We start from the raw sequence: 122,444 nt of genomic DNA, 5'->3' as shown, positions 1-122,444 counted from the left end.
CAAGATGTCTTCTGGAAAGCGTCGCATTCTATTTTACATCTGCTAACCATCTTAAAAAGATCCTATTTACAAACATCCTAAATCATAAATGTCTCAAAGGCATCTTCTGACTGTTTTTTGACATCTGCAAAGAAACGTCTTTTAAATGAATTGCAGATGAGCAAAAAACTTAAACAATACATCTTCCAGATGTTGACACACAAAAGATGTCTGGTGGGAGTAAGGGGCGGGTCTATCTGCTATTCAACCAATGGAAAATGGGGGAATGTTTGGAAAACCTGTTTGGAAACAGTAAATATTTTAGCAATTTTATGCAAACTGTGCATTTTGAAACTACAAACTTCACATTTCAATCTTAAATGAGTAATTTCTGTGACACTAGCAGCACCAAAAAGAATGGCAACCCAAACAAAAAAATATAAACTAGCTACAAACTTGCCGCAAATGTTCCGCTTGTTATTTTCACATGCAAATGAGCTTTTGGTGCGCCGTAAATGTTTACCAGAAGTCTGCAGCTCTTTGCTGGTAGTGGTGAACCTCCGTCAAACCTTTGGCAATAATGGACGATTTGCCGCAAAAGTCATTTGCATGTGAAAATATGTAGTGGCGAATTTGCGGCAAATTTGTTTTATCAACTCTATTTTCATAAGGGAAAAATAAACCTTGTATGTGTCCGAAATCACATTCTGTCAGAGTAGTTACTGTATTTTATGAAGGATGCACTTCTCAGTGTGTAAAACAGTACATTCTTTAGGTATGTATGCGAATAGTATGAATAGATTCCGGAAATACTTAATCCATTAACATGGGCATCGTCCCGTGACCCCAGAATATGATGTAATTACAACAACAGTGAAAATAATTTCTCTATTTAGCACTTAAAGTAGTTGAGAAGAGCCGCCCGACTTGTGGTTCTCCACTGTTTTTATTTATTTATTTATTTTTTATTTTAAACCAGCATTTTGAACGTGACATCTCCTCGGGTCCCGTGGCATTATGGGATAGTTAAGTGTCCAGTCGATGCGCATTTCAGAATCTCGCTTGAAATAGTAAGTCATCTGGTTATTTCTCACTTACTGTTTTATGAATACTGAGGATTTGGACATTCTACTAAATTGGCATACTTTTGTTTTCAAACAGCTTTCCAAATACACCCTTTGTCTGCCAGTATAACAGATAGTGCCTCCGCAGTCTTACGCCATTGGTTGAATCAATGTTGTTGTGTTTGGCTGACTGGGCCACTCAAACAAATAGAGCAATATTAAAAGTGTCATAGAGCCACAGTCGTTTACACTTTTCAGGGAAATCAGCCTACGAATGGTTTACTTACAGTTGTCTCTGCTTATTGAGGTGGGATATAACAAAAAAATTGAACATCGGAAAACTAACACACATCAGTTTTTCCAATTGAGAGCTGGTCTGGGTCATTAACCGAGATGAGTAGTTTCCATGTTGCTCTGCTCGTTGGAACCTGACAAAGTCAAAGATTATTATTAATTTTCTTTTAATCTATGATTTTTAGATAAATTAAAATTGAATTTGTATCCTCTCAACTATAACTGGTCACATGAATTTGGCGTTTTATTTATTAAATGAATAGTTCACCTAAAAAATGAAAATGTTCTAATCATTTACTCACCCTCATGCCATCTGGCTTGGAAATGTAATCGAGCTTGGAATTATGATCGCCAATGAGTCTGCTGATGTCAAGATTTATAATGAAAAAGGAGTTACATTTTGATCAGATCTCACCTAAAAGCTGATTAGGTCGCTTCAGGAGACATGGATTAAACCTCTTGCGTTTTATGGATTACTTTTATGCTGCCTTTATGTGCTTTTTGAGCTTCAAAGTTTTGGTCACCATTCACTTGCATTGTATGGACCTAGTGCTAGGCAATGTAGCAAAAAATAAAGTCAACATTTTTTTTTCAACCTTAATGTGATTCACGGTTCGATTTTTCAACTTTTAAATGAACTCAACTAAAAAGTGATTCCAACATGATTCAAATAACATGTTCTTTATTAGAATGCAAGGCAACCTGGTTAGAGAAATCAGAGCTCTTTTCATTATAGGTGTCCAAGAAAAATGCACAAAAACTGCCCAACACAGGAAATTGTTAACATTGTTTAAAATAAATTAAAATCTATCTGAATCATCAAGGTGAAAGAAGGAGCGGTGGATGTTTGATTCTCCCATTTATAGCCTATCCATATGATTTGAAATTTATGCAAAACCTTGATTCCTCAATAAAAAGAAAAAAAAGAAAATTTGAATTAATCGAAAAAATCGCCCATCCTTATATGGACCTACAGAGCTAAGATGTTCTTCTAAAATTTTGCAGAAGAAAGAAAGTCAAACACATCTGGGATGGCATGAAATTGAGTAAATGATGAGAGAATTTTCATTTTTGGATGAACTATCCCTTTAACACCCCAAACAAACGTCCCCTTATTAACTTACAAGGCGACTGGTTGCATCCCTACTTTGCTTTACTGAACTCAGCTCCTCCATGGTCACTATTGTCCTTTCTTTTTTTTAGTGAGTCAGTCTTTCAGACTCATCTGAAAATTAAAATATTTGACTAACAACAAAATAAGTTTACAGGAAAACATTGCACCTGTTTAGTCCCTCTATGTTTGTACCTCTATGAAGTTGGCATCCCAGATCAGGGGTTCTTAAACTTTCTCAGCCCAGTACAATACTTTGTAACATGCTGTATTTGCTATTTCTATTAATTTACTCGCTTTCTTTTTTCCGATTAAATTTTTTTCTATTAATTCATATAGTTGACAAAGAAAAACAAAACATATATACATTGAATCAACATTTAACTCCCACTACTACCCCTCCCCCTCTCCAATCACCAACCCCACCTGACCCCCAACGAACATCCCCGTGGTCACAAATATGTACACGCACACACACACACAAAAAAAAATATTACAAAAAAAATATAAATAAAAATCATACACATCTAAAACTATGCCTCTCTCTACAGCCCCTCCCCGAGAATCCCCCAAAAACGGCAAATAACTGCCCCATTTCCCATCAAATGAATCCCAGATCCCCAGCCTTCTACATGACACCTCCTCGAAAGCTGCCACCCTCCCCATCTCCGCGCACCACTCCCGAAATGAGGGCACTCCAGCCGACTTCCATCGCCTTAAAACAATCTGTCTGCCTGTCATAACACTGGTCAGAACCCAATTTTTTATGTGTTTATCCCCTATATTGATGACCGCCCCATCGCCTAAAATACAGAGTCTGGGTCAAAATGAAACCCGAGTGCCCAACACATCACACGCAAAACTCTGGACCTTCAACCAAAATTCTTGGATCTTAACACACCACCAAAACACATGGGTTGTGTCTCCATCTTCTGATTGGCATTGCCAGCAGGTGGGTGTGTCTTTATGACCAAGCCTATACAATCTATAGGGTGTCCAATAAAATCTATATAAAATCTTGAACTGCATAAGGTGCACCCTTGCATCTCTACATACAGACTTGACATTTTTTAGAATCCTAGCCCACACTCCTTCCTCCAGTACCGATTTTAAATCTTTCCCCCATAATCTCTTGATAGAAGTTAAAGCTCCGTCCCCAAGACTCTGAATTAGCAGGGAGTAATACACTGATGCCTCATGACCTTTTCCAAAAGCAGTAATCACCACTCCCAGAGTATCTGCCGCTTAAGGGTGGTGTATGCTACTCCAAAAATAGTACAGAGCAGATGGTGCAGCTGTAAACACCTAAAGAACTGAGATCTGGGAATCCCAAAATGTTGAACCAAATTTTCAAAGGATCTCAACACTCCACTCTCATATAGGTCACTGAGCGTATTAACCTCCCTCACAATCCACTCTGACCAGCAGAAAGGGGACTTAATACATAATTTTGGGTTCAGCCATATGCTTGAGGCAACATTTAAATAAATGTCCGAATTAAACACTCTGGACACTTTTGTCCGTACTGAGTGCAAATGCGAGATAACGGGGTGTAACATAACTTCTCCGATTAGTTTGATAGAAAGGCTTTGCAATAGCAAAATAGGGGCAAGAACTTCCTGTTCAATACAAAACCAGGGAGGGGCTCTCTCAGGTGGAAGCGACCAATGAGCCAAATGTATGAGACCGAATGCATAATAATAAAACAAAATCTTGGGTAGGCCTTGCCCACCTTTGTCAATTGGCCTATGTAATTTATTGAAATGTAATCTGGGATGTTTACCATTCCAAATGAAGGACTTCACTATGCTATCAATTTGCTTGAAATAAGAGAGGGGGACATCTACAGGGAGAGATTGTAGCAGGTAGTTGAATTTTGGAATACAATTCATTTTAATAACATTAACCTTCCCAATCATGGATAAATGTAATGAAGCCCACCTGCCCACATTGCTCGAAAACCTTTTTATTAAAGGGTAAATATTAACTCTAACTAAATCACACAAATTTGCTGGGAATAAAATGCCCAAATATTTAATGCCGTTTGGGCCACTGGACAACTTGACAAAAGAAACTTAAAAATTAATAGATTCAAACCTAGATTTTCAGGGACGAAAGGCAAATGTTTATCCACTGAGCCAGGCACATTTTGCAGTGTGTTTTTGATGAGTGTGCTTTTTCACATTTGATGAAAGAAACATAAAAATTGCCAGATTTGAACCTAAACTTTCAGGAATAAAGGGTTAAAGTTTACCTGCTAAAAATCATCAGCTTCAGATCAAGATTTACTGGGCCAAATGGTGAGCTTTTATCCCCTGAGCCACTCAGTTTGGCATGTTTTGCAGTGTGTATTTGAGGCAGATGTTTTTTTTGTTTTTTTTTGTCATTAACAATTTTTATTGATTCCACACACAAATCAACACAAACAGCACATGAAAACACGGAATCAACTTTCAACAAATATTCTCCCCTCCCCCCAACACACATCCCAGTGGTCAGACAACGAATAATAACAGACACACATACAAGCAGACAGTCCATAGAAAATACTGAGACATAAAAACATTTGCCCAACAAAAAAGAAAAAGGGTTATACACATCAATTAATTACATACACACCATTTATACTGTCTCTCTCCACTGTTCCTCCCTGGCAATCCTCCAAGAAAGCCAAATAAGTGCCCCACTTCTTCTCAAAGGCACCCAAGCTGCCCAGCCGTCTATGCGACATCTTTTCAAAGGCCACCACTCTGCCCAATTCGGTGCACCACTCAAGGATCATTTTCCTGCCGATCATCACACTGGTAAGGACCCAGTTTTTAATGACCCAGTTTTTAATGTGTGTATTCCCTAAGTTAACCCCCACCCCATCACCCAAAATACAAAGTCTGGGGCAGAATGAAATCTGAGTGCTCAGGATCTCACAGACATAACTCTGAACCCTCGACCATAACTCTTGAATCTTAATACAATACCAAAAAACATGGGCTATGTTCCCATCCTTTGACTGGCATCGCCAACAGGTGGGTGTATCTTTAAGACCAAGCCTATGCAATCTAGAGGGAGTCCAAAAAAACGATGCAGAATCTTAAATTGAATGAGGCGCATCCTTGCAATTGTTAGATTCATACCAAGACTTTCAGGGATGAAAGGCGAGCATTTATCTCCTGAGCCACAAAAGCTGAAGTGTTTTACAGTGTTTTTGAAGTGTGTGCTTTGACGAAAGAAACTTAAAAATTACTAGATTTGAACCTAGACTTTCAGGAATAAAGGGTTAAAGTTGATCACATAAGCTACAGAGGTTGGAGTGTTTTTTCTGTTTTTTAAGGGGGGATTTTTCATTACAGATGATGAAAAAAAAAATAAATAAAAATAAAATAAATTGTCAAATTTAAACCAAGACTTTTAGGGATGAAAGGTGAGAGTTTATTCCCTGAGCTTGGCAAAAGCATATTATTTGAACCGCTGAGTTTGTTTATTGCAGCAGTGTTTTCAAGGGTCTTCAATTTTAGTACTCCTTTTTAAATTTGTCCATGGGGTTGTTTTTCTTGCTCATTATTACCTATTAATTTAGCTGAAATAACTTTGCTTATTTTGTAAATTATTTCAAAAGGTGGCATTTAAAATGCAGGATTGAGTGTGTGTTTCTGCGACCCACCATACAGGCAGAGGCAGAAGACATCCCTTCAGATTCATTATCTCTGGTTACTTTACAGTAAATGTTACAGAGGATTTATAGCCACCTCTCTCCAATTTATTTTATTTATTTACTTCACAGGAAACTAGTCCAGACATCCACAGTATTGGTTTTAGATGAGCATGTCAGTCATTATACACATCTGGAGGATCCCAGAGGCTTCAACTCATTCTGAGCTAAAGCTTTATATAATGACTGGAGAGAGAGCTACCTAGAACGCTGCATTAGTCATGAGAATCAAGGTTTTACAGGAGAAAATATGGACATTAAGCACTGAAATAAGTAGTATGAAATAGTGCCCCAAATAAGTTGTGGCACAAATCATATTCTAAGAATATACCTGTCTATTTATTAAGTCAGTCAGTCATGTTTAAAATGTATGAAACTGATATGTAAGTGTTCATGGTTAAGTTAAACACTGTGACATGCTGTCGATCACCACTGGAAACAATTATACTCATCCCACAGTTTGTAAAAACAAATTACACTATCAATTTGTGTGCACTAATTTAACAGTGGGAACCAATGAATATTCTATTCAGTAATATATATATTGTAGCAGTATATCCTTTCAAACCCTTATACAATGTATAATGTAATTTTGACAAAAAGCACCAAATAAACAACCTATTGCCATAATAGTTTTGTGCTCTAAGCGTTTATGGATCCTTGCACACTTAATTCTTTCTGAATTTGATCAGTGTCATTTTAGGATAACAGACTGCTGATGAGGTAAATCTGAGGACGTCCCAAGATTTATCAATACTACAGTGGCGAACACAACTTGCAGAAGAATGGCACGATGAAAAGAAACGTTAACATTTTTAAACACTAAAGTATTGCAGTATAAATTAAGTTTAAGATCCAGAATTGAAAAAAAAAAAAATGTAATCTCTGACATCAAGTGAGTCCAGGTCTGCCAATACAGTGTCACCACAGTAACAAAGAATGTCCTGTTGTCAATGCAGGTTTATAGTTCACATACAGAGTCTCTCCATCAGATTTCAAGTGTCTGCTCAGTAAGTGCTCCCCAACACGGAAATGTTCTGGTCTACTTCTTCTTTGTGGCTCTCTTCCCTTCTCCCTTCTTTGGTTTTCCTTTTCCTCTCAGTTTTCTCAAGCGCCTCATTTCCTCCTTGAAATCCTGGTGCTCATCTCTACAACATTACCAAAACTAAAATATATCAGTATATTCCACAAAAACAAAGTGACTAAACAGAAAACAAGCTCGTAAGGTGTACTATAATTTCGTGCCACAGCCTACCTGAAGAGTCCCATGTATCTGAGCTTCTGTGTCATGGAATAGTAGATCTTGTGTGGGGGGTACCAATCATACACTTCTTTTTTTTGAGCCATGGGGGGTTCTTTAAAAAGTTCTACCACTTTCATGGACTTGGGGTCTGTGTGACGAGCCACATCTCCAAAGATTCGGGCACTCAGGCGAGCCATGCGCAGGGCATAGTTAGACAAGTTGGCCATCTTCACCTAGTAGAGTGTGCACACTTGTTAAGCATTAGTTAAACACCTTATACATTCATTTGCATTCAATTCATATATATATATATATATATATATATATATATATAATTATATCTCTAGACCTAGAATTTGACAGCTATCTAAAGTAAGACAAGAACAAAATTGTTATTCTTCGTCTTTGAAATGCAAGTGTGCATTTTAGCTTAAGTAATATTTTACTAAATACTAAGTCTGCAGGCGATAAACATGCATGCTTTGTAGACTAACAAATAAGTGAATTATTGTACGTGAGACAAAATAGCTTACCCTTTACTAAAATCCCCAAATAAGCACCTGCGGTCAGAAAAACACGGATTAAATGTCTAATACAGACATTTGCATAGATATCAATCAATATCTATAAAACAAACACAGAATCTTCAGTTAGGCGTTTGATTAGCTACCCGTACAACCTTGAAAAGCTCAAAAACACATTGGAGAACGTGAAAGAATGCGCATGCGCAGATCGGCCAAGCGCTTCCTCTTGGATCCTCTCGGGTCCTTGATATAATAGTAAAAAATATGGTTTATTATTTCCCCTAACTTCGTGGTACAGAGTCTTCCCGTTTTCCAAGGTGATATATTTTATATTTAAAGACGAGGGTTATCGATTATAATTATATTGATCGGTATTGCGTATGTCTTTTTTATTTGAAAAGACTACTGCTTTAAGGACCTGGCCAGAGATAGTAATTCTGTACAAGCCCCTCTCGACAAATAAGGTTAGCAAAAAAATAAAAAATAAAAAGCCAACGTAGTGGTACACTGGCGAGGAGACCAGATGCAGTTCTTTTTGAATGGATGTCTATGGAGAAAACGCGTCACTACACTGAATTAACTGATTTTGTGAGAAAACAGCTCATCACTTCATAGACTGACCGCCTGTCGGCTCATCTTCAACATGTTTTATACTAAACAATCCTTTTGTTGTGAACTGTGTGTGGAGATTACTACGATAAAATACCTGTTTTATAAGATAAGTAACGGACAATTTTGCGACAGGTTAGTGTCAGTTTACGGCTAATCCCTTTCATTTGTATGGTATCCGCAAACGGTGATTTACTGTCGTAACACTCCGAACGCTGTTCACGAGTGGCTTAGAAGACTCAGGTTGATACTGAAGTATAAAATAATCTCTGATTCTGGTCATTCTTTTCAAGATAGCTGCGCTTTTGTCCAGTCATCATTTGATTCGTGACTTAAACAGTATTATGGAATAGATAAAATTGTATGGTTTATTTGGTTTAAATCAACTTGTTACTGGGATTATATAAGTGTAATTCATTGCATCGTAGCGTCTTGAAAATGTTATGAACATTACTGGAAACTGTACAAGTCTTTTCCGTATAGAAATAGTTTCCAAGATGAGAGTTCTGTCCACTGATATATAAGCAGTGTATATAGAAATAATCACGATTATTAGGGCTGTGTGATGTTTACAAGATTTGCAGTAAAATCTTTGTCCACTGGATGGCGATACCTGCATTAAAGAAAAGTAAAAAAGAAAGCTGCAGAAACACAGTTAAATTAACTGATGGACAGCTCACTGGATTAGCATGACAATCACGTTTTTCCTTTCCTTCCAGAGGATGTATCTATTAACACAATTCTGGGGACAAAATAAAGGAACAAGAAGATAACACACCCTCAAATAGCACAAGACAAATTGCCTTGTGCATCAGCTGCATTTTTAGATTACATTGTTCAGTTTTCACTATTGGCTGCAAATGAGTTCTAAACAAACTTTGCCTCCCTTAAAATGTAATTTACATTTAGCTGTCAAGCTGTCATTCACACTGTCCTAAAGACAATTACAGTCTGAGAGAATACAGAAAATGCATCTTGGAAGATGTAGCTCTAATAAAAGTCAATTCAAGGCATCAAGGCCCATATTATACAGCTTTCCGACTTATTTTGCAAATCATGTCACATTAAATCTCTTAGCCTTTAAAAAGTTGCATATTCTCTTGCATGTGACATGACCTAAAATTTGAAATTTTAGTGCTTGAGAAGATCCATGCAGGTAATATAGGTTTCCACGTATTGTTGTTCTCAAAATACCTGGTAACATACCAGGCATTGTTTCAGATAATGACTGCCTTTTAACTGCATTAATGCACATATTTTGTGTTTCAAATATATTTGTTTTGTAATGTTGTGTCATAACATTGTGTCTTATATGTTATATGCTTTTTTTTTGTTTGTAAGAAAACCTGTACTAAGCAAGAACATGCGTATGTAATATGTAAAGTATACCAGCTTTTGTAGACAGTTGGATGGAGCACCTTGGTGTAGCTTAACAAGCTCATAACACATTTATGTACTGACTTTTCACTATAATTAAACTGCATTTTTCCATCAGTATTGTTGTGGTGAATACATTAATACATAACATTCCCAGTCCTCCCCCCCTACTACCTGTTTCATCTTCATTGAAAAGGTCATATTAATGAATCATATTAATAATTACAGACACAGTTTATATTAGGTGTCTTTAACTGCCATTCACTTAAGCATTTGATGCAATGTACTTATTATGTACACAAGTGTCGTTGCATTGTACGTACTTACCTGCACGTAATTAAATTTGTAGTTACACTGTTTACCTTACCCCTGCCCCAACCCTTACCCAAAACATTAACCTTAACCTTAATCTAAACCCTACCCCTAATCCTACCCGTACCTCTAGCAACAAATGTGAATCTTCAGAATTTTGCAGAACAAAATGTAGTTGCACAAAAAATACATTGTATTATATGTATTGAAATGTTAGTAAATGGTTAAAGACACCTTATTTAAAGTGGGACCATAATTACTTTCTTAAACACTTCTCACAGAAAAGTTTTTGTTTTTCTGCTCAACAAATTTTAAGTAATGTCAATATTTTGTCTTTGTCCATTGACATACACAAGTCATACACTCAGTACCACTAATTTCTTCCTTACAATGACTCATTAGTGATTCTCCAGCTCTCGCTGAAATGCAAACAGACGTACATATGGACATAATTAGTGTTTTGAATGCATTCTACATACATATTATTTTAGAAATATGTGTAACCCAAGTAATGTACTTAAAGGGATAGTACAGCCAAAAATGAAAATGCTCTCATCATTTACTCACCATCATGTCATCCCAGATGTGTATAACTTTCTTCTGCTGAATTAAGATTTTTAGCAGAATATTTCAGCTCTGTAGGTCCATACAATGCATGTTTTTGGGTACCAAAATGTTTAAGCTCCAAAAAAAAAAAAAAAAAAAGCATAAAGGCAGCATAAGATAATCCATAACACTCCAGAGGTTAAATCCATGTCTTCAGAAGCAATATGATAGCTGTGAATCAGAAAAATATCAATACAATCTTTTTTTTTACTATAAATTCTCCTCCCTGCCCAGAAGGTGGCGATATGCACAAAGAAGAATGCGAATCACCAAAAACAAAAGAAGAAGAATGTGAAAGTGGAGACTGATAGTAAAAAAAGTAAAGTCATACACATCTGGGATGGCATGAGAGTGAGTAAATGATGAGAGAGGATTTTCATTTTGGGGTGAACTATCTCTTTAAAAGTAATTACCTTAATTTCAAAGTCAGTAACTGTAATATGAGAAATTATAATGTAGTGCATTACACTACTTTTTGACTTTGTAATCAGATTACACCCAAAACTGCACACTAATAGGTGAAGGGAAAGAGGAGAGCCCCTACACTCAGCCACCCAATAATAATGAAAACATTTATAATGGCCTCACAGACTGCGCTCACACAGATGGCCATCTCTCTCATTCATTATTCAGCAATATACCTGACTGCTGCTGTCTCTGGACAGTGTGTAGTAGTTTCAAATAACCAAACTTTATATGAGAGGAAGCATCTGTTTTGATGTAGAATAGTAAAATGAAAGCTCCTATGGCAGACTTTAGTTATTTATTGACGGAACACACAAGTATATTTGAATATGTGTGAATCTAAGAGAGCATTGACAACAAAGCAACTCCAGTTACAGTTGGACATCGAGCCAATAGCTGTAGTACGACTCCTTTAAGAAGGCGCTTTAATAAACAATGATCATCTCATATTGACAGCATGACATCACCACTGTTTTTCCCAGACAGAAGCAACATGCACAGAGGATGTTCGAGGAGGATGCACCATCTGCCAAATGTTCTAATGTCCACACACTCATCTGTTCATCATGCTTATGAGATGCTGAGTCGTTGAACCGTTTGATAACGCAGACCTTTTTTTTTTTTTTTTTTGGCAGCGCATCCTGTATAACGTATAGGCTTCAGTGACTGCAAACGTAACATGGGCTGGGGATGCTTTTATTGCAGTGGAGTGGACATGCCTCCCCAGCTTTAATTGGGGTAAGTGCACAATTTAATTTTCTTTATCGGTTCTATAAATGTCGACCCATAGATTTCCGAGCACTGGATGCAATAAGAGCATATAGCTGTTCTGAAACATTCATTTACAGGAATGATCTCCGAGAGCAATGAGAACAGCTTCAGTCTTAATTACTTTAAATTCGACGTGAATAGCGGTTTATTAGAATTGAATTTTTCTCGAGTCATCCCGTTAAATGTTTTCCTAAACAATGTCAGCAATGTGATTAATGATCTTTTAAATGCAGCCTACACAATCTAGAGGATGCATGAGAAAATAAACTATTGTACATTTCTATGTTATGGATATAGAGTCTGTCAGGTAAATGTGATAGGGAGTGGTGGCTGGGCAGATGTCTAAACCAAACATGTCCCTTTAAATTGGATAGATGCCTTTAAGCCTTTAGGGTGACGCCATGGTGCGATTGGGCTATTTCGTAGCACGGTTTCGACTGAAGCGGCTGGCTAGGCTTTTATATCAGATTTAAATGAAACGTTTGATGTTTGACATTTTTCCCCCTCTCTGTCTTCTTTTGTAAAGCTTGGTTCCGGTGAGCGAAGATATCTGGACTGAATGCAATACGATTCATTCACTCGTATTACATGGGAAGCGCTACGGATGGGCATTGAGTTGCGAGTTAAATAAGGCTTCTTTATATTTTCTTTGGTCAAATAAGCACATAGTGGCTTCACCTCGAGCTCTCAAATTCAAACGAATTCCTCTGCACCGCCTGAAATTCATTCTCTCTGCCCGCGTGTCCGGTGGGATGCGGATGCACGTCCAGGAGCTGTCCGAGCTGTTGTGGTGCTGATGCGGCTCTGAGCGCACGCGAGCATGGCTGCCGGGAAGTTGCTGCTCTACGCCGGTCTGTCTCTCTCCCTCTGCGCTCTCGGGATGTTGGCCGTGGCTATCTGCTCCGACCACTGGTACGAGACGGACGCGCGAAGGTACCGAGAGCGGTGCCGAAGTTTCTCCAGTCGCCGGAAGGACCCGGGCTTTATTTACATCCCCAACAATAGCCTCCCTCTGCGCGCGAGCCGCTCGCGCCTAGACCGCTGGGAGGAGAAGCTGCTGCTGGCGCGGAACAGACGGCAGCTGTTCGCCATGAGCGCCGCCGATGAGTGCAGCAGGCAGTATAACTCCACCAACATGGGGCTGTGGAGCAGATGCCATCGCCTGGGATTTGATCAAGATATCGAGGACCTCATTCGCAAAGGTAGGGGACACATCTGCTTATTATGGTGTCTGTCAAAAATGCCCAGTGTTGGGTTGGTTAGCTACTTAAATGTAATCTGGTACCCTAATGAATACAAATAGCACGACAGAAATTGTAACCAGTAACGAAATCTTGGTTACTTTTGGATTACTTGCATGTTTTGATGAAAAAAAAAACAAAAAAACAAAAACAAAACACACACCCCTCTAAAACCAGCTAAATGACCAGGATGGGTGACCATCTAAAACCAACCAACCAGTTTAGGCTGTTTTTGGCTGTTTTTTCAGCACGGAAGTGTATTAAAGGAATATTCTGGTTCAAATCAAGTTAAGCTCAATCAACAACATTTGTGGCATAATGTTGATTACCACAAAAATTTATTTTTCGACTTGTCCCTCAAGAATCAAGCAAAAATCGAGGTTACAGTGAGACATGTGAAGCTTATAATTTATAAAAGCACTTACATTAAGTCTTCTGTTAAAACTTGTGTATTATTTGAGCTGTAATGTTTTTTAAATTGTAATTTTTACTGTAATTTTAGGGCTGAAACATACTCTACGCAAGTACGTGAATGCAGACACATCTTGCAATGCAAGCTCGATTTCAACTGTCGTTGCATTCTGAAATGTGTCAGACCGCAATTCCTAACTTAACGCAACTATGCGTTGCATTCACAACATTGCCGCCAGGGGCGCTATAGCGAGATTAGTGTGAACTGTCCACTTCTATGGTGAGTTTTCTCTTTCAACTCAGCTACTGTAAGGGTGGAGCAACAGCTTGAAGAGAATATTGCTCTTCAAACTGTTGTATCTTGAAGTCAGTATATTTATAGCATATTACCTGAATAATAACACATCCAGTTTAATTGCACAGACGTTTGAAGGTAACTCTATCGCCCCCTTGAGTACTGAGATTGGTTACTGCCTCAGTAAAGCAAGAATGCACATTAAGCATGTTCAACCCGACAATGCGTTTGCAATGTGGTGGCGAAACACTCGCATCTGTGTTCACATACTTGCGTAGAGTAAGCCTTTAGGGCTTACAGCAGGTGCGGTGCCAGGATTTTTTCATGGGGGTGGGTAGGGCACTGTGATCAGTCTGTAGTGGCACCAAAATTCCGTTCGACCGGGGGAGGGTTGGGTGGAGTTTTGGTCATGTAATTTGTAATCAGTACCAGATTGCAATTCAGAAGTAATCTACCCCGCACTGCCAATGCTAAGAAGTATTATGGAAATCTGTTTAGCATTGCAGTATCATGAAAAACACTGAAAGGTTTTTATACACAAACTGACGTCAGTCCTTACAACTGTAGGCTCGCGCTCAACATTATTGCCTCGTGCATGTGTACTGACATAAATGGGCAATAAAACAGAGATGATAAAAAAATTAAGAGCCCACTGAGCTCATCTGTTAGCAGGACTGACGAGTCACTTGTATATAAAGGTGCAAAGCCTTATGGCTAGTCTCACACTCTGGGCCTTGTTATCTTCCACCAAACTAGGTTAGTTTACTCCTCATTGCTTAGAGGCATATCTGATGAATATATTAATAGTTGCACAGTACACACAAGGCTATAAACAGATTTTGAGTATAAAGCTGTGCTAGCCCAAACATCATAGCCTGTGTTTATTCACTTTTAGTCAGGGAACAACAAACAATTGATTCAGATTAGCGGAGGATTGCATACACTCCTGTTACATGGTAACCTCTGTGTGCAAAATGTGTAAGGCAGCAGCACAAATGGCCTCTAAATTAGAAAAAAGCTAAATTCTGGATGTTTGAATTTTGTAACCTCCACCAGAACTGGTGTCAGATTATGTAACAGGGATTTTGTGGTGAAGAGGTGCTTCTGTAGTGCTGTGTGTTACAAGACTGTGTGCATTGTGTATTGCCTCATCAGCGAAAGCGCATCCACTCTCTGGGGCAACTGCCAGCTACATCCTTCGTGTTCATTTGGGCTGGTGGTGTTGCATTGATAGAACAGTGCAGTGTTATTCTACACCATATCTGCCTTTCACCTTGGGTGAAGTGGGAGCATAATAAAAGTAGTACTGTTGCTTTCTTGTGTGGTGGTGATATATAAAGAATAGTTGTTCATTAGTTGACTGCTAATGTTTGTATATTTGCAAAATGCATATAGCACAGATAAACAGCTTGCTTTCTATGTTTGGTAAGTATTAGTCAATAGCCATGCATGTTTAGAAATAAAAGTGTGAATGGTATGTATCTTTTATATTATTCACATCATTATTTGGGTTGCAGGCACATGGTTTTATGAAATGTGCTGACTGTGCTCATGCTCATTGCTGTCTCTTAGAGGAAGTCTTTTCCCAGTATCCTCTCTTGGGAGAAAGAAGGGAATAGAATGATGTATGAAAGAGCAGAACATTAGTGCACAGGGTCAAAAATTATGGAAGGGAAAGTTATACACAGAAAAGAAGGGAGAAAATGAATATTAAACTAATATTAAAGGAACAGTTAACCCAAAAATGAGAATTTTCTCATCGTTTACTCACCTTATGCCATCTCAGACTCGTATGATTACTTTCTTCTGCGGAACACAAATTAATAATATTTGGATGTTTTTTTTTTTTTGTTTTTTTTTTTATCAGTGCAAGTCAATGGGGTCCAAAACTTTTAAGATCTAATAGGACATAAAGGCAGCATAAAAGTAATCCATATATCTTGAGTGGTTTAATCAATTGTCTTATGAAGCAATACAATCAGTTTTGGGTGAGAAATAGACCAAAATGTAACTCCTTACTCCCTATAAATCTCAACATTGGAGCTTGAAAGTTATACGAGTTCGAGACAGCATAAGGGTAGGTATAGTGAACTATTCCTTTAACAATTTATTAGCACCCCCTTCTTGTTCATTCACACCTTGATAATGTATTTGTTTTAAAGGCATATATGTTCTTGAAGATTTTTCAATATAACTAGTGGTTGACTGATATAGGTTTTATGGCCAATGCTGATACCAATGTGTACAGTGTAGAGTGGCTGACATAATTCCAAAATGTAATAAATAATACAATTTAATGATGGTTGTCACGAGGCGGAGGGTGTGGCCGGGCCGTGATGAGGCACGCCTGGCGCTGAGTTGTCTAATCAGTGGGAGAGAGATAAGGAGGGGCCGGGACGCCAGTTCAAGAGAGAGAGAGAGAGAGAGAGAGAGAGAGAGAGAGAGAGAGAGAGAGAGAGAGAGAGAGAGAGAGAGAGAGAGAGAGAGAGAGAGAGAGAGAGAGAGAGAGAGAGAGATGCACGTATTGTGTGTGTGTGTGTGTGTCTTTGTTTTGTTTGAGTTATGTTCTGTCATTAAAGTTTACATTGCTGTTCAGCCGGTACCTGCCTCCTCCTTGCCCATGCTGTGAAACTTGTTACAATGGTAAATAAGTTGTACATAAAATTGCTAAAATTAAATGTTTACAATATTTGCACAAAAGTCACTCAAAATATTTGAAAACAGAAAATACACTCAATGAGCACTTTATTAGGAACATGTGGTCTTCTGCTGTTGTAGCCCATTTGCCTCAAGGTTTGATGTGTTTTGCATTCTGAGATGATATTCTGCTCATTACAATTGTACAGAGTGATTATCTGAGTTACTGTAGCCTTTGTGTCAGCTTGAGCCAGTCTGACCATTCTTCGTTTACCTCTCTCATCAATAAGGCGTTTCCGTCCGCAGAACTGGTTGTTTTTTGTTTTTGGCACGATTCTGAGTAAACTCTAGAGACTGTTGTGGGTGAAAATCCCAGGAGATCAGCAGTTACAGAAATACTCAAACCAGCCCATCTGGCACCAACAATCATGCCACGGTAGAAATCACTGAGATCACATTTTTCCCCCATTCTCATGGTTGATGTAAACATTAACAGAAGCACTGGCCCGTATCTGCATGATTTTATGCATTGCACTGCTGCCACACGATTGGCTGAATCACATGAATAAGTAGGTGTACAGGTGTCCCTAATAAAGTGCTCAGTAAGTGTATTTATTATTAGATTTGTTTATGAATGTTAACGAGGTTGTTGTTAGAATTTGGAACCTCTTTGGGAGTTTGTTAATTGGCCAACCAGACTTGCTGGTCGATGTATCAGTCTTATAACTAACTGTAATAACATAAAGCAGCCTGGAGGAAATGAATTATGTTACTAGTTTGTAAAAAGAAAAATATCTGACATGTGTAATGGAAAGGGTGACCAGACATAGGAAATGATGCGAGATATTGTGGCATCTGGAGTTTGTGGAAAACTGAGAAAGTGTATGAGAGTGAGATCAAGCAGAAAGAGCCAACCCATCTCATTGTCCACCATCTGTCCCTGCCTCCCAGCGGGACACCCATCAGGGATGATGAAGACATTTTAGGCCATGGACACAATCACTGAGAGGAGACAACTGAGAGTAAGACAGTCAACCTCTCACCATTTATACATGCAAAACTAATTCTAGGACATTATCGTGACACTGGGGATGAGATTGAGAGAAAGAGAGAGCATAGAGATGGACAGTGAAAGAGACACACACACACACACACACACACACACACACACACACACACACACACACACACACACACACACACACACACACACACACAGAAACCACAACAGATGTAGTTAGCAGGCTACAGTGAAGTACAGGATTATGCTCTGGTTCTCAAAGGATATGGCTTCCTTGTTTTCAGTGTTTAAATTGCATGCCATGAAAGGAAGATGCCACGCCTTCACGGTTCAAGAAGTAAGTCCCACTGGGACTCGGGCGCTGGCACTAATCAAATAGACAGGTGTTGAGGTGGGATGCTGAGTACATCTCCTAGGAACAAGTAATACCCTGTGCAATGCAGCTTTTATTGCTTTGAATATCCTCTGACAATGATTTTATTCCAAGGCATATTAGATCACAGAAATTGGGTGTGACTTTCAATATAGTTCAGTGAAAGGGAAAAGTATTCAGTGGTTTTTATGGCCAGTAGGCATTTAAGACACTTAGAGGAATTGTTATTAATGGGGAAGTATGTAATTTTATTGATGTTAAAATACTTTCTCCTACCCCAGCTCAATATGCAGAGAAAACTTGAAGTAAGCCATTTGTGGATTGACTCCCACGAAAAGAATCAACACTGTGGTGCTTTCAAAACTGCTCTGTTGGTTTCAACCAGAAACCTCACTTTACCTTTTTTCTTTTGGCTTTTTACAAATATCCACAATACAAAATGTGACTTAGCCCACAACCTTTAATTATGATTTGGCCTTAAAGAGTGTCTCGCTTAGAATAAGATATCCAGTTTTGCATTTCAGATATGATGGATTTAAAATAAGCACCTGCTTGATAACAGCTTGAGTTATATCCCCTCTCCCCTACTTTTTGAAATTATGCTAATATGATAATTTGCTACAATATTGGCACATATTGACATTTTTATCACACCACGACAGCTCTCAGGACTGAGGAGATCTCATGTGGTTCTTCAGTGGATTTAATAGATGTGAGTTTCCTGGAAGTTTGCATGGAGTATGGGCACTAATGAGTAATCGAGACTGTCATAAAATTGGCGCACTCATAAGTATACTAAATTTATTTTCCTTTTATATATATATATATATATATATATATATATATATATATATATATATATATTATTACTGTTTAATAAAATATAGACTAAGACTGAGCTGATATCTAGCAATGGTGCTAATTATTGTGTAATGGCCCTAAAAGCTAATTTGTAACACTCCTTGAACAATTGTCTGGAAAATCTGGGCAGTGTATTCTAAAATACATATTTAGAATGATTGATATGGTTATGATGACAAAATTATCACCTTGCTGAAATAAGAAAATATGATTTTCATTACAAGGAATTTAGAGACAGGACTTTACAAGCCAAAAGAGTATGGAAAGATTTTCTGAGATTAGTTCTTACATTGGAATTCTATGGCATGGGGAAAATATCTTGGAATTTCAAGTCTATATCTAAATATTGCATCAGCTGGAACACAATTTTAGATGCTCAGAAAAATATGCTCAGCTTTGTGAAATATAGGCACTATAGAGCTACATGTTTTTGACAATTTTTACAAATGTAATACTTTAAACATCCCATTAACCTGCTAAAAATATAGGTGGATGCTAGTGGAAACACTGGAGACCGGAAATTGAAAACAGGTGAATCATGGAAAACTTCCGCATTCACGAAAAAGGTGGATGTGGGCTTACCAAATTAGTGATGGGAAGATAGGATCATTTTATTGACTTGAATCTTTGAGTCTCGTTCAGCAAAATGAATGAATCTTTATTCAAGTGATTTCGTTCATTTCGTTCATTTGAGCAGAATTAAATTAAAATGTTACATTTTCAACAGCCAAATCCCCCCCAACATGTCTGTTTACGCAAACTTTGATTATAGTCCCAATAAGGAAAAACTGATAATGCAACCAAGGACAAATAATGAGAAATAGAAATGATTAGTTCACCTCTGGAATCTTCTTGTCCAAGTCGTTCATTCTTTTGTCACATGACAGCTGTATAGCCTATACGGCTGTCATGTGACAAAAGAATGAACGACTCGGACCAGATGACTCGAGAGGTGAACTAATCATTTCTGTTTCCTGTGTGAGCAATGCATTGCGTATACGGCTGTCACGTGACAAAAGAATGAACGACTTGGACCAGAAGACTCGAGAGGTGAGCTAATCATTTCTGTTTCCTGTGTGAGAAATGCATAGCGTATACGGCTGTCACGTGACAAAAGAACGAATGACTCGGGCCAAAAGAGTTGGAAGGTGAACTAATCATTTCTGTTTCCTGTACACCGCCTATGCAGTTTTCACGTAACAAATGAACGGAGGTTGTGCAATGCACATGCGTGGTCAACACAAAATAAACTAATCACTCTCTGAGACTACTCGTTCTTCTGAGTCACATAAAAGATTTGTTCAAAATGAACGAATCGTTCATGAACGACCCATCACTATAACAAACTAAAACGGTCCCAATGAGGAAGCCCAGCTCCATGTTAAATAAAGTTTGAAACATATCAAAAGTACTATTCATTCATTTAGGGCTAAAACTTTTTTAATATAGAAAAAAACAACTAGTGGACCTTAAAAGCAATTCCTGGATAAATCTGCAATTTTAGAACCATTTCTGGAAATCACTTTGAAAACCACCAGAATACTTCCTCCTAATTATAGTGTGCCATGCAGAAAAGTGGAGGAGGATGGTTGGAGGTAGCAGAGAGGTTAAGAAAAAAAACAAAAACAACAACAATAGTAATGCTGCAAATAAAAGGAAGAGAACAAATGTGAGAGAATATAGCTTTTTTCTGAAAGCTAGCAAGTTGCGTCGTTGCTTACTGCCTACATAAGCCTAGTTTCCATCCACTTTTCGCGCTATTTTGTTATCGACAAAGTGAAAATGCGTAAAAAAATGTGTGCGAAATTTGCCGTCTTCTGCCTGTTTCCATTCAAATGGCCTTTTATCGATAAAAATGGTGTACGTGAGGACGTGATGCTTAAAAAAACACTTTGTCGTATAAGTTTTGGTTTAGCGCAAAATAAATCTGCCCTGAAGCCGTTTCCATTCAGAAATGTGTGTTTATCGTTAATTGTGTACCTTTCGCCTGCCCGATGTCCCTAATTTTTTCCTCCGAATTTTTGGTAAAATGGGGAGAGTATTGAGACAATTCATTGAAATTACCCATCTTACTCTCATTTTAATTTCACAAATTAACGCAATCAGAAGATGAGGAATTGCAATCAAAAGGGAGCAGTTGCCCTTCTTATAGGACTGTAATATTGGTCCTGATGTTGCGCCTATCGCAGGTTGCCACCGGTTCCAACCAGAAAGCGAATCGTCACGGTCCTGTTCAAGCTGGCAACCTGCACCAAGTAGTGGGGGAAATTTTCAGTCTTATTATAAGGATCATCCATCGATGTGTATATGCTGTGTGCACAGCTATTAAAGAAAAACTGATGCGGTGTAATATCAGGGTTTACATATGATACATTCCTGATATTCAATAGGCTATTTTGAACAATCATCTAAACTAAAGCGTCGCCATCACAACTGCATTATGTCCTGTATATTTGTCCCACAACTTTTAATGACCAACTGAACTTGATTATCATCTAAAATTAATTTTAGCGTCATAATGCAATTTACATTTTCTGAAGAAGCTTAGCAAATGTGATCCGAGGTAAAGAGGGTTAGATTTAAAAAATTTAAAAGTTTTAAAAGGTTCAAAAGCTCATTTTCTGAAAATGAACTCATTGGACAAATAGTTCTGATAGTTTATAGTATTGAAGTGTATAAAATGTCATTCAGCCGACTTTATTCGTCTACATAACAGGGTACGGCTAATTTAAGTTTGTGTAAAGAAAAGGCATATATAGGTCTAAAAATATATCTTTTTTTTTTATTTGGTAATTAATTTTTTTAATTTAATGCATTTTTCATTTGGTAAGTTATTTAATTTTGCCAGTATTTTTTCAAAAGCTAAACAATAAGTTTATTGAATTTTATTCTTAGAACTTATTGATCATATCATTTTTTACAGTGTATGTTCATGTTTCAAAAAAGCACACTGAAGCTTTTCTCCTAGTATTGTGTATTTATTTTTTATTTAAAACATCTTTGTGCACAGAAATTATGTTTTTTTTTTTTTTTTTTTTTTTTTTTTTTGTATTGTGGGCTAATTCCATGACTGCCGCCTATTATTTTGAATGGTGTGAAAAAGCAACTTTAATAAATAAACAGATGGCTACCACGATTACATTAATCACAAACAGTGGCCATTAATTTGTTCTCCGTGCACTTGTCGATGTGTATGATATGAGATATTTGTGTTGGCACTCCTGGAAGTGTCATGTTTGCAGTGATCGGATCTTTATGCTGTTCAGATCAATCCATAACCATGTACAATAAACTGGCTTTCAAGGATCCTATACCTTGTCGTCATGATTAACACAGGCTAACGATTGGAATAAATTGTGTTCAGATGTCCTGTGACTACATTTTTTGCGTTAATGCCAATTTTCTCGACAAATTGTTTCCAAACCAGTTTTTCGCAACATTTGATGTATCGACATAGAGTTTATGCGCTAGAGTCAAACGGAAAAATATTATGTCACACTTGTGAATTTTAGCGATAATTTGCGTTTCCATCAGCTTAATTTTGATGCGCTAAAACTTTTTTCGCAAAAAATCCTTGGATAGAAACGTAGTTATAGGCAGCTACATTCTAAGGCAGCATACTGTCATTGAACATAATATACGACAGATTTGGAACACTCTACATAGGCCACAACTCTGAATATCATACAAATAAAGCTACAAACAATTGATTTCTAAAAGAGTATGATGTTAGCATGTTGCTAAGCTGATGGTAAGATACTCCAATAAGCATAAAAATGCATAGAGCACACACATATATTGGAAATAAATGATTCACTATTGTTGTTATTAATACTTTTCATTATTGAATGAACTTATGAATTATAATTGATTATATAATCAAAATGTCTTTTAATCTTGTTTACCATCTTGGATTTAGGCTGTAATTTTCTTCTGCTTGAATGATACTGCCTTAAAATTTGGCTAAAACAAAGTGTCTTAGGAGACAGCATATTTAAGTTTCTGGAACAGCTTTCCCATCAGGGGGTGTTTACTATGATGCCTTAAAGGGATAGTTCATCACAAAATGAAAATTCTAGCTCCATTGTATTGTATGACTTTATTTTATCTGTAAAAAACAAAACAAAAGGAAATGTAAGACAGCCTCAGTCACCATTCACATTCAATGTGTAGAAAAATGTTTTAATGAATGTGAAAGGTGACTGAGACAAACATTCTGCCTAATATGTCTCTTTGTGTTCCATGGAAGACAGTCAGTTATACAAGTTTGGAACAACATAAAGGTGAGTAAATAATTACAGAATTTTTGGGAGAACTATCCCTTTAAAATCCCACTTTCATAGGCAGCTCACTAAGTTTTGGAACAGAGCATGTACGTGTTGCTGTGGAATTATAGATAAAACGTCCAGTCAGATCAATGCAGATGGTTTGTGCAATTACAAACAGAAGTGGAGGGATAAAGGATAGACAGCGCAGGCTGTTAGTCAAGAGGAAATGACACTCTGTCCTGCCCCCCCCCCCCAAATGTGTCTCTCTCCTTCTCGCAGCCCAATTTATATTCTGACATGCAGATTAGTTTCCCGAAAATGAAGTGCTGATGATTTCACCATGAAAGGATTACAGTGAAGTGAAGGATAGAATGAGGTAAAATAAGACTGAAAAGCGTCTATTTCTCTCACACACTATCTTGTCATTCATGTACACAGGGTTGGGGAGTAATGAAATACAAGTAACGGGATTACGTATTTAAAATACAAAATATAAGTAACTGTATTCCAATACAGTTACAATTTAAATCTTTGGTATTTAGAATACAGTTACATTCAAAAAGTATTTTGATTATTGAAGAGATTACTTTGCATTTTATTGCATATTTAGTCCTTTCAGATGGAAAACATTTATACATATAAATGATGCAATCCAAAGTGCATTTGAACAGCGGTGAAACACTTTCTTATGATGTGTTACATTCATACAAGCAGACAGAGGAGTAAGTTTGAAGTAAGTTTGGAGCAGAAGAAATAGAAATAAACCTTGTGAAAACTGTCAGCTTTACGCTAAGCTAAAATGTTATTTCTAGCTATTTTACATGCATGTTACCAGACACGATCATATTTTTTATCAAGAAAATTCACATTGGATCATAATTTCTTTTTTTCTAATAAGACCTTTGATATTAGGGCAAAAATCGTATTCTTGATAATAATTTTTGTATTGTTTTCCTGTAAAAATATCTAAAAATCTTTAAAACAAGATCAATTTGATTGATCTTGTTTTAGAAACAACACTGCATAAGATATTTAGGTTTTTCAGAGGATGTATTTTTAACATGTGTATTTAGTTTTTATAGTCAAAACAAGTGAAAAAATCTATCAGTGCTGAAGGAGTAATCCAAAGTATTTAGAATACATTACTGACCTTGAATAATCTAACGAAATATGTTACAAATTACATTTTACAGCATGTATTCTGTAATCTGTAGTGGAAGTAACCCTCCCAACCCTGCATGTACACCTAATCAAATGGAAATTCCTTTATAGAAGTTATCTAGAAATGGCCTAATATTCCTTCCCCTCAAAACCCAAATCCTCAGCCGATCAGTCATAGAGGATCTTCTTAAGTTTCTTTGACTTGTGTCATAAGGCAAGTAATGCATTTGAGAGACTGGGACAGACATAGATAAATTCCGCTACTCATAAGTTTGCCATTGAATAAGGGAGAGTGTTATAAACATTGGATGAGCTGCACTCAATATTCAAATCTGAACTGAAATCTAAAAGCAAAAGCCTTAAAGACAGCATGAAATGACATTCGCAACCCATTCAACTTTCATAATGTGACATATTTTTGAGTGAAACAACATGTAGGATGTGACATTAATTTATACATTGGGATATGATTGGATCATAAAAAGTGGGCATTCTGAAAGACAGCTGGCACCTATTGGTTGAAACTTAAGTGGATTTGATGATTTTAGCCGAAAAGAAAAGTCATTTCTTAGGTGGAGGAATTTGAAACACAGTGTTTGTTTTAGTCATAATTTGAGTCTGCATATAGTGCATTGTTATGGCAATGGCTTATGGATATGCATTCCGACTAAAATGTAACTTACTATTGTGTGTGTTCACTTCATTGTCTGTACAGATGTAAGTTGTAATATTATATCAAAGTTTTAGATAGATGATTAATCTCATATTCTTGTGCAACCCTGCGTACACATGGTTGGACGTTGTATTTTGGCTTCGCTATACGCAATGCATAATTTAAATTAATTTAAACCAACTGATCTCAGTTCAGGAGACTCTGTGCTGTCAGTAAAGGTTTAAACTATCGATGCACTGAGTTATGTGACAAAACAACATGGCGCTGACCACAGCAGAGTTTGTCTTTGGGAGAAAGGCCAACAAAACTACATCTGGTAAGAAACCCAATTATGTTTTTACATTGAAACCGGTTTGAGTCAAAATTAGAGTCTCTAGTTTCATCCAATATGCCAGGTGCATTCAATCCAAACTTCCTATCAAAAGTTCAGTTTTAGGCTGCAGATGATGTTTGAACCACTCAACATGGTTGGCAGATATAAGACAATGATAATCAGTACTAATGAATAAAATAATTTTATTTTAACATTGGCAGTAATTTGACAGTGCTGGCCATTACTTTGAATCATAATTAATTATGCTAATTTCTGATTTGAAAAATGCTTCACAACTGGCTATAACTTGTTTGTTTGAGAGTGCAAAGAGAGAACATTAAGATTTTGTTGCCAAAGTAAAATAAAAAAACGAAAAAACATTGTAACATAAGTCAAATCAAGACAAATAATTTGTATTTTTATAGTTTTTATTTGTGCTTTTCCCAATACACACTGTTCCAGAGCAGCTTTACAGAAAATCAGCTGTAATGTCTGTAACGTCTCAAAAACATGAATAACCAACACTCCTGGAAACATAAACAATTTGATAAAAAAATAAAAATAGCTTGGTGTTATTTAAAATTTCACAACTTAGTCCCGCTGTCCATATGTGTACATAAAATTTTAGAAAACTATTTGCTCTAGATTCTTTTTTTTTTTTTGTTGCATGTTTATTAGGTGATACTAGTTAAAAATCAAAAAGGGAAATGGAAAATTCACACAGCAGTCACGCTCGGGTCTCAAGAGGATATATAGCCTATATAGGATGTGTTTGAGTAAGGAAATGTGATGATGGGGGCATGACCGAGTGACGTCTGTGGAGAGCGAGGCAGAGAGAGTGAGTACGGTTAAGGATTGACACCTTTGAGAAATCACCTCTAACAGCTGTTTTGTGTTTGCAATGAGAGGGCAGTCCAGACTGCCAGAGGAGAGAGAGAAAGACACATGAAGCTGTGTGTGCGTTTGAGTACTGGCTGAAAAGCAACACGTTTTTGTGAAAATAAAGAGACTCATGTTGAATTGTTATCCGGCTCCCACTTCCTCCTTTGGAGAGAATTAAGAAGCCCAAATTCAGGCTCTGCTTGACCTGCGAGTGGAATAGGAGCAGCGGTTCCAGGTGCTCCCCCAGGCTCAAGCAGAGGACCGGCAGGTGCTATGGAGCTTGGTACACCAGGAGGGGCCGTCAGCCGCGACCCCTGCCACCTATGGCCGTGCCGCAAGTCACGTTCGAGAAGATGGGGCCGCAGGACGACCCGGAGGCTTTCATCGAGCACTTTTAGTGGGTGGTTGGAGCATGGAATTGGCCAAGTACCCAGTGGGTGGTCTGCCTACTGCCACTGTTGTCCGGATAATCCCAACTCGTGGCCCAACAACAACCTGCATCAAACCTCCTGGTGTACAAGGTCTTGAAGAAAGCCATCCTGCAATGGGTTGGCCACAGCCCAGAACAGCATCGGCAACACTTCCGCTCACGGACACTTGGTGAGCATGGCCGCCTGTTCGCATTCGCCCAACAGCTCCGTGACACCTGCCGAAGGTGGCTACTGGCTGAAGAATGCGACGCAGAGGGAGTGCTCGATCTGGTGGTACTGGAGCAGTTCATCGCCCGGGTCCAGTGCCACCGCCCGGCGTTGCTGGATGAGGTGGTCCAGCTGGCTGAGGACCATATAGCGGCATATCCGGCAAGCCCTCTTCTTCACTCTCTCTCTCCTCTCCCTCTCCCTCCCCTCTCCTTCCCCTTATCCTGTTCCTGTTTCTATTCCTAACCCCAAACTGGTTCCCTGGTCCTATGGGCCGTTCATCCCGTTGGTTTCCCTTAACCCTCTTCGCTCTCCCCCACATGCTGGTGAATCCGCTGCTGCAGGTGTAGGCGTGAAGTCTGGGCCAGTCTGCTGGAGCTGCAGGGAACCTGGGCATTTCCAGGACCGATGCCCCGCGATAGAGGTGGAAACATTGGTCTGGGTCCCCGATGTGCCACAGGCCGACCTCCAATCAAGCAGGAGCATACCGGATACCTGTGAGTATTAAGGGGGTACATACCAAGCCTTGGTGGATTCAGGCTGTAATCAAACCTCCATTTTCCAAAGCTTGGTTCAAGCTGGCGGGTGAAGGTAAGGTGTGTGCATGGGGATATTCACGATTCCCCCTTAGTGCCATCACTATTCAATTCAAAGGGCAAAAGTATAGAATAGAGGCAGCAATTCCTCCCCTCCTCACCCATCCACTAATTTTGGGAACGAATTGGCCGGGATTTACAACCTTATTAAGGGGAATGTGTGTGGATGGGTCCTGCAACAAAGAATATTGGTGTGTGGTGTGTGACTCGCTGGCTGGGGAGGCGAAGCCGGGGCTGTCTACATCAGCTCCACATCAGGAGGACATAAGGGAGGGGAAAGTCTCGGCTTCCCCAGCCCTTAGAGGATTCTCTGCTGGGGATTTCCCTCTGGAGCAGACGCAAGATGAAATCGGTTGTATCGAGTGATGCAGGACACACAGACAAAGGAAGATACAACCCAATTGTGAGTACAGAAGAGCCGGTGGGAAATGTTATTCCAGACGGCTCATTATAATCCGATGGCGGGTCACTTAGGGCATGAAAAAACACTAAACCTCTAATGGCCCATTTCTATGGCCGGGCATTCACGGGGATGTTCGCAGGTGGTGTGCGGCATGCCGTGAATGTCAGCTGGTGAATCCACCAGCCATCCCAAGAGTGCCATTGTGTCCCCTTCCATTGATCAAGATCCCCTTTGAACGAATTGGTATGGACCTCATTGGGCCATTAGAGCACACGGGCATCGCTTTGTGTTGGTTCTGGTGGACTACGCAACACGATATCCGGAAGCAGTGTCTCTGTACAACATTTCAGCACGTAGTGTTGCGGAGGCACTCTTCAGAATAATCTCCCGAGTGGGGATTCCGAAAGAAATCCTCACTGATCAAGGCACAATGTTTATGTCATACACACTACATGAACTGTATGAACTATTGGGGATTAAATCGATTCAGACCAGCGTTTATCACCCCCAAATGGACGGCTTGGTCGAGCAATTTAATCAGACGCTAAAAAGTATCATTCATAACGAAAACGCTAGAAATTGGGATAAGTGGCTCGAGCCCCTATTATTTGCAGTTCGAGAAGACCTACAAACCTCCACGGGGTTCTCCCCATTTTAATTATTGTACAGGCATCGACCACGCTGCATGCTTGACGTCCTATGGGAAAATTGGGAGGAGGGACCTTCAAACAGCAAAAATTTAATTCAATACATTCTTGACCTGAGAGCAAAACTCCACACACTGTTGGCAATTAACACAGGAGAATTTGCTCCAGGCTCAAGAACGTCAAAGCTGGCTGTATAATAAGGATAACTGGCTACGGGAATTTCCACCGGGAGATAAAGTTCTTGTATTACTCCCCACATCGAGCTCTAAATTACTCGGCAAGTGGCAAGGGCCCTTTGAGGTCACACGGGAAATCGATTATAAGGTTAAACAAACGGAAAGAGGTGGAGCATATCAGATTTACCACCTCAATATCCTAAAACCGTGGAGAGAGGCGGTCCCCGTGACTTTTGCAATGGTGGTTCCGGAGAGGTAGGAGCTCGGACCGGAGGTGAACTTAAAAGCCACTGATCGAGTCACCCATGTCACTTGCGGAGACCACCTCTCACCATCACATGTCAGGGAGGTTACCAGGTTGCAAAGAGAATTCTCCAATGTGTTCTCACCTCTTCCCCATCATATGAATCTCATAGAGCACCATGTTGACCTCAGGGGTAGTGGTACGCAGTCGTCCCTACCGATTACCCGAACACAAAAAAAAGTAGTTCGGGAAGATTTAAAGACCATGCTAGATATGGGGGTAATAGAAGAATCCCACAGTGACTGGGCCAGCCCGGTGGTGTTGGTTCAGAAGTGTGATGGCTCGGTCTGGTCCTGTGTGGATTATAGAAAAGTCAATGCGGTGTCTAAATTTGATGCATACCTGATGCCTCAGATTTATGAACTGCTTGATCAGTAAGGTGCAGCTCGCTTTTATTCAACACTGGATTTAACGAAGGGATATTGGCAGATCCTCTTAACTCCCATGTCCTGTGAAAAAACTGCATTTTCCACACCGTTAGGCTTACACCAATTTGTGGGGCCCTGGCTTCCTTTCAGTTCATGAACAGAATCCTTAGACCGCACACTGCTTACGCCGCTGCCTATGTGGATGACATCATTATTTACAGTAACAATTGGCAGTGGCACCTGCAGCATCTGAGGGCTGTCCTGAAGTCTTTGAGATGGGTGGGACTCACGGAAAACCCTAAGAAGTGTGTAACTGGATGGGTAGTACATTATCTGGGCTTCCACTTGGGTCATGGACAGGTGCGATTGCAGCCTGCCCGAGACCTAAGACCAAAAAGGAGGTGAGACTGTTCCTGGGAATGGCTGGCTATTATCATAGGTTTGTGCCTAATTATTTGACCGTCACAGCCCGCTGACTGATCTTACTAAAAAGGAGCATCAGATCCAGTCCAGTGGACGGAGCCGTGTCAGCAGGCGTTCACGCACGTGAAAGCGTGGGCTGTTATTGCACTCTCCTGATTTCTCTCTCCCTTTTATCTTGCAGATGGACGCATCAGACAGGGGGTGTGGGAGCGGTACTGTCCCAGATGGTGGAGGGGGAGGAGCGCCCTGTGCTGTACATTAGTTGCAAGCTCTCGATGAAAGAGACTAAGTACAGCACAATCAAGAAGGAGTGTTTGGCCATCAAGTGTGCGGTCCTCACCTTCTGGTACTATCCGTTGAGACGTGCTTTCACCCTCTGTTCAGAACATGCCCTGCTCCAGTGGCTCCATTGCATGAAGGATGCCAATGCGTGGATCACCCGTTGGTATCTTGCTCTCCAGCTGTCTAAGGTCGAGGTGGTCCACAGGCTCTAGCTCTCCAGGAATGGGGAGGGGGGAGGGGTTGAAGCGACAGGCCGGATGGTCCCCAGCCTGAGTCGGGTGATGGGGGTCTGTGGTGATGTGAGCGCGGCTGAGCGCGTCTGTGGAGAGCGAGTGAGTACAGTAAGGATTGACACATGTGAGAAATCACCTCTAACAGCTGTTTTGTATTTGCAGCGAGAGCGGAGAGGGATTTAAAAGTGCAGTCCACACCGCAGGAGGAGAGAGAGAGAGACGCACAAAGATGTGTGTGTATGTGCATTTGAGTGTTTGCTGAAAAGCAACACGTTTTTGTGAAAATAAAGAGACTTACGTTGGATTGTTATCCGGCTCCCGCTTCCTCCTTTGGAGAGAATTAAGAACCTTGTCACATGTGATTAACCCCGTAGTAAAGAAACGCTTCAGTTTCCAGATGTTCAGCTCTTTTATCTCACGTAGCTCAAATGGGAAAATCCCCAAAATACTATGACTGGATCATTTGAATCAACAATATTCAACAAGATTGATCTTATTCTAAAAATATTGTTAGTTCATTGGTAATTTCTTGCAGTGTTATTTATTTCTCATCATATTTTCATCAACATTATGTATAAATCAAGTCTTTTAATTTTTTTCATGATGCATATTTTTGCATATGACTAAAACATAACTAACTATTGTGTGTGTTCAATTCATTGTTTGTACAGATTTAAGTTATAATATTATATTGAAGTTGTAGATATCTGATTAATCTCGTATCATCTGATTGATTTTCAGTAATCCATAATGCAGTGGTTGAATCATAATAAATTAATCACAGTCTACACACACACAATTGTCATCACCCTCAAAGTAATGTTAATCCCTACTTCCTGTTGTGGTTACACATCTCAATAGGTTTGATTGAGGGAAAGCTGGGATCCAGATCTAATCTCTGATGTATAACCTCTCCTTTCCTCCTCTTGGTGACCACCTTCCTCTCTCTCATCCCCTCTTCCTCTCATCCTTTCGTTTGATCAATGGTTCATCAGAAGGTCTGGACTTCAGTGAGGTTCATCTCACAAAGCAGTGGCACCAATCAGCCATCCATTCAGGCCTGAGAAAGACAAGACGCTTGTTAAAAGCTCTATGGGAGAGAGACGAATAATTCTGATGGGAGCCACGTCCACTGCAGCTGCTAGGCTGAATGGAGAGCTTTTAGGAAGTTGACAAAGCAAGAATTATGGCAGACAGAGGAGTCGCACAGCTGCTTCTGCCTCTTGGACTGAGTGTGTAAAACAGGGTCAGACAGGAACCAGGGCTCAGGCCAAAAATGCCAACGAAAGTGACAAAATGCCCCAGATATTTAAAATGTATAGGAGCAAAAAATGCTTCTTTGTTAAATGCAACATATCTAACATTTGCTATATTTAATATTATACAACAGTTAGTTTTGGTCCAATTGGACAAGGTTGCAAGATGCTCCCCCTGCAGATTGCGTGCGGGTTAATGCTTTATTAAAGTGTTTTACACTCTGTGACGGATGGAGGCAGTTGTTTGTTTTTCGTATCTTTTACTGAGGCAGACAGATAAGGCACCGGCAGAAGGCTAAATGACGTCATCTGTCAAGATCTGCAGAATAATTTCTCTCGCTTTTGTTGTCGTGGCAACCTGAACACACCATTTGACAAATGCTATTCTGCTCTTTAAAACAAGCGTTTATTTGTTTTTTTTCTTTACTGCTTTCTAATTGCTTTGGTATTTTCAGAATGGGCTCAGGAGAGACTGTAAAAGACATCTGTGTGTGTGTGTGTGTGTGTGTGTGTGTGTGTGTGAGTGTCTAATTTTCTCATGAATTGCCAGTGAATGTGCAAACATCTCCAATCTGAATACATGAATTTGAACTTTTTTTGCACTGTAACATTATTTTTATGACAATTTAGCTCCTCTATGCACTGTAAATTCTCATTACCGTAATACAAAAAATGTCATGTTTGGGGGAATTTATTTATTTTTTTTAAATGAGTGTATATTGTAATTGATTTTTTTGTAATATATTATTTAAAAGTAATTATACAGCAAGATAGTATTTGTTGAGTTGCCCTTAATTAATGCCGATATATATAAATAAAAAATACCCCATAAAAAAATATAAAAATAATTACTGTATTGCAGTAATGTGAATTTAAAGGCAATCAGCACTAAGAATAATGGGGTAAAAATAAATAAATAAATAAATAAAACCAGCTGGAGGCATCACAATTATGAGAATTTTGGGGGAAATGTGTTTAATTGTCATGCCAGTAAAAAAGCCAAACATCTTGCCAAAACATTGGTCCTCCGTTTTTCCTTTGATTTTGCTGTGAAATATGACCCGAATATATTTTCAGGAAATTCACCCACATGTGTTTATACTGTATGTGTAGTAGAGGAAGACCGATTTATTTATTAGATATTTTTTACAGGAAAACAATACAAAAATTATCAACAAGAATACAATTTTTTCCCTAATATCAAAGGTGTTACTAGAACAAATGAAATTAGGATCTAACATGAATTTTCTTGATAAAAAAAATATGATCGTGTCTGGTAACGTGTGCATGTAAAATGGCTAGAAATAGCATTTTAGCTTAGCGTAAAGCTTACCATTTACACAGGGTTTATTTTTATTTCTTCTGCTCCAAACTTACTTCAAACATACTTCTCTGTCTGCTCGTATGAATGTAACACATTATAAGAAAGTGTTTCACCGCTGTTCAAATGCACTTTGGATTGCATCATTTATATGAATAAATGTTTTCCATCTGAAAGGACTAAATATTAAATGAAACAAATGACAATAAAATGCAAAGTAATCTCTTCAGTAATCAAAATACTTTTTGAATGTAGCTTTATTCTGATTACCAATGATTTAAATTGTAACAGTAGTGGAATACAGTTACTTATGTTTTGTATTTTAAATACGTAATCCCATTACATGTGTTCCATTACTCCCCAACCCTGCACATTGGTCATTCATAAAAATCCTCTGTCCTCAAATGCTTATTAAACAGTTATTGGGTCAAAGGATGCTCAAAAGGCAATAATAGCAAATAATGATAGATTTGAAAAAGAAGTGTTCTTGTGATACGTCAAGATTCTCACAAGAATGAACTTGACCTTTAGCCTCCACAACCTAGTCATTTTGGTTCTCAGCAGGTAGAGACTCAAATAAATATGACCTGATTCCTGCGGGACAAAAGTTTCATCCTCTCCTCAATCAACTGCAAACCACGTCTGGCTCCATTCTTATATGGAACACCCACTTTTCATGATCTATTCCCAGTGGATAAAATAAAGTCTCACCCTACATCTTTTTCTTATATTTCACTCAGAATCATATCACATGTAAAGTAAAATGGGTTGACAATGCTATTTCATGTTGACTTTAAAACTGAAGTATAGTAATTTGAAATCAGAAGTCAATTTTATGTCCATGTCAAAGCATAAAAGAAATAACAGAGGGTATGTTCTCCAGCAGCGCTCTATTTCCTATTCACTTGGGTGCATTTAATCTCCCCTCTTCACAGTCTGAAAATGTTCATGTAATCAACACCAGGAAGCTGGATAAGTAAAGCCTGCTTTCTCTCATGTCTTAGAGATGTGCCAGCGATAGCAGCATTAGCATTTCAAGCTTGGTTATAGAAGAATGTAGCTGAGAACATGGCACATACCCCCTTTAAATGTGAATAAGCACCTGATCGCAACCTATTAAGGATCAGAGAGGCTTTGATCTTCTAAGCAAAGCTATGCACCGAGGATTCAGTCTCAAACCCTCTCAGCTACTACAACTAAGTAATAGAGTAAGCTATAAAATTCAGCTTCTGATTTCCAGCCTCTGTGGTCTAAAGGAGACTTTGTCATACATTAGCCATTACCAACAGTTAACAGGTTGCTTGAAAGCGGAAATACTCGAGAAATTATATTGATTGACTGCAGTGGTAGTGTAATTTAATACTGACATCAAAATGAAATATCCACATTCTTCTCCAAAGCTGTCTCAAACTAAAGACCTACTTAAAGTGGCTGAGCAGGTAATTCAGTTGCACCTCATATAATGGGGTCAAGGTTTGGCTGGTTGGCATGGCCCAGTTAGCCCGTGCTGGTAGATGCCGCAACTACACCATTCTGTGTGCCAAAACATCTTTCTTCATTGACAACCATACAAAAGTAGCTGTGTATTCTGACAAAATAACATTTTTGCCAGTGACCAATTTTTTAGTCAAGGTTGTCACATAACAGCTACTAATGGAGCTGAATCTGATGCAACTGAACAACTACATTCTCAACTTCTTGTTTCCCATATATGGGCTGCCCTGTGAATGTGCAAAATGATTGACAGGCAGAAAGCAAATAAAAGACCTCTGATTTGCTAATCAAGGAATCTGACCACAGCCTGCCATCACATTTTTCTGAGACTAGTGATGTCACAGAGACAGCTGTAATATTTCAGGACACTTAATTCAGTGATATCTGTCAGGAAATGTTGAAATTTTCTATGTGCCATTTCTTTTATATATATAAAAAAAAAAATCGCTTTTTGAACCGTTTCAAAACTGTTCAGATGGAATAAATCTCACAAATGTTAATGCTAGGATAGAAGTGTCAAAATTAATTAACATCACCATAAATTATTTTTTATTGAGTGTCATCTATGGGGGCAGACATCTTAGGGGTCATTCACACCAAAAAATGTTTGTGTCCATCTGTGCTGTTTTTTAATTGTTTTGACAAATTATTATTATTACTATTATTTTGCGTTACTGCTGTGTGCATTTTGCATTTCCCTTTTTGATTTGTAACTAGTAGCACCTAATAAACATACAACAATGTTTTTTTTTTTTTTTTTTTTCTAAAGCAAATATTTTTCCTAAAAATGTACGGTAATAATTGTGGACAGTGGGACTAAGTTGTGAAATTTTAAATAATACCAAGCTATAGAAAGTCAGATTTTTTTTAATCAAATTGTTTATTATGTTTCCAGGAGTGTTGGTTATTCATGTTTTTGAGACATTATAAACATTACATCAGATATTAGCATAATTAATTCTGATTCAAAGTAATGGCCAGCAACATCCAATTACTGTCAACCATTTTGAAATAAAATTATAGATTCAAAATGTATAAATGTATCTTCTGATTACCATTGTCCAAAGTTGAGTGATCCAAACATCATCTACAGCCTGAAACTGAATTTTTGGTCAGATTTTAGGATGCTCCCTTGCTCACTATTTTGTGAATGACTTAACCTCCAGCATGCTGTCTGTATGCACTGGTCTCAGAATAGTTTGAAATGCACCTTATTTTAACCCTACCTCAATATAAAGCCTCTGAAAGCAAAATATTCAGCTTTTGGATGCATCCATTGATTCTAAATGTGATAATGCACAGTAAATATAGGATTTCTAAGGAGAAAAATGTGCTAAAGTACACATAAGTGTACAATGTGTTTAGCAGTCTGGCGTTTCACAATACATCGCTCAATTTTTAAAAATGGCATATTGGATGAAACTAGAGACTCTAATCTTTTGACTCAAATAGGTTTAAATGTAAAATCTTAATTAGGTTTCTTACCAGATGTAGTTTTGCTGGCATTTCTCCCAATGGCAAGCTCCACTGTTTTCTGAACTGAGATCAGTCGGTTTAAATGAATTTAAATTATGTGTTGCGTATTGCGAAGACAGAATACAACGTCCTCGTATGTGAACGTTGGGGTCACATGAGGTTAAACATGCTATATGGATGACTTTGACCATTGCACTGCATCTCGTTCACGTGTCTCGTGCCAGAATGCTGCATTTTTAAGATGCCATGTCAAATTAAAATAACTTTTAAACTTTTAACTTTTAAAAACAAACTGAGACACCTTAATTCTTTTCCATTCATTGCACTGTGTCCTGCTTTTTAACACAAGAATGCATTTGGTCTGAATGGCCCCGTACCCAATCTTCCCATACATGAAATCACAGAAATCCTCTGTTAATAATTGTAACTCAGATGCCATTTAGAAAACTAAACCCATCCAAACAGTGCTTATGTTAGCAGAGAGAGAAATGGAGGCAGCAACACTGCTGAAATAAGTGATGAAACCCTGGATCATCGAGACAGAGTCAGTGGGGAGTCTGTGTCTGTCTCAGCACAGCTTTATCAGACAGAGAGCCTCAGGCAATGAGCCGACCACTCAGATAAGCAGGAGATGATTTAGGGATGTGAAACTCTGAACATCCACCTTTTATTCCAATCCCAGTGGTCTGCTGTCCAGTCTTGAGGGCAAACAGAAAAGCAAACAACAAGAAAACAGAGGAGGATCAATATTGGCATCACAAATAATGCAATGACACATGCAACGAGGGATGGATGCCTGCACAGAGCTTGAGGATCATAGAAGGTGTGGAGTAAATAAAAAGAGAGAGCACAGCATCATGTTTCCATTTTTACCTGGAGTGATGGAGGCAGCAACAAGAATACTCATGCGGAGAGGGGAGAATTCACTCTCGCCTGAGGGAGTTGGCATTAACTCACTGGGCTGTAATAGGCGGATGGTCATGCTGCTGTTGCTAGGTACACACTTCTTTAGGGCTCATAAGAGAAAAACCTCCTGTTCCATCTGGCCACACTAAAATCCCTAAATGGAGTGAAATCTTTGTCTTGCAGAGGCAGAAAGCCAGATTTCCCTTGAGTTTGTGGTACTTGCTAAGGGAGGCATCCCTATTACTATTGCTCACTTGTGGTTGGGTATTTTTTTTTAAACCCATAACTCTAATGTATAACTCATCCTGCACAGATATAAATTATACCTCAAATCAAGGGTTTTCAAACTTTACGATGCCAAGGAACTCCCAAATATTATGATACATTTTCCACAGATTCTCTAGCACCCCCTTGCTGCCCCACTCATTGACAATGATGATATAAAGTAATATACTGTATCTGCAGTAGATAATGTGTGATTATGACAGCACATGAGTGAAGCAGCATATCAAACAACAGAGTTAATATGCACTTGGTGTATTTGAGTAGATCTGATTCCTTTTGTAGATTAATTCAACAAAAACATCCCATGACATGGTCTTGGAAAATGTCTCAACACAAACAATTGTACAGATTTAGGTAAGTTTGGACCAGCTTGCTAATATCATTGCAAGCCGGTGTGTTCATGTTGAATGATCTTAAATGACTTAAGATCGTAAACAGAATTAGTAGCCGGCGTCAAAGTAGGTGGAGCTCCAGGTCACACATACCGATGATCTGGACCAATGGCAGTAAGGCGTTTAGCAGCCGGTACAAAGTTTTCCTGAAAGTTTGAGCTGGCGAGCTGTCACGAACCACCGAAACAAACTAAAGAAAACCATTGTTTTGGCCAGATTTTGTTCGACACACCCATTCATTCTTCGATTTTGTATGAAGTATGTCAGAGCTTTTTAAGTGGAGTCAACCTTTTTTAAAAAAGGGATGTACTATATTTACTGAAATTGACTCTTTGGACAATACTTGGTCTAGACATGTTTTTTTTTTTTTTTAACAGGTCATTGTTTTGCCATAACTACAGTTTCTACAAAGCATTTCCAGCAAGGCAGCTGCCTATGACTCATCCTACATAGTTTGTGTGCTGGATGAGACATGAGTCATACCTGAATTATTAAATGGTGCAGCTTATTGAGCAACGGTGTGCAGGCAAAAATCCAATCAATTTACACTGAAGGAGGGAACTGAGACATACCTGGGGACCTCATTAGTTTCCATTAGTTGCCCTGTGCCAGGGCCATTTGCGTTCCCACTGTCATTTCCCAAACTTCATTGTGCCTCATCGAGGCTTCCTCGTGGCAAACGGCCAATGGCCTTTTGCCCACCAATTACCCTTGGGCCAAAGAAGGCCAACTGGGGATTGAGGTGGGGTCAATGTCAAAGGTGGAGTTTAGCTGAGTCAGGTCAGAGGGTCAGCACCAAGATACTAATTTCCCAATTTTTCAGATCTAGCTACAAGTTTACCTCAACAGATCAATGTCAGAATCATCAATACTGGTCAGCAGATGAAATCATGGCTCTTCTGAATATTTGGGCTGATGAACCAATCGACACCGTCTGCCGAAATGAAGATGTGATTAAGTATATTGTCGCCGAACTTGCCAAGTTGTGTATCCAGTGAACAATAGTACAGGTTCGGGAAGAAATCACAGTAGAAATCAGTGTTCATTTCGAGGGCTAACTAGTCATCAGACTCTGATACCTCAGCTTGAATTTCCCTCGTGCTTGTGAAATGGGTTGGGTGTGTGATGGCATTTTAAGGGCGGGTTTTAGGGTAACGCTGCAAGGCTATTGGCTCGATGGTTGGAATGCAGATTGATTCTGGTCTCGCGGCTCGAGGTCCAAGGCTACTGGCCCCGGCTGACCAGTTGATAGCCCTGGCTCGCACTGGCCTGATAGTGCAAAAGCGGTTATTGAGACTTGGGGACAGGGCCGGATCTAAGGTGTTGCTGGGGTGGGCTTTGCACCCCCAAATTATCCCAGAACTCTCAGGAGGCTAGAAATCTCCTAATCTCTTCTTATTTTCAGTCTGCCAGTCAACTTGCAGCTGACACCTTAGGGATATTATTACTGTCTGCAGCTATAAGCACAAAACATAAACACAAACTAAATGATTTGTTTAACCCTTTAACAATAAATACCACCAAAAGTTTGCATTTAGTTACAAACATGCACAAATAACACATTTTAAGGAATTCAGATAAAAACGGTTTATGTAAAAAATTGTATGCATTATCTGTAGAATTAAACTTGTCGTAATTTGTGCCTTAAAGTCAACACAATACATTTGCAACCAGTTCTTACATCTGTAATGTGAGATGTCCAAGTGAAACAGTAAATTCAATGTTGGGTGGGACTTGATTGGATTGTGAAAAGTAGGCATTCCATGCCAGAATTTGGACAGACCTGAATGTGAGTTCTCTAAAACAATGCTTAAAAAGTTTTTGGGTTATTGGTTAAAGAGCACCCATTATGGTTTTTAAATGTGCCTAATTTTGTTTTAAATGTCTCATACAATAAATTCACATGCATCCAAGGTCAAAAAACACTTTAATTTGCTCATAATTTAAATTGCAGCATTACCTTTTTTTTTTTTTCAGTGTCAAAAACGACTCGTTCAATGATCCATTCTAAAGGATTCATTCTAAACTCCTCCTTTCAGAGCCTACTATGCTCTGATTGGTCAGATGTCCCAGTCTGTTGTGATTGGTCTACCGCTTAGTGTAGTGTTTGAGGGCGGGTCAAAGCTGTTCGCAAGCAGCCAATGAAGACCAGAGATGGGTTTTTGTTACCAAATTACGTAGATTAGTACAGGAATTTAGTCTGGAATTACTAACGACTCGTTTCAGAGGTTCAGAATCTGTTCTTTCTTTTGGGAGTCAATAACTCCATTTGTCGTGCACTTTGATTTTTGAAACTTTGCAGACTTTTTTACATTCACAAACAGCTATATAACACACTACATGAAAGGTAATATTTGAAAAACCATAATAGGTGCTCTTTAACATTATCCAATAGCTTGCATGGCCTAGGTGACATAACTGAAAAACAATAGTAGTTTCAGGGGAAGTTATTAACTTTTGATTAAAGAAAAATTTTTTTAAAAAAAAAATCATCATCTGGAATAATGTGCATCGATGAATCATTCACTATAAACAACTGGGGCCTCATGTATAAAACTTTGCATACATTTCATACTAAGAGTGATTTCATACAAAAGTTTTCATATGTATAAAACCGTACGTATGGCAGAACGTGCGCAATGTTCTCTTTATAAATCCCAGTTAGCAGATGATTGTGCGTACATGCACTTGCTTAAGTCACCACCCTGTCTCCTCCCAGAAATAACCATATATGGAGCTTGCATTACCTGTTTTTACTATGCATAACCTCATCTACATACAATTAGCCAGCACCATTGGAATCTAAAATATCACAAGCCAAGAATCCTCGCTGTCATTAAAAGTATGTTCCCTCTATATGATGCCACAGGAAAGTCTTCCAAAAGCAGAACATCCATTCCCAATGTTTCCTTTCAACATCTTATATTTTAATGCATTTTCAATTAGTTATGTATATATAGCCTTGTATCGGCTGCATAACTTTTTCTGATTTGATTGCTGAACCTTTTATTTGAACTTTTTGGAAATATGGTTTACTAAAAGAAAAAAATAAAGAGTTTATAATCAGTCTATTCAGTCCATTACTTGTCCATTTGGAGTCACCAATTCAAACACACCAGTAAAAGAGTGCATTCGCAAGAGTGTGGAGGCACGCACATAATATTAACGGCAGGAATGTTTTTTTATAAATCCAGATGTGTGTACCCATTTTGTGTGAACGCAATGATTATACATCAGGCCCCTGGAGCATGCATTAAGATAGTAAACAGAGTGAATTTAACTCTTTATGCTGACTTTAAAGCTAATTTTAAATAATAACATCTCTTGGCACCATTTTCCCTCAGTTTCAGTATCATTACACCATTGCCATCTACAAAATCCCTGCACTATGCCAATAAACCAGCAGCCATCATGTTGTTTCTCTTTGACTTTTGCTGAGACAGCTGCAAATCTAACTGTGAAATCAAGGAGAAAAAAATAGAGAAGCCATGTGAGAGAATTCAAGAGAGGCTGGAGAAGTTTTGTAGGTTGCCACAGTGGCAGTTCTCTCTCCTCTGGTGTGATGAGTGGAGAAGCTGATAACTGTTTGGCTGCTTGTATTGCTCCGAGACTGGCTGCAGCAGGGTGCCCTCTGGGTAATTGCCTTTCCCCTGGGCACTCTGTAATGCTTCTCCTGCTGCTCTCACTCTTTCTCATGCATATACACTAGCATGAAAACACACTTACATAAACACTGACACACAACCACTTGTAATAGCGCCAATCTACAGAGTTCCAATACACAGTGCAGCTTTAAACTTGAGTGTTTCAATTTGAAAGGAAACGTACATTGGGATTTACAGGCCTGAGCCCACATTGAAAATCAGGGATTTAATTTAAACTTCAAAAACCAAATTCTTTAGAATTTAGAACTATTTTAAACAATGTAATGGCATAAAATAATTGAGATATTTAAAATTCAGCACTATTTCTAAAGTCATTAATGAAAAAAAAAAAAAAAAAAGGAAATTTGTGACATTGATTATGTTAACTTCTTTTACTAAAGGTTAGATTTCCTTACTTCCATTGAAACACACAAGATGCTCTTTGGAATATTCTCAAATCATGCTGGGATAACATAGATCATCAGGTTTTGCACAAACTTGTGGAGTCCATGCTGGTTCAAGGGCATGCTGTCAATAAAACAAAAAGGCCAAAGTACAAAAAAGAAATCCTGAAATTAGTGTTCATTTTACAATTCAACATTTCATTCATATTGTTATGTTGATAATGGAATTCCTAATTCCTTAGAAAAGAAAAACACAATTTAATTATAAAGATTCAAAATAGAAGCATTTTCATAAATGACTCAGACCTTTGAATCAAGGGCAGACAGATCAGCACAATGTTAATGAGGTTCACGAAAAAAATTACAGCTCACAAAGTGTTCTCACCGACTTCAAAAATGTCTTTCAGAGGAAGTGTAGGCGGGATCTTTGGAAAATCAGACTGTGGTAAAGCCCACCAGGTGCCTACCAGTTTGTTTTCAATTAAATGAGCTTGGATCCAATCAGCAAAACTAAGGTGGAGCCCCAATGAAATGACAAACTGCTAGAACAAGGCTAATTTGGTCTGATTGCAAGTTTTGCTTTCATCAAGTGCATTTTGCAAAGGCGTATTATGAGCAAATATTCCCCCAGTGTCAGGCCCATAATTATCAACAATCAAAGATTACAATTGGCCATCTAATCTGGATATTATTTATGGGCAACTATTAGAGTTTTGCTGCGTAATCCTGGCATATGATTGACTGTTGTTTACTGCAATTCAGTTGTTATTGTTTTTTTTCCGTTCGATCAATCAGCAATGGGCTTTAAACCAGACAAGGTCCCCACTCCACTAATGATACATACAAACCCCATTAACGGTATTAAAGTCTGTCACAGCTTCATTGGCTCATACTTAGGAGTAAGGGGACAAACGTTTCTGGGGGTTTGTTGAGAACGGACTTGAGAGTTGATCAAAATTTTGATGATGCTCCCTGATGGGTGGAAGGCATTGATTTTGTTTGTTTGTTTAAACTCATTTCTTAATCTCCATTAATCTTCTGGTTACTGGATGTACCCTGGTATTTTTCTCCCTGCTACCACTAATGGGTTTACCCAACTTGATTTGGGTAAATTATCAGAATCTATAAAGTCAACATGAAATGGCATCACAAACAATTTTACTTCTGTAATATGATGTATTTCCATATGAAACGAGATGTTGAACGTGAAAAGTCGAATAAGAAGGCTTTGGTGATGTTAGCCAAAAAGTTAACATGTTCTGTTAAACATGAGTTAAAAATGGAAACATGAGTTGAAGCAAGCTATAACTTTTTTGATTCAAGTTAATGATTGCATAATTTGTCTTTGAAATGAAATAGTAAGGGTCCATTTTTGTATTAACAAATTTCATGATGACAAATTCAGAGAGCTGAAGCCTCAGACCATGCCACACTAATCTGCATTTGAAACCTCTGTTTTCATTTTGCTAACGTCATTGTTTTCCAAAGTATTCGGTAATATAGAGTGTTTTTTAAAGTCTCAGCTTTCGGTGGAGGAAAATGTTGTTCTAGTGTGGATGAGAGGTGTAAACGTAGTGAAATTATTGTGTTTTCAAATGAAAACATATTAGTGTGGACGTGGCCTCATAATCACCCTTGACCTGTAACAGGCATTACATTCCATGTTCAATTTCCTGTGTGTAACCCTGGACTCTGGTGTAAATGACCTACACTAGAGCTAAAACAGACTTGGCAGATTGTTTACTCTAACCTTGTAGTTTCCACCAGCAAATGAAACGGAATCCACACTTGACATCCAAATCTTATCGTCAGCTACTGACGGCCCAGCAGCACTCCGATCATTAGGAGTTGCATACGCTCTTGCTAAAAAGCTGAGTGTTTAATTCACCTCTGAATTTCCCCAGGAATGGGTTTCATTCATTTGAGCCCAGTATGAAGTGATCGAGAGAGTCTCAATCAGCCAGTCACTGCTCTTTCTCCATCTCCACACTGGGTCTATAATTGAATTCCTCTTTACAGCAGGTACAGGGTTGTGTTAATATGGTGTGTGCTGTGAGCTGAAAGTGGAGTTTGTAAGATGTGATATGGAAGAGCACAGAACTGACACTGCATGACGGATACTGAGGAGAAGGGAATATGGTCTGCTTTTTCAGTGGGATACAAATTTATAGATAACTGGTACATAATGATTGCAGATAATTAACTTCACAGGAGGATGGCATATGCTAGACTAGAAAATACATTCTTCTATCTAACTTTCTATATTTGTATGCACTGTCTGTCCAATTCTCATGAGCATGGTGCTTTAGAGCAGTGGTTCTCAACTGGAGGTCCGCAGCAAGGAAAAATATTTTATGCAAATAATAAATTAACCAACCATATAATTGTACATTTAGGCTAGCAAAATAAATAGACTCATCAGCTTTTAAAAGGGAGGAGAAAACGCATATCTTTTGTTGTTGACGTCAAAGGTTGTGCATCCAATCAAACAGAATAAAATATATTTTGGTGCAAGTTCATCACATTTCACAATTTATCACTTGGTAGTCCATGTCAGCTTTCTGAATTAAGAAGATGCAAACACTGGCAGGTTGCATGACACACACTTATTACCAAAAACCATACACTATTAAAAGTAAAAGATAATACTACCCAGACTGCATTATACTTAACATTTGTTACAATTTTGGTAGTGTGTTGGGTCGCCAGTTTATGTCCAATTTCAAATCAAAACCAGTTAAGAACCACAGCAATAGACCTATATGCTCTACTTTCTAACTATCCAAATCTTATTGTCAACTATTGGCAACCCAGTCGCACTCTAGGCCAATAATTAGAAGTTGAACACTGTCTTGCCTAGAGGAATCTTAGAAACACACCATTACACAATATCCTGCAATACAGTGTAATGTAATATAGTGATACCACAACAGACATTTTCAAGTCATACAGACAAATATAAGTTTGTTCGGCAAGCCGGCAGCTTTTGCCTTCAATGAGATGTTAATTCAGGAAGTAGTTACTTTGTACAAATGGACTGACAGCACCATAGTAATCGTCCCATCTGTGAGGTGACACACAGGAAGCAAGCAGTCATACCAGACTGTGGATAAAGATGGCACGCACCATGGTGCCAGCCTACAAAGTGATTGTATTTATGGAAAAAACAATTCTGTCTGATATTCCTACACTTTCCTCCCTGCTCAGAGAGACCCAAAGTGAGAAAACATGAGCATAATGCTCATAATGTGAATAACTAGCCTGTTGGAGTTAATGCGATTCATCTAAAATTTTCAATTGGCTGAATTTACATATTTAAATTTGTAGTTTGAGGGACAGATAAGTATTTGTTGATTTTTTTAACAAGTATCCTTTATAATCCTTTATAACATATTGAGACGACTGTGTTTTCCACAACAGGGTGGAAGATAAATGTCATCCATATCAGAAAAAAGAGAACATTAAAAATCTTTAAAAGATAGTTCACCTCAAAATGAAAATTCTGTCATTCTTTAATCACCTTCATGTTATTTGAAACCTGTATTACTAATGGAACACTAGTAGAGATGTTAGGCGGAACATTAGCCTCAGTCACCATTCACCTTTATTGAATGGAAAAAGGATACAATGAAAGTGAATGGTGACTGAGACTAACATTCTTCCAGTGTTTCACAGAAGAACACTACAAAAAATGTTCAGCCTATTTTTAAGATGTATGCATTTCAATGTATTAGAAAAATTCCATCAAACTGAATTGAGTAATAAAAATTAAAAAAAATTAAAAAAAAAAAGTTATCAAATATTTTTTAAAAAGTATTTCATTAAAATTAATGAGTATGGACTTTTAAAACTCTGTAAACAAAATTAGAATTTAAATGAATTATTTATTCCAGGAATATTTTTTGAGCGATTTTAAGATTGAGTGAAGAAACTATGACAGAATTTTGGTGAACTATACCTTTAATAGCTCAGGTGGAATTTTGTAAAAAAAAAAATTATTGTAGGTTTAATATGTGCCATATGTTGTGGGATATTCAGAAAATGAATAAAATATTGTAAAATAAATAATAACAGAGAAATATTACCAGAGCCAATTTAATTTTTACCTGAAAAGTTGCATTAACTTTGGCAGCCCTAGTAATAAACAAATATGGGTCTCTACTAGAATTCTGAGAAAATAAACTAAAGGTTAGAGAAATAAAACTTACTACCACAGGGCTTTTGGTAACTAGCTCAGAAGAATTACCCATTTGATTAAATATCTAACCAGGGAGACTAAACAGCTTTCAGTTCATTTTCTTCAATAAAGCTTCTTGCATTTCATCATGTATAAAGATGTTCATAAACAAGATTACGTTCTAGCTGAGAGTAACTTCTTGTCTAATGAGAAAATGGTAGTGAACTGCACCAACAGATTCTGCTATACCTGTTTGGAGACTCGTGTGAGGCTATTCCTCTCGGGCAGTCAGTAGGGATGCCAGAGACTGAAATAACTTGATTAATGTATGGCACTGCTGTTTGCCAAAGCCCCCTGGCTATGAAGTATTCAAAACAAACACCATTTCTATTGGTTTCCTCTAGCTTGCAAAACTTGACTTAGTGGAGAGACCGGCTGGTGTTGGCTTTTAATCATCTCATTTGCACATGCATTGATAGATGATTTTCACTGTTATTGAGTTGTTTTATGCTCCAAAGGCCAGCTTAGCTTGTCATAAGCACAAATTAGCTCAGGCATAAAACTGCTATCGATAGTCTTGCCATGTTGTGTAAGTTATAATTGGTATCGGACATAATTTTTGCTCAGAAACAACTCAAAAGATAATCTATGGGCGTTTTTCCTACTGCTGTTATTTTAAATTTCATCGGCTAATGCACACACTCTGATAGAGATGGATGTTCTGAGGATCTTTAGTCCTCTTCAGGGGAGAGCATGTAATGTAGTTCCGAGAAAGGCTTCATTTCAAACGACTTCAAATAAGTGGGACTTGGCAGCTTTTAATTAACAGTGAGGTTTGCTCTGGGAACCGGAAGATAACGTACCACTCAAACTCAGTGCGAAGCACACAGAAAGATGGATGGAGAGAGTAACGTTTTGTTCACATTAATTAAACGGCTGGCCAACCCAGCTTTACTAAAATAGTGGGACGCAGAGCAAGGAGAAGATCAAAAGGGAGGGAACACAGTCCTTTAGTACAAGCTTTAGGAAATGGGGCAAAAAGGTCTAGGGATGATTTATGCATACATATAGGAACTAAAAAGATGTTTGTTTTGCATAGTTCTATCAAAATAGCTACAATAGCAGTCAGTGTCTGGGAGTGACAGCCGTATTTAATAACAAGTGTGAATGGGTAATCAAAGTCAATCCCCTTTACTATAGAGCACAACAGTGCCTGCCCACATATTCAGCCATCTTGGTTTCGGAAGTGTTTTTTTCCATTACACTTTTCCATAGGAATTCAATTCTTCAATCTAAGTCATGAACCAAACCAGCAAGCTCCGTGCTGAATCACAAGATTACAAGCTTTAATTTGAAGGAAAAAAGTATTTGAAAATAGACATGAAAGGTACAAGACTGTGTACTTAACGCCTTTAATGAAGGAATGAACTACAATACAATGAAGCATTGCAAATGGGGTAACGAATTAAAAACTATGGAAATATCTAAAACTATTGATTTTACCTTGTTGATAATAAGTATAGAAATGATAAATATTCAAATATATACAAATAAATGGGTACTTCAAGAGTGCAGGGAAACAGACTTGATTGTGTTATGGGAGTAGGCGGTCACTACAGAGATCTTTTGGCACTCTTTATTCACTGCAATTCTCTGGTTGGTGGATCAGTTCCCTTCAGGATTCACAGGTAGTGTTGTTCTTCACCAGAAATTCTGCTATTAAACATTATTTATTTTTTAAAATGAAGATAAAATTAAATAACAAAGACTAGTGGTTTTAACAGAAGCATATACCATCGATTAACAACATGGAGGCACACATGAATGTGCGCTTAGCACCATAATATGTATAAAGCAGCTTTTTCTCTAAGACTGACATGACTAGAGTCTTCATCTCATGTGAGTGTATACCAATTTAAACATTTGTAAAAATATTCTTCTACTAGTACTATTTCTTTCTGTTGAAACATTTAGCAATTAGTTAAAAACAATAGAGTGCACCTTTAAGGGAGTCACTAGAGTACATAACCATACTGAGTGTGAACATAACCTTATTTAGTGCTAGGGGACATGCAGTAAAATTCTGCAGCTGTGCAAATGTGTACTGAAGAAGATATAATGGGCTGGTGAAATGTCCAATTGGGACAGAAGCTCAGATTGCGTAAATTAGAGAAGTGATAGACAGATTCTCCCAAGAGACAAGCCTGGCCATGACGTCCAGTAGCAACTTGACTCCTATAGCAGAAGAGTCGATTGAGTGGCTTGCCCAGGTCTCTTGCCCTGGAAATTTGCAAACCTATCAGTCTCAAGATCTCAAGGTCGACAGGCCTCAGTTGGAAAGTGTGTATATGTGAGCTTTGCTCAGCGCAGTGAAAAATTGATTTATATGTGATAGCGTCCTCCCTTTCTCACTGCACAGTAGGAATTACTTAAATGGCCCCTGTAGCTACCAGTGGCAGATGCGGTCACATGCTCTCTGGTAATATAAAATGTCAACGAGTGAATTCGTTACATACATATGTCTTCTCTTTTCATGCCTTTGTCCATCTTACTCTCTCTTAATAGCATGATGGCCTTTCGACATGAGGGCATAATTATATTTGCACACCAGCATGGCATGCTGTGCAGAAGCAGCCCATGTTAAGCATGTTTTCATACTTAAGAAGGAGGCCAAGAATTTGTCTGTGGAGCTTAGTGGCAAGCATTCCATACTAAGAGATACACAATGTCAATGCCAAACTGTATTGGAATCAATTGTGTGTCAAATCTACAGTGCACTTCATGAAAGCAGTGCTATAGCAGTGTGTTTCTAATCAGTCACTTATGAGGTTCCATTTGGGTTGGATGCTGCCTTAGGTAGCTGGTTATTTAGACAGTAGACAGCAAGGCAGCTCACTTGTTTTTAGAGCTATTATTCTCTTTTAACAATCCATGTGTGGTCACATGACCGAGTGAATTTGCAGAGGGGCCATCAGATTTTGATTTGCATTAGTGAAGATGACAGTTGCTAGTCAAAAAAACACCTGTTTAAATGACAAGGATATTAGGCCACTTACTGCAGTCTGTGGTCTTACAGTACAAACCTGATATTCTTTAAGCTTTTGAGCAAATTACACAATCCAGCTATCAGTCTTGGCTCAGCTTGGCTGCAAGCTCCATTAATTCCACCAACTCAATCTTTGAGGGAGGAGACATTGCAAGTCATTGTCTGCGGACGAGAGTGGGCTTTTGGGGGATTCAAGATGGTGACACTCTTTGAGCTGACTAGTGAAATTAAAAGTGTAGGGTGAGCAGCTAAGATGTATTTCTGTCTTAACAGCGGCTGCAGTAAGCAGATGGAATGGTAAAGGATTAGATCCGAAGGCCTTTGAGTTTCCCTGACCCAGATTTCACTCAGTGCCTGATTTACTGTAGGTGTGCTGTGCTCATGTTTGAGGCAGAATGTGTCAGCTCTCTTATACGTCAACCTTTTGTAGGGTCTTAAACTTCAATGACCCATGTAGAGGGTTTTGTTTGTCTTCCAAATCAGCATAGCTTTACAATTCCACAGATCACTTATGTAAGTGTGTAACTTCAAGACCACCATGGTCAAAGCGATACTGACGTCGCTTGCAAGCTGGAGGTTTGCAGTTGCACTACACTCTTGCATGATTGCAGCTCAGCAGCTTGCAAATCTATCATGAATGCATCCACCCCCGCCTACCCTGCTGCTTTGTATGCACCTATGCCTTTATTTCGGAACTGTGTGTTCCTAGTGAATGGAATATTTTTGTTTATACACTCGGCATCTTGATCACTCTCTTGGATAAGAGCCCACAAAAAAGTCCCGGAAGACTGAGCAAATGTCTGCTTCCTCTTTCTCGCTCTCTCTCTCAGAGCACTCCAAAGTAAACTCGACTTACTTACGGATGCAAAAAAGGAAAAGTGCGAAATGGACAAAGTGAAGAAAAGAAAGTTGATTTGCCTCTTGATCCACACCTTGCCAAAGGTCAAAACTCCAGTTCTTTGCCAATTCCCATAAACTTCATTGAGACTAATCCAGGCAATCCCATGTCTTTCCAGAGTTGAGGTTTGAGACAGGAAATGTTGCCTCTACCTCAGGGCCAGGTTTGACATTTCCTTCCAAAAAAAAAACAAAAAAAAAAAACACTGAATATCCCCCTTCAACGTGCTCAGTGCATTTGGATGGGTGGCTAGTCCCGCAGTCTTGGAGTTTATGATGACCTGCTGAGATAAAAAGCTTTTGCCCAGAATTAGATTTGACTCCATTTGATCCTGCTTTATCTACACAGCAGCAAATATAGGTCATCTCCTGGTCAAACAATTCATGGACAATCAATCGCACTCTTGGCAGGAATTTTCAGAGTTTAAGCTTAAATACAAGAGTACTCTCTCTTAAGCCGGCGACACACAAGCAGACTGAAAACAACTCGATTTTGGCCGAAGGTGTCACACATGCAGACTGTTTTGCTGAGATCAGAGGTATGACACACTTGGTGATTAAGAATGGTGGAAGAGTTACAGACATACCAACTCACCGCAACTCTCTCTCTCTGATTGCTTGTCACCTGGAGTTTGCCGAAATAACAACAGGAGTACTGCGTGAACATAAACAATTGAAACAGAGTGATTTAGGAAGCGATTCATACCTTGTGAAAGTGAATGATTGTGTATTTATCCCCTCGAGGTTGTCCATAAGCAGCTTTTAGTGAGGAAAGAAATTACGTTCAATAGAAAAATTACAGTTCCTCCTCAGCTTTTCATTATTTTCATTAGCCATTTTAGTGTGGAAAAACACTTGGTAACAGAATCCCTATGGATTAAAATCAGCAATTATCAGTTCTTCAGTAAAAGAAGCTCAATGGTCACTTGAAGAGAACAGAAGAGCCTGCTTCAGCGACAGAACAATTTTTTCTGTCATGTTGGATCCTTTTTTCCCGACGGTCAAGTGATAAACGACCTCCCGCTGGCAGAAGCTAATGCGCACAAATGGCTCCATCAGCCTGGCCGGTGATTATGTTAATGAAGCACACACCTGAAAATTTCTGGACAAATTACCTTGATGGCCCAAGTTTCCAATGAACAGATCAGGCATTGCACACAAACTTTAACTTGCGTGTAGGTATATTGATGTTCAAGACCACTTGAAATGGCTTGATGAGTGCAGTTTTCTCTCCTGTGTTGACATATTTCATATTGAAACAGTAACTTTGGGTGGGACATATTGAAGGGCTTGTCCCTTTTGGTTTTAAATGGCCAATAAAGTGACACAGAAGTGCGATTAATTTTTTCCATAGGGAAATTGATTTTTAATGATAACTTATAAACCTTAAAAGACAGACCTACCAAAAGAGGTTGTTAATTGATGGTATATGCTTCTGTTGAAGTCATCCGTCCTTGTTATTTAAAAAAGAAATTCCATGGTTTTACGTCATTCGCAATGCTTCATAGGATTGTAGTTTATGCCCTCATGTAAAATGTTAAGAACACAGTCTTGAACCTTTGCTTTTTGTCACATTTATTTATTTGCTTCAAATCAAAGTTTGAAATGCTGTGATTCACCTTGGAGCTGGTTGGTTCGGTTCATAGCTTAAAACTCTGTTATGACGAATTTTATGAAATCCCTATGGAAGGAATTAATGGAAAAAATATTACTGGAAACAAGATGCCTGAAAAAGTGTCTGGACACTGTTACAATCTATAGGCTTTAGTTATGTTACAGCCATGAACAATGATTTGCTACTTGCTGGTCGGTTGCTGGGCGAGTGCAAGATGTGTCATCAATATTTTTGGTCCGTTTTTCTAATAGACAAAGACTGTAATTTTGAAATGCGCATATCTGCTAAAAGTTAATTTCATCAACTTTTAGGAGTACGCAAGCATATAGATGGCATCAAATGCTAATAGACATGGACCAAAAGACACAAATCTCCAATTTTGAGAGTGAGGGACTAACAAAGTGACCCTAGAAACATTCTGTAAACTCCAACACTGAACAAGCAACACTATCCAATTCATTAAAATGGACAACTTAGGAATCTCCACAAGACAAGTCCCACAGTACCGTATGTCTGATCATGAAATCAGTAGATAGCAGTAAAGGAAAACACTGCCCCCCTGGTGTCTTCTGTACCCAATTCTAACCCTGCTGATAGCAAGCTCAGCAATCCCTAAAGTGCCCTTATCAGTAGATCCTAAGTAACATGCTGGCTGTATATGCCCCTGTTTCCCTGGCAGAAAGCCAGATGGCTGTCTCATAACATTTCTGACCTCTATTTCATTGAGGCGGATGCCAATCTTGAGCTACAGTGTACATTCTCATTTATTATTTACAGGCAATATGAAGTATTGCTGGGTTCTGTTTGCTTTTCTGTGAGAAATACCAACACTTTCTGTCTTAACAATTCATTTTTTGATCCATTAATTATCCTCGTTCAACAAAAACAAAGGGTTTCCAGTCAATAGCTTGCTAGATACGAAAGGTTAAACAGCTTTAATTTCCTACTTGAGAATTTGTCAAGCACTCGAATGCTTCACTGTTTTATCTTTTGATAACATTTAAACAGATCCAAAATTAACACTCGCAAAGTGCCAAATGCATAATGAGTAAAAGTTGGCTTTTGGAAGTAAAAAAATGTCATTATTGGCCAGTTGGCAGTATTAGTTTAAGGAATTTTTACAGAATAAATTGTTTAAATCCTAATTTAAGAACAACTGTATGACTTTCTTTACTTAAACAATTTAAAGAGATTCAAACCATCTACTAAAGAAAAGTGTCAGTGACAATTTCTACCTTGACAGCCACATCATCTCGTGTCGCTTCTGACACTCACCTCACGTGTCAGCTTGCGTTCTTGACTGATCTCGATCGGTGGTCTTCCGAGTCCAAAGTCCAACACACTATCATGTGTGCTACCGTGGAAGCTAATCACATTGGAATACATGTTTAAATGTAGGTGGGTCTATCATATATGTATTAAATGTATCACTTTTCAAAAGGTGTATCGATATCATAACATAGCAGTGTGTGAGTTTGTAAAGTCATAATCAGCCATTGTAGTCATGATTTGTGTGAAAGTAAATAAAACACACAGTTGTTGTAGCAATTTCACCAGGAAATTGCAGTGAAACGTAGAATTCGGCACATAAAAGTCAGTGTGCAAAAATTTTGTTATACTAACGTTCATTCTATGAGACTAGGTTGAAAAGTTGTAAAATAAGGCATACTTAGCACTATTTGTGATTGATAGTATGAATAAAAAGATCATGTCACACCCCTGAGCGGAATTGACTTTCAGTCAATAACGTTTCGTAATCGAGGAATCAATTCTTTTTGGAGGGCTCCCAGCCCTACGTTGCACCAAAACTAAAATGTTAATTACAAAATCACTGTTGGTCTTAATGCTTTTGTGTGGCATTGTTTGTTAACATTAGAATTTAGAAAAAGAATTAGAATCAGAAAAGTCCACTTTTTGTTCACTGATAATGCGTGGATTAAACAAAAATCACTTTCATTTAATGTATAGTTAAAGGAATAGTTCACCCAAAAATGAAAATTTGCTGAAATTTACTCACGCTCAGGTCATCCAAGATGTATCTGAATTTCTTTCTTCATCAAAACAGAATTTTAGACATTTAGGATTTCATTTCAGGCCTCCTCCTCTAAACAATGCAAGTGAATGTCCTCCATTTTTTGACAGTCCAAAATGCATATTTAGGGTGCATCAAAATAATCCACATGACTCCAGTCGACAAATAAAGTTCTTCTGAATCCAAACGATTGATTATTTTGAGAAACAAAACAATACATATATACTTTTTAACTACAAATGTTCGCTTCCGTACATCTCTGTGACGTGTGCTCATGAGAGGGATGACGTAAGCTCACGTGGAGGAGTCAGGAAGCACGTCATTGTTTACAAGAGAAACTTGCACGGACCGCAGACCAAGCACCATTCACAAACCAAAACAGTCCAAAACAATTTCAAAACAATATAAATAAAAGAAAAAAAAAATTCCAAATAATAATAATAATAATAATAATAAAAAACCAATGTAAACAATGACGCGCTTCCTGACTCCTCCTCCACCTTACATTACACGTGATAAATACAGTTCTTCTGAACGCAAACGCATCTGTTTTGATGAAGAAAGAAACTCAGATACATCTTGGATGGCCTGAGGGTGAGTAAATTATCAGCAAATTTTCATTTTTGGGTGAACTATTCCTTTAAATATACACAAGAGATTGTTGACACCTTGAGCCATAGCAACTTTTCAGTTGTAACCTCTGGCAAAAGACTCCTCAAACTGAATGCATCTCATGGGAGCCTTTGCTTAGTGTTGAGACTGCCATTATCTATTTGCTGTGAATGTCAGCAAAATATTTAATGGCAATGTGAGGTTTTCTCCTAGAGGAGTAAAGGACAGTATGTTGGCATCCATTTTCAGGCCTTTAATTAGCAGCTCTCTGTCAGTTTGTCTAGATAGTATCTGTCAGTAATGTCTGCCTATGCTTCCATCTGCAGCACGAAACAGATAATGATAATGCTTCTTTTTAATTATCTCATCTTTCGGGGGGTGCAAACCGACCAAGACTAACACAGCAACACCCTGTGACAGCTTGTCAAAGACTGAAAATTTACTTTAGAAGAGTGATGATTAACTCGCTAAACAACACTGTTGCCTTGTTATAAGATTAATGTTATAAAATAGGTGCATACTTTGAATTTATCAAGATCCAACCCACGCATATGCACACACGCACAAACATTCCTACTTGCAAATATAAACTGAAATGATCTGATATATCACTATATTTTCACAACTTTCAAAAACAAAGACCACCTAGGGTTGCCAGCTTTCTCGTATTATCCGGGACATCCCATATTTTGGTCGAAATGAATACTTTTTTGACCAAAAAGGCGAAAGGTCCTGTATTGAAGGCACAGTGACTCTAGGACCACCAAATAAAACAAAAGGCAGATTATTCAAATTTGATATGATTAGGGGACAACTCACTAGGACTGTTGCACACCCACAGAGTTTGAAGAGCAATTAGACAGACTATTTATTTATTTTTTCACCGGCTCCGGGTGAGATCCACCACCCTGTGTGAACCTGAGCCTAAACGGCAGGGCGATGTAGACCACGCACCAGCCCAAACTTCATTCTCTAACATAGTGGCTTGAGGGCTTCTACCATGTTCATACTGATTCTGGTGAATTACAAGAGACAAGCAACTCCTGAGGGAAGCTTCCATGGCCCTTCAGAAAACTGTGTGATGCTGCAGAGTGTAGATTTCTCAACATGATGATAGTATGATGTAGCCATTCAGAGCCATAGCAAACCAAGATCAATGTTCCCTTCCAAGAATTTCTAATTGCATCCTGCACTGTTTTTCAAGGTATATACTCTTGAAAGCTGACTATTAAGCTGAATATTATGAGTACAGTGATTTATTCATGCACTGAATAGAAAGTTAAAATTTTTAATTTTTACATAACAATTGATTAGGTCGTGATGATGCAAATCTTTAAAGTAATTGCAGGAATTTCCATGCTAATTTGGGTAGTAATCATACACAAATCAATATGAACAGGTTAAAGGGATTGTTCACCCAAAAATGAAAATGTTGTCATAATTTACTAACCCTCATGCTGTTCAAAACCCATATGACTTTCTTCGTGGAACACAAAAGATGTTAGACAGAATTACAGCCTCAGTCACCATTCACATTCATTGTGTGGAAGAAAAAAAAAAGATGCAGTGAAAGTGAATGGAGAATATCACTTCTTAATATTTAATTTTGCCTTACATCTCATTTTGTATTCTTGAACCTGGAACAATAAAATCCCTTTCATAGAAAGGAATGCATTGAACTTTCCAAATATGAAAGCACTGATCTGTCACAACATATTTGTGTTTCCCGTATATTACATAAAAAGACAATCATAGGCTTAAAAAACAATTGTCTTCTATTCCCAGACATCCACAATCAGTTTTATGGGTGTGTGCAGGTCTCCAGCTCCTACTCCAGGCCTTTAAACAAGATTGTCCTAATGTACAGCCTCAATGATGTCTCAGCACTGGCAAAATTAACTGCATATTACATTCATCAATGTGATATGCTCACCGTCTGCATGGAGCATATCTGAATTAATTTCACTTTGCTTGTAGAGCAAAGAAATGCATCCCTCACAATTGTCCCTGCAGCAGCTGGCTGATCTACCTGCAGAAAGCATCTCTGTTGTCTTGTAATTATGAAAACAATAGAACATAACAGCTAGGTCAATGAAAACATAGCCGTTATAACCCAACCCATGCACTTAACTGGAGCATCTCACCCACTAATCCAGTCTGGCTTGGGTTTGGGGAGGGATGGCCCGCAATCTGGGTCAACAAATAATGAGGCCAGGGAACGTACTGCATCGTACCGTCCATCTGGCAGCTACATGTGCATGTCTCTGCCAGCAATATGCAGGCCTGGAGAAATAAACATGGTGGGCACACAGAAAGCATGTGTTTGTACCTGGCTTTGGGCGAAAACCTCTTTTTTTATGGAACAAAAAGCATGGTGGTACAAAAGCATAAAACAAATCATCTCATTGACTATGCATTGAGATTGTAGCCCACTTTATATATATATATATATATATATATATATATATATATATATATATATATATATATATATATATATATATATATATATATATACACACACAGTATAGAAAAGAGATTTGTTTGTTTTGTTTTGTAAAATGGTAATAGGAAGTGCCATAATTTTCATGATGCACAATAAATGTATATTATTAGTAGTTATATCATAGATCAATACATTGATCTGAGCAATAAATGTAAAATATCAGACTTTATTTTGTTGCTTGGTTAATTATTGGTTTATTGGTTAATAAATGATGCAATTTCTATGATGTATTGTGTAATGCAAGCTCTAAAATACTGTTAGATATAAACCTGTTTATTTTTTCTTCTGTTCAAATAAAGCTCTCAAATAATCCACATCCATATTTCCTTTTACACACTTTAATAGGCTTATTTTACGGCCTAGATGATGGTGCTAAGGAACGGGCTGCTTAGCTTGCACAGAAACCATTAGAATGAATTGCAATTAAAAATAAATGGAAATGAACTCAAATGTACACAGCCATTAGCAAGCTGCTGTTCCAGCAATGCTCCCAACTGAAAATAAAGCCACACATACATTTATGCGAACCACTGCACCCTGGGGGCAAAGAAAAAAACAGATTGTACACCACGCCACACAATGACAGGGATCTTTGATGTGCATATGTGTGTGGGTGACAGCACACAGTGGACTAAAGCAGAATGTTGACTCATAGACAGAGTTATGCCAAAAGCCTCTCTCTGTCTTTATCACAAGCCTTTATCTTCATCATAAGGACAGAGAGCGCCATGAGGCACATTTATAATTAGATTGTGGAGTGTTGGGTCAAACCCTGTGAGTCAGCTAGACGAAAACAGCGCTCTGGGACTGTTAGCGTGAAGCACGGCTTACTCCAGCTTTGATAAAGCACTCATATCATGGCTTTTGTTGATCTTTTGCTATGTGACAAAGATCTGCACGTGCACAACATGTTTTGAAATGAAATACTCCTCAGAGGAAAGAACAAATAATGTCCAATTATTTATTCTGTAGGATACTATGTAGTTAGGATCAGGGGTCTTTAACAGGGGGTCGGCCAATAATTGTTTGAAATCAACTTTTTGTGAATAAATGAAGATTAAGCATTAAACAAAAATAATAAATTAAGTTAACTTTAACCTAATGACACAATTTAAATTTTTGGGTGAACTATCCCTTTAATCCTAAGATTCAGGGGCGTGTCCTGATGGGGGGCATGGGGTGGCCCTGGCCCCCCCTAGAATTTGATTGGCCACCCCAGGTGCTGCCCCAAATTCTAAACTGTGATTGGTCACTTTCCAAGTTGGAGGCGGGCCTTCAATAAAACCAGGAAGAACCTTGTATAAATAACCCTCAGTTATTTATAGCTTAGTTTTTAGTTGATTATATTAGTATAACATTAAAATCCACAAGATGTGTGTTTTTATGTTTTTACTTTTATTATTTTTTTTATTTTGCCTATCGGACATTTATTTTGAAGTGCTCTCTGAAAAACAGGAGAGTGAACGGAAGAGGAGAGAGCAATCAGCACACACACACACACACACACACACACACACATATACATAACAGTTAATGGCCCACAGTGTAAAGGTTTTGTAAAGTGGAAATTTGCAACAAAAATTTTTTTTTGTTATTTTGGTTTATGTCCAGTTTTATGTTGTTTATGTTTAGATGTTAGGTTAAATGTGTAATTTTGTTGTAAAATACCCACTTGTGTTGTCTCTGGTTTGTTTAAATCAGTTCCCCCCTGCAAATACCCATGCTGTTTTATTTGCTTGTTTTAGCTCTTATGGGGTTGTTGTGGAGAATATGTGAAAGGAATAAAAGGAAGACAATCACAAACATTGGTGAAAGAGAGCAAATGTGTTTTATTCAGTTGGGCTGCTACACCTCGTTGGTTTAAGTTGGAGCGGAAAGCAGTGTCAGGAAATGATAGTTATCCGAGTGGACTCGAGGTATCACTGCAAACAGTCATTTGAAATAAAATATGGCTTGAACGTGCACTGTAGATCAAGCTGTATGTCATTTGATTCTTGAGACCGGACACGACTAAAGTGCACCCGTGAAGGGGGCTTAAGGAAGTCAGGTGAGGGACCATTTCACTATAAACAATATGACCATTTCACTATAAATAAAGTTACATTCACTGCAAACACTGTACAACGTGACAAAAAGCACCATGAACATCCGTCCCGTTAGAGGTCTGCGCAGGACTTTTTTTTCCATATCGCTCCTGCAGTTTCAATCCCGCACAACCGAACTCTCCCGCTGAATTTTACTCCATGTTCACCCATTCTCTGCCCACGGTGATTTTCTTCCCGATCGCTCTCATTCCCTCAACCCCGCATTCGTTTTCCACATAGGGCGAAAGCCATACAAATAGACAACAACTGTACACAAAAACAGTTTATTTTTCTGTTATTGCTATTATCAGATGACCATGATGCCCATCTAACTTGCCTGAGGTTGGTTTCTTAACTAAATGTATCATTTTTTTGTCCAAGATACACATCCTTTGATGACACAGCGTGCCCACGCTGTCATTCTTCTAAAGCCCCGTTGACTACCTGCCTGCTCTATCAGGGTTGCTGCAGAGTTTTTTAAATCAAACTTAAGACTTTTTAAGACCTTCTCCAAGACCTGAACAAATAAAATTAATACCATATCCCCATACCAAAACAAACCCACACAATCTCAAAATAAATCATGTATCACAGACTCTTACTTAAACAGGCAGGGGTACACATTCAACATGGCCTCAACAATGCTTATCAGTAAAACAGGGTAGACTATATGCAAGTTTAAAATACTTAAGACATGTTTTCCACATATACAGTATATATCACATTAAAATTGGTTTATGTACCATTTTATAAATAAATACAAATTAGAGGTCGACCAATATAGGATTTTGCTGATACTATAATGTGTTGAAAGGCAATTAATTTGCCAAAAATTTTTTTGTTTTTAATTGGTAGCCTATATGAAATGTTCTTAGTCTTTCCTTCTTGTGATGGAAAATATTTTATTCATAGCGCAGATATTTTAATTTTAAAGGCTGAAATACACCGGGGACTCTTATTTTGAAATGTATGCACTTCACTGCTTCCAGCTGCTCATTCAAACAGATGGCCATAATGATTGCGAACTGCTCTGCAAAAGCAGGAAACACTCACAAGCTCCTGTGTGCTTGGAGAAAATACAACAGTACCGCGTTTTTACTCTGAACGATGAAGCGCATGCATTTATTTAACCAGATCATAATCTTTTTAATTCGATAATCACATTAGGTCATATCAAGATTCCTGTTTTTCCATAGGAATCCTGTCTAAATATTGTATAATTTGATGCAAGTGCTGTGGTGCACATTTATTTACCTTATAAAAAAATTCTTGCAATTATTAATAATTCAAATAAAAAAAGATATCCACATCAGTTTTTTTCAGGATATTTTCTGACTGCCCACTCAAAGTTTTTAAAATATTTAAAAGATACGATGCCACATTACAATGAACCTTCTAAACTTTGGCAGGGTTTTTATCATAATCATGTGTTGGAGTTAAAATTAAATTAATGCACCTATCAATTTTTTAATTAGCAGACATCTGAGTCTTCATTTAGCCTTTATTTATTTGCTTTCATAATGTAATGCATTCAGTCTTAATTGGTAATACGTCTCTTAAGAAAAGATGGAAAATGAAAAAAAAAAATGGAGATCAGGAAAACAGTTTTAATATCAAATTAACTTGTTTTTAAGGCACTATTTAATTAATCAAATTACCTTTGGCAGTCCCAATATATGGCTAAATTGAGTAGCTTACACAAAACTGAATGCACATTCACATTGTACATTGCACATTCTTTATGTGTAGGCCCTTGATAAGATTAAGAAATATCTTCAATATCTTCTTTATTGTCTGAAAATAAAACAATAGCCTACTTGATAGTATTACATAATGCCATGTTAGCATAATCTCTCCAACTCCAAAACTCCACAAAACTGCACAGAACTACCATGTGTTCAATAATGCGCTGTTCTTAAATTGTTCATATTAACAGTGTCCATAACATTTATGCAGTTTAAAGAGATACTAAAAATTATACAGAGAAAATACTAAATAAAAAATAAAAAAAATGCTATTTGGAGTCTTCTGTGTTTTGCAGTAATAATAATAATGAATCAATTATTTAGTAACATTCGAATATTAAAAATTCCTGAAAATGTATATATCTTATTCTTATTCTTATTAATAATATCAGGGATGTTGAATTACACTTCATGCCACACTTGAATGAACTCCCACCCCAGTCAAAAAAAGTATGGACATGCCACTGCTAAGACTGAAGACCCCTGATTTAGAAGAAAAATAAAAATGAACAAAAATGGACTAAAGTGTACTGCCCAACTGTAACGTTTGCATCTTAATTATTTTATTTATTAGCGTATCAACAAATAAGGAGATAATACATGGATTATCACTAGAAAGTCATTCTTCTATGAAGCAGCTTAAGCAGTGTATTTGACCCGAATGCTACAGTAAGTCAACAAGGACAACGTAATGATGACTAATGTATGCCACTGAACAAGGGGAATTGCACCACATGACAGCAGCACAGCTACAGGCCTGTAGCAGTTTAGAGTTTATGATTAATGGAAATAAATATGAAAAGCATCACATCGGCTTCAGCATTTGATCACTCTTGCCTCAACAACTGCATTACCGTTTCGCAAACCACTACATCACTAGAATGAATACAGCCCTCAGTTCAGTTGTGTGTATGCACTACACTGCACTCCTGACGGAGTCAGTGGCTGGTAATAATGTGCAAATATCTCCTGATAGAGGGATCAGAATTAATCTAGCACACCATTTTGATGTAACTTTTTGTGTGTGTTTTTTGTATGAAACAATTCTACTCTTTTAGACCCTACAGTCTCTAGTAAAGGGGTTTATTACATATATTAAATATGTTGAGGGGATTTGAAATGTTTGTTTAAATATGTACCAATAAAACATTTTCCTGAATTTTACATGCTAATCATTAAATTGTTTTATTGAAAGAGTAGTGGACCATGAATATTAAGCTGGGATAGGAAAAAGTACTTTAACACTGAAAAGATTAAACCCTTCACATTTAAGCCACACTTATTTGGACACTTATAATGTATGAATTTATACACACACACACACACACACACACACACACACAGTGTATATACTGGCGGCCAAAAGTGTGTATATATATATATATATAGTAAGGATCTGCAAAACTGTCATTGCTGCACATGGAGGGTTTTTTAATGATAACTCTTTGAAGTAGTTTAAGAAGTTCTGCACATTTTCAAATTGTAATAGTAATTTTACATGTTATTAATGTCCTGACTATACATTGTGATCAGTTGAATACCACATTGGTGAATAAAAGTACCAATTTCTTTCCATGAGAGCAAAATCTGTACACACACACACACACACACACACACACAATATATATATATATATATACCAGTGGCGATTTCTCAGGGCCAGCAAAGCCTTCTCTGCTGCCGTAACATGCCTAAAAAATACATATTTTTTTCATCCTTTCATTCTCATTGACCTTATTGACTATGTATTTTCAATCGCTTTCCACTCAAATTAATTTACAAACGAATAGCAAAAAACAAAAAAAATGTATCCAATCAGAATTTATTCCTCGATGCTTATGAGCAAAGTGTGACAACTGTTTCACAAATCGCATGCCTGAAGCCATGCTCCTTAGCCAAAGCAGCGAAACAGCTCCAACTCGTCAGGCCTTCAGAATTTCTGCAGAATCCCTCAACACTGCAGTGAATAGGCATCTAAAATCAGACTGTCAGATTCATCAGCCAATCAGATTGATTTATTTGTTCTTGTGGGTGTGGTCTTTAGGATATGTCCCGGTCGAGGCCTTCTAGCTGGCCTTGAGTGACACAATCACGCTTTAAGTGATGTATGTAATTTGAAAGCGAAGAGCAGGAGATCTTGCTGACGAGTCGGCTGTCACTGCTGTTATTGCCGTTGAGAAAGAGATCCTTATGGATTTAAAAACCTGAGAGGTTCTGCATGATCGTGTAATTTATTAATTAAACAGGAAAGGAGGACTGATTTTTTCTTCAAGCAAATTGGTAAGTGCTTTTGCATTGTTATAGCAACATCAGGAGTTTTCTAAGTGTAATTTAGGCTGCTTGAGCATTCGGTGTCGGATCAAGTTTTGAAAAGTAACCGTGTACCCTTACGAAACAAAAATGATTGCAAGCTAAATTTAAATCGCAAATATTATTAGAGAGCTTTTTCTTGGAATTAGACCTCCTTGGTTCTGGCTTTCGTGCATGGACGTATTTTGACAATGTCAATTGTTATTATTAGTTGACTGCCACGTAATGTATGATAGGCATATGGCATCTTATTCATTGTGAAACTGTGTTTTCTTAATGGCATGAATCGCACTGAAGGCCTAGACTTAAAATGCACGGGCCGTGGCTGATATATAAATACTTGTACTTACTGGGTAAGTTAGTCTAAAAAAGTCATTAATTACTAACTACTAATTACATCTTCTACAGTGTAAATAGATAACTGTACTAATTATTCTGTCTAAAAAGTAATTCCTTTACTTATTACTAATTATTTTCTAAAAACCTTATCAACCTCGACCAGATGAAAAATATAAAGATAGACATGAAATTGATCTTTTAATTCTTTCAAATAAATCATATAAAATCAAATGAATTATTCATGAACTGGCCAAAGAATTTAAGGGGGCAGCGTTAAATTAGAAGACATTTTACATTATACATTTTAACATTAGATGTTGAAGTTCGATTTTAAATTCACTATAGTTTTATATAGAATTGTTCTATAGTCTATACAGTATTTAACAAAATTACATAAGAAGTAACTGTAATTAAATTACTTAAAAATTAAGAGTAATCCCGTACTTTACTTTTTCAATGAAAAATTAATTTAATTACATTAATTAATTACTTAGTAATGCATTACACCCAACACTGATATACACTACCGGTCAAAAGTTTTGAAACACTTGAATGAAATGTTTCTCATGATCTTAAAAATCTTTTGATCTGAAGGCGTATGCTTAAATGTTTGAAATTAGTTTTGTAGACAAAAATATAATTGTGCCACCATATTAATTTATTTCATTATAAAACTAAAATTTAATAAAAATAAAAATAAGTTTTTGAAATGGATGACTAGGACCAAATAATAAAGAAAAGCAGCCAATAATTGCCCAACATAGATGGGAACATCAATACTGTTTAAAAAGCATCCCAGGGTGATACCTCAAGAAGTTGGTTGAGAAAATGTCAAGAGTACATGTCTGCAAATTCTAGGCACAGGGTGACTACTTTGAAGATGCTAAAATATAACACAGTTTTGATTTATTTTGGATTTTGTTTAGTCACAACATAATTCCCATAGTTCCATTTATGTTATTCCATAGTTTTGATGACTTTACTATTATTCTAAAATGTGAAGAAAAAAACATATAATAAAGAATGTGTAAGTGTTTCAAAACTTTTGACCGGTAGTGTATATATATATCAATCACGATCAACCACAACATTAAAACCATCTGCCTAATATTTTGTAGGTCCCCCTTGTGCCGCCAAAACAGTGCCAACTGTCCACATTTCCGTCCACAGAACTGCCGCCCACTGGATGTTTTTTGTTTTTGGCAATATTCAGAGTAAATTCTAGAGACTGCTGTGTGTGAAAATCCCAGGAGATCAGCAGTTACAGAAATACTCAAACCAGCCCAACTGGCACCAACAATCATGCCACGGTCAAAATCACTGAGATCACATTTTTTTCCCCATTCTGATGGTTGATGTGAACATTAACTGAAGCTCCTGAACTGTATCTGCTGATTTTATGCACTGCACTGCTGCCACATGATTGGCTGATTAGATAATCGCATGGATGATTGTTTGTGCCAGATGGGCTGGTTTGAGTATTTCTGTAACTGTTGATCTCCTGGGATTTTCACGAACAACAGTTTCTAGAATTTACTCAGAATGGTGCCGAAAATAGAAAACATGCAGTGAGGGGCAGTTCTGCGGACGGAAATGCCTTGTTGATAAGAGAGATCAACAAAGAATGGCCAGACTGATTCGAACTAACAAAGTCTACGGTAACTGAAATAACCGCTCTGTACAATTGTGGAGAGGAGAATGTCATCTCAGAATGCTATTCTGAGATGTGGGTGTGCGCTGTTTTGGCGGCACGAGGGGGATCTACACAATATTAGGCAGGTGGTTTCAATGTTGTGGCTGATCGGTGTATACTGTGTGTGTATATATATATATATATATATATATATATATATATATATATATATATATATATATATATATATAAAACTCACCCAGAATTGACAATTGTCATCATTTATTTTTAAGTTTGTAAACATGCAATTTTTTTAATATACATATTTTTTATTATTATTATTTTAGTAAACAATTTAGTTTTTGCATATATAGCAAAAAAAGAAAAAGAAAAGAAAAAAGAAAGAAATAACCAAACTTGCATTACTTTCTTTTTTTCTATGTAACACAGAAGGAGATGTTGGGTAGATTGTTCTCCCTATTCACATTCATCGTATGAAAAAAAATAGCAGTGTCAACATTCTTGAAAATGTATCCTCGTGTTGCATGGAAGAAAGCAAGTCATATGAGTTTATAACATGAGGATAAGTAAATGGTGACAGAACTATCCCTTTAAGACATTTTTAATATGTAGCGCAAGTACTCGTCACGGTGACTTTGAGATATTACGGTACACCACACAAGAGTAGTGAAGCATTGATCCAGATTAAATGTAATGAGGATACTGGACACATATAATTGATCCCAGACCAAGTCCAAAATCAGTCTATTGTGTTTGTAATCTGTTACCTTACTGACATGCAGACCTTCCACAAGTTGAGCATTCCTCTCACACTGTTGTCAATATTGTGTATCTGAGCTTTTTATTAGGAAGGTTTTCGCTCATTAGGAGACATGAATTGACTAGAGGGACTGAAAAAGTGAAGCTAAGGGCTCATGTATTATTGACAAAAAAAGACATTAGAAATATCACAATGTGACATTCCAAAGGTTCCCGAGGAAATTCAGAGGGTGATTAATTTTGCAATGGCACCTTTGCACTTCAGTTGGCAATGTGCGAAACATGTTGCAAATGGATTATTTAAAATGCGCTTATTTAATTATTTATTTATTTGTAAATTCGGCTGAGCAGCCACATTAGCTGTGGATAATGGTAGTGATTAATCCTGGAGTAAACAGCTGAAAATGCCCTTGTGATAAAGAAACACCATTAAATTCACCCTTTAGGAAATGAAAACGAAAAGTAAAAATGTCCTTTCTCACTCTGTGACGGTTAAAGCAAAGCAAGAGGGGATGGAAATTCATAAATAAGTTAAAGACTCTTCCAGTCTGCCAAATTCCTTTCTGTGGACTTTAGATTAGTACAATGAACAGAAAAAAAGATTGCACAGGGGAGTCTGCCATGTTCTCTGCAAAGAAATGGCACTTGCTGATTCTTATATGATTCTATACATGCAGGACATGTCCTGTCAAAACAATATGGGAAAATTAAACACAAAACAAACAATAGTATATTGAATTCTAAAGCCACATTTTCTATTGTCTAATCAATGCATTACTTGTCTTCCACAATAATGCAATATATTTTTTAATCTGAATATCTTAATTATATATATATATATACAGGTGCATCTCAATAAATTAGAATGTCGTGGAAAAGTTCATTTATTTCAGTAATTCAACTCAAATTGTGAAACTCGTGTATTAAATAAATTCAGTGCACACAGACTGAAGTAGTTTAAGTCTTTGGTTCTTTTAATTGTGATGATTTTGGCTCACATTTAACAAAAACCCACCAATTCACTATCTCAAAAAATTAGAATATGGTGACATGCCAATCAGCTAATCAACTCAAAACACCTGCAAAGGTTTCCTGAGCCTTCAAAATGGTCTCTCAGTTTGGTTCACTAGGCTACACAATCATGGGGAAGACTGCTGATCTGACAGTTGTCCAGAAGACAATCATTGACACCCTTCACAAGGAGGGTAAGCCACAAACAATCATTGCCAAAGAAGCTGGCTGTTCACAGAGTGCTGTATCCAAGCATGTAAACAGAAAGTTGAGTGGAAGGAAAAAGTGTGGAAGAAAAAGATGCACAACCAACCAAGAGAACCGCAGCCTTATGATTGTCAAGCAAAATCGATTCAAGAATTTGGGTGAACTTCACAAGGAATGGACTGAGGCCGGGGTCAAGGCATCAAGAGCCACCACACACAGACGTGTCAAGGAATTTGGCTACAGTTGTCGTATTCCTCTTGTTAAGCCACTCCTGAACCACAGACAACGTCAGAGGCGTCTTACCTGGGCTAAGGAGAAGAAGAACTGGACTGTTGCCCAATGGTCCAAAGTCCTCTTTTCAGATGAGAGCAAGTTTTGTATTTCATTTGGAAACCAAGGTCCTAGAGTCTGGAGGAAGGGTGGAGAAGCTCATAGCCCAAGTTTCTTGAAGTCCAGTGTTAAGTTTCCACAGTCTGTGATGATTTGAGGTGCAATGTCATCTGCTGGTGTTGGTCCATTGTGTTTTTTGAAAACCAAAGTCACTGCACCCGTTTACCAAGAAATTTTGGAGCACTTCATGCTTCCTTCTGCTGACCAGCTTTTTAAAGATGCTGATTTCATTTTCCAGCAGGATTTGGCACCTGCCCACACTGCCAAAAGCACCAAAAGTTGGTTAAATGACCATGGTGTTGGTGTGCTTGACTGGCCAGCAAACTCACCAGACCTGAACCCCATAGAGAATCTATGGGGTATTGTCAAGAGGAAAATGAGAAACAAGAGACCAAAAAATGCAGATGAGCTGAAGGCCACTGTCAAAGAAACCTGGGCTTCCATACCACCTCAGCAGTGCCACAAACTGATCACCTCCATGCCACGCCGAATTGAGGCAGTAATTAAAGCAAAAGGAGCCCCTACCAAGTATTGAGTACATATACAGTAAATGAACATACTTTCCAGAAGGCCAACAATTCACTAAAAATGTTTTTTTTATTGGTCTTATGATGTATTCTAATTTTTTGAGATAGTGAATTGGTGGGTTTTTGTTAAATGTGAGCCAAAATCATCACAATTAAAAGAACCAAAGACTTAAACTACTTCAGTCTGTGAGCATTGAATTTATTTAATACACGAGTTTCACAATTTGAGTTGAATTACTGAAATAAATGAACTTTTCCACGACATTCTAATTTATTGAGATGCACCTGTATATATATATATATATATACACACACACACACACACACACAGTACTGTACACACGTTTTAGGCACATAAGGTGTTTCACAAAAACTGTTGTTAACTTCAGCTTTAGTGTGTCATTACGAAATATCAATTTTAGACTCCCAAACATTCCTTTTGCAAATAGATTAGAATAGAAGAACAGGGAGCCCTGCAACAGATGACATGGCCCCCACAGAGCCCCCCACTGAACATCGAGTCAGTCTGGGATTACATGAAGAGACAGAAGCAACTGAGACAGCCTAAACAGATAGAAGAACTGTGGTGAATTCTCCAAGAAACTTGGAACATCCTATCTGCCAACAACCAAGAAAAACTGTGTCCAGGTGTACCTAGGAGAATTGGTGCTGTTATGAAGGCAAAGGTGGTCACACCAAATATTGATAAGCTTATTTTATCTTTACTGGACTTTGTATGATGTTAATTGATATATGAAAACTATTTATGGAATTATGATATGACATATGGCATATGAAGACATCCTCATTATGAAATATTTTTCACATGTGCCTAAAGCCTTTGTACAGTACTGTATATATACACATGTGTATATACTCACTGAGCACTTTATTAGGAACACTATTGTTCTAATAAAGTGCCTGACATGGTCATCTGCTGTTGTAGCCCATCCGCATCAAGGTTCAGTATGTCGTGCATTCTGAGATGCTATTCTGCTCACTACAACTGTACAGTGGTTATCTGAGTTACCATAGCTTTTCTGTTAGCTCGAACCAGTCTGACCATTCTCCATTGGCCTCTCTCATCAACAAGGCGTTTCCGTCCACAGAACTGCCGATCACTGGATGTTTTTAGTTGTTGGCATCATTCTGAGTAAACTCTAGAGACTGTTGTGCGTGAAAATCCCAGGAGATCAGCAGTTACAGAAATACTCAAACCAGCCCATCTGGCACCAACATTCATGCCACGCTCCAAATCACTGAGCTCCCATTTTTTTTTTCACCATTCTGATGGATGATGTGAACATTAACTGAAGCTCCTGACCCGTATCTGAATGATTTTATGCATTGCACTGCTGCCACACGATTGGCTGATTAGATAATCGCATGAATATGTAGTTAAAGTCATTAAATTGCTTGATTTGTGCAGTTTTCCATACTTTGTTGACGTATTTCCTATTAAAGCAGGAAGATGGGGGCGCGACAAATCGAAGGGCTTGTCCCTTTTTTGTTAAATAGCCATTAGCCTTTAGTTTACATCAAAGCACGAACATAATTTGCTACTTGCTAAAGCTAGTCAAAAGTAGGTGGTATTTGGGGAAGGACATTTTCATTCTAGAAAGCATTTGATTAAACAAAAATAGTGAGTGCTGTATGAGTAATTAGTATTTTAGATCCGTTGTCCAGCTTTAAATCAGCTTCTGATCAGTTTTAAATTTTAAGTGTGTTTTTCTGTTAACAGACATGGATTAAAGCTATAAAACTTCAATTTTGATTTCATGGAGTCTTTAAATGTATAAAATGAAATGAAATCTCATTAAAATAACATGAAATCTCAAATCACATGAAGTCAATCGCTCTAACTGATGTGAACAGCTTTGAATTTGAGTCACACACCCAAACTAAAGTCAGTACTGTGGTCCCAGTGACACTTCACATCCTGCTTTCTGTCTGTGAAGCCTTTAGGGTTCTTTGGCATATTTAAAATCTATTGAACTCTCCCAGGCTTGGCAGATCATCAGAAAATCTATATACAGGAACACTGCTGTCTGGTCAGCCTGGAAGAAAGATGGTTTTGGTTTACACTCAGTCGCTGACCCGATCAGCTTTAACTCCGCAGGGATGCTCAGGGCACAGGACGATCTGTCTTACATGCCGTGTAATGGGAGATGTTTGTGAAGTTCTTCTGTTAAGCTCAGCGTAAGCTATGTTTAAAAAGCACAACACAACACTAACTGTAGTGACATACTTAACTAAAGATATGTATAAACTTTTATCTTTCCCCCAATATTACTCCATGCCCACTCAATATCCTTGTTACAACAGGCTCTGTTGATGTGGTTCAGAATGCAACCACCCCGAACACCTTAGCAACTGTATAGCAACATGCTAAAAACCACTCAGAACACCTTAGCAACCATTCTGCAATGCCCTGACAACCACCCACAACACCATAGCATCGCAACAGATTTCTTCACGGGTAAGCACCACTCACATTTTCTTCATAAATTCCAGTTTTTAAACACAAGACATGGTTCACATGGGTTTCGTTCAAAACTAATACAAGTAATGGGATATCAACAACATCTACTGTTCATATGTTTTTCAATATTATTTTGACCATGCAACATAGAAGAATCTCACTTACTATAGCATATCCATTTTCAACTCGTGGCAATAATGATTTGCTAATCAATGTGACACTGGAACTTCCCCCTGTAATATAACATATATTATAGCTGGTCTACTAGTTCCTGGAAGAATGAGATAATGGAAGACCGGGCCAAGCACTGGGACTGCAATTCTCATTTCAGGATGAAAAAAGGCTGCTATTTTCTATCTTCAGAGTTTCATAATCAACAGGAAATGATGTCTTTCACAATAGAGCAAGCTGGAATGACTGCTGGCATGTGCCGTTAGGACACTGATAAATGTATCATTATCTTTGTCAGTGCGTATTTTCACTGCTGATCTGTGCATGTATGAGTCCTAAGGACATGTGCACATCACCTTCCTGTTTAAGGGAGAGGATGTGTTCAGGCCTCATTCTAAAAGCAATATAATTCTCAAAGGAGCTGCAGAGTGTTCTCAAATGAACATTTCAGACACAAAACAGCATATCTCTCCACTCAAGGCAGATATAGGCTGTACAAGTTGACAAAAAAAAAAAAAAAAAAGCTTAAAAATGCATTGTTGGAGATTAAGTGGGATTTCAAATGAGAAACAGACTGTGGGAAACCACCATTTGACTCAAAACAAAAGAGAAACACAATCATATTACTTTGTTGGTGTTGGAAAAGCCCCCTGGGACGTAAAAGAAAATTAGACCTATACTATAAAAGAGTTCAGACTCAAGTCAAGTGAAAATTAAAAACACAACAAAAAATCGAAGGTGTAAAGATTTTAGCTCTGATTTTATGGAACGCAGAAATTGAAACCAAAATCTCTTGCAGGAGTGTGTAGTTGGAATGCCTCGTAAATGAAAACACAAGCTCTTTTCCAAAACATACAGTAGTAAGCTCAGAATCTGATGTTAGCATGTAGCTAAGCTGAATACCTAAACCTGTCAGGCACATAAGCATAAAAATACATAGCACACACAACTATTGGGTAAAATCAGGGGGACAACAACTGGCTGGTTAAGCAGGTCCCTGTTAGCCCCTGCTGTTAGATGCAGCAACTACACCATCCGGTGCTTAAAGGAATAGTTCACCCAAAAATTAAAAATTCACTATTCCATATGCGTGTACACAGTGGCGAATTCTCAGGGCCAGCAAAGCCTTCTCTGCTAGCCTAACATGTCTAATAAATAAATATTTTTTTATCCTTTCATTCTCATTCACCTTTTTGCCTATTTATTTTCAATCGCTTTCCACTCCTAATTCATCTAAAAAAGAATAGCAAACAACAAATAGTTTATCCAATCAGAATGTATTCCTTGTTCCTTACAAGCAAAGCATGATGACTGGTTCACTTATCGCATGTCGGGCGCTTCCGAAGCAGCGTGTGAGTCTGAGCTCCACCCCGTTAAGCCTTCAGAATTTCTACAGAATCCCTCAACAGTCCAAGTGAATAGGCATCTAAAGTCAGATTGTCAGATTCATCAGCCAATCAGATTGATTTATTTGTTCTTGGTGGGTGTGATCTTTAGGATATGTCCCAGTCGAGGCCTTCTAGCTGGCCTTGAGTGACGCAATCACGCTGTAAGTGATGCACGTAATTTGAAAGTGAAGAGCACGAGATCTAGCTGATGAGTCGGCTGTCACTGCCGCTATCACCATTGAGAAAGAGATTCTTAGGGATTTAAAATCAGGAGGGCTGCTTTTCACTTCAAGTAAATTGGTAAGTGCTTTTTGCAATGTTATAGCAACATCAGGAGTTTTCTAAGTGTAAATTAGGCTGCTGGAGCATTCAGTGTCAGTTTAAGTTTTGAAAAGTAACCGTGTACCCTTACGAAACAAAAATTATTGCAAGAAACATATAGATCACAAATATTATTAGATAGCTTTTTCCTGGTATTAGACCTGCTTGGTTTTGGCTTTCGTGCGTGGACGTGTTTTAAAAATGTCAATTGGTATTATTATTTGGCTGCGATGTAATGCATGATGTCCATAGGCATAGGGTGTCTTATTAATTGTGAAACAGTGTTTTCTTAATGGCATGAATCGCACTGAAGGCCAAGACTTAAAATTCATGGGCCGCCACTGCATGTACACATGCTATTTTTACTCAAGGTGGTGATGATGTTTCAGTGATTGACTTGATTTTCATTTGACATTGCTATTTGACGAAAACGTGGAAGTAAACTATAGCAAGTGCAACTCATGAACAGTATGATTTGGCTATTGTCATTTTGGTGTACTACTGAAATTATGTAAATTGTGTATCTATTTAAACTCAATTATTGCTTGAGAAAATAAATATGTGTAGCTTATGTGTAGATTATGTGTTATGTGTAGCTCAATGTGTTTGACAGCCAGTTGAGTCTCATGAAATTTTAGTGTGGATGTAATTAATCCTGTTCTAGATTTGTTGCATCATCTCTTTGATATATGAAAAATAAAACATCAAAATATGTCAGAATATATTCTATTTGACTATTTTCTATGTCTTGAAAAAGTTTTGAAAATTTGACACTATCTGGGCATTTTGTAGATCCATTTGTGATCGATATAGTGTACGTGCCAAGTATGTAATAATGTCTGGCGAAATCCCTATGCATTTAAGGATTAGTGTAAGTCCAAGATGGCAAACAAAAACTTACTGAGTGCACCTTTAAAGTGCTACCTATGAAGGCAGCTCACTAGTTAATGGAACAGAGCAACAGTGTATAAAAGATCCATTGAAATGGATCAAAGTCAATACACAATGGTGCTTTTCTACTATTGTTGTATTTGCCAATGTAAAAGCAAACTGACAGTATCTCATTACATTCGACAGCATTATTAGACATATGATGCTGTAAACATTTCACTATAAACATACTTCACTTCAGGTTTGCTCTTTTTATCTGACAGATTTACTCATTCATACAGTATATGAGCAAAAACAACTGAGTGCAATTCTCTCAACCTTTTTATCTCTTCCTCTTTTGCAGGGTCGATTGCAAGATGCTCCTATATCAAGTACCACTACTCCTCAGCCACGATACCCAAGAATCTTTCCTACAACATCACTAAGACCATACGTCAGGATGAGTGGCACTCTTTGCGTGAGTAACCAGACTTAACTTTTATAAACACACTCAAGAAATGCAACCACTGTCATTAGAGAATCTTTGCTTTGTAATAAAACTAAAGCATTGGTTTCTAAAAGTTTGCCACAAGGCCCATCTTACCTCACTTGAGGACAATGAGCTGCCATAGTAGCTTGACTAAGTTACATTCATGGTACAAATCAGTGTATATTCTACCAACTGATGTTGAGAAAAGCACTCTCGAAATAGCACAAACAGTAATCATCAAAGGCCTAGTGATCTCACTTGCTCAGACGCTACACTTAAGGTCAAGTCAAAGCCAAATACGGAAAGGGTAAAGCAAAACAATGTGATCATATTCATTATTTTTCACAAGCAAGCACTCTGTAGTCCTAAAGATAGAGATAAGGAGATTTGTTGTTGCTTTTTTAAGAGTAAGTAGGGTACATATGTCAGAGTCAGATACAGGATACCTTGTTGACCCAGTTTTGTCTGGTCCCACACTACCTACCACATAAGATGGAAGTTATGAAGTTGCTTCTGTAGAGTGATGGTGGAGAAATGCTCTAATGCTGAAAGAGGCCATTAGCAGGCCCACACTGAATCTGTGCCAGCAGAACTCCACAGAAAAACTCTTCATTGTCACCAGAGGTATGCTGCAGGTTCACTACTAACGGTGAAGGGCTACAAAATTCTGGAACACATCTGTGGCGAATCGCAAGCTCATTTGCATGTGAAAATAATGAGTGGGAAATTTGTGGCAAGTTTGTAGCAAGAATGGGGAAAGTTTGTCAGAACTCTAAATATTTTGTAATGGTCTGCATGGGAATGGCAGCACCAATGGAGCTTTAAAGGGGATTAATTTAAAGTTGCAACTTCTCCAAGAGGGTTTTACTATGCAAACTTTCTAACAGCAAAAGCACAGCAGGCTGACAGAAACCTAATTAAACTAAAAATATTTAAGAAAAAAATATAGATATACTAATACACTAGGTCAACTTTGTGACCCATCCCTAGTGATTGATATAGACAGGCTTAACATTAAAAAAAAGTTAATGTTATCAACCTGTGCTTATAAAAATGGAAGTAAAATGGGAACAAATTGGAATTGAAAACATGAAAAAAAGGTATTGATTTGAGAATGCACAAGCTTGTCAAAACAATGGCTCTTTTGGGGTGAACACACAAAAGCTTCTCTTTTCTGGCTAAAAGCCACAACTGTAAAACTGATTTCCACTACAACTTTGAAAATGTACACTTAGATGGGCAGTGTGTAAATCTACACACAGAGCCTTGGAGGGTATCAGTTTGCCTGGAAACCCTCTTAAGGGATGAGATTGCGGTTTGCAGATGCCGTGCATAACGTTTTGTCAAGGCTAGTGTGGACATAAGGAAGAGCAAGCACTCAAACTGTCACAGAGTCACAGTCCACTGAGCCGCAGAGTTTAGTCACGGTCACCTTTAAACCCAAAACCAATCTATATGTACACCTCCATCTTTCTCACATTCTTAGTTTCCACTGCTCCAAGATGGAGAGTTAATAAACCTAAGATGCACAAATGACATTGCATGAAATACACAGAGCTCTCGGTGCAGTCAAAGGCAAAACAGATGAAAGAGGAGTTCTATGGTGGGACACATTTCTCACAGTTTCCATTTTGTGCTCAATACCTGTACTTGGTTCACACGATTGGTCGTGTGATAAGTTTAGCCTTTTCAGCAGGTAAACTGTTCATTCCCATTACTAGCCTCTTTGATATCAAAGTCTGACCCAGGCTGGCATCAAAACTATTTTTAACATGCATTGTTTGGGCACAGTTTAAGGTGCATCAAGTATTTGTTTTGTTTTGTTTTACCTTACACCAAATGAAATGTATTTTACTTTTGGAAATTTAGGTTTAAATTGTGTAAACTCACATGAGATAAAGCTCCCTCATGGTGGCCGCCATGTTGAAATCACACGACCAGTCGAATACTCTTCACTTATCTCAGTAATCCCCCTGTTTTGGAAACTTTTGACTGTTAAATAAAGTGATAATGGGAACAAATAAGCCTGTAAATAGGACATTTACACAATTCCATTTCTAACCGAAAACATTTGTTGTAGTGCAATGTTGCATCCACACCTATTGGTGTCAGTACAAAGTCCAAGACCATTGCTGTGGCAACCAGAGGAAAATGGGCAAAAATCTCTTAAACTGCTCTTTAAAGAATTAGATTAATTCATAAAGCACACATTTAGTTGAGGAGTCTAAGAAAATCTCCCATCTTTTTGAGTTTTACTCTATTGAGTGCCATATTGATTTTGAGGCCAAGAGAGGTCAGAAGATCAAGAACTTATTATTAGAGCACATTGAGAAGTAAATGACTCCAATGCTGTCTAAGAAATCTGTCTAAGCCTAGATAGACTACCAAAAATAAGGCCCAAAGGATGCATTTACACGGCAAGGCTTAATGCAGAGACCTGATCTTTTGACAAATAACTGATTTTTTTTGTCCCACGTTTACATTCACTCAAATGACTGTTTACATCAATGACCCATTAAGACACACTTAGCACTGTTAACTTTTTAGTTGTAGTCCTGTCAAGAGTAAAACATGAGTGCCACCTTCAGAATATTCCTGTAAATGGTTATTCAGAAAAAACGGACATGCTTTACCCACTATTCTCTTCTGAAAATACTACAAATGCTCGCTCATGCTATATTACACTGCATTTTGGTAATTTTGCAAAGTAACTTAAATCAAATAAGTAATTCTCATTCATGGCTTGTATATATCATGCAAACATATCAGTGCACAAAACAAGCCTTGAGTGTATCGCAAAACTTACGCCTATGAGAGAGAGAGAGAATTATGATGCTTTTTTAACCGTTTAATTGATTTATACTGATTACTTTTAATCTTTGTAATCACTGTAAAATCTGTGCAAGACATTTCTGCTAGTTATCTTTATAACTCCAAATGAATATACGTATAATCCATTACAGTGGTTATTAATGAATAAAAATTGTGAAATAAGAGAATAATCGGACACAAGTTTTTAGACTTTAGAGTGTTTAGGTTAGATGATCTCACACTGGATGCATATCAAATTTAGAACCACATACGAAAGTGGCCTAGAAAATCAGATCTGCCCCTGTTTAAGTTAGATCAAAGCTTGTGTTGTGTTAAAATGTATTAAACCAACAGAACATGTAACGTTCAAGTGTCACTGCAGTTCTAGTTGCGTTTCGCTCAGATGAGGGCCCAGGCCTGACATTTCATCAAGAGTGTGAAATTGAACAAAGGCAGGTTAGAACATTTCCTGTGCTCTCATAATGCTTATCTGCTCGCGGGTGACATCAGTGAAACTTCACAAGGCTGTGGGATATACACAGCATTCATTTGTACCTGTCAGTCAAAACCCTGGAAACCGACTGTACCGGCAAGAAAGTTACAAATAAAGACACTGATTTTATTATGCTGAGTATCAAAGCAAAAGATAAGACTCCATTGAAGCCTTAACTATTTGTTTTTAGCAATGAACAGATTCAAAATAATGGAAGCTTTTTGGCATTTCATCTTTAGATGAATATAAAGCCCTCTGGGAAGCTACATTCTATGTAGGTAATAGGCATAGTGTTCCAAGAGTGCTGATATTTACTATAACAGCACTGGGATGCTTCATTGTTGGTATCACTCCACTTGTATGTATTCACGTTGTTCTAGACAGGCTTTTAATCTGTGTGTTGCTCTGTGAAATGTAACCTTTGAGCCTGCTTTGGCTTTGTTTGTACCTATTTTTTTTTTAACTGAGCAAAAATAGTCAAAATAACTGGCTATATTGTGTCTAAAATGTAAGTTACTCGATATTAGCTTTTTGTTGAAGTTATTATTGCCGAATCACAGCAGTGCTGATAGTCCATACTCTTACTAGTGTGCTTAAATATACAGACTTTCATTACTCCATCTTTTACTTTAGTCTTGTCTTATAAAAAAATGGGAGTTTGATTGCTTGATTGTTGTTGTCTTGGGACCCTACTAAAAACAGGATCTGTAATGACATGCTAACATTCTAAGCTGTAATTTAGTCTTTACCCTGGAGTGGGATACACAGAGGAAATGAATTAAGAGTAATTAACCGTCACTGTTGTAATCAGATACTATTAAGTTGGGATGGAGCCATTTGTATCATTGCTGTACTTACACTTGAACTGTATGAGTATTAACTTTCAATGGATAGAATGGCAGACGAATTGCTTTTAATTGTACTTTGTAGAATGTGGAGTTCGAATATGGCCACACCATATCATTCACTTGTTATACACAAGGGATTTAATTTCCTCAAGATGAGATAATTCCATGTGTTTAAGCATTAATAAATGGAAATTGGCAGTGGTGTCATCATGCAAACCATCTGGGCCTGACATTAGGATGGCACAAATCAGCCAGTCACAGGTTGAAGAGGAGGAGGGGAAGCGTTAGAAAAATCTCTCAATTGTGATTTGGCATTTTGACATCCATGATCATTATATTTTCTTTCAAAAGTGGAGAGACCTTTTCCTCTGTGGTAGTGGAGCTATCACCAGCCAATCTGACAGGTGGAGACTCTGACATCAGGACTCTGATTTTCTCTCACCCTCTTACAGTCAACAGTGAAAGAGCAGAGAGGTACAAAACAGCAATACATTTAAAGGCATATGCACATACAACAGAGGTTATAGTCAACATGAAACGGTGTTTGCAACCCCATTTATGGGTTCATCTATGGAGGCGATATTTTTGCCAAATGATATTACCAGGACCCTTACAAATATCTCTGCAATCCTGAGGTAAAATGCACACTGAGTGGTGCTAAAAGTGAGTAAATTTGTTTCCTAAACAGATTGTTTCGAAGGTTTATGCTCTATCGTGTTTTAAATCGACAAAACCTACCTCCCTACCCTGAACCCGATAGTGGCATAAAAAGCAAATGAAGCAACCATGTTATTTTTGGGTGCTTCTGCGACACTTTCGGTTCACGTGTGAACTCACGTGCACTTTGGGACTCGAATTCCAATCCTTTGTGTTGCAAGTGCAACACTCTCTTAGTTGAGCTACCGCGCAATTTGATTGTATTCGAAAAAGTTTGTAAATGTAATTGGTTATGTAATGCAAATGTTAAAATGAATCGGCTGAAAGTCATGCACTATAGTAAAAGGGTTTTGATGTCATAAGAAAGTATTGTGTGAGGAATAGGGTAAAAAGTGTTTATGAACTAATAATCTGCCGTATTACTCGTGATTTGTGTGAAAGGAAATGAAAAGCATTGTTGTTGTAATGCCTATAGTGTTTATTTCACCAGAAAACTGCCCCGATATGTACAATGAATCATTTTTCAAATATGTAGGTATAGTAACATGATTCAATGAGATGAGGTAAAACAGGTAATAAGAAAGCAAATAGGGCCAATAAAAGATATTAAGGGTTGTAGGACAAAAATTATGAACTATTAGATGAAGCACACTTGGAATTTTTTCCAAGTATTTGGAAAGACTACATACACATTAAACTAAAAACTACATTTTTGGCTAAGGGAAAAAGTAAGGCCGTGATATTGCAAATGTGACCTTGCAGGCTTGGAATGACAATGATGATATTCTATGGATGGAAATTGACCACAATCAATCGCCACTGACAAACACAAAGTAAGACAGTGCTAAATAAACGTGGTATTATCAGGCACCAAACACTCTGCCGTGTAATATTAATTATTCAAATCCTTATTTACAACAGTAATCCTTTATGTACCACATAACCTCATTGGAACACAAAATTTGTAGTACAAATCTTGGGTCTTTTTTTTTTTTTTTTTTTAGCTGTTTATATAAACCAAAACAAAACAATGCTGTTTAATTTTATCATTACCAAGAGGAAATTGTCTCAGAAAAAAAATAATAATAATAATTAAAAAATAATAATAATTCACAGACCTATTTATGTTGCCTGAGTACACAGTTGCTAATCCCTTTGCCATTAATTACAAACCATGATTTCTTTGTCCTGCCTGTTTTAGTGATTGCACCATTTTGACTTGCAATAATAATCACTCACGCACTATATCATCCACAGACCACAGCAGCAATGACACACCCTTATTTGAAGGATGATTGATGGCAAATACAATGAACAGACTAAAAATGAACAGGAAACACAACAACAGTCATGGAAAACTTAGAGCCATAGATTGATGCACTTCACACACATGCTCATCATTTCAGATTAGCCAGATTTCCCTTTGCGTTTGAGTGTGTGACTGGTATGCCCAGAAGGGCTGTAATCTGACAGATGACCACCCAGTGATGATTAGTCTGTGGCTGGCCAAACGAAAGTTGCCCAGTGGCCACAAAGCAATGGCTTACTTTGATCTCTGAGCTTAAATGAAAAGAAAACTGCCCTGCTATTGCAATAAAGAGTTTACAATCACAGTGCCACATGATGGAGCAGAATCTACAACACTGTTTTAATCTCCATCCATCCATCCATCCATCCATACATAAAATGACTTTACATTTAAACACTCTGCACTTTGCAATAAGCTTGCATAACATCTATAACGGTAGCATAGCTCCAGACACATGAAAGTCATTGTCTATATCAGTGGAACATTTTGTTCAGATTACAGTGTTTTCAAATAGATTGAGCCCCTTTTTTCAGTAAAACAGAGGCCACTGACTGGCACCTTTTAGCTCTAGTGAATTTGCAGATTAAATTAGGCCAGTAATTCACCATGAAGGCCTGTGGCAAATCATGTGACAAGATGGTGACACTGCACACTCTCTTCAGTATTGTAAGAATATGCTCTCAAGGTCAAGCATTTAAACCAGACTGATCTCTGATAGTGGAATCGTTGACTTTTCTTTAATTAAAATCGTTCTGATCCTCAGAAACCTATACCTAACCATCGGTGGAGTACAAATGTAATGTTAGGGGTGAAAATGCAACCTTCAAATTTTGCTCATCACTGATTATGCAAGAGCGATTACTTCCTGGTTTCAATGTGGGATGTGAACCTGTGTCTCCCACGGTGCTGACACAACATTATTCCAGTCGTGCCACAAGGGAAGGTAAACAAGCTGGAGCCGATGCAAAAATGGCTGTTGGAAGATGGAGCTTGCTGGTAAGTCAGAATAATGGGGGCGATACTAGAAGTCTAATTTGTAATTTAATTTATTGCTATCAGTCGATTAAAATTTTTTATCGCAATTATTTGCTTTATTTTTTTTTTATTTAATCGTGATTAATCACAGATTTTGAAAGTGCTGAAATTTGACACTATATATACTTCTTTTCCTGTCAAAATGCATTATTTCCAGCTTAGGAAAGAAAACAAAATAATATGTAACAATATAATGCTATTAACATTTTACAAACAAAGGCTTCCACAGTATAAAGACAGAAATGCACTAAAATATCACCAATTCAAGTAACATTAAACGCTTCCCAAAGTCTAATTAGGAGTTTGACTAACTGAAAGAACTAGTCCCCACATAGGTTGCATATTCATTGCAATGGGCATAAAATCTCTTAAACTCTCATCCTCCACAATATTAATCTGCTGGTAGACTGTGGCTATCCGCATTCTTACAGTAATCATGAAGTTGTGTTCATGATTCACATCAAGGCGGCAACGCAAGCATCAAGCGGTGCTTTAAACTCCACATGAAATGTCTCATTCTGCATTTTGGTGATAGTTATGACATGACATGATGGCTACTGTGGTAATTAAAATGTGCCTTACATTGCCTGAAAAATACTTGATTCCAAGTTTGATCACAAGTCCCATCTGAGCTCCTTTTAACCATCATTTTATCACTGAGACGAAGCGCTGTTGTGTGTGTGTTGTGAAGTGTCCATCAGTTTAATGACTCCGGCAGACACATTGCAAGGGTTCCGCCCATCCAACCAGTGCTTATGCTGGTTTATGCTGTATTAATGGTAAATGCGTTTATCGCGATTAAGGAAAATGTGTGCGATTATTATTTCTTTTTAATTAATCGCATGCGTTAATGTGTTAATTCTGACAGCTCTATTTTATTTTATTTTATAATTTTTTAAATTAATGAATTAAAATATTATAAGATGTATTCTCTGAAAACAATTCTTAATATCTTATGCAATTGTCTACTCAAGTACATTTCTTGTTTTAAGGATGTTAAGAACTTTTTACTAGAAAACAAGACAAAAATACTGATTATTTTTTTTATTTTTTTTTGCATGATTAGTATTATTATTTGAATTATTTTGCCATCCTATCCATGCAAAATTCTATGGAAAACGATCCATCAGTTGATTTACTGTGCTAAATCTATTGCACGCTCTTCAAACGGGTTAACAAACTGATCCAAGAACTGTCACTGACTGCCATCTATGCCTTCTGTTCTGTAGGGAGTACTTCCTTTCTTTTAGATGAGTACAATGGAGAACAGAGGGCTGTAGCCAATTAAAACAGGGAGAGAAGAGAGAGGACACTATAAATGAGCCCAAATTCGCCTTCTCTGTCCCACAAGAGAGCAGACAATGGCTTTGTTGCTGTAGGTGATGGCATCCATAGAGACTCTCCTGGATTAGTTGAACTGCTAGACTGTAGCTGAGGCTTTCAGTTCATTAAGCGCTTCACTGGGAGCCGGTTAATGACAAACGCTCTAATGGTACTTCCACAACATACTCATTGGAGAGTAAGGAATGGATCTAGCACTTTGGAGGCCTAAGAGAATATTTTCTTTTCCTTTTCTCTTTTTTCTGTGATGTCTGATCTAAAAATAGCAGTGTGGAAATGTATTATGCATATGAAAGCATTAATGGCTTGATGAAAATGCATTGCCATACTTCATAGTGGTGAACATCAGGACAGTTTTCCAACAGTATTGGAGAATGGGTTTACTTTGAGCTGTGTGCCTCAGGTATCAGATTTGTAGATTACGTGACATTTTGATGAAAGGATTTTGCTCTAATATTTATTTCTGGGTGAATCCTACAAAAACATATCCAGGCTACTTTTCACCCAAAAATTTTCAAATAAGAAATTATATTTTGCAACAAAGTTTTATTTTGAAGGACAATTTTTAAGGATCATTAAGAATTATTATTATTATAATTTTTATTTTATTTTTTACATATTGTTTTGCCAATAAAGCCCATTTTCCCCCAAGTCCTCTGTAACGGGATAAAAGGGAAAGGAGGTGGCGAGAACCAGCTTGACAAAATAAATAATATTTTAATTGTAAACTGAATCAAAAGACAAATACACACAGGTGTCGGACAGCTGTCCATAACTCTCTCTCTGCCTCACTGCCGTCTCCAGTCGGCCTTTATCCTTCTCGGGCTAATCAGCCCAATTAGGGGCCAGGTGTGTGGAATCACAGCCCGGCCCCGCCCTCCGCCCTGCCACATCCTCCAACAACATTTATGTTTCATCAATATTTTAGTTTAGTTGTGTTTGCATGTGTAATTAGTTCTTCTGTACAATTAATATGTTTTATTTGTTTGAAGAGGCTTTTTGACATATGGAGGCATTTTTGTACACTAGGATAAATTATTTTTGTAATGCTATAACTTTTGATTACTTTGTCATTTCAACACAAAATGTTTCGCAGATACAACTGACATGCTTTTGAACGAAACAAAATACGTTTTTCAGAGCCACCTTATTTACACCCAGAGATATATAATGTCAAATCAGAAAAATAAAATAAAAAGTAAAGTACATTTTTGGTTCAAATTTTTTTGTGATTGTTCAGCAGTTTCTTAGGCTAAGAATCACAGAATGTATCAGTCTATATCATTAAACATTTTGAAAAGTTTTCTTAACAATGATACCGAACACTTGACCCTCCATGTTTGTTTTATAGAGTTATAAGCCTTTAATTTTGGGTTTGCCACTGAAACAGGAAATCTTTAGAAACACTTTCAGAGCTTATAAATAAGTAAAATAAAAAAAAAATTCTATCATCTTTATTTCTTGGTGAGTTTCACGAAAACATGTCCAGGTCACATTTCATCCTAAAATCAAAAGAAATAAATTGAAATATATAATATGATTTCTTTATATTTTCCGTTTTATTTTAGGGTGAATTATGAAATATTCATGAGATTCAGCCTTCTGTTGATTTTTTAGAACATATACATCAAGAAACAAGGAACAAATACATCAAGTGAGCAAACAAACAAACAAACAGATGCAGAAAGCACAGAACATTCAGAATGTGCAGACTAAAAGATTAAAAGAGAGTTTCTTGTTAAACAGAAAATACAATGTTTGAAAAACAGGACTTCAAAAAGCACTAGTGTCTCATTAAATCAGCGTGTTTGGCAGCGCATTTTCTGCATAATCACAGTCGTTAATCCACCTGACACATCGCTATATATGTCTGTGTGGATAATCCCTCTTTTTGCTATGCCTCAGCTTTTCCTTTCTGCCTCAAAAATAGCTTTGCCTTGGAGGGACTGAGCAAGAATCCAACTCTATTTCTCCCCTTGTAGTCACAAATGATGACAAACTAGCCCCAGTATTCAACCTTTAGAGATCCCAGTTGCAATGAGTTCTTTGGACAGCAAAGCTTTACTTTAAATGTACATTTAGTCCCTATTTGCCACACAAATTCACAAAGGCTCATTGCACTGCATTAAAGGGTATCTGAAGTAAAAGCTACTCTCCCTAGAGCAAAGTTGTTTTATAGGATTCAGCATATCAGTAAGTATGAGTAAGTATCCAGTGCTTGGTCAGCTAAATTAATAATTATACATGGAACAGGATTAAAGTCAACATAACATAAAAAATTACCTCATTTACTTTCTTAATCAATTACTGATGGATAAAAGTAAGTCCCATCATTCATTTTCCCATTGAATATTCAGCTTCATCCAGAAATATGTCCCATTATGGAATAAAAAGGGTTTCAAATGCCATTTCATGTTGACTTTAAGCATGCATTGGAAGGGACATTATATATAGACTAGTTGTAAAAACAACAACAACAAATGATTAAAGTGATTAAGATTAAAGGACATCAGATCATTTGATTATAAATTATTTATGATGTACTGTATTTACATAGTCAGCTCACAATGCTGAGAAAATTAGCAACAGCTCTAACCTCCATTTAACATCTGTGGGGGGATTTCGTTGGGTATATAAACTGAATATTTAATGCAGACAAATTCAGATCCTTTAATGATTTATAGTCTAGCAGTCTACATCTAGCATTACATCCTCAGTCACCTTGAAGCCTGGCATTGATAATATGTGTGCATAGATGTCTGTTTTAAAGGCCAGATGAAATCACTTGATGAGCACAGCTTTCTTTACCGTGTTGACATAGCGGAACATTTCAAAGGGCTTGTCCCCTTTTCTTTAGAATAGCCCAATAGTCTTTAGTTAACATAGCAAAATGAAAAAATGACTGATAAGATTTACTTAATTTTTATTTCGCAAGTTTTTGCACATAGTTTTTTAAAGTAATTTTAATGGTATAAAATGAAGTAAAATCTACTTAGCTTCATGACATAATATTGATTGAGCACATTTAACTTAAACATTTCAGTTAATACAGTAACTTTTACTTACAAATCTTATGTATATTTAGCAAAATTTTAATGAACATTTTATTGGCACGTCATATTTAGAACTTTCCTTTCAAACACGTTTAATCATTTACCACATGATATACCAAAGTTTTCCACAGTGAAGCTTAATGCATGTCATGTAGTCTATTAGACAACATCACCATGCAATACAGGTATTAGAAACAAGATACAGGGCTGTGCATGCAGACCTCAACACTTGGTGCGCAAAAAAACGATGACGGTAATAATCAAAAGGTAATTTCTTTGATCATGAACAGGTCATTTTGAGTAGTAAATGATCTTCAGATTTCACAAAACAAGAAGTTACCAAGCGTAACAGCAAAATTAGCAATAAAAACAGTGTAAATAACCTTACAAACAGTGAAACCATTCATTAATTATTCAAGCCTGGTGTACGCTGGAAACACCAGCTTCGAAAAGTTAAGTAAAATTTACTTATTTTATTTACTTGTGAAATGTACTCAAATTAACAAATAAATATGACAAGGTTTTCTACTTTAAGAATGACACATGATGAAGCATTTTAAAGATAACAAGCAATCATGAATACTTTTTACTTATAATCTACAGCATTCATTTTTACACGTTTGTATTTCAGTAAAAATGTAGAATTTACTTAATATTTCCAAGTTCATGCTTTAACTTATTCAAAGCAGAAATTATTTAATCTTTTCTGCTATATTTACTTCACCACAAAATATACACTACCAGTCAAAAGTTTTGAAACACTTGATTGAAATGTTTCTCATGATCTTAAAAATCTTTTGATCTGAAGGTGTATGCTTAAATGTTTTAAATTAGTTTTGTTGACAAAAATATAATTGTGCCACCATATTAATTTATTTCATTATAAAACTAAAATTGTATATATATATAAAAAAAAGTTTTTGAAATTGATGACTTGGACCAAATAATAAAGAAAAGCAGCTAATAAGTGCCCAACATAGATGGGAACTCCTTCAATACTGTTTAAAAAGCATCCCAGGGTGATACCTCAAGAAGTTGGTTGAGAAAATGTCAAGAGAACATGTCTGCTAATTCTAGGCAAAGAGTGACTACTTTGAAGATGCTAAAATATAACACAGTTTTAATATATTTTGGAATTTGTTTAGTCACAACATAATTCCCATATTTCCATTGTTATTCCATAGGTTTAATGACTTTACTATTATTCTAAAATGTGAAGAAAAAAAAAATTATAATAAAGAATGAGTAAGTATTTCAAAACTTTTCACCGGTAGTGTATATATATTTTTTTCAGTGAAGGACATGATGTGCTACTTGCTACTGCTAACCAGAAACAGGTGGTATTAGGGGAAGGGAAATTCTCATTCTAGAGAGCATTTTATTGGACAAAATGAGTGAGTGCAAGATGAGTCATCAATCTGCAAAAAGTTAATTTTGTCAACTTTTAGGAGTACACTATCATAGATTACCTCAAAGCTAACAAACATGGACTACTGTAAATGCCATACAAACTCAACTATTTTTTTTAAATAGGGTCTTTAAGGCAGGGCAAAGGTAAGCTAAGTTGCAGTACCTGTGACATTAAAAACACAGCCCTCTGCCCTCCCTTGAAGACAAGACTGCCAAATAATTTCCTATTTCAAAACTCCAAGCATGCTCTTGTTTAATATGACACGCTTCAGATTCAGCCGTGACATTGAGTTTAATCAGAATTTCTCAGCACTTCAGCAGTCCCATCCACTTTCAAAGTGAGGCAAAGAGATTCAATGATCTTAGGATGTGTTGGAAGGAAAATTGTTATGTGAATGAGTATGTGTGTATATTTGTGCATACTGCCTTAAAACGAGTTGAATAAGAGAGTGAAGTTGGAGGTGTGCCATGTGTTGGCTCAGCATCCCCCACAACGCTTGTTCTCTTAGGGCACTAGAGAGAGAAGGTACACAAACATTACTGTACTCACCAAACACAGCAAACAGAGATGTGTGCAGGCTGCTGAATACTACTGGAATTTTTATAGACACCATTAAGCAAATTAAATTATCTCTTTTTTTTTTTTTTTTTTTACTTTCACATAATATTAGCTATCTTAAATAAAACCTGTTGTTCACAGATGCTGTTTGTGTTTTAATAACATTTTATGTGTAGGCCTAAATATAACATAACAATTAACTGATCAGGGTTTTTTTTTTAAGCACTCGTGCTTTATTGCTTTATTTAGTGTTACCAATTAACAGCCTTTAAGTGCAACATTTTTATTTCTAACTGCTTGAAAAAACTTGGAAACTTGGAAACCCCCCCCCCACACACACACCAAAACCACTATTTAGCTCAACATCACTATAGTTAATGCAAATGCTTTTTAGCTTTGCAGTTCATTGATGATATGAATGTATAAGGATGTAAAAGCAAACCATTGATGCTGTTTTTGGAGACCTTTACATTAAACCTCTCATGCATAGACATTATCTCTAATGGAGCACCAACATTTCATGCACTCCCACAACTAACAGTCCATTCTGAAAAATAAATTGCATATGCAATTCGAGACTCATTTGGTTTGTACAGAACAAGAAGTGTCAACTGTAAAAGGGTTTTTATTCATAATATCTGAATTTGTATTGTGATTGCATTCAATTTTGCCCTAAAAGCTGTGTGTAAACCAACACAGAATAGGTACTGATGTGTTTCAGTGCTGTTAAGCTGATTATAGTTCTAAGGTATATCTGAAACATTTAGCACATACTGTAGATGCAGGTCATTAGGTTGTCTTAGCAATTATTAAAACAACCCAAACCTATAAAATGTGACCATTTACCTCTCTGAACTTATAGTTCAATTCATGAGATGAATATGGTTGGAAGAATTTATAATTACGGCTTTGAAGAATCCATTTGGAGAAATTTGACACAAGTTGTGAGATACTTGACAGTAATTGTTGTGGTCCTGCTGTGGCAGACTCCTCTTATTGATCATCTTAATCAATAAATGTGTCACATTTTTCACTGAGTCTCTCTAAATGACCGGTCTACTTGTAATACATTAGCAACTCTTGTGAAAATGAATTGATAACACTTTGCATCACGTAACATTAACCAAGATTAATAAATGCTGAAAAAACATATTGTTCCATAGCATTAACTGTTAACGTATATAACCTAATTGTAAATGTTACCATTTACTTGTATATGAGCTCTTACTAAAACATTTGTAAACATTTATAAAATGTTACTTATTTTCTTATGGGAGAAATAATAATTCAATATAGAAATGGAAGTCCCACCTTTCAGTTAATACAGCCAATCACCTTGCATGATAGAGTTTATTTATTCTAGAATGCACATTAGCTGGACACAAAAAAACAAAAAAAAAAAAAAAAAAAAAACAAAGAAACATAACGAAACAAATAAATGAATCAAAGAAACAAAACAAAACAAAAACAAAACAAAGAAATGAGACAAAACAAAAGAAATGAAACAAAACAAAAAAGACAAAAGACAAAACAAAACACAAAACAAAGAAATGAAACGAAACAGAAACGAAATGAAACAAAACAAAGAAACGAAACAAAACAAAAGAAACTAAACAAAACAAAACAAAAAATGCAAAAGACAAAACAAAAAACAAATAAACAAAACAAAAAAATGAAACGAAACAAGATAAAAGAAATACACAACATATATTTATTTATTTATTTTTTGCGTGACATGAGCTATAGAAGCAAAATAATTATACCATTATTTTCAGACTTTATTGCTGATTTGACATATATTATTGAAGCCATCTTGATAAACAGTCTTTTCCCTTTCAAATAAATTGGAACTATACTTGTAGATCTATTACTTACATGTTAGTAAAACATCTGTTTTACTAATATTAGCTTTGGAGCTCATGTTGGCGATGAAAGTTCACGCAACACGCAAATTTTACTGACCCATTTCCCCGCATTATTTCCTGTCATATCTCTACTATGCCTATAACTAAAAATGCCTATATATGATCCTTGATTTTCCGGGATTCATTGAGTAGACTCACAATTTCCTGCAATGCCATGCAAGGCTTGATTTCTTTCCCAAATGCTAACATAATTCCCTTCCTGCATCATTATGGCCTACTGTAACACTCAGTATTGACACACACTTAGTGCTTTCTCCAGCAATACCAGCACCATACTGACGGCTCCATCTTCTCCCCTAAAGTGCAGCAATAATCTGGTTAGTCACATTACCCAGTCTCTCTGTCCACTGCCTGGCAAATCCCAAAGTAATTTAGACTTAAAAGAAGAGGAGGTGGTTTACGCTGCTGTGACTGGCTGCCACATAGAATTTCACACTGCAGTGTTTTGTATTGCTCCACTGTTTAGTGCCATTAGATCAAATCCCCTCTCCAGCTCGTGTCTGCTAGAGACTCACCATGGTGTTGAAAGGTTTAAAAAGTGTGCAAAACACCCACTTCAACACCCTACTTAATCTGACATTAATGCTCATTAAAATTCAACAACCTTTAGCCTAGGAGCAATAGCTGTCATAATCACATGATGCAACGAATGTAATGAAAAGCAGTGCTGAAAGTGAATATTCACAGAGTTGGTTTACAAAGCTTCTATGCATTTAGATTGTACATGTGCATCTATGCATTGTTTATGTGTCTGCCGTGACTCTGTTCATCTGAGAAATATCTGCTGTGACAACTGTGGAAAGAAAGAGAAATGTTCTTCAAAATGGAGTTTTGAATTTCCTGTTATAAAACTGATAGTTCCGACTGTACTGATTGTATGAGCTGCATTTGATTCAAATAAATTGTAATTCAAATAAACACACACCTGTGACTTCATATTCAATGTTAATGTGCCAAGTTGCTACGTTGCTTGGGCAGTCATAAAAAGCATACCTTTAGAGTAATAAACCAATACTTTGCTAAATAATTGTTTATTTAGATTATTATTAATAATATATATAATGATGAATTGAACATTGGTGTCTGGTCATATTGCTGTTAATGCCAGTTTAACAACAATTAAGGGGGTTCTAGACAAATATAGTGAAGTAGATAGCAGCTTAAACAAGTATATTTAGCTTAACACATCCTGCAGGCTTGGAATGCAGTCACACATTTTTACCATCAATTCTCACTTGTCAAAGGTCATTGTGTGAGAACTTCTTTTGGCACCTTGCCTCTGAAGAGCTTGCTGTCAGAGTACTGTAACAGACTAGCCTTGTTAGGAGTTGAATAAAGAGAGGATTTTGCCACTATTATCTCAAAATTTCACTTCCCTTACCATCTGTTTGTGGACTATGTACAAGTAAAATAGGTCACTAAGCATTTGCCAGACAAAATGTACTCTGCTTGACTCCAGAGATGCATGTTCAGGCTTCAGTGGCTAAAAATGTGTTTGCAAATATTTTAGCCAAGACAAAACATTTAGTACAGATACATATTAGGATGCAAATTTACAAGGATATACGTAGCTAAATCTGCAGAGATTCATGTCGGTTTGTGTTAAAGTAAAAGACCTGTTCAAGTTCTACAACTTGCTGTTGTTGAAAGCAAGAATCACAGACAAAATATGCCAAATGTGCAAACAAAAGTCTGTGTTTCAGCTTTGACACACTAAACACAATGAGTACTTTTGGGCCTATTTGTTCAAAACACTTGACCAAATGAGTCTCGAAACTCTATCAGAATGCCCCTTCCCTCCTGCTGTGGTATTATATACTGCTCCATTATTTGCCCATATAGCTGGCAGGGAGCTGTCTGTGGATTAGGGATTATGATTGATTGATTTAGGCCACAGAGAGTCCACATTATACTGAAAGCGTCCATGTTTCACATCGGTATAGCAGATAAAGACTTACAGTGGTGGCCAAAAATATTGGCACCCTTGGTAAAATATGAGCAAAAAAGGCTGTGAAAAAAATCTGCATTGTTTATCCTTTTGATCTTTCATTAAAAAAAAAATAAAAAAAAATCTAACCCATAACTGAAGTAAAACAATTGAAACAGGGGAAATATCTCATTATTAAATAAATATTTTTCTCCAAAATGCATTGGCCATAATTATTGGCACCCTTTTATTCAATACTTTTTGCAACCTTCCTTTGCCAAGATAACAGCTCTGAGTCTTCTCATATAATGCCTAATGAGGTTGGAGAACACCTGGCAAGGGATCTGAGACCATTCCTCCAAACAGAATCTCTACAGATCCTGCAAATTCAGAGGTCCATGTTGGTGGACTCTCCTCTTCAGTTTACCCCACAAATTTTCTATGGGGTTCAGGTCAGTGGACTGGGATGGCCATGGCAGAACCTTGATTTTGTGGTCAGTGAACCATTTTTGTGTTGATTATGATGTTTGTTTTGGATCATTGTCCTGCTGGAAGATCCAACCAGGGCCCATTGTAAGCTTTCTGACAGGGGCAGCCAGGTTTAGATTTTTTATCTGTTGGTATTTGATAGAGTCCGTGATGCCATGTATCCAAACAAGATGTCCAGGACATCTGGAAGACAAACAGCCACACAACATTAAAGATCCAGCTCCACATTTAACTGTGGGTATTGGGTACTTCATCTCTTTATGCGCCAAACCCATCTCTGGTGTTTGCTGCCAAAAAGCCTTTTTTTTGTTTCATCTGACCATAGAACCCAGTTTAATTTGAAGTTCCAGAAGTGTCTGGCAAACGAAGATGCTTGAGTTTGTTGTTGGATAGGTGCAGAGGCTTTTTTTCTTGAAACCCTCCCAAACAAATTGTGGTGATGTAGGTGATGTCACTTTTTTTTTTTTTTAGACTTTCTGACCCCAAGACCCAACTAACTTATGCAATTTCTTTGGCCTCTTGAACCACCCTCTTCACTGTGCATAGAGACAATATACAGACACGTCCTTTTCCAGGCTGATTCTTAAGATCTCCAGTTGATTGGAACTTGTTCATTATTGCCCTGATGGTGGAAATCAGAATTTTCAATGCTTTGGCTATTTCCTTATAGCCACTTCCCATTTTGTGAAGCTCAACAACTTTTTGCCACACATCAGAACTATATTCTTTAGTCTAACACACTGTGATTGATGATTAAGGGAATTTGGCCTGTGTTACCTCATATTTATACCCCTGTGAAACAGGAAGTCATGGCTGAACAATTTCATGTTCCTAGTCACCCAGGTGCACTAAAAATATGTCAAATATGAATGGGAATATACTTGCAGGTATATTTTACTCAGAAGAATTTCTAGGGGTGCCAATAATTGTGGCCAACATGTTTTGGAGCAAAATATTTACTTAATGAGATATTTCCCCTCTTTCAATTGTTTTACTTCAATGAAAAGTTAGATTTTGGTGAATTTTTGAATGAAAGATCAAAAGGATAAACAATGCAGATTTATTTTCACAGCCTTCTTTGCTCATATTTACCAAGGGTGCCAATATTTTTTATCACCACTGTATATCTTATGGATTTATAATCAGATTACGTTTGGTAAATGAGATTTCTGAGCTATAAGAAAAGAGACAAAGGCTCATGTACATTCAACCACACAATGAAAACAGGGCTGCCTGTGTACTATAGGTCAAAAATGGGTCACAGATCTGTTCTGATAGGGTCGCGGACAATAGGGGAAAAACAATGCTAAATGTAAATAATACAATACAACTAACCATATAATCATGTATATTTACAACAAAATCAAATCAAATCAAATCACTTTATTGTCACACAGCCATATACACAAGTGCAATGGTGTGTGAAATTCTTGGGTGCAGTTCCGATCAACATAGCAGTCGTGACAGTGATGAGAAATATACCAATTTACAATAACATCAAATTAACACAACACAATTTAAACATCTGATATACACATAATTACACTCAACAATATACAAATAATAACATACACTGTACAGTATACAATACGCACTATATAGATACACATTATTCAATAAAAATAAAAAATTAAAATATATAAAAAAGTATATATAGTATATATAGAATGTACAGTATTGTACTGTATTGACATTCAGGCTGTCGGTTGATAGTCAGTTGTTAAGAGAGAACATAATATAATAATAATAATAATAATAATATAATTATTGCATAGGATTGCATATAATTATTGCAACAGGAAAATGCATAGGATTATCAACATTTTAAAGAGAGGAGAAATGCTTTTCATCTTTTTTTTTTTTTATTAAAGTCAAATGTTCTGCATCCAATTAAACTCTAAAAATTATAATATTTATTTGATTAATTATATATAAATTAATATTATTGAATAATTTTTTTATTTAAAGCTGAAGTATGGAACTTTTTCTGTTTAAATACTTTGCCCTAGCTTAATATGCAGAGACAACTATCAGTAAGCCATTCATAGGTAAATTTCTCGAAAATTAAACTGCGTTTCTGTTGCACTATAAAAATTGCTCTGTTTGTTTTGAGCGACCGCTTAGACCCACTCCATCAATGTTACTCAACCAATGGTGTGAGTTTGGGGCGGGTTTTCAAGCTGTTTTGGAAACCAAGAATCTTGAAAACCTTATTTTTGCAATTCCTTTTAGTGGCGCCAGTGGCGATGAAATTACATACTTCAGCTTTAATATAATATTGATATTATAAGTACATTTCAGTGCTTGATTTTAAGGACAAATTTGCACACAATTCTCTACAATGTCATTGTATGCCGTAGCATTAAAATTGGTCTGTAGTGTAGTGTGTTACTGTATGTTTTGATAGAGGTTGTTTGTCAGCACCAAGTCAATGATAAGAACCAGTTTCCTAGTTAAAACAGCAAGACATCGAACTAAGTCATTTGAGCTGGACACGGCTGTCTGGCTTCCACCAGCATCTTGTTGAGAAGTCTTACAGCTTCTTCATCTCTCTCTCATTTTTATCTCTCTGAGATGGAAATATTCTGTGTGCCACTCTGCTGGAGCTTTTGGCTGGTGTTTGGTGGCACGAGCGTCAGCATTTGCTGTCTTATCAGCTCAGTGCAGTCGAGGGACAGTCTAGAATGCTCAAGGTCACTGCTGCCTCACACTTCACAAAGAACAGAATAGCAGAAAACAGCATTTTGGATGCTTCTTTCTTTTAATGTTAGCGCCATGGTGCAGAGGGAATGCATTTTAAGATTCGGCTTAAAGTGTTTTGGGTTTTTTACCACCACCTAACTTCCTTTGGTAAGGAATGTTTATGTACAGGTGTTGCAGGCAAGATGAGGGTAGAATATAGCAATGTTTGTGTATTCTAATGGCAGCTAGTTTGCCCCTACATAAATCTTTGCCTTAGGGTCTGATATAGACTTTGGGTGTAAAGTAGTGGTATTGTGTGTACTAAAGAGATGGGCATACGGTGAATTTTCAAGAACACTGAAATGTTTTCCCACTAAGAAATATACAGTACGTTGATATGTTCTGTTACAATATGTCACAAGAGGGGAAAAAACACTGTCAAATCATGGCTTTATGCTTTCAACAGTCTGCCAGCTGATTAATTTTGTGGAGGATGTGAGTTTTGTGGAGGAAGAGAATTAATGTCCATTGCAATAAATATGCAACCTATGGAGGGGCTAGTTCTTTTAATTACTCATCCTCCTACGTAGACTTTGGGAAATGTGTAATGTTACTTGAATTGGTGCTATTTTAGTGCATTTCTATCTTTATACTTTAGAAGGCTTTGTTTGGAAAATATTAATGAAGCATAATGTTGTTACATATAGTTTTTTTTTGTTTTGTTTTTCTAAAAAGCAAATAAATGCATTTTGACAGGAAAATAAGTATATATAGACTCAAATGTTACTACATTCAAAATCTGCGATTAATCATGATTAACTATGAAAAATATGCGATTACACATTTTAATCGACAGCACAAGTTTAAATGTATAAATAAGTTTGAGTTTAGCAGCGAAGTATGTTTTACAGCATGCAGATTATGACGCGATGTTCGCAGATCAGCATTTCAGTCAGTGGTGTAGTGATGACTGAAGAGGTGGGCGTACTGTGAATTTCTCAATTTCTCAAGGACATAAACTGGCAGGGGAAGGATACAGTTAATAATTTTACAAAGTTGAATAGTACAACTTGTATTTCAATGTATAAATATGTTCGCGTTTAGCAGCTAAGTAAATTTACAGTGCAAATTAAAAAAAAAAATAAAAAACAACTCTATTGCTACTGGCGCATCAGCCAAAGTCTTTTTCAAGGCAAGTCAGTCCACTCGGCGGTCAACTTTGGAACGGTCCCTGGCAGCTATTTTCAATGGATACAAGCGGCATAAAGGTACAGCTCCTATCTACTTGAATGGGTAAAGACCGAAATCTCCAAAACGGTTGGTCAAGTTTACGATTTCAAATCAGCAGTTAAATTTGACGACAATGGTATCATAAATTGTGCTTCTTTAGCTCAGATCATGCTTGAAATCGCCATTTTTCAGGCTGGTCTAGCTTATGCGCATGCGCTGTCTCAAGTTGACTGAAAGGCGATGTCTTCATATAAGGTTATTGGCTCCTTAACATGTAAAGCAGGACTTGCTTTTCTGCATCCGCCATATAGGCCATTCCCATTTCTTCCATTCATTTTAATAAAAGTGGTCTGTCTTGAGTTAAAAAGTTTTTGCATCAGCATTTCATTGTAGACACTACAAATGTCCCGCCACTTAATGAAAAGGAAAATACAATTGGTTAGCAAATATCACATCGTGGCTGAAACAAATGTTCTGATTGGTTGTTCAGCTACAGTATGTTACACCTTCTATCATGCCCTTGCCTTCAGTTCAGATTGTCTGCCTCCCTCTGCTCCATGCGCTTTAAGAGAGAATCTTAATAATAAAAATACATTATTAAAAAGAAATATTCTGCGGTTCAATATAAATTAAGCTCAATCGACAGTATTTGTGGCATAATGTTGATTACTACAAAAAATTATTCTTTATAAAAGAATACAATTATTCTTTAAAAAAAGAAAATAATCAAAGTTACAAGTGAGGCACTTACAATGGAAGTGAATGGGGCAATTTTTGGAGGGTTTAAAGACAGAAATGTGAAGCTTATAATTTTATGAAAGCACTTACATTAATTCTTCTGTTAAAATACATGTACTATTTGAGCTGTAAAGTTGTTTAAATCGTCATTTTTACAGTTGTTTTAGGGTTTGTTGTTATTACATCGTAATGACAATGAATTTGTCAAATTGGCTATAACTTTACACAGAAAAATGTTTAAAAAAAACATGTTTACACTTATAATATACTATATATGATAATATAGTTCTATTATTTGTGAAGTTTTTAAATCACTGGATTAATACAAAAAAAGAGGTATTACTATGTAGTAATATGGAATATCCAAATAATTTCTGGGTAAGTTTGCAGCAAAATTAACTATACCAGAATATATACCATTAACATGATACAAAATTACTCTTACCGTAATATAAAATTTTGGTCATATGGCATACACCATAGGCCAAATCCACACTAATCCATTTTCATTAGAAAACTTTTCAGTTTCTAAACATCATTGTTTTCAAAAGTATGCTGTTATGGAGTGTGTTTTGTATCCGTTTTCGGTAACGGAAAACGCTGTTCCAGTGTGGATGAGAGGCGTAAATGTAGCAAAATTCAAATAATAACAACACATCAGTGTGGCTGTGCCCCTAATATATTTGCTTCATTAATATAAAAGAATTACTAAAGCCTCAAGGGCTCCACATTTTGAAAAGAATTTGCTTTGTGGCCCCTGAGCTTTATAAAGTCGAGAGATGCCACAAACGTGACAGCTACATGGCTGAGGCAGGTCCTGTCACACAGTGCCTGTCATGGGACATTGGTGGGCTTTCACACCCGCACAGCTGGTGTCAAATCCTTTGCACCGATGTCAGCTTCTCTCACTTCTGTTGTTGTTGTGACATGTGACAAGTGGAGTGACACTGCCCCTGCACTCTTCCCATAGTCCCACTCAGCATCAGCAACAAGCACAACTGCAGCACCCAGATCCTCACACTACTTGCTGAATGCGTGGTAGAGCCAGTCAGGTGCTGCAGTGACGTGTGACATTAGCCTAAGGCAAAACTCCCACTAATGTAATTCAAGGAATATTATAAATTAAATACAACTAAAAGGGATAGTTCAGCCAAAAATGAAAATATTGTGATGATTTGCTCAACTTCATGTTGTTTCAAACCTGTATGAACACAAAAGGACTGTTTGGCAGAATGTTCAGTCTGTCACCATTCACTGTATGGAAAAAATGCAATGAAAGTAAGTTATGACTGAGCCTAATATTCTGCCTAACATCTCCTTTTGCTTTCCACAGAAGAAAGAATGTCATATGGGTTTGGAACGAAATGAGGGTGAACAAATGATGCCAGAATTTTTATTGGATTTAACTATCCCTTTAAGATCTATTGACAGCAGCTGTCACCTGCTTTTTAGGACAACAGAAAATGATTTCACATTGTCCAGTTGGTAAAAAAATAAACAGTTAATTTTTTTATGTGGTAATCGACTGCATGGAGGTTTTGCTTGCCACTGTCACCTTTACCTTGTCACCAAAAGTTCTTTGTTAAAAAAGTCTACTTTGAAAGTATTTGCATTGCGTAAATCACCATACAAATAACATTTAATTGAACTCAACTTGAATTTAACTCAAAATACTCCTTTCAGGACATTAAATAGAATGCAAATATATCTAGACTCACTGCATAAAATTATGTTTGCATTCAATAGTTTGTTTTACCCCCTACATATTTGATGAGCTAATAACAGTGTTATAAAAGGACGTTAATTGTTAAATGTTAAACCATTAACTTAACCTTGAAGTCATATGTCTAGACTGCAATCGCATAGGAAAGCTGGGAGGAACTTTTCCTTGAATTTGATAGCCTTAATCTGTCTTACAATATTTAATATGTAATTACTTTTTCCATCCTCCTGGTCTGAACCCATTTGCGATGCATAATCATTTAATAAAACAGAACAGAAAGGACCTCAATGGATGCTCAGGTCTTTTGAAAGTGTGCATGGGAGATGGGTTCAGACAGGTTAAAAGAAGTAGTCAAGAGGTAATTGAATGGGGTGACAACAGGGCTCCCATATCAGTGGTCATCCCTTAATCAAATGCTAACTTGTAATTTAGGAGACTGTTAGCTCACTATATGGGCTTCAAGTTTCAAAAACTAATGTTTGGGAAACCTGTCTGAATTATTATTTTTGCAACTCCTTTTGGCAATGCTGTTGTAGTGTGGTAGAAAATACTAGCTTTCCCTGAGCTATAAAAGAGCAACCTCAGAGTGCTAAATTTTTCCTCTGGGAAGGCAGTTTCAATCAATGTTCAATTTTCTTTTTAAACAACCACACGGGAAAAGAAGACACACCACCTGACAGCTGTGTATGCGAAAACGTACGGCTCTAAACCAAGTTCCCTCAATTGGTCACACTGTGCTCGCAGAAACCAAGGCGCCATTCTAATTTGCGAGAGAACAAGTGAGAGAGCTTAGATGTAAAAGCTGCTCTGTATCTCTGATTCCGCTGCCCTCCTCCTCCTGCCTTTTTGTCTTTCTATCCTGTGGGCTTTGGCCATCCTGCTCTAAAGCTGTGCTGTGATGTTATGGAGCCAGTCCGCACTATGCAGATGCCAATTGGGAGAAAAGATGACAGTTTAGCACACAGACAGTAGAGGGACAAGCCATCCAAACACACTTCAAGGCAGAACCTCCTCTGGGGTTTCACCTCATTTGTGGAGAGTGCATGTGTCTGCGTGTGTTCATCTGCCATTTGCCTTAATGACATTTAAAGCGTATCTAGTTTCAAAGCACTGCGCCATTTGTACTGATTTTCTTGAGCTTGGCATTGTTTCTAATCATTTTGTATTGACAGCCGGACACATTGTGTAACATATCACAACCTGTCTGAATATCTCAGATTTGAATTACTTTAAAACGTTTTGTAAACACAAATGCACAGTCAATAGCAAAAAATTGGCTAAATGGAATGATGCAAAGCCACAATGCATTCAAGACACAAGATTTGCTAGCTAAACAAGATTTTGCATGATCTAAATGCAGATAACAGAATTTACATCTAGGCATGGTGCTTAGTCTCATTCATGTGTGCATGAGCGCATAAGGAAACACCAAAGATGGTGAGAGCTGCGTTTTCTGTTGTACATCATAACTGTAAAGCAACGAATTGAACCTTTTCTCTCTGATTGGACTAGCTGTTCGATAAAACCCTTTGGGTCATGTCGCCATCATATCTATCTAAAATCAGTATATTGAATAACATTTTAAACTCACAAGGGCCAAATTGTATATAATTTCACTACTTTGGTTTGGATGACGCCATGTCGCCAAAACTGGCAATTTATTACCAAATGTTCCAGGTGTTTCTTACATTTTTTCTTTTCTCTAATCGAAATGTTTCAAATAAAACCTGTTTTTCTTGTGAAAATTGTTTTAATTAGTAATCAGTTTATTTAAGTTTTTCAAGTAAGTCCTCAATATCACTTTCTGTCCTATTATAGACTGTTGTACTTTTGTAATATCCCTTTAATTTTCATTCTGATCTCATGAAAATTACTTGACTGTGGCAACATTGTTGCAAAATGGCATTATGCGGTTCCTTACACGTATTGCAGTAGGTCCGAGGTTAAAGCGAGTTAAATGTTCTCCCAAACAGATTGAGTTTTAAATCAACAAAACCGACCTGCCTCTCCTAAACCAAACCGATAGTGTCATAAAAAGGAATTGTGAGATGAAAAATGCAATTGCTGAAGCAACTATATTATTTTGGGGTGCTTCTATGACACTTTTGACTGAAGAATCCTATTTCAGTCCTTTGTGTCACAAGTGCAACGCTCTATCAGTTGATCTACCTTGCAACTTGATCACACTGAAATAAGCATGTAAATGTAGTTGGTTATGTAATGCAGATGTTAAAATGTACCGCCTTACAAGTCATGCACTATAATAAGTGATTAGATGTCATAAGATAGCATTGTGTGAGGAACAGGGCAAAAGGTACATGTTTATGAACCAATAATCTGCCGTATTATTTGATTTGTGTGAAAGTGAATAAAAGTCATTGTTGATGTAGTTCAAGTGTTTATTTCACCAGGAAAATGCAAAGATGCATACGAGACACGTAAAAATCATTTAGTAAAAATGTAGGTATGGTAATGTATTTCTATGAGACCAGGTTGTTAATTCAAGATTTTTTATTTCTTTATTTTTTTTCTATAAAAGGGTCTATCTACCAGACTTTCACAAATATGCTCTGGTAGTCAAGCTCAAATGCACAAATGTTATGGATGGAACTTTTAAGGAAATAACAGAATGGAAATAAAGAGCTAAAGATAACTATTGCTCACTGAAGGATTAAGAGTTACTTTCATGAGGGTGTCAGCTTCGTAATTTTGATATTTTGTTAACCATCTTTGACATTTTTATATTATCAGACCGATTTATGTAATTTGATCAATTAAAATGTAATGTTTTTTGAGGGAGACAAACCAACTAATTCCACAAAACATCATAGTATCCATACCTAATTCTTGCTGATATTTGTGCTGTGTTTTCCCACCAAAAATGATGTCACTTCCTGGAGGATGATGTTTAAAACACAAGCCTATTAATTTTTTGAAAGTTACTGAAGTAAAAAAGTACTGCGTAACAGGAACAACCCTTATGAGCATCCAAACATTTAAAAGATATGATCTATTTTGCAGATATTAGCAATCTCTGTCGCTAGCATTTTCTCACGGCTTAGCCTGATGCTCAGTATGCAAATCCACTGCCGTATGTGTGTGCTCATACGTCAGTCCAGTTGACAGCAGCATGCAAGTGCGTCGTCCCATAATCCCAATGCAAGACAAAGGGGATGCAGCCCCCTCGCCCATCGACACGGCATTGAGCATTGACAAACAGCAATGAGTGGCAGTAAAGATGAGGAGAGGTGACTGACCAGGATATATTTGCCTTAAAGCCCCTAGCGGCAAACAAGTTTGTGGTTGCGACTGCGTCGCAGCACATAGCCTTGCACACGAGGGTGCAAAATAGCTTTTGTGTCTGCATAAACAATGTCAAGTGGCTGCCACATCAAATATCAGCCCCTTTGCCCGTTCTGTCCCCTGCTGTTGGGTTTGTGATGACTGCGTGCAAAAGCACTTGAGAGACAGATGCAATGATTGACAGTTGGCAGAGACTTCTCTGTTGCGCTCAGCATTTTACATAGCTGTGCCATTCTGCTGTCAAGCTCGGCCATAAAGAGGTTTGCTTGATTAAATATAGAGTATGTTTATTCAGTGCTACATGGTGCATTGGACTGAGAGACTCAAAAATCATATTCTGTGTGACAACTGTAAAATGTAATGCTTTAGATGTTGGTTTTAAAAACCCAATGAAATCAAAATTTGAGGTGAGGTTTTTGGTCCATGTTTATTAGATTTAAAGCCACCTATGTGCTAGTGTACTCTTAAAAGTCCAAAATGAACTTTTAGCAGATATATGCTTTTAAAATGTACAGTTGGGTGAAAAAGACCAAAAATAAATAAATAAATAAATAAATAAATAAATGGATGACTCATCTTGCACTACACAGATTTTTGTCCAATCACATGCTTTTAAAATGTACAATTTGGGGAAACGGACCAAAAATATTGATGACTCATGTTGCACTACAAAGATTTTTGTCCAATCACATGCTTTTAAAATTTACAGTTGGGGAAAACGAACCAAAAATATTAATGACATCTTGCACAAGACAGATTTTTGTCCAATCTCATGCTTTTAAAATGTACAGTTTGGGAAAACGGACCAAAAATAATACTGACGACTCATCTTGCATTACACAGATTTTTGTCCAGTCACATGATTAAAAAATGTACAGTTGATGAAAATGGACTGAAAACAATATTGATGACTCATCTTTCACTACACATTTTTGTCCAATCACATGTTTTTAAAATGTACAGTTTGGGAAAATGGACAAACATTTTTGATGACTCATCTTGCACAACACATATTTTTGTCCAATAACATGCTTTTTAAAATGTACAGTTGGTAAAAACAGACTGAAAAAATATTGATGACTCATCTTGCATTACACAGATTTTTGTCCAATCACATGCTTTTAAAATGTACAGTTGGTAAAAACAGACTGAAAAAAATATTGATGACTCATCTTGCACTACACAGATTTTTGTCCAATCACATTTTTTAAATTTGCAGTCTGGGAAAACGGACAAAAAATATTGATGACTCATCTTGCACTACACATATATTTGTCCAATCGCATGTTTTTTTAAATGTACAGTTGGGAAAAATGGACTGAAAAAATATTGATGACTCATCTTGCATTACACAGATGTGTCCAATCACATGCTTTTAAAATTTGCAGTCAGGGAAAATGGACAAAAAATATTGATGACTCATCTTGCACTACACATATTTTTGTCCGATCACGTTTTTAAAATGTACAGTTGGTAAAAATTGACCAAAAAATATTGATGACTCATCTTGCATTACACAGATTTTTGTCCGATCACATGTTTTTAAAATGTACAGTTGGTAAAAATTGACCAAAAAATATTGATGACTCATCTTGCACTACACAGATGTGTCCAATCACATGCTTTTAAAATGTACAGTTGGTGAAAACGGACAAACAATATTGATGACTCATCTTGCACTACACATATTTTTGTCCAGTCACATGCTTTTTAAATGTACAATTGGGAAAAAGGGACTGAAAAAAGTATTTATGATTCATCTTGCACTACACATAATTTTGTCCAATCACATGCTTTTAAAATGTACAGTCTGGGAAAACGGACCGAAAAAAATAGAGATGACTCATCTTGCACTACACAGATTTTGTTCTATCACATGGTTTGAAGAACGAGAATGTCCGTCCCTCTAATACCACCTGCAACCAACTAGCAAAGTAGCAAATTGTGATTCATAGCTGTGACGTAACTAAGAGGCTAGTCCCTTCAGGAATAAATACATTTATCTTTTTTATAAATAAATCATTTTTTAATAGAATTGCAACTAAGCCTGTGGATGTATTAAAACAAGAATGGGGTCTCATTTTTTTCAGTTTTAGTTTAGTTAATTTCACTGACTTGATAAACTTGACCTCATGTGAGGGGTCCCTTAAGTCTTGTAGGGGGTGCCTGGGACCGCTTCAGCCACCCCCAATTTGAACAATTTAAATACATCAACACAATTTAAAAATGCACTTGTCAAGCGATTTAATGGGGTATTTAGAGTAGCCTTGCATGATTTACGAAGCAGTATTCCTAATCCGATTGAAATTCCACCCATGAAAGCAGTCTGAACATAAAAAAACAAAAAACAAGGCACGTCTTTTCTTGAGTTATTCAAAGCATAAGAAATTAAATCAAAAGGTCTGGTGCAAAAGTGCTGAGTTGCATGTCTTCTCGCCTTCTCTACTGTATTGCAGTGCATGTCAGCACACGTGATAGAGGACGAAAAGCTTTCTCACCATGCCTTCATGTGTCATCACACAAATCAACACTTTATTGATGTAATGCACGGGGCTGCGGCACTGTCTAAATGATAGATTGCCATCAGGCTTCCACCATCAGCACTACTGCAGACATGCACAACTCCATAAAACTGCTCAACCTCAACATTTCATTAAAAAAACATCTCTCCTATTCTCTATTTCAATACCTGGTCCCCTGCTGTCGGTTCTAGAATCATCTAATTACATGTGCACTTCCTGCATTGTACTTTCTTTGTAAAGGGTTTGTGCACCTAAAAATGAAATTTCTCTCATCATTTACTCACCCTCATGTTGTTCCAAACTTTTTTTGCTTATATTGAATGCAAAAGGAGATCTTATGTAGAATGTTAGCCTCAGTCACCATTAACTTTCATTGTAGTTTTTCCATGAAATCAAAGTGAATGGTGACTGAAGCTATCAGTGCCTAACATATCCTTTTGTGTTTTGCAGAGAAAGCAAGTCATACAGGTTGATAATGATGAAAGAGTTTTTATTTTTCGGGTGAACTATCACTTTAAGCAATCTAAAGTCTTGAGGTCAGAGAGGACTTTTTACGTCTAGACAGAGTTTTTAGATCTACTTATTCTAGCGTTGACCGCACGCTTTATGACAGTGGAGATATGGATTGAGATCATTTTACGGTACTCCCAGAATGGCTTGTTTGTGGTTGTTCAATTTGACCTTCTGATCTGTAAGATTTGAACCTTTATTTATCAAAGTAAACAGCCAGCATGCATAAAATGTATTTGTCTCTGAAACAAGCAGATCTTTTTATAGATGATACCATCTTTATCTCACAGACTATCAGGAGTAAATGTGCTATAAAGCATGCTGGACCACAAAATTAACTAACCTTACTCCCTGAATATTGATTCCAAAACAATTCATTTCCTCCTCAGGCATTGCATATCTCTGTATACTGCCTAAAAATGGTAGCATTTTTAAAGTTTCACACACAAAAATGATGCAATGAAAGTGAATGGTCACGGAGGCTCACATTCTGCTCTAACATATTTTGTGTTCCAGAGAGAAAAGAAAGTTATACCCGTTCAGAACAATATGAGAGTGAGTAAATGATGACAGAATTTTCATTTTTGGGTGAGCTATCCCTTTAACATGTAGTATGATGGTTGCAACCCAATTGCTGCAATCACTATAGAAGAGGTAGTGAAAATAGTGGAATGTTGCACAGTATTCCTCTGTAATAATCTGTCCATTATAAATGTGTACAGGACATCTTATTTGCTATATCCTCTGGTGTGTTAACTGACATCGCAATGTGCAGGCATGAGCCATCATCCACAAGGACATGTCGGACACTTCCGCTCGGCACGACAATGCTGTTGATGACCAGTCCATCGTGACACATCAGTGCAGTGCTTGACTGAAGTGCCAGCTGTCTGTCATTCAAGAATTCCCACAGTGGCTCTCCGAGTGAGCTCTTATTGACATTGCCATGTCCAGCTGTAACCTCCCTCAACTTATAGCCTCAGTCCATCCCCTATCACTGACACTATCACTTTACACCACCGGATTGGCAGATCCCACAGGACTGACAGCAACTCTAACCACTAAGGAGCAATGCAAGGAGTTGTAATTTACCTGGAGAGAGCTATCCGTTAGCATCCCAATTCATTACTATGGCAGTGCAGTGAAAGTCCAGTCATGCTTTTAAAGGGATAATTCACCCAAAAGGACAATTCTGACATATACTTACCCCCATGTTGTTCCAAACCCCCATAATACATACAGTAAACATAGCCAAGTGCAAACTGCAGAAATAGTTACTATAGTATTCCCAACATAGTCAGAGACTTGTTAGTCATGCTGATTACATGCAATGTTACATCCTCTCACCTTGTAAACAGTCGCACACTTGCTCCTCTTGAGCATACAGCAAACAAGTATGATGTTCTCCCAGTTTCTCCCACTCGTCTTCTGTAATCTAATTTTAGTTTTCAGTTGTTTTCTCCCCAGTGGCACTTGACATGAAATAATGGAATAAAGCTGGGTTATCTTTAAGGGCCATTCCAGACAGTGAGAAAACAAAGTGACAAGAAAAAGTTGTCTCTTCTTAATACAAGGAGAGTAAAGCAACAACAATGCAGCACTGAATCACGCTCGCTCATTTCAATGAAAACGTGAACCAAAAAAACACAACATGCTTGTATAGACTTTTGGAATCAGTTTGACCTATAAACTTCTGGAATATACAAGCACTTTTGGGATAACAGAAATGTATTTCCAATAAATGCAGGAAGGTAAATCCTGCCAAGAAAGATGAGGTCCTAAAACAGAGAAAAACAAAGCCACTAGGGCTGGGCACATTTTTTTGCTTTAAAAATGTAATTAATTACTGAAACTCAATTTCTAAATTGAAATTGCACTTAACTAAATTAAAAAGCAATAAAATTAAGTGGTCAAAAATGTTTATACAACCACCCTTTATTTTCCATCACGCAAGTATCCTTCTACAACAGGTGGAAAATTACTAATGCAAATTAAGATCTAAAGACAATTATAAATTGTCAAATAATGATGATAATACATTTTAGGTTCAATGTGAACTTGTTTAGGTTGTATACACATGTATAGGCTATAAGGTGAACCCTGCAGAGTTGCGTTCACAATGCATGTTAAGCGTAAACTGCTCCATGGAAATAGTGAACTAAACATCGAGCACCTCCTGAGATGGTCTGAGGTCACTTGCAGCATTCTCACAGACGACACTATTCTTGCAAACAATTTTTAGACGACTGAAACAAAAAAGAATGAGAACTCTTTACATGTGTTTCATGAGACATGCTCGCACTGCACGCCTCTGAACGAACAGTGCATCAGAGATCCGCATCAACGGCTTTTCTTTCGTCTGTTCTTCAAAATATAATAAAGTGTGTTTCTTCAAGCACATGTCATTGTGTCTACCAGCATTTCTTGTCATGTGTCATTCTGAGACATCTTGCAGTTAGCCGGCCACAGTGGTGGGTAGATGAGCAAAATGACCCGCCATGTGCATAAAATACCTGCATTTGGGCTACAACAGTATTTAATATATTTGGCTACTTCCCAGCTCCATGTTTTTTTATTGTCAATTCCTGATATTGTGGATTGGGAATCGACAAAATCGTCTGTCAATGAGTGTTGCAATCGGCATCGGGATATTCGTCAGATATCGTCAATATCCAGTTACATTGTCCTATCACTCAGCCCTAAAAGCCACATCCAAAAATAGCTGCTAAAAGCCAAACGTTTTTTGTAAAATAAGCAGAAAAGCAACATATCTATGTCTTAGTATCCTATCATTCTGTGCAACTATTGTAAAAAAAATGTCAAAGAAGAATTCTGTCTATTTCTAATGTTTGTTTGCGATTTAACGTAATGCCAGCTTCCATGAATATTTGCATAGAAAAACCAGGTTAAAATCTATTAAAAGTAATAATGAGGTGCTGAAGAAGAACAACACTTGGCCTAGCAGTTAGTATCGAGACACACTGAGCCTTGGTGCTCATACGGGAATCTCAGGTTCGATTCCCACCTGCATCATGTTCCGATCCAATTCCTCCTCTCCCTGTCTAGTCATTTCCTGTTCCCTCTCACTACTTTCCAGTCAAGTCCTGTCTAAAAATAAAAACATAATATAATTCAAGAGGAGGGATGCAATTAAAAAGAAGCTGCCACAGAAACAATCCTGGCTAATAACCAGCCAACTAGTTTTCTCACTTTCGCTTGACGATTCTGTAAACTAATCAATACCGCCACCATCCAATATGAGTCAAGTCTCACCATCCTCATTCTAAAAAAAAAAAAAAAAAATGGAAAGTGTTAAACCAGTGGAAATAAAGTTAATGCACATTATTCCACAAGCAATATGAATACCGCACTCCACAGTATAATTTCATTTGTTCCCAAGCAGTCAAATTTGCATTTGCTCCCTGTAACACATCTCATTTCCAGACAAAGACCTTCCTCTAACAATGATGCAACTCTCCAAAGCACCATCTTGAAAAGGTCAGAGATGAAAAGAGTCATGTGTTTCGCTCTCTGATTCTATTGCCTGTAAACAATGTTGCCATATGACTCGAGACATGTTTGACATCATCTGATAAGGATACTGGCAAGGGCTCTCGCTGTCTGGCTTGGCTAAGACAACACACAACCTCCTAACATATGCGATGCCATGGGACAACTTTGTGAAGGGGAGCAGATTTTGCCAAGCAGGTTTGTTGATTTGGCTCTTCAGTATGGTAGCCGGAGAGGGCCTATCAGGAGTGCTGCTCTGTCAGGATCTTCAAGGCTATTGGTTAGTAATCTCGTTTAGCCAGATCTTTTGAGGCCAAATTACAGTAGTGAAAATACATGTTTCCCAGACTTAACTAAGAAAACAAAGCAAGATACAAAGATACAAGTACAAAGTTTTGGATATCTAGTTTACTTGCTACTCCGTGCCTCATACAAAACTCTGAATATCTGTAAAAGATTTGAATTCACTAATCTAAAATTTTTTGGCAAATCCAGTGAATATTTTATCCTCAAAAGTGTTGACATGCAAACTCTTAAACTGATTAGGCTTTATAAGCTGACAATGTGTTTGGTAATGTAAATGCCTTAAACTTTTTATGAACTTTCCCTGATAAAAGAAAGCTGTTTATGGATAAACCGATCGAAATTGGTTCGATTTTTGCCCATTACCCTGAATTTGTATTGCAGGTAAACACCTTTACTTTATCCAACATGCAAAAGTGTTGTGCGTATGACTGTTTATGTTTTGACATCAAAAGCAGAGATTAATTTGATGATTTCAACTCTCATGTAAATGCAGTTTCTAGCGCTGTTGGATTTTTTTGAATAAACGTATTTTTGGTTGTTATTGGTGTATTGGTGTGCATGTAAACACACTCAGTTTTTGCCAAGCAGGTGCAACCATTGGTCAGTTTAGGGTTAGGTTAGGGTTATCAGGCCTGTCAGGTCTCAACACATGGTCATTTCCCCCTTGACCAGTTATCCATACGGTGGGCCTTAATTTACCATTATCTGCAACTGAATTAACTCTGTTATCATACAGTATGTTTATGTGAAAGACACAAAATTAAAAATCTAAAAATAAAATCTAGATAAAATAGTCAATTGCACTAATCAACTAGTGAGTTATTAGATGACTAGTCCTCTAGTCAACCATCTTTTCCCATTCTCAGTTCATGAACATACTGTACCAGAGCTGTGTAATCCCAATTTGATTACAACACAATATCATTTCCAATTTAAGTATGATGTTATCCACCATGACGATTTCATCATCAATCATGTTTCACATTAGCCTAAGATGGCACACCGACTATGCATTAGATAATGGAAGAGACTAAAAATACTTTTATTACAGGGATTAAAAACCTTAAGAAGAGAAAGTAATGTGATTTATCACAGGATATATACAGACAGCGATGTAGGCCTGATGTGGATGTCGAAATGGATTTACAATTATACATGAGTTCTGTGATCATTTTGGGAATAGTCTACAAATTTGAACAAGAAACTCTGCTGCTAACAGAGCTCAAACTGGGAAGGGAAAGATAAAAAATCCCAGGCAGAATATTTGACAATGGGCTGAAAAAGGACTTTCCAAATCTCAGTCGATTTTGATTTCTTATTGATTTAATTTATGCTCTAAATATGGCTATTTACTATTTACTTTCATAATACATTAGTATATTGCATTACAGAAGTAAAAAGGGTTACTAATTCCATTTAATGTTGACTTTAAAAAGGTTTTTTGTTCATTTGGTATGGTGTTGTCCAAAAGAATCTTGAGCATGTCATTATATTTCTCACCTCTAAAAACTGCAGTTTATCATATGGATCAGCACTAGCTCTGAGACTGTACTACAGTTGATTTCATTTTGAGGATGCTGTCAGGTCTAGCCCTGAGGGAGCAGCCCATCTTTTTGGACATTCATAGAATATTCTAGAAATCTGCATGGATGCTGAGAAACCACAAGCTTTAGTACAGTCTAGTCTTGAATGGACTCACCACCCATGAAAAGATACATCTATTCTCCTCTCTCTCTCTGCCAGTTTGATTTTTTTCCCCCTCGTTATATTAATCAAAGATCCTTCGGCACAAATTATTTTACACCCTCTGCCTCAGAAATTTTCAAGTCTTCTTTTTTTATTCAGCACTCAGAGGAACAAGTGAAACAAAAAACTGGCAGATCCTGACACATCTGGAAGCCCAGCAGGATAAGAAACACGGATATACAAGAAATTACAAGACTGTAAAAACAATGGAGAGACCAACTACAGTGACTTCTTGTCTGTCTATTATTTTACATTCTTGTAGCCTCTTCCTCCTCCTATATCTAAAAAACGCTGTTATCATATATTTCGAAAGATTCTGACAGTTTGGTTCAGTATCAGACTGCAAATTTCTTCAGAACCTTTCAGAAACCTTTCCACAACCTCTGCACAACTCATGCTTGATAGATTCTAGAAAAAGCCCAAGGGAGAGCAACAGTATTCTCTGCGAAACAGCTTTTAAATGTAACATGTACATGTAACAAATGGCTTTCCATAATTTGCACCTAGTTGAGAATGAAGATACCAGGGTTTTCTCTTTCGCATTTGTCAAGATGGATGAAGCAAGGCAAAATTAATGGCAGTAAGGCTAAATTTGATGTGCATGATGCCTGCTATGGATGTAATTCCTGTATAAACAATAGCAGTTTACATGCTGATACTTGACTACCTATTGTTTCAGAATGCATGCAGTTGCCTACGCACTAGATGATGCTACTCAGTTTCTACAGTAACAGAGGCTGTATTATTATGTGACAAACACTACATGGGTCTCAGCACAAGAAACTAAAATAAAACCTTCCTCTAGTAATTTCTCCCTGAAATGTGTGGTAAAGTGTTTGTAGCCTGACTCAATCTTTCAGTAACACTCTCGTATGCCAGTGGTCAGAAGTAGTGCCTTTTCTTTTTTGTTGTCCAATCACAATATGTTTAATTTGGACAGTAGATGACTTTATCATCTTCTCTTTTGGAAATAACTGCTCATTATTTATTATTACTCTTTTCCACATTTTAAAATAATAGTAAGCCATCAAATCTACGAAATAACACAAAAGGAAGTATGGGAATTATGTATCAAAACTATCAACACCATGCTTTGCCTACATCTTTAAGAGGTGCAACCTGGAATGGTTTTTAAAAGGTATTAATGGATTTCCTATTTATGCTGGGCACTTGTGGGCTACTATTCCTTCACAGTTAAGTTCCAATCCATTACAAACAAACATTGATCAATATATAAATGAACCAAACCTTATGATAAAAATGTAATTTGTTTCTCATGATCTAAAACTTTATGGTCTAAAAGTTTGTTAAATAGAATGATCGAACAACAGAGTGCTCAAACGAACAAACGATCACACAAACAAATGAACAATTGGCCAAACAATGAACACTCGAATGAATGAATGAATGAACGCTTGAATGAACAATTGTTTGAATGAACAAACTATTGCTTGAATGAACCAGATCATGAATGATCTCACTCGATGAACGGTCATTAGAACAAACCAATAAAAGATCGTTTGAACAAACCAAGGAACGATCACTCGAACAAACCATTAAACAATCACTCAAATGAGCACTTGAATGCTTGCTCAAATGATTGATCAATCGAACAAATGATCGCTCAAACGCACCAACAAATGATTACTCAAATGGTTGTTCAAACAGTTGCTCGAACGAATGAACGAACAAGCAAACAAATGATCAGAAAAATAAATGAATGTTTGAACGAATGCTCGTACGTCTGCTCGAACAAACGATTGCTCGAATAAACAAACAGTGAACAGTCAAGTCTCAAAATCTTTGCCTGGTAATACTTAATTTTGCCTAGTATGTTTCAAAGCTCTTTTGTTGTTTTATTGCAGTAATATTGCAGTTAAAGATATCTGCATAGTCATAAACACATTCTCTCACAGGACTATAAGGTAAAACAGTTCCATCAACCCTTTTAGGTGAGAGTTATATAACCTTTAGCACAAGATTTTAGATAGTAGTGGACTATAAAACACTCATGCAACATTTTACAAAACAAGGATGGCACTACAGACAGCTGTCTTATGAAATTTGACACTTTCTATTTAAGTACCAAACAGGTAAATCTATTGAATGTCTCCTACAGCAATGTGACAGGAATGAGGGATTGCAGTTTCATAAAGATCTGACATAATAGTTTTCACATTGATTTGAATGAATGAATGTTACATTTATATAGCACTTTTTCTGATACTACACTCAAAGCGCTTTACACAGCGAACAAGGGACTCTCCTCAACCACCACCGGTGTGCAGCATCCACCTGGATGATGCGATGGCAGCCATAGTGCACCAGTACGCTCACCACACACCAGCAATTTGTGGAGAGGAGAGAGTAGAGTTATAGAGCCAATTAATGGATGGGGATTATTAGGAGGCCATGATTGAGAAGGGCCAATGGGGGAAATTTGGCCAGGACACCGGGGTTACACCCCTACACTTTTCAAGAAGTGTCCTGGGATTTTTAATGACCACAGAAGGTCAGGATCTCAGTTTAACATCTCATCTGGAGGACGGTGCCTTTTTATAGTATAGTGTCCCCGTCACTATACAGGGGCATGAGGACCCAGGCAGAATGCAGGGTAAGCACCCCGTACTGGCCTCCCTAATACCTCTTCCATCAGCAACCTTAGTTTTCCCCAGGAGTTCTCACATACAGGTACTGGCCAGGCTCAACCCTGCTTACCTTCAGTGGGCAACCGGTCTTGTGCTACAGGGTGATATGGCTGCTTTTTATATTTGATTTGATATTACCGTAAACAAAAAGGAAATTAAATTAAAATTAAACATCATTCCTATTCAAAGTAATAAAAGCTTCTTAAAACATTCTCATGCAGTGTCTGACTAGGAGGTGTACTCTGTGACCTGTTTACAGTTGGCTGGTGTAAGGTACTGTACCCTGCGTTTTGGGCCAGCCACTTCTCCTTACTGTGAGAATTCAACTGTGAGATTAAAAAAGAGTAAACAAACCCAAATGCTGTGACCTACCCTCTAGCTAACACAGAGTCAGCCCTGCCACACACAGGTTGTGGCCACATACTCACATATAGGGACAAGTGTGTGGAATCAGTACTATTGCATGATTTATAAACTTTATATTTACAGAGCTATATTAGTTTTTGACTCAGTTTTCAATGCTAGAAGATATTTGAAGTCTCACCCAGGAAAGGTTTTACATGAAAAATTCATTTGGGGTTCACTGAAGCACTCAAAGTCTTTTCACACTGCGTTTAACCCTGGGTTAATGTCATTTTTAGCACCAGATTAATGCAAATTTTAAATCTTGAAAACCTGAATACTCTTAATTAATTACTAACCTAGGGTAAAGTATAAAAAGTGTGAAACATGGAACAGGATAACCCAGGATTATGTTAACCCAGTGTTTAGAAACAGAATGACCCTGGATTGACAATTTTCAAGTGTGAAAAGCCCAAAACATTTATTCAAACTTCTTCATTGTGCCAACCTAGTCCACTCTGTGCCCTTATCAGCTCTGAGTCACAAAGTTTGACTTATCTTATTTCTTGACGCCCACAGATCTGCGGAGGATGACGGCAGGCTTCATGGGAATGGCAGTGGCCATCATTCTGTTCGGTTGGATTATTGGGATGCTAGGCTGTTGCTGGGATCGTGGCCTCATGCAGTATGTGGCAGGACTGCTCTTCCTTATGGGCGGTGAGTCGATTCAAACAGGCATGGACAGTAAAGGCTGTTTAAAAAGGGAATGCAATCAACATAGTGCAAAGTATGTACAAGTATGAGCAATAATGAGATGCTGGGTCCCTCACGGCATAACTAGCATAAAATTGTAAAATGTATTTAAAAAATGAAGTTGTTTAAACTAAAGGAATGGTTCACCAAAAAAATTCTCATTTTCATCATTTACTCACCCTCATGTTGTTTCAAACCTGTATGACTTTGGTTCTTCTGCAAAATACAGAAGAAGATATTTAAAAAAAAAAATTTGCAATGCTGATTTCCATTCAAAGTCAGTCGATAGTGAATTTAAAGCATAAAAAGCACCCAAAAGTGTCAAAAAAGTGGCTTGTGCATCATATTCCATGTCTTCAGAAGACATACGACAGGTTTAAATTTATTATAGCTCTCTTGCATTCATGGGTGCATGAGAGAACTTAATTCAAAATGGCTCATGCTGAAACATAGTGAAAGCAAAAACATTGCAAGTTCTCGCATGAGCCATGAACACAGAAGGCTACCATTGCACGGGCAAGCACCATCTGCATTTTCCAGAAAATTTAAAACACAAGTTATGACTAAAATGTGGATTAGATAAAATCTATGTATAATGAAAGAGAGCAAATTTTCCACTAAGAAGCAAAGGGTTAAAACAAGTTTGTCGGAAGGTTTGCCAATGTGCAAATTGTCTCCAAATTATTTTCTTCTGATATCCTGGGGATATATTTCCAAATGCAATAAAGACAGACAAAATGTTATTATATTATAATCAAGATATAATTCATAAAACTGCACATTATGCTCTCATATATGGCTTACATATTGCAAGCAATGCTATCTTGCCAGAAAGCATACAGCCCTCTTCTGAAATGCTCTCAGGGTACTTAAGCCAGTGTACGAACACCCACACTCAGGCCTCACATACTGTATGCTGAGCACAGCGCAATCATCAATAATTTCTATGCAAATCACTTTACAGCGACCAATATTGTTGACAAAAGCTCTAGTCATGTCGCTTCTCGCTCTTTTGAAATGCACCAACAAGCTCATCACCTCACTATGCAGATGCTCGAATCAATCAACAGTCTGTGACCTTATTATTGCTCATTTTAGATATTCTGTTATGCCCGTCGAGTGAAGGAAGTGACTGACTTGTTTTGCATCACTCTCTCCGCTCCCATAAGTGTGGTGCCGGCACCACAGAGCGTGAAGCAGAGACGCAATTAAGATGTGTGCAGGATTAATGCGATGCCCTGTGCATGAATAATGAGATGGCAATTAAAAAGCCAATTAAGATGCTAAATTATAAAGGCAGAAAGCACTGAGGGTCAGATTATGGCAGGCTGATTCTGCTCTGAATGTTCCCTGGGTCAAAAAGTGTAGTAAATGAGTTCCCTAGGACAGAGCACTTTACCGACTAGCATGATATGACAGTGTTATCTACAGCAGTGGCTCGCAACTGGTTTTGCTTCAGGACCCAGATTTTACCTTGGACACTACGTGGTGAACCAAAACTGTACCAAACTTGTTTTCCATACAAAGTCAAAATGTCCTTAAAGGAATGTTTTGGGTTCAATACAAGTTAAGCTCAATCGAAAGCATTTGTGGTATAATGTTGATTGTCACAAAAAATGTATTTCGACTGGTTCCTCTTTTTCTTTTAAAAAAAGCAAAAATCGAGGTTATAGTGAGCCACTTACAATGGAAGTGAATGGGGGCTAATTGTTTAGCGTTAAAATACAAGATTTTTCAAAAATATAGCCACAAGACATAAAGGATATGCGAGTATACATGATTTTAATGTGATAAAATCACTTAAAAACCTTTTCTGTTTAAAGTTATAGCCAGTTTTACAACTTCATTACCATGACAACGTAATGTTAACAAACCCTAAAATGACTGTAAAAATTATGATTTAAATGACTTTAATGCTCAAATATTACACAAGTTTTAACAGAAGAATTAATGCAAATGCTTTTATAAATTATAAGCTTCACATTTATGTGTTTAAACCCTCCAAAAATTGGCCACGTTTACTTTCATTGTCCCCATTCTCTTGCATTGTAAGTGCCACACTGTAACCAATTTTTTGCTTTTTTTTTTTTTAAAGAAAAGGAGGAACGAGTCTAAATTAATTTTTGTGGTAATCAACATTGTGCCACAAATGCTGTCGATTTAGCTTACTGAACCTGAAACGTTCCTTTAAGATCAAACAATGAAATGTATTAATGTTACCCTTAACGTCATAGGCTCGATAACACTGTTATATACTGTATATACACTATATTAGGGCTGTCGATTTATCGTGTTAATTCAGTGCGATTAATAACATAATAAATAATGTGTTAAATAATAATGCAATTAATCATGTCCCCGGACTGTAATAAGGAATATTATCAGAGCTATTCGAACTTGAAGTACCACCTGTTTTCAGCAGGGGACAGTAAGCAAAACTCCACTTGTTTAGGCAACCCCACCTGTACAGACAGCAAACCACACTCAGGCTTGCCTAACAACAGCAACAGCAAAAGATGAGGACGGATGTGCTCTTGCATTCAAACACAGCGGTATGGAGCACAATTTCGAATGCAGGGATCTTGAGACGTGTTTTTTTTTTTTAAGTTTCAAACTACATTTAACTTGACACAGCAACCTAAAAATGCTGCAAAAATAATGCGACGCAACCAAAGTGAGATGCTCTAAAAGCGTCTGTCTGATGCATGTGTACATTGGCGCATCCCAAGAAGAGCCCTTATAATAAATCTGTCTCAGACAGCTTGACGAATTGCTGTGGACTGTATGTAATGATATGGCTTATGTTCAATAATATGGAAATAAACAAATTGCCTTCTAAAGCCGTTTTTTGTCTGCAACAATAGTGTAATGCATATTAATTATCTGAACTGTTATATTTATAATATATATATAATTTAAATAATTATTTATAACTATTTAATCATTATATACTGAATTATTGTTATTTTAGGGCCTTTCTCAACAAATATTTAAATATGTTATTCATTTGATTAATTTTTAATACATTTTTAATCGATTGACAGCCCTTATATATATATATATATATATATATATATATATATATATATATATATATATATATATATATATATAATTATTATATGTATTCATAATACAGCAATTATATATTTATATTATTAATTATTAATTACTACTTACTATTATAAAATTATTACATTTAATATAATTAGCGTTTTACATAATATCATTTATATCAAAATCAAATCAAAATCAAATCAAATCACTTTATTGTCACACAGCCATATACACAAGTGCAATGGTGTGTGAAATTCTTGGGTGCAGTTCCGATCAACATAGCAGTCGTGACAGTGATGAGACATATACCAATTTACAATAACATCAAATTAACACAGCACAATTTAAACATCTGTTATACACATAATTACACTCAACAGTATACAAATAATAACATACACTGTACAGTATTCAATACGCACAATATAGATACACATTATTCAATAAAAATAAAAAATAGAAATATATAAAAAAAGTATATATATATATATATATATATATAGAATGTACAGTATTGTACTGTATTGACATTCAGGCTGTCGGCTGATAGTCAGTTATATTATATATGATATTTTATATATAATATATATAATATTATATATTATATATAATATAATTTATACATTTACTAACATTACAGGCTTCAAAGAAAAATTTATAATTTTGATTTCTTGAGCTTCTGCATAAGCTCAATAACATACATAATATCTAATATATATTATTGTGTGGTCAGCACAAACCATGTTTATCTCCGCTTCAAGTATTTAATGTGGTCTGGGTTCTATTTTCTCGCTGAAAATCACACAAACTGTCCATGTTACATCTACCTACTGTAATTAGGCTAGCTTCTACCAAGTGACAGATTTGCACCAAAATACCAAAACTGGCAACAATAAAAGTAATGGGAAGCGTTTTCTTCTGATTAAAAGTTAATTATCCTATTTATTTTGCTATCCAAACTATACACAATTACATGATTAGTTTAATTGTATTATTTAGGTCTCATCTAAAAAATTATCATCAATAGTATTTAATAACACATCTATAATACATTTATAACATGTAATACTGCCTATTCTGTATTAATTCATGATTGTCTCTCTCTCTCTTTTCAGGCACATTTTGCATCATTTCCCTTTGCACCTGTGTAGCAGGCATCAACTTTGAGCTGTCCCGTTATCCTCGTTACATATACGGTCTCCCAGATGACATCAGCCACGGTTATGGCTGGTCCATGTTCTGTGCTTGGGGCGGTTTGGGCCTGTCCCTCATTGCTGGCTTCTTCTGTACACTGGCTCCCTCCATACAGCCAATTCCCCGCTCTACGTGCCCCAAGTCCCGTCAAGAAAATGGCACTGTGTGTTAATCCCTGATCCCTACATGCAGCTGGACAGTAGGGGAAAAAATACATCCAAAAAATAGACCATAACTGATGATAAAAATTATGAATTCATATAAAATCATTCTAATCTCACCAACCAGGCCACAAATGCCATTTTAACCATGTGTGTGAGTGTCCCAATTGTTCAAAAGAAAACAGACAAAAAAGATGAAAAAATAGGCATACATGGTTAATTGTAAAGATTGTGTTGGTGAGCCTTTCTGTTGTTGAGATATGGCACAAGAAAATGGTACGTTGTTATGAGCACAAGAACAAAGATGACATGAAATTAAGAAAATACTTGCACATTGTTCAACAACATAGAGACAACATTGCTCATTCTGATGCCATTTGACACATGGATGGATATGGACATATAGACCAATACCTAGAAACTGCCAAATGTCCTCTCTCTGGAGTCTATGGTAATAGTGTCTGGAAAGCACCACATGCAGCTATATAACCAGTGTATGGAGGTCTCGTGCCAATGTTTTAAGCCCAGGAGCTCTGAAAGTTCTGAACCGCAAGGACCATAGTGTTCATTCACATGAGAGGACAACTACTTAGAGGCATAGATTTGGATCTGTTGTGTTTGAATTGTTCAGTTGGGCCCTGGAGACTATTAAAATGCCTCTTGGGATCTGGCTGAAGTATCTGCTCAAGCGTCAATGAGCATCTCTGGAAGATTTTAGGAATGGGACATGCCTGCTCATGACATTATATTGTTATTTCTGTACAGCAAATTGTAATGAAAAAAAAAAAACAACAACAATACTTATATTCCAGAAGATAAAAAAAAAAAAAAAAAAAAAAAAATCCAAACCGAGGGGATACATTTTTAAGCATTTACTTGTTTTTCCATTCTTCATTTAGTCCAAATGGTGTCAGAGAACATTTCTTACATGCTTTCCATTTTATTATGTGCTTTGGTTTTCTTGTAATTACATTTATCATTACAGTGAATGAGTGATTAGGGAGCGTGCAAATTCTTTACCCATTATTCTCACTGAAAAACATGTGTGAGTGTTTTGCAGTCTTCATAGAGAGAGAGAGAGAGAGAGAGAGAGAGAGAGAAAACGGACAAACAAGTCTTCTAATGTAAAAATCATACAAAGCATAAAATGAAAACCCTGCCCTGAGGGAAATCAAATAAGCTCTTTGTTGAATTGAGAGTTTCTGGCAAGGAAAGATGCCATATCCTGTTTTAGACAGCTGAACACTTAGTCCCTGTAGACACAACTGACGTAGTATACACAGAGACAACTCAACATCGCACTGTTACTGCCTTAAGCTTGCCTGGAAGGAGGCATTTATTCCATTTGATGGGAACGCATGCTGACTTTCTTTTGAAAGCATCAATGTACTGACAAAAGAAATCCTCATTTGAATCCAGCTTACTGCTCTGTTTAATCGTGTGTCTCGTTTGACTCAAAGGGAACTCCCAAAACAGGATGTGGTATGTAAGTGCCTCCTGATTACATGAGACAGCAGCGATGTGGTATCATGACCTCAAAATGGAGGATGAGCCCTAACACTGAGTGAAGCACAAGCTTAAAGGGATATTTTATCCAAAAGTGAAAATTCTGTCATCATTTACTTGGCCTCATTTTGTTCCAAACCTGTATCAGGCTATTTCTTCTAAGGAACACAAAAGGAGAAATTGTGAAGAATGTTCACATTGATTTCTTCCATATAATGAAACTGGATGGGGTCTAGAGACTTTCAAGCTTAAAAAAGGACATGAAAAGCACCATAAAAGTAGTCCATACAACATGTACTGTATTCCAAGTGTTCTGAAGACATTTGATAGCTTTGTGTGAGGAAAAGACTGAAATGTAAGTTTTTATTTATTGCAAATATTGTGTGACAGCAGTGGTCACCACAAGAGCAGCTTGGGTATTTCACTATAAAAATGAAAATAAAACCCTTATGATTTCCAATGAAGAAAGTAATATGGGTTTCGAAAGATTAGTAAATGACAACAGAATTTTCATTTTTGGGTCAACTATTCCTTTAATACAATCTCTAAGCCAATATGCGATTGGTTCCCTTTAGATCAGGGCTCAAGCTTTGATGCTCACAGTGATCTGATGGCATTATTATTTATCTCATGCTCCCCTGATCACTGTAGCATTAATTTCATAATCACAAAGCCTATTTTTAATATCTATTTCACATGCAATAAAAACAAACATCCACTTGAGCAGCCATATTGCAATGTGACATGCATCAAGGGTCGCTGGCAAATCAGTTATAACACTCAATTCAACCATGCCAGGATATTTTAAATTGCCGGAAGACCATGTTTACAGATTTCCAGAAGGGATAACTTTATCAGTTATCAGACAAAGGATGTCCAAAGGCACTTTGTCATATTATTGAACATTGTCCTCTGGGATGTTTGAGAGCAGGTGGCCATTGCCTCATACAGCACTTGGTCTAGTATGCAGTTAATCCATGTTTCCTCCAAGAATGGGTGCTTGGATATTAGAAAACCCCATGAAATTGAAAGATTTGTGGCTTTTAGTCTTTCTCTAATCTTTGAGGTTAAATATAGGTTGGTGTACTTCTAAAAGTGGACAAAATTAACTGCAAATGTACACTGATCAGCCACAACATTAAAACCACCTGCCTAATATCATGTAGGTCCCCCTCGTGCCGCCAAAACAGCTCTGACATCGAGGCATGGACTCCACAAGACCTCTGAAGGTGTCCTGTGGTATCTGGCACCAAGATGTTAGCAGCAGAAGCTGGGGCCTCCATGGATCAGACTTGTTGGTCCAGCACATCCTATAGATGCTCAATCGGATTGAACTCTGGGGCATTTGAAGGCCAAGTCAACACCTTGAACTCTTTGTCATGTTCCTCAAACCATTCCTGAACTATTTTTGCAGTGTGGCAGGGCACATTATCCTGCTGAAAATGGCCACTGCCATCAGGGAATACCGTTGCCATGAAGGAGTGTATGTGGTCTGCAACAATCTTTAGGTAGGTGGTATGTTTTAAAAGTAACATGAATGCCAGGACCCAAGGTTTCCCAGCAGAACATTGCCCAGAGCATCACACTGCCTCCGCCAGCCCACCTTCTTCCCATAGTGCATCCTGCTGCCATCTCTTCCCCAGGTAAATGACGCACATGCACCCGGCTGTCCACATGATCTAAAAGAAAATGTGATTCATCAGACCAGGCCACCTTCTTCCATTGCTCCATGGTCCAGTTCTGACGCTCACGTGCCCATTGTAGGCACTTTCGGCAGTGGACAGGGGTCAGCATGGGCACTCTGACTGGTCTGTGGCTACGCAGCCCCATACACAGCAAGCTGCGATGCACTGTGTGTTCTGACACCTTTCTATCATGGCCAGTATTACGTTTTTCAGCAATTTGTGCTACAGTAGCACTTCTGTGGGATCGGACCAGACGGGCTAGCCTTCGCTCCCCAAATGCATCAATGAGCCTTGGGTGCCCATGACCCTGTTGCCGGTTCACCAGTTGTCATTCCTTGGACTACTTTTGGTAGGTACTAACCACTGCATACCGGGAACACTCCACAAGACCTGCCGTTTTGGAGATGTTCTGACCCAGTCGTCTAGCCACCACAATTTTGCCCTTGTCAAAGATGCTCAGATCCTTACGCTTGCCCATTTTTCCTGCTTCCAACACATGAAATTCAAGAACTGACTGTTCACTTGATGCCTAATATATCCCACTCCTTGACAGGTGCCATTGTAACGAGATAATAAATGTTATTCACTTCATCTGTCAGTGGTTTTAATGTTGTGGCTGATCAGTGTATGTAATTAGACAGTCTCTATTATGGCAAAATGGACAAAACAATTTGCGCACATGGGCATATACAACTTGTTGTCAAATAAAATGCTTTCTAGAATGAGAATGTCCCCTCCACCTAAATTATAAACACCCCCTAACTCTAAATAGCAATGCTAATGCTTGTTCTTTTTTCCTTCACAACCATCAATTGATTGTTAAGGAAGTGGCTGGATTTGTTTTTTGTTTTTTTGGAAGATAATGAATTGCTCTCATCCATGGAACATGTTGCCATTTGTATAAGTCCCAGCCCAACATTTTTCAATAGGAAAAATGTCAATCCATTTCATGGAGTTTTAACCACAATGGCAATGCAAGTCAATTGACGAATGGGCCACCAAATTCTATAAATTCTCCCCCTCTTATAGTGTTGACTTTGTATTCATGAAATATGGGTTCTGCAATCTTTGAGAGAGCACTCATTGAAAGTTTCTGAGATATTTACTGGTGGTCTGCTTAGTGTGGTAGGAAGTGAAGTGAAAGGGCTTTGTTGCAAGGGATGCGTGCTGATAATGCAATTGTCCATGAAATTGCATGAACTCTTCCAGCCACACTTAAAAAACTCCCAAGGATTTTTTGCACCTCCTAGAAGCAGACCCTGAAGACAAATTTACCCTGCTGCTACAAAACAAAGTCCACAGTCAAACCCACTGAGAGTACAGAGTCTTTGATTACCATGTGCACACAACAGAAAACACCAGTATAATAACAAACAATAACAATCTGTTTTTAGAGGCATCTTGCAATAAGCCACCTGGTCTTATATAAGATAGTGTTCCTTGACACACTTAGGCAGAAAATACTATTTATTTCAGTGCACATATCATGCTTCTAGGCATAAACGTAAATGGGGTCAGTCACTGGTGGTACACAACGTTCGCCTTCATTTCATGCAAAAAACAAAAAAACAATCACCATCCTTCCATAGTCATATTTGAGATGTAAACTTTTACCATTTTTAACAACACATTTCTTCAAATCATTTTCTTCCTCCAAAGACTATATTTCCAACAAGACAAAGAGGGGTGTTCCATCTCAGAGTATAAAGATATCAAAAAGTGAAGGGCAGATGCTCACATCAGATGCCAAGAATAAACACTTTCAATTACTGTTTAATTGGCATCCGTCCCAGAAAAAAGTGAGGTTTGATGGAAAGCAGGTTGTAAACTGCAATTCATAAGCTTTGTGTGGTTCATTGTAATGCTTAAAACAAATAATTTCAGCCAAAACAA

The 122,444-nt window shown here is 37.2% G+C and overlaps 2 protein-coding genes across 2 annotated transcripts; one reads left to right on the top strand and one right to left on the bottom strand.

Annotated features, from left to right (window-relative positions):
- Positions 1-4,814: 4,814 nt before the first annotated feature.
- mrps33 (mitochondrial ribosomal protein S33) lies at positions 4,815-8,124 on the bottom strand. Its single transcript, XM_051688094.1, has 3 exons — positions 7,931-8,124; positions 7,410-7,630; positions 4,815-7,302 (listed from the first exon to the last, which is right to left on the bottom strand). The coding sequence occupies exons 2-3, from the start codon at positions 7,622-7,624 to the stop codon at positions 7,197-7,199; spliced, it is 321 nt and encodes a 106-aa protein (XP_051544054.1). The 5' UTR covers positions 7,625-7,630; positions 7,931-8,124; the 3' UTR covers positions 4,815-7,196.
- Positions 8,125-11,777: 3,653 nt separating this feature from the next.
- Positions 11,778-118,349, top strand: LOC127434982 (transmembrane protein 178B). The gene is made up of 5 exons (XM_051688061.1): positions 11,778-12,028; positions 12,588-13,263; positions 72,953-73,066; positions 112,775-112,912; positions 117,121-118,349. The coding sequence occupies exons 2-5, from the start codon at positions 12,882-12,884 to the stop codon at positions 117,369-117,371; spliced, it is 885 nt and encodes a 294-aa protein (XP_051544021.1). The 5' UTR covers positions 11,778-12,028; positions 12,588-12,881; the 3' UTR covers positions 117,372-118,349.
- Positions 118,350-122,444: the final 4,095 nt, after the last annotated feature.

This window comes from Myxocyprinus asiaticus, chromosome 45 (assembly GCF_019703515.2).
Source record: "Myxocyprinus asiaticus isolate MX2 ecotype Aquarium Trade chromosome 45, UBuf_Myxa_2, whole genome shotgun sequence".
Lineage (NCBI taxonomy): Eukaryota > Metazoa > Chordata > Actinopteri > Cypriniformes > Catostomidae > Myxocyprinus > Myxocyprinus asiaticus.
This window is presented reverse-complemented; position numbering and strand designations above follow the sequence as displayed.

Coding starts and splice junctions, on each gene's coding strand:
- LOC127434982 (XM_051688061.1), top strand. CDS start 12,882: ATGGCTGCCGGGAAGTTGCTGCTCTACGCCGGTCTGTCTCTCTCCCTC. Junction 13,264..72,952: donor CGAGGACCTCATTCGCAAAG/GTAGGGGACACA, acceptor CCTCTTTTGCAG/GGTCGATTGCAAGATGCTCC. Junction 73,067..112,774: donor GGATGAGTGGCACTCTTTGC/GTGAGTAACCAG, acceptor TGACGCCCACAG/ATCTGCGGAGGATGACGGCA.
- mrps33 (XM_051688094.1), bottom strand. CDS start 7,624: ATGGCCAACTTGTCTAACTATGCCCTGCGCATGGCTCGCCTGAGTGCC. Junction 7,303..7,409: donor AGATACATGGGACTCTTCAG/GTAGGCTGTGGC, acceptor GTAATGTTGTAG/AGATGAGCACCAGGATTTCA.